The sequence below is a fragment of the Mobula birostris genome, chromosome 15 (genome assembly GCF_030028105.1).
Source record: "Mobula birostris isolate sMobBir1 chromosome 15, sMobBir1.hap1, whole genome shotgun sequence".
Taxonomy (NCBI): domain Eukaryota; kingdom Metazoa; phylum Chordata; class Chondrichthyes; order Myliobatiformes; family Myliobatidae; genus Mobula; species Mobula birostris.
Genome location: NC_092384.1, coordinates 35,842,551 through 35,986,729, shown reverse-complemented (window position 1 = coordinate 35,986,729; position 144,179 = coordinate 35,842,551).

Genomic DNA, 144,179 nt, shown 5'->3' with positions numbered 1-144,179 from the left:
CTGTAATTTGGTGACCAAAACTGAACACAATACTCCAGATTCGGCCTCACCAATGCCTTATACAACCTCATCATAACATTCCAGTTCTTATACTCAATACTTTGATAAAGGCCAATGTACCAAAAGCTCTCTTTACGACCCTATCTACCTGTGATGCCACTTTTAGGGAATTTTGTATCTGTATTCCCAGATCCCTCTGTTCCACTGCACTCCTCAGTGCCTTACCATTAACCCTGTATGTTCTACCTTGGTTTGTCCTTCCAACATGCAATACCTCACACTTCTCTGTATTAAACTCCATCTGCCATTTTTCAGCCCATTTTTCCAGCTGGTCCAAGTCCCTCTGCAGGCTCTGAAAACCTTTCTCGCTGCCTACTACACCTCCAATCTTTCTATCATCAGCAAATTTGTTGATCCAATTTACCACATTATCATCCAGATCATTGATATAGATGACAAATAACAATGGACCCAGCACTGACCCCTGTGGCACACCACAAGTCACAGGCCTCCACTCGGAGAAGCAATTCTCTACTACCACTCTTTGGCTTCTTCCATTGAGCCAATGTCTGATCCAATTTACCACCTCTCCATGTATACCAAGCGACTGAATTTTTCTAACTAACCTCCCATGCAGGACCTTGTCAAAGGCCTTACTGAAGTCCATGTAGACAATATCCGCTGCCTTCCCTTCATCCACTTTCCTGGTAACCTCCTCGAAAAACTCCAATAGATTGGTCAAACATGACCTGCCACGCACAAAGCCATGTTGACTCTCCCTAATAAGTCCCTGTCTATCCAAATGCTTGTAGGTTCTGTCTCTTAGTACTCCCTCCAATAACTTACCTACTACCGACGTTAAACTTACCGGCCTATAATTTCCTGGATTACTTTTCGATCCTTTTTTAAACGACGGAACAACATGAGCCACTCTCCAATCCTCCGGCACCTCACCTGTAGACAGCGACATTTTAAATATTTCTGCCAGGGCCCCTGCAATTTCAACACTAGTCTCCTTCAAGGTCCGAGGGAACACCCTGTCAGGTCCCGGGGATTTATCCACTTTAATTTTCCTCAAGACAGCAAGGACCTCCTCCTTTTCAATCTGTACAGTTTCCATGATCTCACTACTTGTTTCCCTTAATTCCATAGACTTCATGCCAGTTTCCTTAGTAAATACAGATGCAAAAAACCTATTTAAGATCTCCCCCATTTCCTTTGGTTCCACACATAGGCGACCACTCTGATCTTCAAGAGGACCAATTTTATCCCTTACAATCCTTTTGCTCTTAATATACCTGTAAAAGCTCTTTGGATTATCCTTCACTTTGACTGCCAATGCAACCTCATGTCTTCTTTTAGCACTCCTGCCTCTGGTGTGTCCAATCCCTTAATAATCTGATACGTTTTGATCAGATCCCCTCCTGATGAGAAAGTTAAATCTCTAGTGAGGTATGGATTTACAGGTTTAGAAGCATGGTGATTAACACTGAGGGGATGACAGGAGTGAACACTGAGCTGCAGTCGATGAACAGCTGACTGATGTATATTTTGTTGTTGTCTAGGTACCCCAAAGCAGAATGGAGAACCAATGAGATTGTGCCATTGCAGATCTATTATTATGGTGATAGGAAACTTTCAGTGGGTGCTGGTCCTTGCTCAGGGAGGTGTTAGTTCTAGCCATAAATATTTCTCAAAGCACTTCATTATGATCGATGTGTGTGCTACCAGTCAATGGTTGAGGCAGCTCACCTAGCTCTTCCTGGGGCACTGGTATGACCACTGCCCTTTTGAAGCAGGTAGGGACCTTTGATCGCAGCAGTGAGAGGTCAAAGATGTCATGGTGGCCCCAGCGAGGTGGTTGGCACAGATTTTCAATACACGTCTAAGTACATCAACGGGGCCTGATGCATTGTGAACATTTACTCTCCTGAAGGATATTCTGACATCAGACTTTGAGACAGAGATTACAGGCCCATTTGATACAATAGGAATTTCCACAGGTATAGTGTTATTCTTCCTTTTAAAACATGCATATAAGATGTTGAGCTCATCAGGGAGAGAACCATCACTGCGATTTATGCTCTTGTGTTCTCCGTATAAGGAGTAATGGCTTACAAACCCTGTCACAATTGGAGTGCATTTTTTTTGTCTCTAACTTCATACAATTTGCCTTTCGGCTCTCATGCGTATCTGGACTTCTTGTCTGGTTCTGGATCACCAGTCTTAAGCACCAATCAGCAGTCTGTGAATCTCCGAGTTCATCCTTGTCGAATGGTTTGGGAAAACTTGGTATGTTCTCTAAGGCACACACATATCCACTCAGATCTTTATGAAGTCAATGACAGCTGTAGCATATTCATTCAGCTCAGAAAATGCATCCATGAATGTGGTCCAGTCCAGTCCACTGATTCAGAGGAGCACATCTTTTTTTTTAATGAGTCACCTCTCTATCTTGCAAACTCTAAATAATAGGGGTCAAACCTGCTCAATCTCAGAGATGCCTGGAGAGAGGAGTTGGGCATTGAATTATCTGAAGCTGCCTGGGATAAGTGTTTGTCTATGATACAGGCTTGCTCTATTAACAACAGGCACCAACTGATCCAGTTTAAAGTTGTTCACCATCTCCATTACTCTAAACTTAGATTGCACAGGATTTACCCTTCTGTCTCGCCAATGTGTGATAGATGCCAAGGGATGGAAGCCACGTTGTCACACACCTTTTGGTTTTGCCCATCACTGACTGGATTTTGGTCCAAAATTTTCGACTGGTACTCAAATGCCTATAATGATCCTTCCCCTTGGAAGCTGGTCTCGCTATATTTGGCTGCTCGCAATCTACTATTTGTCTCCCTGCAGCCATACAACAGTCTCTGATGCTGGGGATGATTGTTGTCAAAAGACTTATCTTGAGGGAATGGAAATCACCTTCTCCCCCTTCCTTTTGGAGATGGATGGTTGATATGATCTCAGTCATACAGATGGAGAAACTTAGGTTCTTGAGAACCAATTCAATTAAAATATTTTCGGCTATCTGGGATCCATTTCTTGCCTACTTGGATGAGTCCGGGGGCGGATGAACAATTTCCCCCCAGCTGATTTCTCATGGCCCTCATTTGAGATTTAATATTTAGTATTTTTGAGCACTTTGTACAATAGGCATCCCTCCAATGTTATGTCTTTTTTGCTTACTTCTTTTTTATACATGTCTGAGCTGGTATGTTTTTGTTGATTTCATTGTTTTTTTTTGAAAATTTTGGAAATAAAAGACCTGTTCAATCTCTCCTCACTGGCAATCTTTTTGAGACAACTAGACCCGCCTTAAGAAAGAAAGCTAACACTGACAACAATATGTTGCCCATGATATCATCAATGCTGTATGTATACTCTCAGCCCTCCAATATCCATGAAGAATAGGAGTAATATTGTTGGGAGTGTGGTGGAGGAATGGATACCAGTTGCTTTGAAATTGTTAAAAAAAATTACTCTCCATCACACACTAGCATTCTGTGCAAATCAATTGCTGAACAAGTTGTCATCTCCTTACCCTTTTAAATAACAATGCTGTACATTGCTCCTCTATTCTAGGCATCTGTTAGTCTCATGAGACGTGGATTTGCACCTTGGAAGGCTTCCAGGGCGCAAGCCTGGGCAAGGTTGTATGGAAGACAGGCAGTTGCCCATGCAGCAAGTCTCCCCTCTCCACGCCACCGATGTTGTCCAAGGGAAGGGCACTAGGGCTGATATAGCTTGGCACTGGTGTCGTCGCAGAGCAGTGTGTGGTTAAGTGCCTTGCTCAAGGACACAAAACGCTGCCTCAGCTGAGGGTCAAGATAGCGACCTTCAGATCACTAGACTGAAGCCTTAACCACTTGGCCACGCACCAACAATATTGCTCCTCCATATTCTAGGGCTAAATGATATTAATGTAAAGTACAGCTAGAATACGTCAATATGAAGGACTGTACTCACCATCACACGAAGTGCCAAATCTTCAAGACAGCTACAACTGCTCTGCCCTTATACACAAGCAAAAAGTACGACCATCTTTTCATACTGATTTTGCAAGAATTTTTTGCCAGATGCATGAATGCCAGATAAACAAAAAAATTACTGTAATTTGACATTTTTACTGTTTCTTGAAGAAAACATTTATAAGAAAGACCTCTTTATACTGTCCTTATGAAGATCACCAGAATCTGGAGGAACAGTAACTCATCTTTTGATTATGCCTTTTACTGCCTTTCAAGTCAAAACAGAGCTCTGGGTGGATTTCATTATCAATGTCTCCACTTTATTCTCAGCAGCTGTTCTGATGTATACCAACTCTAACCCCATTCTTTCTATTACTCATCCCATTACTATTGTCTTTTGCCCTGAATCATCATTCCTTTTGTCATTTAATTACTCTTGTCATCTGTCGTAAAACTGACTTTCCTAAGTCAATCCTCTTCCATTTTCTTGTCTCTACCTATTTAAGATATCCAAGTTTTTTTCCGCATATGTTGAAAATATGTTAAGTAACTCGCTTTCTTCACAAATGAGAGAAAATCAGATGCTGGAAATGCAAACAACACACACAAAATGCTGGAGGAACTCAACAGGCCAGGCAGCATCTATGGAAAAGAGTAAACAGTTGATGTTTTGGGCTGGGACCCTTCATCGGGACTGGAAAAAAAGATGAGAAGTCCTAGTAAGAAGGTGGGGGGAGGGGAGGAAGAAGTATAAGGTGATAGGTGAAACCAGGAGAGGGGGAGGGGTGAAGTAAAGAGCTGGGAAGTTGATAGGTGAAAGGGCTGGGGAGGGGGGAATCTGATAGGAGAAGGTAGAAGACTATGGATGAAAGGAAAGGGGGAGGAGCACCAGAGGGAGGTGATGGGCAAGTAAGGCGATAAGGTGAGAGAGGGAAATGGGAATGGGGAATGTTGAAGGGCAGGGGCAATTTTCTTTCTTTGCAGATGCTGTCTGACAATGGAAACTTCATGTGTTTCTTGGTTTTATTGTAGATTTATCACCTGCTTAAGCAGAACATAAAAATTGTGGTAGTCTGCACAACCTTTGGGATCCTTTAGAGAGAATGAAACTAACAATTTTTGTGTGACTTATGAATAATAACAATTACAAAATTACACTCATGAGAGAGGTGCTTATATTTAGTTTGTGATTCTAGGCGATATGTTCAATACTATTTCCTTCACAGGTTCTCTTTAGCCAACCATTTAAAAATCACTATGTAATTAATATGATTTCATAAATAGCTTTCTGCATCAATGAAATGGCTAAATGATCATGTTCTATGTTAGCAACGTCAGTTATCCATTCTTTAATTCACTTAACATACCCATTTCAGCTAATAGGTCTTGCACCAGATAAACAGAGAACCATTTACACAACTTTAACATCCCATTGTTCTTTTATCACCTTGGATATTAATAAGGTTATTTCCCAGTGGGATTGTGTGTTTCTGAGATGTGGGTAAAACACATCAAAGGCTACAACATTAATTGTGTTTACAGAGAGCTCTTTCATTTTGATTCATATCATTTACTGTGACTTTGCTTAATCGTCTAAGTCTCAGTTAATCACGGGAACTCAGACTTGCAGCAGCAGCATTCAAATATACAATGCAGAGGAATTCATTCTCATTGTGTGCAATGTGACTTCATGCTGTTTTCAAATATTTCTTAATTTCTTTAAATTGACTCTTCAATCCAAGCACAGTTTATGTTGCAGCACTTGCACTTAATTTGCATCAGAGGCTTGCTGGTAACCAAAACTCACTAATGCCAACAGCCATCTCCCCAGTAACAATGTTCACCATTACGTTTTGTGATCTTGAAACCTTTCTCCAGTGGCATACTGTTCCCAGTAGCAACTAATACATAAGAAAGACAGACAAAATGCAGGAGGAACTCAGCAAGTCAGGCAGGTTTCGATGGCGGGTCTCAGCCTGAAATTTTGACAGTTTATTTCCCTCCATAGATGCTGCCTGACTTGCTGAGCTCCTCCAGCATTTTATGTGCGTGTAGTTTAAGATTCCCATCATCTGCAGGATCTCTTGTGTCTCTGAGTTTTAGAACTTGTTTTCATATTGGAAAGTGTGGTTTTGCTTACTCTGAGGTAAGGTTGGAGGTTTCCTCTGCCTTACCCCATGGCTGAGATTTTCGGTGTCCAGTACACTGACTATGCATGTCAATCAGAGAACAGGCAGGTTTTCCTGTTATTTAACTTCATCATCATAACTATCAGCCCAACATCATTTTACCATTTTGTCATTAATAAGCAAAAGAGTTAATGAGAAAATAACAGACATTTCACGAGTTTTCTTCCCGCTTGTTTGCAGCATTTAAGGATCTTTAATGCTGGTAGTCTACAAATCCATTCTGGTACACTGCTGCTGCTAAGTCAAGTGCAGTCATACAACATTGACATCCTTAACAATGTGGAATTTACCAACTTCTGGGAAAATTTAAATGCCAGCAAAACATGTCACTCTGCTGTGACTATGATATTGCGTAAACAAACTAGATCATATCTTCCCTACTCTGAAGTTACTGGCAAGATTTCCTTCTGAGGTAGTATTTCACCACTAAAAATATCTGGAGCTAAAATTGTCTTGCCGATTGTTGTCCAGGGAAAACAAGCAACAATCCACCAATTTGCAATCTGAGACAATTCAGGAGTCTGCAGAGGTTCACAACATGATCGAATACCTGGGCAAACTTCTATAGATGTGTGGTGGAAAGTGTGCTGACTGGTTGCATTGCAGCTTGGTATGGTAACACCAATGCCTTTAAGCGGACAATCCTACAAAAGGTGTTGGATTCGGTCCAGTACATCACAAGAAAACCCTCCCTACCATTGACCACAGCTACATGAAATGTTGCCATAGAAAAACAGCATCCATCATCAAAGATCCTCACCACCTAGGCCATGCTCTTTTCTTACTGCAAACATCAGGTAGAAGGTACAGGAGCCTCAGGACTCACACCACCAGGCTCAAGAACAGTTATTATCCCTCAACCATCAGGCTCTTGAACAAAAAGGGATAGCTACACTTATCTTCTATATTGTTATTTCATGCTTGTTGTTTATTGCTAGTTATTTATGTCTGTATTTGCACAGTTAGTTTACAGTTCCTGATGTTTACAGTTTACAATTACTGTTCTATAGATTCACTAAATATGCCCGCAGAAAAAGAATCTCAGGGCTGTATGTAATGATATGTATGTACTTTGATAATAAATTTTACTTTGCACTTTCAACTTTTCATTTTAAACAGCTGGTTGTGGCAATTCCACTTTGAAGTGTACGTGTCAGTTAGTGTATTCTGGTCTGCCATAGCACACGGCAGAACTATGCTTATTGAGTACCCTTCCAACAAAGCTTGTGCAGATAGAAACCAGTAAAAGGTGATTCTACTGAGCATCACAATGAATAGAGTTTCTTGTACTGTATCTATCACTCACAGGTAGTTGCAGTTGCGTATAACATCAATAGATTTAGAGGAGAACTGGATAAGCTCACAAAGGAACTAGAGTAGAAGGAATAAAAACAGAAAGCACTGGAAAATCAGCAGCTCAGGACAGAGAAGCAGATCAAAGACCACTCAACAGAGTGTTACAAGATTTTTCTGTTTTTATTTCAGATTTCCAGTATGTGATCTTTCTAAGTTTCTAAGATGGGAAGGATATGCTAATTGGTGCAGATAAAGAGGGGGAGGGAGAAAAGGCATTTTGATCAAACTTGAGTTGAAGGTAGTCCATCAAAGCTTAGAAGCATACAGGAGAGCACAGACCACTGTTGCTTGGTGGACCATGACTTGTTTTTTTGCGAAGTCTGAGGTCTTGATTTCCACATATCCTTCTCCTTATATAACCAGAGGTCATGCTGGCATCTTGAAGGTGGTGCTGAACTTCATCATGTGGATATCTACCTTTGCTGAGAACTGGATCCTGAATTATGGGAAGTTTTCTATGTTTTCCAGGGTCTCGCTGTGAACTCGGCTGCTGCCTCTGCTGCTGCTGTCATTGGTGTTGCTTGTGTTGTCCTGCTGAACATCGTGGGCACGCTACGTTGGTGCTGGAATGTGCGGTAACACTTGCGGGCTGCCCCCAGCACGTTACTCCGGTCATATTGGTTGTTAATGCAAATGATGCATTTCCCTATATGTTTTGATGTATGTGTAATAAATAAGTTAATCTGAAAATGTTTTGTTTGATGCTTTCTCTTGCTTACATTGTGACCATTTTCTCGTGGACATACAGCACAAGGCTTATCGCTCATATGTGTTAATGAAAGTGTCGGTGATGACAGAGCTCACTCTCCCACTGTGTGCAAATGCTGGTTGGTGAAGTCTACACACTGCTGTCCTGCTGTTGGACTTGGGTAACCTTGGTGCAGTTGTGATATTGTGATATGCTGAATAGCTTTCCATAGTTCGAGATGAGATAGGATAATACCTCAACAAATAAAAATATTGGGGCAAGGACACAGATTTGTTTGACATGCATCTTCACTGGTTACGGTTCAGTCAATTGGTTAGTACCGCGGCTTACATGACATCTTACAGAAAACGTGGGATGGAGACAACATTTTTGTGAGCAGCCACATTTGAGGAGGGTTTTCCACCATCACGACTGATTGATGACTCAAGGATTAAATGAAACTGTATCTTACTTGAGGAAACATTATGGACCCATTGATTTCTGGATACCTTTTTTTTATGGCCCCCACAAAATGCAGAAGGCATGCAGGATGTTTGGGAGTATCTGAAGGCCATAAATATTATACTCATTTTCCTACAATATTGAAGCAAACCTTTGAATTCAGGTCTCAGAGCCATACTAAGGATCCCATTCTCCAACCAATTTCTCTGTAGCTAACTCTCTCAACTTGTACATTGTCATATCTTCGATTTTCCCACCACAACCTACAATAGTATAAAAGAAATAATTTGCAGTATGAATTAACCTAAAAACAAGCACATCTTTGGAATTTGGAAGAAAGTTGAGGCATTCAAGAGAAAAACCCGGCAGGAGGAGAAGATGGCGGCGCGACGCAGCGCGCACTGCTCTCCAGTGAAATGATATTGTATTTGTTAAATAGGGTACTGTGCACAATTCTGATTTGATGGAGACAGCCGTGAGAAGCACGGAGGAACATTTGGAGAAACTTCTGAAATGCCCGGTTTGCTGCCACTGCTACTGTGCGATGGAGAATCTCCGGAGGGAAGGCCCCAAAATCCTTGGCTTTACCTGCTGCTGGCGGCTGAGGCTGGGGTCGAAGCGCTCGGCAGAGATGGTGCTCGGTGCTCAGTGTCAGAGGCTCGAAGGTTTCGGATGACTCAGAGTCGGACTGTGGTCGGGCATGGCAGGAAGAGATTTCTTCTTTCTCCCGTCTGCGTGAGATGTGGGACTTTCGAGAGGCTTTGAACTTTTTTTTACCATGCCCATGGCCTGTTCTTCATCAAGTTATGGTGTTGCTTGCATTGCTGTAACTATACGTTATAATTATGTGGTTTTTGTTAGCTTTTCAGTCTTGGTCTGTCCTGTGTTTCTGTGATATCACACCGGAGGAATATTGTATCATTTCTTAATGCATGCATTACTAAATGACAATAAAAGAGGACTGCGTGTCCTCATAATCTAATCTAATCTAAACCCCTCAGTCACAGGGAGAACATGCAGACTTCATAGAGACTGCACCTGAGGTCAGAATTTGGCCCAGATCACTGGAGGACTACCTCAAGCACCACTCTGCTGCTCTTCATTAGGAGCGCACAAATGCCTCACATTAATTGCAGTAGGAGCATACCACCTCAGAAACGACCCAACCACATGCCCCATCTGTAGATGAATCTAGTGACTGCACATTGGGCTCATTAACCACCTCAGAACCCATGGAACTGGAGTGGACAGGAGTCAATCTCAAGTCCTGTGGGACTGTCTAAAAAGAATAGTATGCTACTCACAGTCACTGTGAAGGAACTGAGGGATGGAGGTGATTTATGTCCTTGACAGAACAAATTATCAATCTCAGTTGGTATCACTTTTGAAATCTGTGTTGCATTCCATGTGATGACCTGCAGGGAGCCTTCTCTCTAATTTTCTTCAGGAAGTGACATCATTCAAACTCCAAGACAAGAAGATGTATTGTGTCAAAAGATTGACATTTTTTAATCTTTCAAATGCATTTTATGTTGATCAATAATACAACATTGCAATATTTAGCAAGGTAATTGAAGTCCTTTTGCTGTCAATTTGTGATCAATATGGAAATGGGAAAAATGTGGAACTGTTTATACAATATGATGCCTGGAAGAGAAAGCCTCCACTGCTTTATCACAATATTGTTTTGGGTTTTTAGGCTAGGAAATGCATATAGATTTGGTCTCTTGCCCATTTTCTACTATGAAGAATTGGCATATGTGTTACACAGGTCATTTGATAACTCTTATTTCACTGACAACCCAGTGATGCCTCAACCATAAACTCTGGTTTGGCATTTTTAGGTTGGGTCAAACTGATGCAAATTGTTTGCAATTTTTATAGAGTTGTAAAAGCATAAAAAAGATTAAATTTGTATGCCTCCATCAGGCACTTCATTACTATAAGTACAGATTAGTACTGTACATATATAGAAAAAAGAAACTGGAAAAAGCCAATAATATCATGAAGGATCCCACCCACCCTGCTCATGGACTGTATGACCAGCTCCCATCAGGACAGAGGATACACAGCATCCACACCAAGACCAGTAGACTCAAAAACAGTAACTTTCCCCAAACCGTCAGGCTGATCAAAATCGCCACCCATTAACCCACCCCACTACGACTACTTTATTATTTTCTGTCAGTCATCTTATGTGCTCCTGGACCTAGCATCACTTTATGTATATGCAATCTGTCTGTATATCTTATGTATTTATATATATTGTATTTTATTGTGTTTTTAAGCTTATTGTGTTTTCTTGTGCTGCATCGCATCTAGAATACCAATTACTTTGTTTTCCTCTACACTTGTACACTGACAAATGCCAATGATAATAAATAATCCTGAATATTGAATTGTGAATGAAATACCACAAAACTATGACTTTCAACAACACCTTCTGATTGACGCTGACATGAACATATTTCCAAAGAAGGGCATTAGAGAAAAAGGTAGGTAAGAGGGCCAGGAAAATATATTAGGCGGGGCAGAGCTTCTTTGAGCTTGTTCGAAGATGTAGGAGAGAAATTGAAAGAGGGAAGTGGAAATGTAACATGGTTAAGGAATAATTTCAGAACCAAGAGTCCTGAGTATATAATTCAATGATAGAGCAAAAGGGAAGGAAATACCTAAACGAAAGACTGTTCTGCAGGAAGTTAGCTAGATAGATTGCTTGTTGCTACTAGATTGGAGATGTTAGGCTATTACATAAGTACGTAGTCAAAAGGGGCAAGACTAGTAGGTGAATAGGGTTCTCAGTAATAGAGGAAGGATGCAGAGGCTTCAGTGAAGAAGTTCAGAAGAGGTTCATCAAGATGCTGCCTGATTTAGAGAGTATTAGCTGAAAGGAAAGGTTGGGCAAACTTGGTTAGTTTTCTCTGGAGTAGATGGGAGACCAGACAGAGATTGAAAAAAAATTAAGAGAGGCAAGGATGAGGTAGATAGTCAGAATCCAATTCACAAGACTACGACCTCAATTACTTGAGGTCATAGCTTTAAGGTGACGTGGGGGGTGGGGGAAGTTGAAATGAGATGTCTTGGGCAATTTTTTTACTATTGAGAATGCTGGGTGCCTGAACCATGCTGACAGGGATAGAGGTGGAAGCAGACATGATTGTGGTATTTAGTAGAATTGAGACAGGCACATCAACAAGCAGGAGATGGAGGGATAGGGATCGTGTGCAGCCAGATTAGTTTAGTTTAATATGGCACCATGGTCGGTACAGAAGGTGAGGCTCTAAGGGCCTGTTCCTGCTGTTCCTGTGTTGTACTGTTCTGTGTTCGAATACAGGCAGTGGGATTTTGGTTAATACAACATTTCAGGGGGGTAGTGGATGCGAGGACGGACAGGAACAGTTGAATTTGGAGGTGAGAAGGATAGATGTGAAGGTTTCAGCAGCAGCACAAATGAGACAGAAGGGTGAACAATGTCATGTATGGCACAAGGCAAGGCTATAAACTTGTGATACGGAATCAGTTATAATATTTTTGGAGATCACAGTGTTGAACTAGGGCACATGGTGGTAAGTGGTTAAATCTAAATCCAGACCATCAATCTGGAGATGTGAATTCAAATTGTACCATAGCTGCTGTAGAATTTAAAGCTACAATACCTAGAATTATATAAAAGAAATAGTCGATAGTAGTAGTTGTTGATTGTTGTGCAAAAACCCACCCGATTCACTAATGCCCTTTAGGAGTAAAACACCCCATTTGCGTAACTACAGACCTATGCTAATGTGATTGACTTTGAAATGGCCTAGTAACCCAAGGGCAATTAGGGATAGGCAACCAATGCTGTTCTTGGCAATTCAAGTTTTTTTATTCTGTCATTGTTCACCAATAACATTTGATTCATAACCCTAACCCTAACTCTAATCCATTACACTTTATAAATGCCTTAAACAATTAATCAGAATAAAAAATTATTCAGGAATAAATTACTGCTTTGCAATTTTTCTGGTTTAATTAATGATATAAAGTAGAATGACTTAACATTGTTTGTCTCTCATTTTTATCCTCCTGAGTTGTGCATATTGAAACAATGGTGCAAAATCAACAAATTAGTAATGAATTCCACTTAGTGCCATGGCGACCTTCATGGTATATGGCCATTCTGCGCAGCAGAAAAGAAACCAGTGCTTTAAATTCTATTTACTTAAGTTTAATCTCACATTTAGTAAAGTAAGAGGTCAAGCTGACAGTTGTGTCATACTCCAGTAAGTTCTTCAAAACTTTAATGCTTTTATATTGTGCTAGGAAATATAAACAGATTTAGAGGGTGGTGTTGTTTTTAGGAATTCTCACACTTAGAACGTCTGCTCTGAAAACACAATTTGCGTTATCTGCTGGCTACAAGCCTATGTTTTGCTAAAGAATTTTTTGCTTTGCTTTGATTCAAAAGTTTTAAAAGTACATAGTGGCTATGTGATCAGTGGAGCTTCATTACTTCATCATCTAATCCTCTGTTTACAAGCCTAATAAAAAATATTTTATCAGCAGCCAATGCTTTTATAAAGTGAAAAAATATGCTCCCTCCCCCAGAGTGATCTGAAGCAGTTTGTAAATTGAATGCAGTTTTTTCAAAAGCAAATAGGCTGCCAAGACCTAACATTAACTGACTTGAATGCGCAGGGCACTAAAAGAAGGTTTACATCAGTATTTTTACAAATACGACATCTGAATTGTAATGGTGTGCCTGGTTTACCTGTATAGGGTCGTGACTTTGCAAAGGTAACTTACTTTAATGCTTGTTATCACAGAAAAACTTAACTGTAATTGTTGTAGCATGGATGAAATCACTGGAGAGACAGAGTCACTGGTAGATACATAGTAGCTTCTTTATTCGACGCAAGAAGGTACAGCAGGCATCATACGGATGGAGACGCTTTCCGTAGAAAGGTCTGCTAGCTCAATGTGGGCTCTATATTTATATGCTAAACACAAAGGCAATCGCTACTTTAAAAGTTACAGACAATGCATAGACAATGCTTCCTATTGAAGCTACATACAAAATATCACACCATCCTTTCCTTCCGACGCCAACATGTCTGGGTTGGTCTCCACACCTTTAGGAATTACTTGGCATTTTACGTGCTGACATAGAAGACAATTAATATTTATAATGTATAGATAATACTGTCTTCGAAGCTACATCATCAGGTCAAACTACAGCACCAGAAGCATCTGGTATTCACACCTTTTTAGGAAGTGCATTGTTGTGGACTCAATCCATAGTACTTTGTCAAATAGAAGTATGGTGGCCAAAGTCATTTAAGTGTAAACAAATCATCTACCCAAAAAATTCTCTCTTATAGTAATAATTGTTAATCTTCCATAAAACGTTTAAAAAATTAGCTTTTTTGACACATGTACATTGAATTGCATAGTTTGCATCAACAATCAACACAGACTATGGATATGCTGGAGGCAGCCCATAAGTGTCACCATGCTTCTGGCGCTGATTTAGCATGCCCGCACTTACAAATCCTAAACTGTGCATGTTGGAATGTGGGAGGAAACCAGAGCAGCCAGAGAAAATCCACATGGTCACAGGAGAATGTACAAACTTCTTACAGACACCGCCGGGTATTGAACTTCAGTTGCAGGTCACTGACACTTGCTAATTTACTGTGCTGTCCCAAAAAAGTTAGATATAAAATTGCTCTGGAATGAAACTGCAAGAATAGTGAAGAACAGTAGTTCAATGTTCAAAGTAAATTTATTATCAAAGTACTATACATATATGTCACTATTTACAACCCTGGGATTCATTTTCTTGTGGGCATACTCCATACATCCAATAACCATAAGAGAATCAATGAAAAACTGCAATAAAATGGTGGACAACCAGTGTGCAAAATACAGCAAATTGCGCAAATACAAAAAGAAAGAAAAAAAAGAAATAATAGTAATGGTAATGTAGGTGGTTAACACAAAATGTTATCAAAATACATAATAAAAGACCAACAAATTCAAGACAATAAATACAGAAAATTCAAGAGAAACCAGAAACAATTCGACACATTATAGGATCCTGCTGCAGTTTAACTCAATATGATAAAAACAGACACAATCAAGTGACGAACATCATTCACCAAAATCTTGCTTTAAAACCTCCAGAAAGCCTCAATACTAAAGAGCACTAGAATAGTCCAGAAGTTCCTACCAATTGAGGAACAAGTGTGCTTGGCTTTGGCTGTACTTCAGATTTTAAGATTAGATTAGATTAGATTATGAGAACACTCAGTCCTCTTTTATTGTCATTTAGAAATGCATACCTGCATTAAGAAATGATACAATGTTTCTCCAGAATGATATCACAGAAAACAGGACAAACTAAAGACTAACACTGACAGAACCACATAATTATAACATATAGTTACAGCAGTGCAAAGCAATACCATAATTTGATGAAGAGCAAACCATGGGCACGGTAAAAAAAAGTCTCAAAGTCCCCGAGTCCCCAATAGCAGCGGCAAAAGGGAGAAACTCCCTGCCATAAACTTCCAGGCACTGGCAACTTGCCGATGCCTTGGAAGCAGCCGACCACAGCCGACACCGAGTCCGTCCGTCCAAAAACTTCTAGCCTCCGACCAGTCCCTCTGATACAGCCTCCCGAGTGCCATCCTCTGCCAAGCGCCTTTGACCTCGCCCCGGCCACTGAAGCAAGCAAAGCCGAGGATTCGGGGCCTTCTGCTAAGATAAGAAAAAATTAACATATTATAATAATAATAATAATGTTTCAGCACTCCACATGAGCATATGCAATTCTGGTAAGAAGTACACACCATTAAACTTAAATGAAAGCACAATTCAGAAAAATGAAGAAATTATCACTATAGAAGAATAAGTTAATCAGCAGAAGAGCATGACCTTCGATCATGGAAGACATCTCCACCGTCTGAGGAGACAAGATGTCAACAAGGAAGAATCGAACGCCTGCCTTAAAGTTGGAGACCTCTTCCCAGAAACAGAGGGGTTCCTTGTGGCAGTGCAGGACCAGGTGGTTAACACAATAAAGTATCACAAGTACATAATAAAAGACCAACAAATTCAAGATGATAAAAGCAGAAAATGTCAAGGAAAACCAAAAACAATCCAACACATCACAGGATCCTGCAGAAGTTTAACATAATCTTATTACTTACACAGGCACAATCAAGTAGCAAACATCATTTACCAAAATCTTGCTTTGAAATACAAATTCATAAAAAACACCATACCTTACTATAAATACAAGGCTGAACAAGTTTTAGATACAGAGGCCTCAAATTATATCATGACTGATCTATTATTACAGATTGCATAATCCATAATAACCATCTGGATATAATATTACATGATAAACAAGCAAAAACAACTTACTTAATAATTTTTTTATATAGGCATACGTTAGTCTCATGAGACCATGGATTTGCGCCTTGGAAGGTTTCCAGGGCGCAGGCCAGGGCAAGGTTGTATGGAAGACCAGCAGTTGCTCATGCTGCAAGTCTTCCCTCTCCACGCCACCGATGTTGTCCAAGGGAAGGGCACTAGGGCTGATACAGCTTGGCACTGGTGCTGTCTCAGAGCAATGTGTGGTTAAGTGTCTTGCTCAAGGGCACAATACGCTGCCTCAGCTGAGGCTCCAACTAGCGACCTTCAGATCACTAGACTGACGCCTTAACCACTTGGCCATGCGCCAACACAGTAAATACTTAATAAATATTGCCATTCCAAACATAACATAACATATAGAAATCAATAAGTGAAAAACACCAGAAATATGTTGAATTAAAAGAGGAAACTGAAAGACTATGGAACATGAACAGGGTATACATTGTCCTAATAGTAAAATCTACAACTGGTATCGTCCCAAAGTCACTACACAATAGCATTAACCAATTAGGCCTACACAAGAATATTTATGTAAATCTCCAGAAAGCCACAATAATAAACACCTCTAGAATAGCCCGAAAGTTCCTTGAAATTAAGAAATGAGTGTGCTTGGCTGTGCCTGTACCTCAGGTTTTACCAGTCCCAAATGTGAAAAAAATAAAAATAGTACAATAATAATAATAAATTAGCAATAAATATTGACAACATGAGATGAAGACTCCTTGAAAGTGAGTCCATAGGTTGTGGAACAATTCAGCGATGGAGCAAGTGAAGGTGAGTGAAGTTATCCCCTCTGGTTGATGGTTAAGAGTAATAACTGTTTTTGACCTGGTGGGGTGAGTCCTAAGGCTCCTGTACTGTCTTCCTGATGGCAGCTGCGAGAAGAGAGTATGAACTGGGTGGTGGGAGTCCTGACAGTGGGATTGTGCATTAGTTAAACTTAAGCAAGTTAGTATGTTAATCCCGTTTCAATTATAAAATTTGTTGCTGAAGTTCAGCATCTTCTGAAGCACTGGAGGATATATTTGACTCTAGGCATTGGGTCCGTGTCTTTGCATTTTGTTGCTTGACATTCACATTTGAGTGTACACAGAAGTGGGCAAATCCGGCCAAGAAGATCTACTTGCAAAGGAAAAACATTTTGGTTTTGTCTGAGGAATATCCCTCATGACGATTTCATTCCATTCACTTATACGTAGATTCAACATGATTTGGCACATGTTAAGAAAATCTGAAATCTATCTCAGATCGAGTTAGTACTGTCATGGTCCGGATCGGGTTCCCTTTAAATTTACCTTGTTTATGTTACGATGCGGATCGTTGATTCCCTGTTTTCCCATGTCTCTCGACTTTGGTGATGAGGCAATTAACGCTCGACTGAACCGGTAGATTATAGTCTCCGGCTTTCAGCTGTTCAGCGCAGGAGCATCTGCAAAGTCATCCAAGGTACGGTGTGCCGATGTCATCTGGCCGGAGCAAGCCTAGTCCCTGCCGAAGTGAGTGCCGGTAATTCGCCTCTCCTCACCAGAGCAACCCTGTCCAGTTACCTCGCCAAAGTGAGCCTGCAATGTTTCCTCACCGAGGTGGGTCCGTCAGTTAACCCGCCGGAGGGAATCAAGAACCGCTGTCTACTGTTCCCGGGCCGAGTCGAGAGCTCGCCACTACCCGGAGGCTCCAAGTCAAGTCCTGGCTCCGGGGGCATTCAAGTACCAAGTCAAGCCCTGGCCCTGGCGGCATTCTAGCACCAAGTCAAGCCCTGGCCCTGGCGGCATTCAAGCACCAAGTCGAGTCCTGGTCCTGGCGGCTTCCCAGTTCTGAGTCAAGTCCTGGTCCTGGCGGCTTCCCAGTTCTGAGTCAAGTCCTGGCCCTGGTGGTCTGTGATTCCTGTCTTACCCCCTTCTCTGAATCCCTTCTCTGCCCCTCTCGTCTCTAGCCTGCATCTGCAGCCCCCACCTGCACTTCAGTCTAGTTCCATCGCCGGAGCTAGATAGGTACTGTCTGGTGTTCATTCGTGTTGGCCTTGTCTTGTCTTGTCCTTGCCTCCGTGGGGTAAGTCAGGCCGTCTTGCCGTTGCCGCGCGGAGGGCCATGAGTCCCGGCCCTATGTCCTGTACCCAAGGAGGGGTCCCAGCTCTCTGTTCTATGTGTGAGTCCCGGCCCTATGTCCTGTTTCCAAGGAGGGGTCCCGACTCTGTGTTCTGTGTATGTGTCCATGGTTCCATGTACCTGCTCTACTGAGACCGAGGCTCTGTTTTCCATGTTCCTCCTCTCCCTAGCCCATGTCATGTCCTTGCCTGGTTCTGGGGTCTGAGCCCGAGGCAAGACCCAGGTACTGGGTCCTTGCCCAGTCTCTGGCTCGGAGTCCATGCCCTAGCCTCTTCATGTCTCCTCCAGTTCTGGGAGCCGATTCTGAGTCCTAGCCCAGACCCTTGGTCCCAGCCTAGTCGTGGTCCTCAGTCCTTGTCCAGTTCACTATTCCTACTCCTGCCTTGCTCTCCTGGTTTCAAACAATAAACTAAATTTAAGTAACCTCACAAGATGTGTCTTGCATTTGGGTCCACCCTTGCTCCCAATGCCCCCGCCAGTGTGACAAGTACTAAAAGTCATGGTGCAATGATCTACCCTTCCTGAGTCCCAAAAGAATCATAATGTATTGCACAGGCTGTGATGCCTTTGATGTTACTCAGATGAGAATGATTCACCTACTTTCTGAAAATCCCTGAAAAACAGCTAACACTGTCTTTGGGTAGCTTTCTAAGAGTGGTGGAACTGGTGGATCAACATGTGCTAAGACTTCACCATTTACTTACTCTCCCAATGAGACAGCAAGTTCGATGATTCTCAGAACAAACTGACAAATAATTTTTGACTTTCAATTCTCAGTCTATGTTGACTTGAATTTATCTCGACTAGGATGGCAATTAAAGCATTAAAATAGCTTCAGTTTACCTTAGTTGGAAAGTGGAAAATATTTCATTATAAACTTGGCATAAGTTAGTGTGGGTGTGTAATAAGGCAGCGAACCAGTCAGTTGTTATTACTAAGTGACCCAAACCTCCAGGGAATGTATTCTGGGAATATTGTGTTGCATCCCGGACTGATAATGGAAACACCAATGCACTTGGGCAGAAAAGCCTACAAAAAGTAATGGATACAGCCCAATCCATCAGGAGTAAAGCCCTCCTCACCATTGAGCATATCCACAAGTAGCACTGTCGCAGGAAAGCAGCATCCATCATTAAGGACCCCTTCTATCCAGGCCATGCTCTCTTCATGCTGCTGGCATCAGCAATGAAGTTCAGGAACCTCAAGTCCCACACCGCCAGGTTCAGGAACAGTTGTTACTCAGCCACTCAGGCTCTTGAACCAGAGGGGATAATTTCACTCACCCTAACACTGAACTGTTTCCATAACCTCTGCGCTCACTTTTAAGGACTTTACAACTCATATTCTCGGTATCTAAAGCTTATTCATTTATTATTATTATTATTATTATTTTTTCTGTATTTGCAGTTTGTTGTCTTGTGCACATTGATTGTTTTCCATCTTTGTCGTGTGTGATTTACCATTGATTCTATTGTGCTTTGTAATTACAGTGAATGCCCATTTCATCTTGGGCCCCCAGATAAACTGAAGGACATCCTGTGTGATTACTGCGGCAGGCGAGTGGGCTATGGGATACAGCTGTGCCAAGTACAGCAGCCATGAGAGCACATGGCACCTGATAGTCAAGTACTTCCCAGTTATTGACAGAGAACACCATCCCACAGACCTAGTTTTTCTTTTAACATCTCAATCCACTTCAGCCAATTTTTGGTACATACTTCAGCCTCTTCAAACTAGATTATCAGCAGGTTCAGGAAGACAGACCTGATGATTGGATCATTTGGCCAAGTTACTGAAAAGCCTGGAATTCATTCTTCCTCCTGTAACTCTGGTTCTTGATGAAAATTTATACTGGTGCCAGATTCTGATCAATCTGTGAACTGACCATGAGCAGAAGACGGTGACATTGCCCATGTGCAGGGAGGTTTTGATTCATATGCCTCCAATGCCTGGCAATATCACCTCTCTTATTTTCTTGGCCTTCCTAATGGATTCAGCAAAGTGTTCTATACAGCACTCAACCAAGAGAGGGGACAATGGACAAGCCTGGCCAACTCCAGACAATGGGAAGCCTCCTATTTCTCACTCTCTGTACTGCTCATAGATGATGGCATCCCTGAGATGTGCAAGGCCACCAGAGATTTTGAACTTCTGGACTTTTAAACTTTAAAATAGCCTGAAAATCAGAATTGGGTTTGTGATGTGTAGTTAACTTTCACCCCTCCAATTTGATATATGAGATGTGTCAAGTTTGTATCATGATATCTGCAAAGAGTAACTATTTGCTGACTTGGTGGGCAACATTGCTGCAATACTTAAGGGAAGCTGCATGGAATGAAGTTAGTAAGTCTCTTTTATTTCTGTCTATGACACTTGCAAGTTATTAACAAGATTTATATTTCATGATGTACTGTAGTTCTATTTGTAGTTGGTGGCCAAATGCGAATTGAGAGACCATTTTATGGAAAACCTTCACCTGATCACAAGTGTGACTTATGGTCATTAATAACATCAATTCCCCCTCCTGCACATACAGACTCTACTATCCTTGGACTCTGATCAATGTGAGCTCATGAAACACATTTTAATGTCTGTGTGGGGTTCTTATTTTAAACGTATGTAGTGCCAAGAATATAATGAACCACTAAGAGATATGGAGATCTGCTAAAAAACAGTTGCATTTTGCTTATTCCAGTCTCTCCTATTACACTGCACATTTGTCATACAAATATATGCCATATATTTACATAACTTTGCTCCTTTCCCCTTTTTGAACTTAAAGTGTGATTTGCATATTTACAGATTTAAACTCACTGCATGTTTTTTGAGTTTTTTTTTAATATTCCCAAAAGGAACTTATGATTTGATTTGAGGAATTAGTCACCTCTTAACTCAATTTAGTAGAATCTGGCATTTTTTCTTTCAAAGTATCCACTAGATAAACTTCTGAAATCCACTCATGATTATAACTCTTTGATGGTCTCTTCTACATTTCCTACAGGATTTAGTGATTTAGTTGTGCACATTGAATTATGCTTGCTCTTTATGCAAGATATCTTTTTGTACTGAATATTTCAACTACCTAAAATATGTTTCTGGTATCAAATTTGTTAGGGGTTAATACAATTTCATAACTTGTTTTGAGACTCAACTATGGTTTTTCAATATCCTTCAAGAATCGGCTGATCTAGTTTGATCTTTTTTCCTTTGTGTTTTCTGCACATAAGCAATTCAGCATAGTGATATTGTTTTCTAGCTGTGCAAATAGTTAGTGAATCAACATATACTTGTAAAACTAAATTCCAGAGTAAATCTGCTTCCTTAGAATCGGAATCAGGTTTAATAACACTAGCATATATCATGAATGTTGTTAACTTTGTGGCAGCAGTAAATTGCAATACATGATAATATAGAAAAGAACTGAATTACTGTAAGAGGATATATTAAATAGTTACATTAACTAAGTAGTGCAAAAGCAGAATGGCAGAGGGGAAGAAGCTGTTCCTGAATTGCTGAGTGTGTGCCTTCAGGCTTCTGTACCTCTGTCTTGTTAGTAACATTGAAAAGAGGGCATGTCCTAGGTGATGGGGATCCTTAATGAGGGACACTGCCTTATTGAGGTAATTCTCCTTGAAGATGACTTGGATACTACGGAGGCTGATGCCCATGATGGAGTTGACTAATTTTACAACTCTCTGCAGCTTACTTCGATCATGTGCAGTAGCCCCCAATCCCTCCCCCACCCCACCAGACGGTGATGCAGCCAATTAGATTGCTCTCCATAGTACACCCCCGAAATTTATGAGTGTTTTAGGTGACATGCCAAATCTCCTCAGACTCCTGATAGCTGCTGCCTTGCCTTCTTTATAGCTGCATAGTTATGTAAGGTCCAGGTTAGGTCCTCAGAGATATTAACACTCAGGAACTTGAAAATGCTCATTCTCCCCACTTCTGATTTCTGTTTGAAGACTGGTGTGTATTCACCTGTATTACCCTTTCTGAAGTCCCAATCAGCTCTTTGGTCTTACTGGTATACCGCGCTCTTGTATGCCTTCTCATCACCATCTGAGATTCTGCTACAATGGTTTTATCATCAGCAAAGTTACAGACTGCACTTGAGCTGTGCCTAGCCACACAGTCATGGATGTAAAGAGAGCAGGGCAGTGGGCTAAGCACACACCCTTGAGGTGTGCCACTGTTGACTGTCGACAAGATGGAGGTGTTATTTCCAATCCACACAGTTTGTGCTCTTCTGGTTAGGAAGTTGAGGATCCATTTGCAGAAGGAGGTACAGAGGCCAAGATTCCATGGATTTGCAATCAGGACTGCAGGAATGATGGTGGTGACTGCTGAGCTGTAGTTAAGACATTGGTATTTGTATTGTCCAGGTGAGCCAAGGCTGTATGGAGAGCTAATGAGTGCTTCCCTGATCTCTGTGCTACATCACATGATACTGGCTATGTGGTGAAAGAAGTGTGCACTTAGTATCATTTTGTTTCATAAAGCACTTCAATAGAAATTAAATAAACTGGAGGATTATTATTCAAGACTAACTTTTCTTGTAAACTCTTTCGTGAGAAAATAGACCACATCTCTTCAATAGAATGTAGAATAGGATCCAAAATATCTTACTTCAATTTATTTTAAGTTCAGAAGCCTCAGGACTCACACCACCAGGTTCAGGAACAGTTATTACCCCTTCACCATAAAGCTCTAGAACCTTTAGTTTCACTTGTCCCATCACTGAACTCTTCCAACAACTTACGGACTTACTTTCAAGGATGCTTCATCTCATGTTCTTGATATTTATTTAGTGAGTATTCTTTATACTTTATTATCGCCAAACAATTGATACTAGAGGGTACAATCATCACAGCGATATTTGATTCTGCTCTTCGTGCTCCCTGGAGTACAAATCGATAGTAAATATTAAAAATTTAAATTATAAATCATAAATAGAAAATAGAAAAGGGAAAGTAAGGTAGTGCAAAAAAACAGAGAGGCTGGTCCGGATATTTGCAGGGTACGGCCCAGATCCGGGTCGGGATCTGTTCAGCAGTCTTATCACAGTTGGAAAGAAGCTGTTCCAAAATCTGGCTGTACGAGTCTTCAAGCTCCTGAGCGTTCTCCCAGAGGGAAGGGGGATGAAAGGTGTGTTGGCTGGGTGGGTCGTGTCCTTGATTATCCTGGCAGCACTGCTCCGACAGCATGCGGTGGAGTATGCTCGCAAGAAAACAAATTTCAGGGTTACATATGATGACATATACTGTACATAATTTGGTAATAAATTTACTTTGTGCTTTGATTACCTACAAGATCTAAGGGACAGATTATTTTGTCGAATCAGTGATGACTGGATTAAGAAGCCATTGTTCTCAGGGTGATTTTGTCTTTAGAAGACTTACTGAGAATTGTCCAAACAGTGGAACTGGCAGGTAAAATTATGTAGGACTTGCAAGTGAAACCATTCAATACTGCATGGGGAACAAGTGGCAAAATGTACTCATAAAGAAATATGAATATTATTTTAAGAAAGGTAAAGAAAGTTTATGGAGTTGCTGTGGAGTAAGAGGTATTCACATCAGAATGCTGGCTCAGTTCAGAAAAGAATCACAACTATACTTTTAACAAAATCATTTGTTGGAATCAGCATCAAGTTCAACAAGCATAATGAAAGTAAGAAATTAAAGGAAGGTTCTGATTTTTTTTTCTTTTTCCATTTTTCTCAATGTGCAAAGGGAGGAAGTTGAGGCTATTAAACCGAGGATGTGTTCACAAAATTCATTGAAAAGGGGAATGGCGCAACACAAGTAGAGCCTCTGGCAGGTGCCATGAAAATGAATGGCAGAGACATGACGTTTGAGCTTGACACAGGGTGCAGCGTAACACTGATGGACCAGACTGAGTATGAGGCCAGTTGGTAAGTAAACACTGTACTTACAAAAAGCAGAGTTAAGTCCTAAAACTGACACAGGTGAAAGCACTGCAGTTACAGTAGTGAAATGCCAAAGACAAATTAAAACCTTGCCATTTGTAGTTGCAAACTCCAGACCAAATCTATTGGGAAGAAGCTTACTAAAATAGAATTGCCTAGATTGGAGAAATATTAAGATACATGATGCCTGGAACATTTTAGGAGGTACTAAAGTGATATGAAGAGGTTTTCAAAGATGACTGGGCACTTAAGCCAAAATTTATGATCCTTGACAGGGCATATTCTGGACAGGGTGTATAGCAGAGTATTAACTTCAGCAACCAATCTTTATACCTGGATGTGGACTGTAGATTAAATTTCAAATGCAGTTCTGGACAATAGGTCCTAGAGCTGTGAACTACAGTTAATTGAAAAATCAAACAATGCTGATTTAACATTCATTATGGGTGTCTGGAGTGTGGGTGCAAAGGAGGAGATGTGAAAGTTATATGTAATTCAAAGAAAGCATTTTAAATACATTGTAATATTTCTATATTTCTATATTTACAATGTATCTAAAATGCTTTCTTTGAATTACATATAATTTTCACATCTCCTCCTTCGTACATTGTAAATATAGAATCTCCTACGAAATCCTACTTTGGCACCTCACCGTGGTGTAGGAGAACATCAGCAAAGTACGGCGGAGATTCGTTCTCTGGTAGGTCTAACTTAACCATGAAGGTGATGTTCCATCTGTATACTACTAGACTAGATCTAGTAGTAGGATTGTGGCTAGCTAAGTCAAGGAGGTAAGCATATCTTTGCTATTTTGTAGGTTATGCCTCTTCAGGCGAAGGCTGCACCCAACAAGGACACTGGCAGCAGGGCATCTGATGGTGCCTGTGGCAGATGAATCCAAAAGGGTCAATGGTACCTTGGTGGCATGCGGAGGAACCAGAGTGCTGGTCAACAGACGACATCACTAGACTAGTTAGTTGTCACTGCTGGGCAGCTTCCTTATCCGCTAAGTCTGTTACACTCCTGTGTACCACTTAGCATCAGATTTGGAAGCCCAGAGAGATTGTATGGTGGGGGCACGACACCGTCTGTCTTATTACTGTGCAAGGCGTGAAACAGTCAACATCGAAATCGATGGACAGCCGGAGAAGAAGAAATATAGAATAGTCCTTTGATCTTTAGCATATAAAATGTTATCTAATATTGGGTTGAACAGGCCTCTTTCTTCAGGGAGTGTCTCATTTTTGTTGAATAAATGACTACTGCATATCAATCAGCTGTATTTCTCCGGTGACTTTATTCACAATGCAGCATTAGGGGCTTTGTCCAGGGAATGTTTGTAACCCATTGTATGGCCAGTGATCTCAGCACTCGAAGTGGGTGAGTATTTTCAAAATTAGCACTCACACTTGGACCTGTTTGGGTTAGTGGTGATGGGATTGTGAGGTACCACAAACATGGTGGAGAGCTGAACTGGTAGACATAAGAGTAGTGTGTGTGCATGAGTGTTTATGTAAGAGACTAAACATTTGTGTGTTAATTTAGTGAGGCAGGGCCACCAGTTGTGAAGGGAGGTTACCAACGGTTCGAGACATCAGAGTGGGGGCGTGCATACTCATTCTGGGAACTGTAATTTGGCAGACGCGTTTGCGAGTGTGGGTGTATTTTAACAATATGTCTGTATCCTTAGTGTAACAGTTTTAAATGCAAAGGAATACAACAGGCATTATGAGTTCAGATGCACATAAGTGGCAGACTGCAGAGTATATACTGTGGTGTCATGTGTGTACTGTTTATTTTTTACCATCGTTTATATTTTGCATAGAATGGGAATTAGTGTGGAAATATTTGAGGGAGAGGTTATCCCCAGATATATCTGTCAGGTCAAGCAATGTCAGGTCAAGCAACATCAGGTCGAGAACCCTGGTGACCCGAGCCAGCCTTTGACTTTGATTATGACCATCCGTAAATTTGGGAATAACGGTGGGATTGACCTAATCATGAAAATGTCATGGGCCAGTGAGATAGACCAGAGGGGGAAGTGAAACCATAAAGTGGTTGCAGTGAATGTAGCTGCTGTGACATCAGAGAACTTACTTTGTGTACCAGAAGCTGGGGCACTGGCAAGGAACTGCTGGAATAGACACGAGAGGGTAAAAGGAATGATTTGTTACAGCTGTGGCTTCTCGAGCCATGGTTGGAGGCAGTGTCCTGAAAAGAAGGGGAAGTGTGAACGTCGCTCACCAAAACAGGATGAATCCACAGCAGTGCCACTATTCCAGTTTGGCTGCTGACCAGATTATAGAGCTGGTGAGATCAGATAAACAGCTGGCAGCCTCTATTGCTAGTGGTGGCCATTCATGGATATACACAAGAGATTTATTAGGGGACCAGCAATGTGAAATGTTTGTGGACACAGGGTCATCACTATCAATAACTGATCTACCATTGCCCATGCCTGGAGAGCTGACTTACAAACATATGTACATTACCAGTGCAGGAGGTGAAACAATAAGGATGGAGAGAAGTCAGCCCCAGGCACTTGAGACTGAGGGAGCACAGCTTCCTGTAGATTTTTGGGTGTGCCCAGACAATGAAGGTACTATCCTGGAGAGAGACACACTGAGTAAGGCAGGTGCTATCATAGACTCAGTAAAAGGAGAACTAACATGGACAAGACAGGGACAGTGAACATGTGTGACCCACGCAGCAGCTAACATGGCCCACTGAAAGACAGCCCCAAGCAGGGAGGAGAGACAGGGCGATGCATTGAATCGTGTCAAGGGGAGGGGTCGACACAGTCAGGAGCTGTTAAAGGTAATACAGCTCCCTGAGGAGGTAGCAGTGATTAACGGCTCACCAAAAAGTGGATAATAAGGTGTAGAAAGGGAACAAGGGGGCAGGCATCAGTGTGAGGAGGCCAGCGGAAGGACAAGAATAAACTACAACTGCCCATTTAGTAAGATTACATGGAGAAGTGAAGGACCTTTGTAACTGACTTGGAAAGTGTTGAAGGATGAGCAAATCAGCAGCAGCTCATTGCTGATCAGAGTGAACTGTAGGGAAAGGGAGGTAGTCCTCCCAAGTCATGGTGAGGGTGCAGCCTGAAAAGGCAGAGTTAGCTCCCAGATGGGTATGACAACAGATGGTACTTCTGACAAATGGCACTTGTTTCTGTGTGCAGTCTCAGCAAGGTAGCCAGTGGAAACATTGGACTCAGGTTAAAGGATACAACTCACCCCCTCGTTGCTCAATAACAGTTGTCATTGCAGGACGCCCAAGTGATGAACACCAGCCAGCTACATCAGATCTGACCTCACCCTGAGGGAAGCAGACCCACCGCAAACATGAAGGCGGAGGACACTGAGAGAGCACGACAGCGAGCCGTGAGTAGCATGTTAAAGCATTACAGTAGTGGTACGTCGTAGTGAAGGCTGGTTGTTGAAGGCGGATGATTAGTTTTACAGCGTAGAATAGATGGAAGGGATCCGAGTTACAGCAGAGACATCAGGTTCCACAACTTCAGTGGCGTGGCAAACTGAGAAAGAGAAACTGCACGCTGCATCTGAAGGCAGTCAGCTCAGCCTGACTGGGGAGGGAATACAAATGAGCTGGGCCCTTTCTGTGATTGGGCCAGTGATCGACTGGACAGTCCGAAAGGGGGTGCCTCTGGGGTGAGGTACTTGCAGTCATTGAAATAGAGCCCACCCCAACCCTGCCTGTGAGCCTGAAGCAATTACCTTCCTAGTGCCCCTGGAGAGAGAGTAACCATTGGCAGCCACAGCAGAATTTTAGCTATCAGAGACTGAAAGGGTGAAGATAAAGAATGTGATTAAACTGCAATCGGTCAGCAGGGAAGGGATTAACACCATATGAATGACAAAGCTGCATTTTACAGACTGTTGGTCAAATTTCTGGAACAATCTCGCTGCTTAGTGTCTTGCAGATAGCCATTTGGGATTATAGTGTAGATGGAGATGCCCACCGACGCAGACTGGGAGACCGTTTTGCTGAACACCTACGCTCTGTCCGCCAGAGAAAGCAGGATCTCCCAGTGGCCACACATTTTATGAGACCCAACGCAGACTGGGAGACTGCTTTGCTGAACACCTACGCTCTGTCTGTCAGAGAAAGCAGGATCTCCCAGTGGCCACACATTTTAATTCCACATCCCATTCCCATTCTGACATGTCTATCCACGGCCTCCTCCACTGTAAAGATGAAGCCACACTCAGGTTGGAGGAACACCTTATATTCCGTCTGGGTAGCCTCCAACCTGATGGCATGAACATTGACTTCTCTAACTTCCGCTAATGCCCCACCTCCCCCCCGTACCCCATCCGTTATTTATTTTTATACACACATTCTTTCTCTTACTCTCCTTTTTCTCCCTCTGTCCCCCTGACTATACCCCTTGCCCATCCTCTGGGTTCCCCCTCCCCCTTGTCTTTCTCCCCAGGCCTCCTGTCCCATGATCCTCTCATGTCCCCTTTGCCAATCACCTGTCCAACTCTTGGCTCCATCCCTCCCCCTCCTGTCTTCTCCTATCATTTTGGATCTCCCCCTCCCCCTCCCGCTTTCAAATCTCTTACTAACTCTTCCTTCAGTTAGTCCTGACGAAGGGTCTCGGCCTGAAACGTCGACTGTACCTCTTCCTAGAGATGCTGCCTGGCCTGCTGCGTTCACCAGCAAATTTGATGTGTGTTCATCGAAAATTGGGAGAGGTTCCCATAGCAGGGCATTTCTGATGCCCTATTTGAGTAGGTCCTCCTTAAGGTTGGTCTTTCCTGGTACAAATTTATTTTTGTTCAGGAGAGCCAAGAGCAGGGACTGTTGGGCATATTATGGACACAAGGCGTATAGCAAAATATTAACTTCAATAACCAGTCTTTCGTCCTGAATGTGGACTGTAGATTACGTTTAAAATGCAGCTCTGGACAATCAGTTCCTAGAGCTATAAACAGCAGTTAATTGAAAAAACCAGACAATATCGATTTAAAACAAGAGAAAATCTACAGATGCTAGAAATCCGAGCAACAGACACAAATGCTCTAGGAACTCAGCAGGCTAGGCAGCATCTATGGAAAAGAGTATAGTCGACAATTTGGGCAGAGAGACTTTATCAGGACTGCATTTTAGGTGTCTGGAGTGTGGGTGCGAAGGAGGTGTGAAAGTTACATGTAATTCAAAGGATGCATTGTAGACACACTGTAAATATAGAATTGCCCTTTGATCTTTACCATATAAAATGTCATATAATATTGGGTCAAACAGGCATCTTCCTTCAAAGTATCTCATTTTTGTCAAATAAAAGATTACCATATATATCAGAAACATCTCTCTGGTGACTCTTCACACTACAACAATCCTGACGTGTCATCTTAGTCCTTCAAAGCCAAGCTTAGTGCCTTATGCAATGAACCAAAATCGGAGAAAAAGTGACAGGCTTCTGAAGAAAATATTGAACTCAGTAAAATCTCTGAGTGGGCAGTACTCATTGACTGAGCATCAAGGCATGGTGGATCCATCATGATTTGTGGAGATTACAAACTGATTGTTAATCCAAGTTCAACCCTGGAACAGTATCCCATTCCTGGAACAGAATGCAGATTTACTGCTTTGTCTGGAGGGCAAGCAGTTCACTAAGTTGGATACAACTCATGGTTATCAATAGGTTGTGTGGGAGGATCTGTCGAAGGAGTGTTTGACTGTCACAGAAGGACTGTTTCGCTTATAATTATCTGTCAGAACTTGACTGCACCTGCTTACAGTCAGAGAACCAGAGAGGTTGCTGCAGAGCACTCCCTGGTCTCTGTGTACTTGGACGATATTCTGATTGTGGAATCCTTGAGAGAGGAACACCTGCAGAATCTGGAAGAGGCAGAAAATGTAGCTTACATTGAAAAAGTTGTGAGTGCACTTTCTTGGCAAGTGAAATACAGCACTGGCACACCAAGTGAATGTGAAGTGGAGGTGGACAGAAATTCACGAGAAGCCTTTTCTACTTTCCAAAGAGTTGCTGCAGCAGTCTAATGTACTGGTCCACTACTCACAGGCAGAATTAATCTTTTTTTTGTGTGAAAGCCCCATTTCTAGCTGTATAATTCCATAACTCTAAACTCAGCCTCCACCTTATTTGTACATTAACATATTATAGTAGACTGGACCTTCAAGAGAAAATTGTACTCAAATCTTTCACTTGAATTCTGATCCCTAATTCCAGATTTTTAGTTCTACACAGTTTATGATTGTTTAAGATTGAAATAATCAGTTAACTTTTACAGCGCTTCACTAAAATAAATACCTTTGCCTTTTAATTTCATTAGAAAATTTGTGAATTACTGTATGCTTCTGTGCACATTGCGCAGAATTAAATAACCTTTCATATGATACTACCTTTTGAAATGCATCACAAGTAATCAGCACCATTAATTTCCATGATCTAATTTTCCTATGAAATATTTCTAGATATTCTACGTGAAACACTCTGGTTTCCTCAGCTGCATAAGTCTAGGGGACACAATCTCTGGCCCCGCCAAACGTGTGAAATTGAGGCACGAGCCCACCCCAAACCCCGTTTGTGTGGATGCTGAGTAACAGGGTAACGAATTACAAATGATTGCCAGAAATAAGAGACAGTACACAGCATTCAATTAAAAGATTTACCTTTATAGTTCTTAATTTGACTAAAGGGCTTGTAAAGAAAAGAACGAAACAAAAAGGGGCCCAGTTTAATGGAACAGTCTAATGTGGACAAGTTGGAGCTCACAGTTTCCCCAAGTCACCGATCCTCAATAGAGTTCACCCCAGGCTTTGTTGAACCACGGTCCCGCTCCAGGTCGGATTCTACAACCTCTTCGCTCTTCATCTCCCTCGAACCACACAAAAAAAACCCAAGCCCAACCTTAGTGTCCCTCACCAGAGAAACCTCCCCTTCAATTCAACCATCTTAATTTGATAGCAGACATGTCTCCTCATCTCTTATTTCCATAAGCTGAAAACAAGCAGCTCACACAGAACAGCACAAATTGGAACACATACAGACTAACAGTAAAATAATATGAACCAGGGCATTAGATGTGCATGAACTGAAAGCCTCGGATGGGAAATCCTATCTCTTTTGGCTGTCAAGGTAATCAGCCTGAGTCTGAGTAACTATTTTAGGCTTTTCTTCTTCTGATGGTCTACCTGCAAAAAATTGATGATGTCATTCAAGAACACATAATACTTCCTACCATTTCAGTGGTTATTTGAATTAACAGGACATCAGACCCAATGGTCAGACTGTGTCTCTGCAGATCTTACACGTCTCTAAAAGAACAGTGTCAGTCGTTTTCCAAAGTACTCATTCAGGAGCCACTCAGCCTCCTGCTCCTCCTTCCCATACAGTAATTGACCGGTGCACTCTCTCCTGCTCACCCTCATTCAGGGTTAGTCATTACTGTGTTGAGCAATGGCATTCATGCCTCAGATTGTGGTGGACACCAATCCTGCAAATCTCCACTTTGACACAAAGTTTGTTTTCTTCACTTGACATCTGTTGCCAGCTTGTCACTTGTATAGTTTCTCCTTCTAACTACATGCAATACCAGGAATATAATGAATCACTATGTAATTGCTAGAACAGATGTATTTTGCTTATTCAATGCCTTCCACCTTCACTAGCCATTTGCACATACAACATATATGTCACATGTTTACTTTTGCTGCAATTCCTTCCTCTTTTAATTAGACACAATATTCCATACTGTCTTGAGTTCAGTTTCGGATAATAGCTATTTCAATTTAGGTCAGTGGACTGACATTTTCCTTGTCCATTCCCACACCATCATTCCTGTGGTTCTTTAATCTCTCCTCTGTCCCAACCTATCACCAATCTTCTTCTTTGATCTCCTTTTTCTCCTCCACTTTCTCTACACCTCCGAACATTATACATCTCCCTTTTATCATTTTTGATGAAACATTGACATCAACGTTATTCCTCTCCCCACAGATGCAGCTGGACTTCCCAACTATTTCTAGAAAGTTCTGTTCTTATTTCGCATTTCCTACATGATCAATATTTGCTGTATAATTTTGGGCATCTATTTAAGGGAAATGCCAAGACAAGGAGGAAAGGAGAAAGCTTAACTGAAATAATACTATTGATAGAGGCTTGAAACATGAAGAAAATCTGCTCTTTTTTTTTTGTTTGAATGCTACATATTCAAGAAAAGTTTTGCAGAGGGATTCGTTTTTATGCAGTGTTTGCAGAAGAATGCTAGGATCAATTACATTGTGGTTTTAGGGTCAATGGCTTAACACAATTTATTGCTGAAGTCAAAAAGAGTACAGAAATGTTAGCAGACTGTTTCTGCAGAGCAATAAAAGAGCATGAAAATACTTACTAGCAATAGGAATGGAGGCAGAATCCATAGGAGTACTTAAAAGTGGAAGTAATTAATTATTTGCAAAATCTGTTTTTGAAGGTTTTTAGCAAAAGTCAGGATGAAGGAAGGTGGTTAGCTTTTCTGAGAACATTTTGCATGATGAGCCCAATACTCCTCTGCTGAGATCTCAAAAATGTTTTACTTCTGAATGTTGAGTATAATGTTAACTGCTATAATGTTAACCAGATTAAATTGTTTATTACTTTAAGTGACGCTTGCTAGAAACACCAGTTCTTCCAGGGATTCCACCAAGAAGAATATCAACTTCTATTTGTATAGCACCTTTAATGGAGACAAACGTTATGAAGTGCTTTGCAGGCATTTTATCAAACCAGGTTTGACACCAGCCCACACAAGACCTGGCACAGAACTTGTGAATCCCACTGATCCAAATTGCACCTTTCACCAGCGGTCTGGAAGAGAACTGCTGCTCAAGTGCTCTATACACATTGATACAATTATAACATACGACTTGTATTATTTAGTTATTTATTGAATTGCATTGTGGAATAGGCACCTCCAGCCCTTCAAGCCACACTGAGCATCTCCTGGTTTAACCCTAACCAAATCGCGGGACAATATTGGATGAACAATTAGCCTACTAACCAGTACATCTTTGGACTGTGGGAGGATATCAGAGAAAATGCTTGCATGGACTCTTGCTGTGTCACTGGACTCAGCACCATACATAGGGTCTGAGCAGAAATAACCTAAATCGAGATACAAGGTTCACTTCACATCTGACTCCTCAGCCACATCTTAGTCAGGGCTCGCTCATGTAACATGTCATAACTTATTTAAATGGGGTCATTGCTCTGGATGGAAAAGGTAGTGAAGGCAAGTGATTTTTAATTTTACTTAGCATTCATGTTTTAAATTAATATAAACCAGTCAAGTAAATTTTATATTTTTAAAATTATTTATTTAAGTCTTCCTAAGTTGCCCTAGTCTCTGATGAAAAAGGCTATTGTCAGCACAACAGATCACCAGTACAATGTGGGGACAGAACCTGGGGTCTGTTGGCAACTTTTCGACTGCTCTGCTTCACAGGAAGGCTGCAGCAGCATAGCCTTGAACTTGATTAGGCAGGTTTGAAGAAGAGGTGGACAGCACTAGAAGAGAGGGAACTCTAATAAGAACAGGTATACAGCAAGATCATGTTCATAGCAAGCGGTTGGGTAAAAGGAAATTGGTCATATGGACCAGAAGATACTAGACAACAATGCAGGTTTGGAGACAAATATGGGGCTATTTTGTTGTCAAAGGTGTCTAGTAGCAGGGGCAGTAGGTGACAGTCTCATTCTTAGGAACAAAGGGGTGAAACCTCCATGCAAGTTGTTGAAAGAGGAAGGGTTGAGGCACTTGAGGAGATTTTATGTTGAGGAAAATAGACTGCAGACCATCTTTTCTTTATCCATATTTGTAAAGTCAGCAGAAAGACATAAGTGTAACTTGGATTTCTCCTAGGACAGATGTTCCTTCCCCAATAGATAAGATAATCCATTTAAGGTTTGTTCTCTTATTTTGCAAATTAATTTCCTGGAGAAAATTGGAAGTTAAATCAGGAAAGTGTGAAACACTGGGCTGAGGTGTTCCCATTAATTTCTTTGTAATGAGGGTGGGTTATTTATGTCCCCACTCTTTCTGGTATCTTTTTCCAAACTGACATATTCAAATGACCCTCATTGATCAGAGTTGAATGGGCTGGTCGGCTAGTGCTCATAGACTGACTGAGTTCAGGTGGTATCACTAGTCTTCACTCCTTATCTGCCCACATGTATGCATGTATACATTAGAGTCAATAGGGAACAGAGTCTGAGTGAAGATGAACTTTAACAGCCATGTGACAATCTGCTGTGAGACTATACATTTATCAGGAGTTCAGGATCACTGTTGATGTTACTGTTGTGAAACTAACAGAGTATAATGTAAAGGAAGCACCCCGACCTTTGTAATAAACATGCCACAGAGGAACTTCAAAAGTGTAATGTTTTTTTTAAACATAGACTTTACTTTGGGAAGTCTCCAAAGAATCTTTGTAATGCTTTCTGCAGAGTCACATTGCCACAGCAACCACTGTTATCCAGTCAGCCGTTGGTTCTGTTGTACCAAATATAATTCTGCGCAACGGTTGTGAAAACATGTCGATACTGGAAAAAAAGATGTAATCCTATATCTGATCACCCCACCCTGCTTAGAGATAATTTTATTCACTCTTCCCACACAAAACAGGGATTCAGTGGGAGTAAACCAACATTGATTTTATGTTGAGAAAAATAGACTGCAGACTATCTTTGTTCTCCATGATCGTAAAGTCAGCATAAAGACGCAAGTGCAACTAGGAATTCTCCTAGGACAGATGTTCCTTCCCCAGTAGATACAAGAATACATTTTTAAGATTTTTTTAAACGATGCCTAGCCACTATAACACGTGGAAGACACATTGACTCCCTATGATTTCTCTCCATCTTGCTTCTGTTTACAATTCTTGCGGGCCAAAATCAATAATTTAAAATAATTACTAGGTTTAGCTGACCCAGACTTTCCAGTTGCTGGAATTAATAGAATTTGCATGTTTAAATGGCAGCAGGTGCACTTGCTTGCTCAAATGTGAAAGTCCTGAACTTACAAATTATAAATGGGAATAGTTCATACTTACAGTAAGTGCTCTACCATTGGACCACTGTGGAGTTCAGGTTTGCTGAGGTTCCACAATGCTTTCTGTGAAACTTTCTCTTGGATCCTGCACCCAGATCAGACACAGGATTTACAACTCCAGTGGGGTTTGTGGAAAAGAAAGGAACTTCCTTTTGCCTCAGTTTGTGGTGTGTTGATTATTTATTTATTAAAATTTTTCAATGTTTAGCTGATTTTAGTTTAAATATTTTTAATAATATTGATTTCCTTAGGTTAAGTCTTAAGAATTTTATAAAATGCTTCTGCATTCAGACGTGTCTGAAATTATTTCAGGGTCCTCATAGTTCAGTCAGGCAGCAAAGCTTTGGGCTGTTCTTCACTGGCATGAAAGCTTTCAGGTGACACTTAAGGGAGATAAACATCTTCAATATGCTGTTGGCTGCCTGTCACTCTTCCACTGGTTTGACACTTTCTTGCTTATTCACGGGCCAACAAGGTACCCCTTCCACTCCAGAACAGTATACTTGGGCTTGGATTGACTGTAGGCTATATTTTTGGGTAGTGGACCTTACCAAATAATTCTGTATTGTAGAGATATGATTACAATACAAGAATGAAAATCTTCTCCTTTTTATTCTGGCTCTGCTAACCATTTAGTGATGCATCCTTACATTTCATTGCTGAGCGTCACTGGGCTTGATGGCTGAAGGTATTTTTCTCAGCAAAGTCACAATTTTAAAAACTCTTCTTCTTTAAAAAGGAAACTGGTCATGTGAAAAATGCAAATATCTGTCATAATGGAGCTACAGTAACACTTTTAAAGAAACTAGTAAGCCATCGACACAATGTAAACATCAAAAAACATTTTCATAGTGTAAAGTACACCTGCATAAATGGAAATAAAGCAGAAAAGTAAAACTCAAAATTAAAAGTCAAATTGTAGAAAAAAAATTAAGGTGAAGAAACACTTGGCAAATATGCAAATGTGAAATTGATATGGAAATATGGGACAGAGGGATTGAATTCTGCTTCAGCCAATCAGAAGAGCTGCTGGTTGACAGAAAAGTAAGTAGAATGCGAAGTTCGTTTGTTGATGTTACTGTAAACCTGAGCTGATAGACACAGAAGAAAGCAGTATTAAAGATTTACACAAAAATCATTCTACTGTCAGAAATAAGGCATGGGAACACCACCATCTTATTACATGATGTCTTGACTTTGCAATATAGTGTCACTGGATCCCTTCTGAACAGTTCTGGGAGCTCCTTCACACAGCCTCGAGTGGCACACTGGTGCAGCTTATAGAGCTGCTGACTCAGTCTCAGAGACCTGGCTTTAATCCTGAATTTAGCTACTGCCTGTGTAGAGTCTGCACATCTCCCCATGACGCAGTGGGCTTCCCCTGGATCCTCTGGTTTCCTCCAGTGACATGTAGATTTGTAGGCCGAAAGGGCACACTGTAAATTTTCCCCGGTGGGATCCGACAGAAATGTAGGAAGGATGGAAATAAGATGAGTGTAGGTGGGTACTTAATGGTTGGACTGCACATAATGGGCCGAAATTCCCATTTCTGTGCTGTATCTGTATGACTCTTTCAACTTGTTGAGAACCCTGAGTTATCCAAAATATCTTTTGTGATAATTCCTACAAAAGTGATACCTTTCATAGCAAGAACATCAGTTTAGCTTCAAATTCATATATTAGATTAGATTAGATTATGAGGACACGCAGTCCGCGTTTATTGTCATTTAGTCATGCATGCATTAAGAAATGATACAATGTTCCTCCAGTATGATATCACAGAAACACAAGACAGACCAAGACTAAAAAACTGACAAAAACCACATGTTTATAACATATGGTTACAACAGTGCAAAACAATACCGTAATTTGATAAAGAACAGACCATGGGCACGGTTAAAAAAAAGTCTCAAAGTCTCTCGAAAGTCCCATCATCTCATGCAGACGGTAGAAGGAAGAAAACTCTCCCTGCCATGAACCTCCAGCGCTGCAAACTTGCCGATGCAGCACCCTGGAAGCACCCGACCACAGCCGATTCTTGAGTCCGTCTGAAAACTTAGAGCCTCCAACCAGCCCTCCGACACCAAGCACCGAGCACCATCTCTGCCGAGTGCTTTGACCCTGGCCCTGGCTGCCAAGCAACAGGCAAAGCCAAGGATTCGGGGCCTTCCCCTCCGGAGATTCTCGATCGCACAGTAGCAGCGGCAGCGAAGCAGGCATTTCAGAAGTTTCTCCAGATGTTCCTCCATGCCTCTCACATCTGTCTCCATCAAATCAGGATTGTGCACGGCATCCTACTTAACAAATACAGATATCATTTACCGGAGAGGCTGCGCACCTCTACAAAAGAATAAATGTCTCTCAACTTCAAAAGTTTACAATTCACACATTTACATGTTGGGCTTTTGTACTTATGCACAAGTATGAAGAAAATATTTTCTTACTGATAAAACATGGCTAAATTGCAAAATCAAAATTTACAACAGTCCTTTCATTTCCTTTCTTCCTCATGAATTTATCGTGTGTTCCCTATAAGTACACCTTAACCACTGTGCACGAGTTTTTTTAATATTAATTACTAACATAATAGAGATCTCAAAGATTATGAGAGAGAAGATATATTCTCCTGAGGGAAAAATGAGAACCAGGATCATATATAATGGGCTTGCATTGAAAAATTTAACAGGGAATTCTGGGGAAACTCCTTTTTCCAGATAACGAGAATGCTAAATTCTTTACCATGAAGAGTAGTTGAGGTGGATAGCAAGGCAATATTTCAAAGCAACTTGGATGTACTAGAGAGATAGAAATTGGAGGGAAAGATGATGGAGGCTAGAAAAGCTAAGAAAGCTCATGAAGGGCAGAAATATTAGGTAGCCTATAGGGTGGGCATGTTAGCCTAAACATCTTGATTCTTCTCTGTAAGTACCCGGTAATTACAATATTTTGTAATTGCAATGCAATCCTGGTAAAATCATTTTGAAGGTTGAACTGCCTAGGGGATTTTTTTTTACATTTGGTATCTTAGAGCCTCAAAATAAAGGCTTCTATGGCTTGAATGTCAAGGCTGATTGCCAAAATTGTTTCTCTAAAGGCAGCTTCAGTGAATTTTTTCCTTGACGTATAGTTGACATATTTACTTTAGTAAAGTATTCGACAAGGTCCCTCATAGTAGCCTGACCTAGAAAATTAAGGCACGGGGAATTCATAGAAGCTTGGTAGATTTGACTGAAAATCGGCATGGCCAGAGAGGACAGAATGGAGTGCTATTATTCTGACTGGGAGTCAGTGGGCTGTCATACTTAGAGTCATAGAACATTACAGCACTGGAAAAGGCCCTTCAGACTATCCAAACTGTTACACTGCTAGTTCTATTGACCCTCACCTGGACCACAACCCTCCACATTCCTCCCATCCATGTACTTACACAAACTTCTCTTAGAAGTTGCAATCAAAAAATTGCACCTACCACTTCCACTGGCAGCTTGTTCTATACTTGCACCACCCTCTGAATAAAGACATTTCCCTCTCAGGTGACGCCGAAATACTTCACCTTTCACCCTTAACCTATGATTTCCAGTTCTAGTCTCACTTGTCCTCAGTGAAAAAAAAGCCTGTTTGCAATAAATCTATCTATACCCCTCATAATTTTTCATACTTCTATCAAATTTCCTTTCCTTCTCCTATGTTGCAGGAAATAAAGTTCTAACCTATTCAACCTTTCCTGTAACTCAGGTCCTCAAATCCCAGCAACATCTTTGTAAATTTTTTCTGGGCTGTTTTAATCTTATCCCTTAAAGAGCTCTTAAAGATAGCGGAATCAAAGGTTATGGGGATAAGGCAGGAACTGGATACTGATCACAGTGAATGGCGGTGCTGGCTCGAAGGGCCGAATGGCCTAATCCTGCACCTATTGTCTATTGTCTTATTGTTATCTTTTATTGTAGGTAGGTGACCAAAAGTGCACACAATCTTCCAAATTTGGCCTCACCAACATCTTGTGCAACTTCAACAAAACATCCCAATTCCTGTAAATAGTCTGATTTATGAAGGCTAATTTGCCAAAAGCTCTCTTTATGATCGTATCTATCTGTGACATCTCTTTCAAAGAATTATGGATCTGTGTTCCCAGATCCATTTGTTCCACCATATTCCTCAGTGCCCGATCATTCACTGTACAAGTCCTACCCTGGTTTGTCCTCCCAAAGTGCAAAACATCATATTTGCCTGCATTAAATTCCATCCTCGACTTTTCAGCCCATTTTTACAGCGGGCCCAAATCCCGCTGCAAGCTTTGATTCTTTGCCTTTCACTATGTTTCCAATCTTAGAGTCATCTAGAATTTGCTAAATCAGTTTGACACATTATCATAAAAATAATTTATGTAGATGACGCATAAAAACAGACCCAGCACCGATCCCTGGCACACCACTAGTCACAGAACTCCAGTCAGAGAGACAACCATCCTCTACCACTCTCTGGCTTCTTCCGCTAAACTAATGTTGAATCCAATTCATTACTTCATCCTGAGTGCCAAGTCACTGAACCTTATGGATCAGTCTTCCATGTGGAACTTTGTCAAATGACTTGTTAATGTCCATGTATACAATGCCTACTACTTTTCCTTCATTAAAGTTCCTGATAACCTCCTCGAAAAACTCAAGCAGATTGGTTAGATATGACCTACCATGTACTAAGCCGTGTTGACTTTCCTGATCAGTTCCTATCAATCCAAACACTTATATTTCCTGTCTCTTGGAATACCTCTAATAATTTACTCACTGGCCTATAATTTCCCATCTTATTTCTTGACCAACATTAGCCATCCTCTAATCCTCTGGTACCTCAGCTGCACCTAAGGATTTTTTTAATACCTTGGCCAGGGCCCCTACAATTTCTACAATAGCTTCCACAAGGTCTTAAGGTACGTTTTGTCAAGCTCTGGAGACGTATCTGCCCTAATTTTCTCAAGAGAGCAAGCATGTCCTCTTCTGTAATGCATATATGGCCCATGACCCCACACCTCTTTTGCTTTACTTCTCTGGATTCATGTCCACTCCCAAGTACATGCAGATGCAAAAAAAAAAAATCATTTCCCCCATCTCTTTTGGCTCCATGCATAAATGATCAATCTAATCTTCAAGAGGACCAATTTTATCCCTCGCTATCCTTTTGTTCTTAATATACCTGTAGGAGCCTTTGGGTTTACCCTTCTCCTCATCTGCTCAAGCAATCTTGTACTTTCTTTTAGCCCTCCTGATTTCCTTCTTCAAAGTAAATTTATTATCAAAGTAGATATACGTCATCATATACAACCTGAGATTTATTTCCTTGTGGGTGTTCACAATAAAGCCAAGAAACACAATAGAATCAATGAAAGACCACACCCAACAGGGCGGACAAATAATCAGTGTACAAATGACAACAAACTGTGCAAATACAAAAAGAAAATAATAATAAATCAATAAACAGGCCTTAAATACTGAGATCATGAGATGAAGAGCCTTTGAAAGTGCGTCCAATAGTTTTGGGAACAGTTCAGTAATTGTCAAGTGAAGTTATCACCTCTGGTTTAAGAGGCTGATGGCTAAGGGGTAATAACTATTTACCCTTACTATCCCTTAGCCTTAACAGTCACATACTTACAGAGACAAATCCAACCAGTTTCCTCAGGCACAAGTTATTCTAATGACAAGTCCCCCTAGAGACACTTTCATATATACCCACTCAAGTGAGTAGGGAATGGGCAGGGCTTAATGTTCAATCCTGATTGGCTGGATCTGAATTGCCTATTTCTGGTTAACTCGAATTGGCTTTGTTCTGATTAGTCGAGTTTTTAGTCTAAACCCTCTTCAGGAATGAGTGGTCTCAGACTGAAGCTATCTCTACAGTCTTAGAACCAACATTTATGTCGCCCACATACTCCATCTCTAGTGATTCTCTAATCTTTCTCTTGTAGGGATTCTCTTCCTTGCCAAGGATGTTGGTCTCATCAAATCTTGGTCTATATGAGCATGATAGACAGATTTCAGTGACCCCACTTCGTTCTGTTCTCAGGTCTTTTGAGACATAGTAATGTTCTGCTATCCTGAACTTCAATGTCCTTCCAGTCTCACCAACATATGCTTTTTGGCAATGTGATAGAGATATGGAGTATGCAACTCCCTGACACAGTTCTTTAGGTCTTCTAGGTGGCATGTTGCTTAGCCTTTTTCTAATTGTGTCCTCACTTTTCGCTATTAACTAGATGCCATATTTTTAGCAAATTCATCTTAGCTTTTCAGTTAAGCTGCCATAATAACTATTCTATCTGGAACTTGCTTTTGTTTTTGGTGTTTTGTTGCACTCCATTCCTTTCTCGATTATGTGCAGAAGGTAGTCATTTTTCTTGAATGCTTCTCTGATCTTCTTGCACTCTTCCTCCTTTGCAGCTCCAGTTGTGCGCAAGGTATTTGTTCTTAGTGCCAGGCCTTGAACAATGCCAAGCATTGTCTTCTTTGGATGATTTGACTGGAAATTCAGGCGCTGGTCTGTGTGAGTCTTTTTCCTGTAAACACTCAGCTCCAGCTTGCCTACCATCCGTTTTACCTGGTAATGTGGGTTCTGAGGCTCCTGTACCTTCTTCCTGATGGTAGCAGTGAGAAGAGAGCATGGCCTGGATGCTAGGGGTCCTTGATGATGGATGCTGTTTACCTGTGACAGTGCTACGTGTAGATGTGCTCAATAATGGGAAGGGCTGTATCCAATGCTTTTTGTAGGCTTTTCTGTTCAAGAGCACTGGTGTTTCTATACCAGGTCATGACACAACCAGTCAATATACTCTCCACCACACATCTATAGAAGTTTGCTAAAGTTGTAGATGATGTGCTGAATCTTTGCGAACTTCTAAGAAAGTAGAGGCGATGCTGTGCTTTCCTTGTAATGGCATTTGTGTGGTAGACCCCGGACAGAACCTCTGCAATGAAAACATTGAGGAATTTATGAGGACTGGCTCACAGACCTCCAGTTTCCTCCTCCTGAAGTCAATAATCAGTTGGTTGGTCTTGCTGACATTGAGAGGTTGTCATGGCACCACTCAGCCAAATTTTCAGTCTCCCTCCTATATGCTGATCCATCACCGTATTGAATTGAACACTTAGTAATAAGTATTCTCAAGTGTTCTCTTGCAATTCTTACACTCCTTAAGTGGCTCATTGTTCCTTGCTCTCTATACCTGCTATACAGATTCTTCTTCTTCTTAACTAGGGCCTCAATATCTCTCGAGAACAAAGATTTCCTAAACCTGTTCATCTTGCCATTTATTCTGTCAGGAACATAGAATGGCTGTGCTCTCAAAATTACACTTCAGAAGGCCTTCCGTTTACCAAGCATTCCTTGGCCACTGAACAACCTATCCGAATCCATATTTGCCGGATGCTTTCTGGTGTTATCAAAATTGGCACTTGAAAATGTCACATACTAGAAGGCATAGATTTAAGGTGAGAGAGGAACAATGTTACAGGAAACTTGTGAGGTAAGCTTTTTATACAATGAGTGGAATATGCTTGAATTGTACTTTCAAGGGAGGTGGTAGAAGCAGATATGATAACAATATTTATAGGAATTTAAATAGACGAATGAACAGGCAGGCAATAAAGAGATGTAGATAACAAGCAGATGGGAATAATTTAATTTGGTATCAGAGATTGAAGAGTTTGTTCTTCTGCTGTATTGTTCTATGATCTATGATATACTGATGGATATTTAGCAGCTTTGTGTTGTGCTATTACAGCTTACTGCTGCTCCAGACTACATTTGACAGACAGACAAACAGACATACTTTATTAAACCCGAGGGAAATTGACTTTCATTACTGTTGCACCAACCAAGAATAGAGTATAAATATAACAAAATAAAACCATAAATAATTAAATAATAATATGTAAATTATGCCAGATGGAAATAAGTCCAGGACCAGCCTATTGGCTCAGGGTGTCTGACCCTCCAAGGGAGGAGTTGTAAAGTTTGATGGCCACAGGCAGGAATGACTTCCTATGACGCTCAGTGTTGCATCTCGGTGGAATGAGTCTCTGGCTGAATGTACTCCTATGCCCAACCAGTCCATTATGTAGTGGATGGGAGACATTGTCCAAGATGGCATGCAACTTGGACAGCATCTTCTTTTCAGACACCACCATCAGAGAGTCTAGCACAATACAATAATATGGCACTCTTTGTGCTTGTAAAGTCGTACCTTCCTGATCAGAAAGAGTATTTGAATATCAAGATTTGAAACCAACATTCATGGTCAATTAGAGAGTAGAGATCTCTCCCTTCCTAAATGCTTGTGAGCCACATACTCCTGAACAGTAAGCATTTGAAAACATTTGAGAGATGTCTAATGCTTTTTATGCAAAATCCTCTAAATCCATTTTCAGGCTAAGAATGTTATCTCATTCTCCACAGCCATCATGCTTAGAATTGTGAGCCCAATTACACTCCATCAGTTCCATTTGGCAGGCCATGCCTGATGCATGCTGACACCAGACACTTTACATCAAGCTCTATTATTGCAAGAGATTACCAGGCAGGTAAAGGAAACAGTTCAAGGTCAGTTTCAATCTTTTTGGAAAAATGTAACATTCCCACCAGTGAGGGAATCCTTGGAGCTTTGGCTGCTCAAAATGGAGAAAGAACATTTGGGATGGCATTGAGTTCATTCATCAGAAGCACGCATGTCAATGGCAGCAGTGCATCATCTCCCAAACTGCCACAATTGTATGTCCCATCAGGCACATTTTAGCCTATTTGTGCAGACTTTTTTGATCTGGAGTAGAAGTCATTCATCCACGAATCTGAAGAGTTGTATCACAGATTCCTTGTTTTATTTTTCAGTCTGATATTATAGTGAAAGAATGTTACATTGCCTTTTGAAAGATCCAACAAACAGATTATTCATCAACCCTTACTGGTGGAACATTTCAGAAGAGAGTAGAAGAGTTCTCCAAAGTAACCTGTCCAATATCCATCACTCTACTAACTTATCAAAGTGTATTTGACGTTATCAGGTTGTGATGTGCAAATTAGCTATAGTATAATAATGACCCCACTTAAAATTGTGTTATCAATTGTAAAAATTAACATAAGACATTAATGAAGAACATAGTGTATTGGATCATTTCCTCAAGAACTTCCTCCTCCAGTCTATAACCCAGCTGAGAATAACACCAACAATATTCTAATTGGCAAATGTCTATAATTAGTGGTAGCTTCAGATTCCCAAGTCACCAGTAAGTTCCACGAATACATTAATAAAGGGACAACTTTGAACTATGGTGGTACAACTTTGAAGTCACTGGGGAATTTAAAATTCTGGCAGCTTAATCTTTAATGTGTAATTTAGTTTAATGAGGTTGAATCAAACTTGCATTTATGCCAGAAGTGTTTGTGAAATATCACAATATAATTTAAATTAACATTCGACATGGACAAGAGTTCACATTTAACCTTATAGAACTACTTTCCATTTCAACATGCAGTGTTCATCGTGAAAGTTCATAGTCTGTGCCCTGGACAGCATCAGATTAAGTTACAAAACAAATTAACATTCAGTGCAGACTTCACTTGAAGCAATGTGATGCTAAAATTCTATCAAAAAGCTGCAACTTGAAGGAAGAAAATCCAGGTACTACAGAAACCTTGAGGATAAACTGTTAAAGTCACCCAGAGTACATTCCTATGGAAATTTGCTAACTTGTGCTGCCCAAATACATTCTCCAGAGCTTGAGACAACTCCATCCCAAAGCAGCAGGGAGTTTACTGATGTATGCTGATGCCACTGTGGCTGCAGTGCGACAACGGTATCATCATGCTCCATCGCACATCACCATCCCACTCTTCGGCTTTTGTGCTATTTATTGTAACTTATTATAACACATTTACGTCTTGCACTGTACCAATGCCACAAAACAAGTTTCATGACATATGTCAGAGAAAATAAACCTGATTGTAAACTCTGATCTGAGTGATCCACCTTCACTTTTTGTCAAACTGTAAACCAGTTACATACAACATTTTGAGAAAATTTGTTCCTTTACCCCCTCAAAGGGAAGTAAGCACATGGGAAGCAGGAACAAGATTGTTTTAGAGGACAGCTAGAGGTTAAGCTCATTGGTGAAGATGGACCCACCTGCAGGCCAGATTACGTAAAAATGGCAGATTGCCCTTTCTGAAAGATGTGAGTGGAGTTTATTTCTCTCCTCAAATGTTGCTTCTTTTGTTCAATTGAATCAATGAAATAAGTGCAGCTTAGATACACTTTGTGCCAACCTATCAATGAAATCTCAGTACAATGGTTTGTCAGATTTTGTTGTTTTTCCTAATGAAACTAATCTGAATTACCTTGGAAACAAGAGGAAATCTGCAGATTCTGGAAATCCAAGCAACACACACAAAATGCGGGAGGAACTCAGCAGGCCAGGCAGCTTCTATGGAAAAGAGTACAGTTGACGTTTCGGGCCAAAACCTTTTGGCAGGACTGGAGAAAAAATGCTGAGGAGTAGATTTAAAAGGTGAGGGGAGGGGAGAGAGAAACACAAGGTGATAGGTGAAAACTGAAAGGAAAGGGATGAAGCAAAGAGCTAAGAAGTTGATTGGTGAGAGAGACAGAAGGCCATGGAAGAAAGAAAAGGGAGGGAGGAACACCAGAGGGAGGCTATGGGCAGGTAAGGAGATAAGGTGAGAAAGGGAAAAGAGGATGGGAAATGGTGAAGGAGGGGGCATTGCCAGAAGTTTGAGAAATCGATGTTCATGCCATCAAGTTGGAAGCTACCCAGACGGAATATAAGGTGTAGTTCCTCCAACCTAAGTGTGGCCTCATCCATGGGCACTCACATGGGTCCCTATCTGTTTGTTGGCTATGTACAACAGTCTATGTTCAAAGCCAACACTGGTGACCAACTGACCATCCCGCACTTTTCCTACGCTACATCAACGATTGCATTGGTGCTACTTCCTGCACCCATGCTGAACGCATCAACTTCATCCACTTTGCTTCCAACTTACACCCTGCCCTCAAATTTACCTGGTCCATGTCCAACATCTTCCTCCCTTTTCTTGATCTCACTGTCTCTGTCTCTGGAGACAACTTAGCCACTGATGCCTATTATAAACCCACAGACTCTCACAGCTACTTGGACTATACCTCTTCCCACTAGGTTACATCCCCTGCTCTCAGTTCCTCCGACTCTGCCGCATCTGCTCTCAGGATGAGGCTTTTCATTCTAAAACAAAGTAGATATCATCCTTTTTCAAAGAAAGGAGCTTCCCTTCTTCCACCATCAACATCGCCCTCAACTGCACCTCTTTCATTTCACATACGTCTGCTCTTACCCCATCCTCCTGCCACCCTATCAGGGATTGGGTTCCTCTTGTCCTCACCTATCACCCCACCAGTCTTCGCGTCCAGCACATAATTCTCCGAATCTTCCGCCATCTCCAATGGGATCCCACCATCAAGCTCATTTCCCCCCCCCCACTTTCTGCTTTCCACAGGGATCACTCTCTACTTGACTCCCTCATCCATTCATCCCTCCCTACTGATCTCACTCCTGGCACTTGTCCTTGCAAGTGGAACAAGTGCCACACCTGCCCCTACACCTCCTCCCTCACTACCATTCAGGGCCCTAAACAGTCCTTCCAGGTGAGGCGACCTTCACCTGTGAGTTTGTTGGGGTCATATACTGTGTCCGGTGCTCCTGGTGTGGTCTCCTGTACATTGGTGAGAAACGACCCAGATTGGAGACCGCTTTGCGTAGCACCTACATTCCATCTGCCAGAAAAAGTGGGATCTTCCAGTTGTCACCCAATTTAATTTCACTTCCCATTCCCATTCCGATATGTCTATCCATGGCCTCCTCCACTGTCATGATGAGGACACATTTAGGTTGGAGGAACAAAACCTTATAGTCTGGGTAGCCTTCAACCTGATGGCATGAACATCGATTTCTCAAACTTCTGGAAATACCCTCTCCTTCACCATTTCCCATCCCCTTTTCCCTCTCTCACCTTATCACTTTGCCTGCCCATCACCTCCCTCTGGTGCTCCTGCCCCCTTTTCTTTCTTCCATGGCCTTCTGTCTCTCTCACCAAGCAACTTCCCAGCTGTTTATTTCATCCCCCCGTTTCAGATTTCACCTATACCCTTGTGTTTCTCCCTCCCCTCCCCCCACCTTTTAAATCTACTCCTCAGCTTTTTTTCTCCTAACCTGCAGAAGGGTCTCGGCCTGAAACGTCGACTGTACTCTTTTCAATAGATGCTGCCTGGTCTGCTGAGTTCCTCCAGCATTTTGCATGTGTTGCTTTAATTACCTTGATTAGTTTCACTCTGCTAAAGATGTTATGGAATTGCAATGTTTTGTTTGCTTTTGTTGTTGTTAACTAGCCACTCCTGTCAAACATCATATTCTATTGGAAAAGTATTGGTCTACCATAGAAAGCACTCAATAATTTTGTGTATGTTATAAAGAACCATCTATTCAGGGCCATGTTCTCAGGGGGAATAGAACTCAGAATCTGAATCAGGTATACACTCACCAGCGTACAGTATGTTGTGAAATTTGTTGTTTGTGGTAGCAGTACATTGTAATACATAATAATAAAAACTATAAATTACAATAAAATGCATGTATAAAAATAAATTAAGTATTGCAACGAGAGGGAAAAAGTTTCTGAGGAAGTGTTCATGGGTTCATTGTCTATTCATAAATCTGATGGCAGAAGGGAAGAGGCTGTCCTGAAATGTTGAGTGTGTGTCAACATTAGGGTACCTCCTCCTCGATGCTAGCAGTGAGAAGGGGGCATGTCCTGGGTGATGAGGATCCTTAATGATGATTCAACCTTTTCCAGGCATCACTCTTCGAAGATGTCCTCGATGCTGGGGAATCTAGTGTCCATGATGGATCTGGCTGAGTTTACAGCTTTCGGCAGCTTTTTCCGATCTTGTGCAGTGACCCCACTGTACCAGGTGGTGATGCAACCAGTCTGAAAGCTCTCCACAGTACATCCGTAGAAATTTGCGAGTGTCTTTGGTGACATACAAAATCTCCTCAAACTCTTAATAAAATATAGCTACTGTCGTGCCATCTCTGTAATTGCAACAATATGTTGGGCCCAGAATAGATTTTAAGGTAGAGATGACATTGATAAACCTTTCAAACTTCCCTCTTGCAGTTTATGATTTAACTCAAGGCATTACATTGCAGGCTGCTAATGTAATACAGACCATATATTACATGCATTGAATCAGTACATGCAAAGTTACTTGCTCAGCCCTTCAGTTATGGTGGTTATTTGACATACTTCCTTACTAATGTTAAAGTTGCATTACTACAAAAGGTGAGTGCAGAGAACTCACAAAAATTAAACATTATTATGCCCAGTTTCTGAATCCTATTCAATCGGGGAGTTTCATTGAGTAGAAAACAGATTTTTTGGGTAATAATATACTCAGCTGTACAAATATTATCATCAACATGGAAATTACACATATACCTCTGCACTGAGTTTAGCTCCGTGCTGCAACACTTCTTTTCATATTGATGCATACAACATCTGTAAAGGGCTTTTTTTTTAAAACCACAATTCTGTTCCTTGAAATTCATTCATCCGAATAACATGGAGCCACTAAATGGACAGTTGCTTATGGCCTGTATGAACATGCAGCCTGTGTACTCTCAGATGCTGCTTATTATTCTTCATGGTGATATCTATAATTTATGAGCAAACTGTTTTGTAAGCATTCCATAAAGGTTGAGTAAAGTATTCCGTTGTTAACACTTACATTGTCATGCTCTGAATCGAAATGTGCCCACTTATATTCTATTCATCAAAGCACAAAGACATCAAGGCAAAGATATTATCCAAATATTATTAAAACTTTGAACTTTGTCCCCATAAATTATGGCAAAATGGCTTCTGAGCTATTAGCGAGGAAAATGTATGGGCTTCAGTTGCTTTGGAGTAATTATGTGCTTAAAAGGAAGCGTGGCTAAGCATTCTCCCAGTAAAACAAGAAGAGTCATGATCATTTGTTACTTCCTTAGCACTGCTCAGTATTTTCTACACAGGTCAAACCAACTTTACAGCACCACCATTATCTTTGTAGAGAGACCAAACATCTGTTACTAAGGACATATAGACACTGGTGCAACACAGTAAAAATCTTGTCTCATTCATCTCTTTTGCTCACAGTACTGCACTCTAAAACACTTGGCCAAGTTTGCAAAGCAACCCTCATATCTCATTAATGCATCAACAATGAAATATGCAGCACTTCTACTCCCCCATTATGTCTTTAAATAAATGCACAGGGTAAGATACCAGCATTGGGTCTGCCTGCTGCCTCATAACTCCAAGTCCCTTACTAGAACTCACTGTGTCTACACAAATTGTTATATGCAGAGAACTTTTGTGCTGATGCCTCCTTTAACCCAACCAAAGTTTATATTTCAATTTTCAAAGTTCAAAGCAAATTTATCATCAAGGTACATATATGACACCATACGCAACCCTCAGATGCATTTTTTTGCGGGTATACACAATAAATGCAATAACCATAATAGAATCAATTAAGGACCACACCAACTTGGTGGAAAACTAGCGCACAAAAGACAATAAACTACGCAAACCCAAGAAGAACATAATAATAATAATAATAATAATAAGTAAACAAGCAAACAATAAATATCAAGTTCATGAGGTGAATAGTCCTTGAACGTGCATCTATAAGTTGTGGGAACAGTTCAGTGATTGGGCAAGTGAAGTTAACCCCTCTGGTTCAGGAGCCTGATGGTTCAGGGGTAATAACTGTTCCTGAACCAGATGGGAAGTCCAATGGCTGTTGGGAAGGGGCTGGACGAATCCATTACTTTTTGTAGGATTTTCCATTGAAGGTGTTTCTATATCAGTCTGTGATGCAGCCAGTGAGTATGCTTTCCACTACACATTCATAGAAGTTTGTCGAAGTTTTAGATGACATGCCAAATCTTTGCAAATTCTTGAAGAAGTGGAGGGGATGCTATGCTTTCTTTGTAATTGCATTTACAAAGAAAGCACAGCCCAGGACAGGTCCTCTGAAATAAAACACGAAGGAATTTAAAGTTGCTGATCCTCTCTACCTCTGACCCCGCCTGACTGGCTCATGGACTCTGGTTTCCACCTCATGAAGTCAATAATCAGCTCCTTGGTCTTGGTAAACAGTGAGTAAAAGGTTATTGTTGTGGCAACACTCAGCCAGATTTTCAGTCTTTCCCCATGTATATGCTGATTCGTCACCATCTTTGATTTGGCCTAGGACATGAGTGTCGTCAGCAAACTTGAATTACGGCATGGGGGCAGTCAGTTATAAGTGTAAAGTGAGTAGAACAGGAGGCTAAGCATACAGTCTTGTGGTGCATCTGTGCTGATGGAGATTGTGGAGGAGATGTTGCTGCGAATCTGAACTGATTGGGGTCTGTAAGTGAGGAAATTGTGTGTCCAGTTGCACCAAGAAGTACTGAGGTCAAGGTCTTGAAACTTATGGATTAGTTTTTAGAGGATCATTGTATTGAATGCCAAACTGTAGTTGATAAAAGAGCATTCTGATGTATGCACCTTTGCTGTCCAGGTGTTCCAGGGTAATAGATAAGGAAAGATTACAAGAAAAATATACTTAGTTTGCCACAAAAAGAAATTATTATTTTACTGCTAATGAACATAAACTGATCTGCAGCAGATAAAATTGCATATAACCTCACAGCAAATAATGGGTCTGTTTCTGTTATGGGAATTTGACTGTTTTAAAAATGTATGTTTCTTACATTTGAGACAATGAACTGCAAAATAGCACTTGTTACTACCTTTCTCACATCATGTTTCCACCACCCCCCCATCCCTTTCGAGATATAGCCAGTGTTGCAGGGATTGAGGAGGACGTTTCATAAGAGCTGCAGTAATTGATTAAACATCTGTTAAACTGCAGGTGGTTTCTCTTGTTTTCATGGGGTGTTTGATAATGGATGATCTAATCTGTGTTCCTACATTGTTTACTTCATTACACAGGTGACAGAGATGAAGTGATAGTATCTGCCAACTTTTTTAAAAAATGGCTTGGCTGCAAGAAATGATTGTGCTAATTTCCAGTGGGAAGAGCTGCAACATGTGCAACAAGCTCAGTTTACATGAACCCTTTATTTTTTGTGTCCTCTCTAGACCCTTTTACTTGTTGAGCTTGAAATTCCACTTTGAAATCCTTTGGTTTCTTGCCCAGGGCTGTACAAAGTAAATTACCACAGCAGTGGCAGGAAAGAAACAGATCATTATGAGGACAAGAGCTTTGTATTGGGAAACAATGGCTATCAACATGGCTTCTTCACTTAAAATGCTGGTTATTGGCCTAAGCTTTATCAATAGTAATGGAAACTGTCCACTTTTCCTGCAGAAACAGTATTTTTGACAGCCACAAGAGAACATGAACAAGGTGAATTATTGGATCTTGATCCATTTCAGAACTTAGAAACATAAATATTGAGGTATGTTTCATCATTAGCGATTATCCTTAGCCCAGTCTCTGTGACTGACGTCCTGGTCCAATCATCCTTCCCATCCACTCCTACCCATCCCCTGGCACTTTCCCATGCAACCATATGAGTTGTAAGACATATCACTATACCTCCTCCCTTACCACTATCCAAGGACCTAAGCAGCCCTTCCAGGTGAGGCAGAGATTCCTGTGCACCTTCTCCAGCCTGTCTATTGCATTCAGTGCACGTGGCTTCCTTTCCATCAATGACTCAAGTGTAGACTAGGCCAGTGGTCTCCAACCTCCGGGCCGCAGACCGATACATTGCTGTGAAGAATGCAGCGGTGCAGCAGTAGTCAGAACGCACCCAGCACATCTTTAAGAAAAAAGCTGAAATAAACAAGCTATTTAATTAGGTGCCGCCCGGCACGTAAATATCGGCCCGATTGCCGATTGCATGGCCTCTGATCTGGGCCGACATTTACTTGCTGGGCGGCACCTAATTAATTAGCTTGTTTATTTTGGCTTTTTTTCTTAAAGATGTGCTGGGTGCATTCCAACTATCGCTACACCGCTGCATTCTTCACGGCAATGTATCGGTCTGCGGCCCGGAGGCTGGGGACCACTGGACCAGGCATCTCTTTTGCTGAGCGCCTGGGCTTAATTTTTAGTAGCTATCTTGAACTGCTGGGTGTAAGCCATTTCATCTGCCTTTCTTGTTGCTGCACTAATCTGTCTGACCTCAGCTTTCTCCATCCCCAGGCTAAAGCCCAACACAAACTAGAAGAACAGTGTTTTGTATTCCACCTGGGTAGTCTACAACCCATTGAGTTTTTCATTTTCATGCAACCTGTAACCTTGTATTCCTTTTACTCTCCATCTAATCCATCCAGAATTTCACCCTCCACTCCCCCACCCTGCCACATTTATTTCCAATTCCGCAATTCCGTGTCTGTTTCTCCACCCCCATCTGATCCCATCTGCCGATTGCCCACATACTATCCACTGGGCCTTTTATCCCCTCGCCCATTGGTTCGAACTGTCCATCACCCTTCTTTTAGCTGCTCCCTCCTAACACCTTCCATACTTACCATATTCGAGAATCTGCAGCCCACTCATCCTCCAATTACACCCTCTACCGTCACCCTTCCCACCCCTACCTGGTTCAATCAGTTCATCACCATCTCCCCCCACCACCATTTTCATCTCGATACACCGATTCCCTGTCAACTCCGGCGTCAGCCCTCCTACTCACCTCAATATTGGCTGTCTCTCCATTGCACTCTCAGTCCTGATCCAGTGACTTAACCTGAAATGCCAATTATCACTCTGCCTCCACAGATGCTCACCTACTAAACTCCTCCAGCTGTTTGTTGTCTCACTCCAGATTCCATCATCTGCAGTCGCTTGTGTCTCTGTCTTCGTTAGGCTAGATAGTTGGCAATGAGAGCTGTTACCTGATCTTGAGATCTTACCAGAGCTGCTGGCTCCAGCTTGCCACAAGTGGTTTCAAGGGAGCGTGCTGAGGCTGGTGGGCAGTGTGGCAGTGGATAAAGGTGATATATAGATGGACATGAGGTCTTCCAGTCTGCAGGGCAAGAGCAAGACCCAAAATGTTAGTATTGAAGACCACTGAGTTCGGGTAAATTTTATAACATACAAGAGACTCCTGTTCAAATTCAGGGAATTCCCAGGCATGCCTCCATGTCTTTAAAAGAGATAGACACAAGATACTGCAGATGCTGAAATTTGGAGCAACTCTTAACGTTCTGGAAGAACTCAGTGATTAGGTAGTATCTATGGAAGGAAATCTACAATCCCATTTTGGTTAAAATCCTTCATATGCCCAGGTGAAGGGTCTTAAGTTCAAGTTCAAGGTTATTGTCATTCAACTGTACATAAACCACATTACTCTGGACCAAACTGCACAAAACATTACATATAACTCACACACATAACATAAAAGTACAATTACCACTAGTAAATTAACAAATAAATTTTGACACATGTTGAAAAGTAAAAAGTTTAACTATTCCACTACCCATAAAAAAAAATCTGCGGTGCTGGAAATCCAAGCAAGACACACAGAATGCTGGAATAACTCAGCAGGCGAGGCAACCTCTATGGAAAAGGGTATAGTCAACATTTTGGGCTGAGACCCTTCAGCAGGACTGGAATAAAAGATGAGGAGTCACAGTAAGAAAGTGGGGGAGGGGAGGAAGAACAGCAAGATGATGGGTTAAACTGGGGGCAGTTGGGGGGGGAGGGAGAAGTAAATAGCTGGGAAGTTGATTGGTGAAAGAGATACAGGGCTGGATAAGGGGGAATCTGATAGGAGAAGGCAGAAGGCCATGGAAGAGGGAAGTGGGGGAGGAGCACCAGATGGATCTGATAGGCAGATAAGGAGATAAGATGAGAGAGAGAAATGGGAATGGGGAATGGTGAAGAAGGGGAGGGAGAATTACTGGAAGTTTGAGAAATCGATGTTCATGCCATCAGGTTGGAGACTACCCAAATGGTGTTGTTCCTCCAACCTGAGTATGGCCTCATCGTGACAGTAGAGGAGGTCATGGACTGCCATGTCAGAATGGGAATGGGAAGTGGAAATAAAATGGGTGTCCACTGGGACATCCAGCTTTTCCTGGCGGACAAAGCGGTGCTCAGAGAAGCTGTCTCCCATTCTGCGCCAGTTCTCACCATTATACAGGAGGCCATACCAGGAGCACCAGATATAGTAAATGACCCCAACAGACTCACAAGTGAAGTATTGCCTCACCTGGAAGGACAGTTTGGGGTCCTACATGATAGTGAGGGTGGAGGTGTAGGGCAGGTGTAGCACTTGTTCCGCTTGCAAGGATGTGCCAGGATGGAGATCAGTGGGGAGGGACAAATGGACAAGGGAGCCATATAGGGAGTGATCCCTGTGGAAAGCAGAAAGTGGTGGTGGTGGGGGGGAGGTAAAGATGTGCTTGGTGGTGGGATCTGGCTGGAGATGGCAGACTTGCAAGGATAAGTGCCAGGAGGGAGATCAGCGGGGAGGAATGAATGGACAATCTGTGGAATTTGTTACCACGAGCGGCTGTGGGTGTATTTAAGGTAGAGATGGATAGGTTCTTGATTAGCCAGGACATCAAAGGGTACGGGGAGAAGGCAGGGGAGTGGGGTTGACTGGAAGAATTCGATCAGCCCATGATTGAATGGTGGAGCAGACTCAATGGGCCGAATGGCCTCCTTCTGCTCCTATATTTTATGGTCTCATGGTCTTTTGGACAGGGGTGTTGCATAAGGAGTGATCCCTGTGGAAAGCAGAAAGTGAGTACAGGCAAAGATGTGCTTGTTGATGGGACCCAATCTCCCAACATCCTTGCAAGAAGAACAAGTGCCATACCTGCCCCTACACTTCCTCCCTCACTGCCTTCCAGGGCCCCAAACCGTCCTTCCAGGTGAGGTGACACTTCATCTGTGAGTCTGTTGGGGGGTCATCTATTGCATCCCGTGCTCCTGGTGTGGCCTCCTGTACATCAGTGAGACCTGAAGCATTTTGGGAGACTGCTTTGCCAAGCACCTATGTGTTGTCCACCGGAAAAACCAGGATCTCCCAGTTGCCATCCATTTTAATTCCACTTCCCATTCCTATTCCGATATGTCAGTCAATGGCCTCTTCTACTGTCACAATGAGACCACACTCAGGCTGGAGGAGCAACACCTTATATTCCATCTGTGTGGTCTCCAACCTGGTAGCATGAACATTGATTTCTCGAACTTCCGGTAATGCCCTCCACCTTCACCATTCCCCAATCCCATTTCCCTCTCTCACCTTATCTCCTTATCTGCCTATCACCCCCCTCTGGTGCTTCTCCCCTATTTCTTTCTTCCATGGACTTCTCAAACACTCACAACACGCTGGAGAACTCAGCAGGTCGGGCAGCATCCGTGGAAAAGATTGGTCGACGTTTCGGGTCGGAACCCTTCGTCAGGACTGTAGGGGGAAGGGGCAGAGGCCCTGTAAAGAAGGTAGGGGGAGGGTGGCCTCTGCCCCTTCCCCCTACAGTCCTGATGAAGGGTTCTGGCCTGAAACGTCGACCGATCTTTTCCACGGATGCTGCCCGACATGCTGAGTTCCTCCAGCGTGTTGTGAGTGTTTGCTTTGACCCCAGCATCTGCAGATTATTTTGTGTTTTCCATGGACTTTTGTCCTGTCCTATCAGATCCTCCCTTCTCCAGCCCTGTGTCTCTTCCCATCTCCTTCCAGTTTCACCTATCACCTTGCGATCCTTCCTCCCCTCCCCTTACTGTCTAACTCTGACTCTTCATCTTTTCTTTCCAGTCCCAATGAAGAGTCTTGACCCAAAACATGGACTGTACTCTTTTCCATGGATGCTGCTTGGCCTGATGTGTATACTACTGGTGTTTTATGCATGATGAAACCTGGGTGGTGGCAGTGTGTTCAGTAGTCTTATGGTCTGGGGGAAGAAGCTGTTTCCCATCCTAACAGTTCTTGCCCTAATGCTACAGTACCTCCTGCCTGATGGTAGAAGATATCGTAGCAGTAGGACAAGAACTTAACCCAAAAGTTTGACTGTCCATTTCCCTCCATAGATGCTGCCTAAACTTGTTGAGTTCTTCCCGTATTTTCTATGTTTCTCCAAAAGATATGCCTTTCTGGTGTATTTTGATGTGTATTATTCATGTTTGGTCTTACACATTGAGGTCGGAGGGTCATAGGATTGCGAAGACCGTAAACAATTATCTCTACACCAAAGATGCTTTGGAGATGTATAAGGAAAATAGACACCATGGTTCTCAAAGGATTAAAAGAGACTGAAGAAATAAAAAAGATTTGGCAAAGGGATTTTGGATTACAGATTAGCGGGGTTAAAATGGGTGAGGTAGGGTAAGGCAGTAGGGTGATAGTGAGCAGATCGAACAAAGAGGAAATGCACAAGAAAAACTCAAAGGTACAAGAAAATTTTAAATTTCAGAAATTAATCAGGAACTCCATGTACATGAGAGTGGAATCTGGTATGAGATATGACATGGGAGATAGGATTTTGCATGAATTGAAGAATTGTAATTGTAGAGGCTGGACACAAGATCATTTGGAATTAGCAGGGTTAATGTTTCAGGTCATGACCCTTCATTATTACAATTTTTATTTCAGATTTCAAATATCTTAAAGAATTTTTTGTTTTTCATTGGGGCTGAAGAGGATGACAACATTACAAACGGTTTTATTCGTAGCTTAGGTTTACAGTTGTTCCTCAGTTTAAGAGATTTTGGTAGAGGTGTCCCCCGCTTTTCAAACGTTTGCTTTACGAAACCTCACTGTTACGAAGGACCTACATTAGTTACCTGTTTTCGCTAAAAGAAGGTGTTTTCACTGCTACGAAAAAAGGCAGCACGCGAAAAAAATCAGCGCGCGCTCCAAGCAGCCGCTCTCCCCTGGATTTGGAACTGCACCCTAGCCAGCATTGCTTCAACACGTGCCTGTGAGCAGCTGTTTGCAAGATGGGTTCTAAGGTATCGGAAAAGCTTGAAAGAACCCTAAAGGGTGTTGCACTTAACGTAAAACTAGGCATAATTAAGCATTTCGATCGTGGTGAATGAGGTAAGGACAAAGTGAAGCAACACACATCAAAGTTGCTGGTGAACGCAGCAGGCCAGGCAGCATCTCTAGGAAGAGGCGCAGTCGACGTTTGAGGCCGAGACCCTTGGTCAGGAATTCCTTGTGTTTGCGTAAGGACAAAGTGAGTTTGGCTTGTGGAAGCTGACGAAGATGATGTTGAAGAGGTTTTGGCACCCCATGACCAAGAACTGATAGATGAAGAGCTGATGCAATTGGAAGAGGAAAGGATAACAATTGAAACCGAATACAGTAGCGAAAGTGAAGTCGTCCAGGAACTGAACGTGAAGCAACTGCGTGAGATTTTCGCTGCAATGATAAAGTACGACTTTAATTTTGAAGGGGTACGTCGGTTTAGTGCATATTTGCAGGATGGTTTCAGTGCTTACAAAGAACTGTATGATCTAAAAATGCACGAGGCCAAGCAGTTAAGCAAGCCTTCCACATCAGCCACAGCAGATGACGAACCTCGACCTTCGACATCGAGGTAGGCAGACATAGAAGAAGATGACCTGCCTGCCCTGATCGACGATGAGATGACACCTCAGTGTCCCACCACACCAACCCCTGGGCCACGGACAGATACCGATTCACAGAGAATGCAGCGGGACGCACACAGCACATCTTTAAGAAAAAAAGCCGAAATAAACAAGCTAATTAATTAGGTGCCCCCCCCGCACGTAAATGTCGGCCCAGATCAGAGGTGATTGCCGATTGCATCGCCTCTGATCTGGGCCGACAATTACGTGCCAGGTGGCACCTAATTAATTAGCCTGTTTATTTTGGCCTTTTTCTTAAAGATGTGTTGTGTGCCTCCAGGCTACCGCTGTACCCCTGCATGCTTCCTGGATCAGTATCAGTTTGCTGCCTGGAGAGTGGGGGCCACTGCAGCCTAACACACCATCATCAGTGTGCTCTGCGCTGTCTTCCCGATTCCGGTAAGTGATACTACACTGTAATACATTATTTCTACTTTATATCGGCTCTGTATTTTTACGTGTTATTTGGTATGATTTGGCAGCTTCATAGCTTAAAGGTTACTGGAGAGCGCTTGCGCCGAGTTTTTGCCGACGGCGCTTGCGTGAGATTTTCGCTACGGAGAACAGTGCAGACAATAATTGTAGAGAAGCATTTCTATTTTATATAGGCTGTGTATTTATCATATCACTCCTGCTTTTACTATGTGTTACTGTAATTTTAGGTTTTATGTGTTATTTGGCATGATTTGGTAGGTTATTTTTGGGTCTGTGAACGTTCACAAATTTTTCCCATATAAATACAGTAACTGGTAATTGCTTCTTCACTTTACGACCTTCCAGCTTACGAACCATTTCATAGGAACGCTCTACCTTCAGATGGCGGGGGAAACCTGTATATGAATTTTCTCATCCACATTACTGATTGTTTCAGGAACATGTTCTTGATATATTTGCGATAATGAAAATTGTGTGATCTTCCATGCATAGGAATACATTGTACCAAAATCTCCAATCGTTTTGATTTATGAAACTTCACGTAACAGAATGTTTTCCTGGAATGGATTCCTTTTGTTTTGCAGGGCATGGCTGAATTCCTTGTAAATGTGGAGCCTGTACCTGAACATTAGCTTCCTTCACTGACGTGTATTACCTCTACCCAGCTGACATCAAATAACTTGGCACAGGACAGCAATTATGGTCAGGAGCATCTTGTTTACTAAACTTATCCTGGGTTAGGAAGTTTTTCTGTGGTGGAACATGAAATGTGGTATTTGATAGGCGATCTCTTCAGTGGCTACTTTATTAGGTTCTTCCAGTATCTGAAAAAAATGGCCACTGAGTGTACGTTTGTGGTCTTCTGCAGTTGTAGCCCATCCACTTCCAGGTTCAATGAGTGGTGCATTCAGAGATGATTTTCTGCACACCACTGTTGTAATGCATGGTTATTTGTGTTACTGTCACTTTCCTGTCAGCTTGAACCAGTCTGGACATCTTCCTCTGACATTTCTCCTTAACAAGGGATTTTCACCCACAGACCTGCTGCTCACTGGATATTCTTTTTGTTGTTTTTCATACCATTCTCTGTAAACTCAAGGTACTACTATGCATGAAAATCAGCAGTTTCTGAGATTCTGAAACCACCCTGTCTGGCACCAACAATCATTGCACGGTCAAAGTCACTCAGATCACATTTCTTCCACATTCTGATGTTTGGTCTGAACAGTAACTGAACCCCTTGGCTGTGTCTGCATGCTTTTATTCATTGGGTTTCTGCCACATGATTGCATGATTAGATATTTGCATTAAGAAGCAGGTGTACATGTGTACTTAATAAAGTGGCTACTGAGTATAGTGCTAACTTTTAAATGCTAGTTGAATGCATCAGAATGAAATATCAAGACGGGGTGTGCTAATGGCTCAAGTATAGAGGGAGAGATACTGAAGCGGATTGAAAAGTTTACTGAATTTTAATAAGAACTGTGTGGAATAAAAGGGAATTAATAAGCAGCAGGCCAAAGGCCATTAACTGAAACTCTCAAATTAAAGGCGAATTCTGACACTGTGGCTTGGAAGCAGTATCTTCAGACTAAAGTAATTCTGCTCCTTTTCAGTGTCAATCTAAACTGTAGTCTTCTTTCCCAGAATGAGAGCTAAGGTAAGCAGAAAGCATTACCATTGTGCTTTGGTCAAAACTTGACAAGACTGAAATGAAAGGAAGGGAGTCAAATACAAAGTTGAAAGTTGAAAGTAAATTTATCATCGAAGTGCATATATGTCACCATATAGAATCCTGAAATTCATTATCTTGCAGGCATACTCAATAAATCCATTAACCATAATAGAATCAATGAATGACAACATCAATAGGGCACACTATCAGTGTGAAAAAGATAAACTGTGCAAATATGAAAATAAAAAATAAGAAATAATAATAATATCACAACCACAAAAAAACCCTGATATCTGTTATCTGTCAAGTAGGGTGCCGTGCATAATCCTGATTTGACATGAGAGCACGGAGGAACATCTGTGAAACTTCTGAAATGCCTGCTTCGCTGCTGCTGCTACTGTGTAATCCAGAATCTCCGGAGGGGAAGGCGCCGAATCTTCAGCTTTGCTTGTTGCTTGGCGGCCGGGGCGGGGTCAAAACGCTTGGCAGAGATGGTGCTTGGTGCTCAGCGTCGGAGGGCTGGTCAGAGGCTCAAAGTTTTCGGACGGACTCAGAGTCGGCTGCAGTTGGGTGCTTCCAATGGTGCTGCATCGGCAAGTTTGCGGTGCTTGGAGTTCATGGCCGGGAGACTTTCTCCCTTCTACCGTCTGCATGAGATGATGGGGCTATCGGGACTTGAGACTTTTTTTTTACCGTGCCCATGGTCTGCTCTTTATCAAATTACGGTATTGCTTTGCACTGTTGTAACTATATGTTACAATTATGTGGTTTTGTCAGTTTTTAGTCTTAGTTTGTCCTGTGTTTCTGTGATATCTTTCTGGAGGAACATTGTATCATTTTTTAATGCATGCATTTCTAAATGACAATAAACGAGGACTGAGTGTCCTCATAATCTAATCTAATCTAATGAGCGTGAATGTCAAACCCTTTAAACTGCCCGCCTCCATGGCAGAGTCTGTGGTTGTGACAGGGGCCCACCTCACTAGGTGCATCTCCTGAGGTGCCAAAGACCTGGGCCCGCTGGAAGTCATAGATGAAAGATTTATCCAGGATGTCATGAATTGTAACACAAGAACTGGGCCATACCCCTCCCAATCCATGAGGTACTGGACCCTGCCCTACGCCCGGCGTGATGCACAGAATAGAACAGGACCCATCCACCAAGTGAGGAGGAAGAAGAGAGTGGGTGACTGCAGCTAGAGGGGTGGGGAACTGAGCTGGGAAATAAGGAACTTTGGGTGAATTTTCATCAATGATGGTGGGCACAGTCTATAGGAGGCTCTGTTGAGAGCCTTCTGCACCACAAATGGTCCTACATAGTGTGGGGCCAACCTATGGCTCTCAACTTCCAAAAGAAGTTCTGTTGATGCTCACCAGACTTCCTCCCCTGGCTTGAAAGGCCTCATCTCTCAGCGGAGCTGATCTGCATATTAGTCCTGAGTGCCCTGGCCCATCTTCATGTGTGCTTGTAGCATTGGACCAACTGTTCAGCAGCAGGACCTCCCACGTCAGTCTCTTGGTCAGGGAAGAATGGTGACTGGAATCCTTTTAATCATTCAAAATGGGACATGCCAGTGGAAGATGACTGGAAGTTACTTTGGGCAATCTCTGCCCAAACCATTTGGGAGTTCCAGGTCATGGGTTTGGAAGAGACAAGGCCATATAGGAATATCTCCAGCTCCTGATTCACTCTCTCAGTCTGGCTGTTAAATTGGGGTGGAAACCTGATGAGAGGCTGGCAGTGGCTCACAAAGGAGAACAGAAAACTTTCCAAAAACAGAATGTGAACTGTGGTCCTCAATCAGACATTATGTCCTGAGGGAAGCCACTCAGCCTGAAAATGTGCTGAACCATGATGGTGACAGTTTTACAAGCTGATGGGAGCTTGGGGAGCGCAATAAAGTGAGCAGCTTTGGAGAGCTGGTCTACAACTACCAGAATGGTAGTGTTTCCATCTGACAGAGGCAGACTAGTGTTGATCTGATGAGGTGGGACCAGGGATGATGAGGCACAGGCTGCAGGAAGAGCAGACCATCAGGGCAATGATGTGATGTCTTGTTCTGGGCACAAGCAGGACAGGCAGAGAAGAATTTATGGACATCCTGGGACGTAGACAGCCACCAAAATCATCTCTTTATAAATTGCAGGATCGGTTGAATCACTGGATGACCATCCAGATGGGAAGAGTGACACCACTCCGCCACTCTGGGGCACACAATGGCAGGGGCAATAATAAATAAGAATGTTGTCCAACTACACAAAAGCAAACTGATTCAACACGTGTCCCAGAACATATTGTTGTCCAGGACCTGAAAATAGGCAGGGATGTTGGCCAGACCAAAAGGCATCACAAGGTACTCATAGTGACCAGTGGAGTAGTTGAATGCTGTTTTCTACTCATCCCCTTCTTAGATGTCAACCAGGTTGTAAGCATTATGCAGACCTATCTTAGAGAATATGGCTGCTTCCCAGAGATGCTCAAATGCAGAGGCAAGTGGGGAAGATGCTTTTTCGCCATGATGTTGTTAAGGGTCCAATAATCAATGCAGGGATGGAGCTTGCTATCTTTGCTCATAGAGAAAAAGACCGCTCCTGCTGGTGAGGTTGATGGATTCTTTGATATATTCTTCTACGGCTGCTGTTTTAGGGTGAGAGAGGGAAACGAGCCAGTCCTGGGTAGGACAAGAATCAGGTAAGAGGTTAATGGCACAGTCGTATAGCCGGTGTGGAAGCAGGGAGGTGGCTTTCTTTTTACTGAAGGTCAGAAAATTCAGCTGGAACATCAGGCAGTTCCACCCTAGCAGCTGGCACAAAAGGGGACACTCTGACAGAAGTTTGAGCTGAACTCAGACAGATAAATAGGCATGCCCAGTTCCCACTCGTTAGGGACCAATTGATCTGTAAGTTGTGATTTGATAGCCAGGGAAGGCCAAGTACCAGTAGCAGTTCAGGTGAATCCACAAGATAGGAAAGCTGTTCCCTATGGTTGACATCTAGCACAAGTTGGAGGGGTACTGTAGAAAGGTGGATCCAGCTGGTACCCAAAGTCCAACCATCTAGAGCTTTGACATCAATATTTTCTCTTAATCATTGAATGGTAACTCCCCATCTTTGAGACAGATAGTTATCCATGAGGTTCCCATCTGCCCCTGAGTTAATAAATGCTTGAAGGCCATGGATCAGTGACCTCCATGTCAGGGAAGCTGGGAGCTGTCGTGACCGTGCATGAAGTTCCCAGAGAGACACAGCTGGTAGATATAAAAGACTTCAGTCGGTCCACATGAGCTGACAGCCGTTGGAGTTACTCAGGAAGTCTAACATTACAGCACATTTTTATACGCTAAAGAACAATGGTAAGGGGAAATTTTCTATAATTACAATGCCCTCATAATGCTTCTTTTGAGTTGCATGTAATTTTCCAGATTCCTGGGTCTTCTCACCAATGCACCCAAAATGAGTGTTAATTACTATTGTCTCTGAGTTGTATTCTTGCATATGCAGATATATATCAGTCAATTGTGTGCTTCCTGGTCTGCAATTTACTCCAAAGTGCAGCTTCAGGAAGACCATTGTTCTGAGCTATGTTTTAAATTCCATCTACATTCCAATTCAGATGTAAAAGTTGGTTGCTGTTAAAATTAACATTTGCTATATGCCCTAACTCCAGAATATGCCCTGCCAGTCCCTTCTTTAGCCCTTCTGGATAAAAATAAATTTTTAGAGGCTGTAATCAAAAAGAGCAGCAAAAAATGCCCTGTACTTCAGACCCCCTTCCCTAATTACCTATCATATCCCTATGTGCGTCTATATTAATGCTATTATCACTAACGACTACCTAGAAGACTCTAAGCAGAGATTGTTCCAGAAATTTGACCAGCAGTCATTAAAATGTAGCTTTGTTATTTGTATGCCTGCTGCCTCCTTCCCAGCTGGCCGATTTCAGTTAATCACACTCTTTATCTTCATCCCTTCTTTCTCTTTCTCCTCTACATCCACCTTTTCATATAATTTTACTATGCTGGTTTCAGTAGTTTCTTCCTGCACACTTGCAAAATCATCTGCTTCTTGTTCATCTGCTGCCCTCCTAGCACTAATGTCTGCCCAAACACGAGGAAATCTGCAGATGCTGGAATTTCAAGCAACACACATAAAAATTGTCAGTGAACGCAGCAGGCCAGGCAGCATCTCTAGGAAGAGGTACAGTCGACGTTTTGGGTGAAGGGTCTCGGCCCGAAACGTCGACTGTACCTCTTCCTATAGATGCTGCATGGCCTGCTGCGTTCACCAGCAATTTTTATATGTGTTGACTGATGTCTGCCCACTCACTCCCTTTCTGTTCCTTACTTTCCCCTTTCTGGTGAGCCTTTACTTTAATCATTGAAACCTCTGTTGGTAGCCTCATGGCTTCCAGTAGTTCTCGTATTAGGTGCCCGTGCTGAGTACCTGTTCCTGCTGAGGTTACAAATCCTTGCTTCTGATGTTAGTCACTGCTCTTAGCCTCCCTGTGTCAGGAGCTCTATGATGGTACGGCGAGTGTGCCATATGAGTTGTGCCACCATCGCAACAGGTTCGTTTACTCGCACTGCCCTCTCTGTGCAGTCTAAAGCTGCTGTGCGGTGGGAGGTCCTGCTACAGACGGTGTCTGTGTCATTGCCATCGACTTTCTTGTGTCCCCATGATCCTGCACCAGCACTGTGTTGTAATACCCTCCCTCATCGCTGCAGTATGAAAGGGGGAAGCCGCATCTGATAACCCTAGTGCAGGTGCACAGACCAGGGCTTTCTTGTTATCTGTAAAAGCCTTTTCCTCATCTGGCCCCCATCTTACTTCCTCTAGAGGGGGCTTCCCTCCTTTAATTAAGACCTGTATCAGATCCACTAGTGCTGAGAACCCTGCTATGAAATGATGGCAGTAAATGAATAGACCCACTGCCCTCCTTACTCCCCTTACCTTTACTGGACGGGGCATGGAGCTGATTGCAGGACAGCTGACATCTGACATGTCCTTCCATCCCTGGGTACTGTAGCCTAAGGACTGCAGGGTTTGCTTTCCTATCTGAGCACGTGTGGACTGATTTAAAACCCATCATCTCACAGTATCTCTAAAACACTGGCTATCACCCCGAAGTGACCTGCTTCATCACCCAAAGTGATTAGTAGTTCATCTACATATCTTAAGTTGGTCGACCAGTAGGTGTTAGATTGAGCTTTTCCAAAGTGTGCACCATGGCCTTACGCAAAATGGCTGGGCTATTGTGGAAATCCTAGAGGAGTCTAGTCCACATATACTCTTGGCAGTGTGGAGCGTCAGAGGGATCTTGGGGTCCAAGTCCATAGGACACACAAAGCTGCTGTGCAGGTTGACTCTGTGGTTAAGAAGGTATACAGTGTATTGGCCTTCATCAACTGTGGGATTGAGTTTAAGAGCCGAGAGGTAATGTTACAGGTATATAGGACCCTGGTCAGACCCCACTTGGAGCACTATGCTCAGTTCTGGTCACTTCACTACAGGGAGGATGTGGAAACCATAGAAAAGGTGCAGAGGAGATTTACAAGGATGTTGCCTGGATTGGGAATAGGTTGAGTGAACTTGGCCTTTTCTCCTTGGAGTGACAGAGGATGACAAGTGACCTGATAGGGGTGTATAAGATGATTAGAGGAATTGATCGTGTGGATAGGTACACGGAGCTTAGTAAAATAGAGGGCTATGGGTAACCTAAGGTAATTGCTAAAGTAAGTACCTGTTCAACTCAGCATTGTGGAAGGGCCTGTATTATGCTGTAGATTTTCTATGTTTTCTATACGGCTGTCCACCCAGGATGAGGGCAAATCAACCTCAGGACTCAACTGCTAAAGGGAGCCCCAAACTTCATCAGCGATATCCAAGATGGACAAAAATTTATGTTCTGGAGACAGGCCTCAAAATGACGCCTGCTGCATCTTGTTTTGTCGAATAAAGATGCTGCTTCATATCTACCAGTACTTTTGTTCAGTGACTTCATTCATGTACTGTTTAATTTTTATCTGTCATTTATAGTTTGTGTAGTGTGGGAATTAGTGTGGAGAGTTTTGAGGGAGAGGTTTTAAACCTGGTATATCTGTCAGAGTGGCACCTATTGAGGTCAGGCGACGTCTGGTTGAGAATCCTGAAGTCCTGAGCCAGCCGTTGACCTTATGGCCATCTGTAAGCCCTTCACCCCGGCAAGAAGCAGAGCATTATGTCAGAGCTGCCCTCATTTAAAGTCACTGGTGCGAATTCAGAATTCTGGTGCAAGCTCAAGGAAATGAATGAAATTCACGAGATGCACCCCAAAGATATACATGTGTTGGTATAAGTGAAATGCCGAAGAATATGTGCGATAGTATGGCCCAAGTAGCACAGGATGGTATGTGGGCAACTACAGGGAATGCCAGCTTCCTTAAAGGGGAAGTGAGGCAGCGAGTGGGGGGGGGGGAGTAGGTGAGAGTAACTGGGAATGATAATTTCAGTGGTTCAGAGAGCTGATGACCTAGTCACTCATTATGCAGAATGTATGAGGAGTGCTCAGGGTTGGATAATCCAGGGAGAGATGACCCAGTCTTCTTGAAAATGCTGAAGGAAGGCCTGACCTCAGCCCACCAGGAGGTTTTAGATTTGGGGATAGCAATGGGATCGATCTACCCACTGATAGTACCATGGGCCAGTGAGATAGACCAGAGGAAGGGAAAGAGAAGTTGTAAGGTAGCTGCAGTGATGTCATAGAGGACTTGCTTTGGGTGCCAGCAAGCAGGGCACTTAGTAAGGAACTGCTGAAATAGACAAGTGAGGGCAAAGGAGATGATTTGCTACAGCTGTGGCCTCTCAGGCCATTGTTGGAGGCAGTGTCTTGAAAAGAGAGGGAAGACTGGGAATCAGGCAGAATCCAGAACAGCACGCTTTCTTTCTGATTTCACTGCTGACCAGATTATAGAGCTGGTGAGGTCAGACAAACGGCTCACAGCAGCCTTCATTGTCAGCTCTGGTGACACACGGATGTGCACAACAGCATTGTTAGGGGGCTGGAAATGCAATATGTTAGTGGACACAGGAGCACTGGTATCGATAACTGACCTACCCTTGCCAACAACCGGACAGGCTATTTATATTACAGGTGTAGGAGGGAAAGAAGTGATTCACAGATACTCAAAATCGGCAGAGTGCAGCTTCCAGTGTATTTCTGGGTCTGTCCAAATAATGAGGATACTGTCCTTGGAATAGACATCCTAAGGGAGGCAGAGACCATTATAGAATCCATAAAGGGAGAAATAATATGGACAAGTCAAAGGCAGTGAACACACATACAACCAATAGAGTACACAACCTAGCCAGCATAGCTGCAGCCGCTCTGGTCATCCAGGACTGGAGCCAGGATGGTGTCTATGGGTTACTTTGTCAGCAGTTTCCAGTGGTGTGGGCTTGACACAAGCAAGATTGTGGGTGAGTGAAAATAAACCCAATTAAAATAGAGGGGGAGCTACATAAACCCAATAAACAGTATCCTATAAAAGCTGATGCACTGACAGCTGTTCAGAATATTGTGAAGGAACTAAAACAGTAGGGGATACTAAGAGAGACTGCATCAACCACAAACACACTTATATGGCCAGTAGAAAATCCATATCAGTTAACAATAGACCATACCACCCTTAATAAGACCACACTGAGATTGCATCCCAGACGAGCCCCCAAATGTCATGACTGTGAACAAAGTCACCAGAGCGATGCAGCTGGTAGATGTAAATGTCTTTATTTGAGACACAGACAACATGACTACCATTGGAGTCACTTGAAAAAAAGGCTCCCTGACCCAGCATTACCGCACATTTTTAGACGTTAAAGAACAAAGATAATAGGACAATTTCTGTAGTTGAAATGCCCTCATAATGCTTTTTATGAGTTACATGTAATTTTCCAAATTCCTGGGTCTTCTCACCAATGCACCCAAAGTGAATGTTAACTACTGTGGTCTCTGACTTGTATTCATGCAGTAGGATGCTGATTGCATTCATGCATATGAAGACATATATCAGTCAATTGGGAGCTTACTGGACTGCAATTTACTCTAAAATGCAGTTTCAGGAAGATCATTGTTCCAAACTGCATTTTAAATTTATTCTACATTCCATATTCAGATCTAAATGTTGGTTGCTGTTGAAATTAATGTTTGCCATCTCCTCGGACTCCAGAATACATCCTAACAGGAGCATTACTCATTTAGGGGAAGACGTTTGCAGAAAGAATTGACCCATCATAATTTCCCTTCTTGTTGATGGGTATCATCTTTTACTGAGCATTTGGGACATAATGCCTGGAAGTGTCCTGGAGCACTAAAGTAGAAGCAGCAACCTGTTCTCCTGCACTGATCTCATTCCTCCTGAGGCTCCTACCTGCATGGTCTCCTCCACGGACTACCTACAGGGTGATGAGAGAGAGAGTGAAGGCAAATGGTGATCTAAAGAGTAGGAGGCTCCGTATATTCTTTGCTGCACTATTCAGTAGAGCAGTTGTCTATTGAAATGGCCAGATTGATAGATCATCCAGGCTGACCTGAATGATCCCGCATGCTGGTCTTATGCCAGAACCCTGCTCTCAGCCTATGCCGGAAAGCAATGATGAGGGATTTCTCATTCCACCCCACCTCAACTGCGAGAGTTTGAAACTTAACTGCATAGTCCCTCACTGTTCCTTTCGCTTTGCTCAGGTCCAGGAGTTGGTGGGCAGCTTCCTGACCCTGTACTGGAAGATCAAACGCTCTCTTGAACTCACTTATGAATTGCTGGAAAGATATGGCTACAGGGGAACCTTATTCTCATAGAGCATTGAACAGGCTATTGGAACCTGTCTAAAAGATTCATCATGTTGGCCAGCTTATGTGCATCATCATTGAACTGACCTGTCTGGGCTTGTCGTCCTGTGAGTAGCTGTTATACTGCATGAGCCACTTCTCCCAACCCATCCTCCGCTGACTTTAACTTGTCTCCTTCCTGGCTAACAAATTTGAGGACCATGTTCAGCTGTTCACCCTCCGCTGGTTCCACCTTGGTGCTTGAGTCTTGCTGACAGGATGTGCCATGATGGTCCTAGTGTAGATGGAGAGACACTGGAGCAGGTTGAAGAGTTCACTGTATTTTTATAAGAACTCCCACAGAACAAAAGGAAAATAATAAATTCTAGGCCAACAGGGCCATTAACTAAAACTCTCAAATGAAAAGCTAATGCAGACACTGCAGTAACTTAATACTAAACTAAATCCTTAGGCCATAAGAAAATAAGACATAGGAGCGGAATTAGACCATTCGGACCATCACGTCTACCCTGCCATTTCATCGTGGCTGATCCATTTCCCTCTTAACTACATTCTTCTTGCCTTCTCTCTGTAACCTTTCAAGCCTTGACCAATCAAGAATCTATCAATTTCTGCCTTAAATACACCCAATGATCTGACCTCCACAGCCACCTGTGGCAACAAATTCAACAGATTCACCACCCTCTGGCTGAAGAATTAGCTCATTATCGCTGTCCTGAATAGATATCTCTCTATTCTGAGGCTGTGGTCCTATATTCCTCCACCATTGCAAACATTTTCTCCACATCCTCTTGGAGAAAATGCCTTTCAATATTCAATAGGTTTCAGTGAGATCCCCACCCTCATTCTTCTAAACTCTAGTGGCCCAGAGTCATGGAAAACTCCTCATATGATAAGCCTTTCATTCCCAAAATCATTCTTGTGAACACTCTCCAATGTTAGCACATCCTTTCTTAAATAAGGGATTCAAAACTGCTCACAATACTCCAACTGAGGCCTCACCAGTGCCTTATAAAGCGTCAGCATTACACCCTTGCTTTTATATCCTAATACCCTCAAAATGAATGTTAACATCGCATTTGTCTTCCTCACTACAGACTCAACCTGCAAGTTATCCTTTAGGGAATTCTGCAAGAGGAGTCCTGTGCCCCTTTGCACCTCGCATTTTTGGAATTTCCCCAGTTTAGAAAATAATCTCTGCTTTTCTTCTTTCTACCACCAACGCTGTATTTCATCTGCTACTTCTTTGCCTATTCTCCTAATCTGTCTTTCCGCAGCCTCACTGCTTCCTCAACACTACTTGGTCCTCCACCTATCTTTGTATCATCCACAAACTTGGCCACAAAGCCATCAATTCTGCCATCCAAATCATTGACATACAATGTAAAATGAAATGATCCCAACATTGACTCCGGCAGAACACCACATGTCACTGGCAGCCGATCAGAAAAAAGCTCCCTTTATTCCCATTTTTTTGCCTTCTGCCAATCAGCCAATTCTCTGTCCATTCTAGTACATTTCCTGCAATACCATGGGCTCTTAGTTTGTTAAGCTGCCTCATGTGTGGCATCTGATCAAAGGTCTTCTGAAAATCCAAGTGCACAGCATCCACCGATTCTCCTTTGTCTACTTCTTGCTATTTCTTCAAGGAACTCCAAAGAATTCTACTCCTTCACAGTGTCAATCTAGGCTGTGATCTTCTTTCCTGGAACGAGGACTATGTCTATGTAGAGCGTTGCTGTCACTGTACATTGGTCAAGACTTTACAAGGCAGAAACAGAAGGAACCACAAAGAAACCCTTACTGACTGGAACATGCAAACTTGCGAGCATGATTGCTGACCCCTTTCAGTTGCCTACCTGTGAGGGCACCCAGACTCCGCGGCAGTCTGTGGTTGTGACATTGCACGTAACTAATTCAACATCACATACTTAATGCACTCCACTCGAAGATGCAAATGAATTCCTACCTGTATATTCACTGGATGAGGTCACTGTGCTATTGAGTTAGATGAGGTATATTCTTAAATTCAGCCAATGTATTGAGAATATTGAGAATACACTGACATTTCTTTGTAGTTTCAGTTTTCTATTATGTCTTTACCCGATATAAACCACATTTTATTACACGCTCCTGACTACATTCCGTTTGCTTTTTCTCGTTAAGCCTTTGTGTTGTGTACAAATACTGCATCACATTCATACACATGGATTATCAGCTAATTGCATCAAAACTCTTGGAAGTGCTGTGAAAAATTGCAGAAGGTATTTCTGTTCTGTTTCTTAAATATGTCTCTGTCGTTGGTGTTTTAAATTCAGACATTGAAGCAATTTATTTCTTGTTTGTTGAAAGCTTTAAGCTGCTCTTGGTTTGTCTGCACAATCTTTGCAGTCCTTTCTGACAGTAAACTGCATGTAATGGAATGATTAATTCTAAGCGTCTAATTCTGACAAGCTCAGTAAGTGGTGTGGCATTTTCTCGCTACCTTGGAGGTATTTTTTATTCAAAAATGGTAATAGAGATTTTTTGATGTCTGGAATAAAATAAGAAGAAAATCTGAAATCTGTTCTTACTTAATATATTTCTTGAACTCATTTCACCAAGCTCCCTGCTGGTGTAGAATTAATTTACAGGACGAGCAGGAAACTGCTCAACCTTAGTCAGTTCCTCTTCAGAGCCAACATCACGCAATATCACTGACTGCTTTACACTCTGCTGTCTCTGTGCACACTTGGAGGCCTTGTTCCAAACCATTGTCATTTCCTTCACTGAAATGTCTAAGAGGGTAGGTCTTACATTCGATATGTGGAAGACAAATATTCAATTCCTGAATCATCAGCACTACCATAATCGCTACTCAATATAACTGCACAATGAACACTTCGATCACCTTGCACTATATCGGATTTGTTTTTGTTCTTCTTGTGATAATTCTTGTATGATTTTGTATGTTTAGTTTATGTTTTTATTGTACATGTGGCATTTAATTTTTTTTAAATTTAGAGGTACAGCGTCAAACAGACCCTTTTGGCCCTTCGAGCTGCTCCGCCCAGCAATCCACCAATTTAACTCCAGCTTAATCATGGGACAATTTAGAATGACCAATTAACCTACTAATCGGTACATCTTTGGACTGTGGGAGGAAACTGGAGCATCTGGAGGGAACACACACACACACACACGGGAAGGAGCGTACAAACTTGCTTACGGGGGACACTGGAATTGAACTCCAAACTCAGAAGCCCCAAGCTGTAGTAACGGCATGCTAACTGCTAATGCTATGTGCCTGTGATGCTGCTGCAAGTAAGGTTTTCATTCCACCTGTGCGTACATGTAGCTGTATGTACAACAATAGACTCAAGCTTAACTCTGACTTTGCAAGCACTTCCTGACCTACAACACCACCTTCCGTCAAAGGGGAACTTGATCGTTGTGGATTATTTCCCAGGCCTCTGGATCCATCCCACACTGAGGCAAATATAAATAATTAAATTCACGATAATCTCCAATGCAACAACTTAGTCGTTTGTCAGGCCTGCACAGGCAGGCGCCCCATCCCCACCAAGTCTTCACTCAGCTAATAGGAGTCACCTGCTACTCATTTCCAACTCAGCACCTACAGTCTTTTTAAAACCAGCTCTTATCATAATCCTTGTTCACTCATCAAGCCAGCCAGCCTCAACCAGTTGCTTATAGCCTTCAGTTTCCTTGTTGCCTTGTTGTGTTAAGTATCCATTCTCTCTTGTTTTGTGGTGTTTTGTGACTTGTTATGTTGCAGTTTATTAGTAAAGTGATCACTCTCCGCTAAATCATCTCTGCTGCTCTGTGTTTGGGCCAAGCCTCCTCTACCTTTCCTGACAGCATTAGTTACCTACGGGGAAAAGAGTTTGAGGATTGGACGCACTATCAGGTTCAGACTCTATAGAACAGCATTATTCCTATCCTCCGATAAGAATCTGAGATGGACGGCTTACGGTGAGCACCTCAAAGCATGGAGCAGTTTATCAATGCTGTGTCAGCTAAGGAAGGGTCCATGGCTAGTATCCTTTTCTGAACAATAATCAACAGCTCTGATCAGGTTCATCCAGCCTGTAGATGGGCCACTTTGACCTATGCATAAGAGCATAATCCTGAAGCAAGAACTCTCTTTTGAGTTCCATCATGGCAACAGACTCAAGAGGGCAAAGTAAGTGCTTTAACAACATCCTCCACACCTCCTTGAAAAGAACATTCTCAACGGCTTCTAGGAAACTCTGGCCAAAGATTGTTAAAACTGCAGAAGCTTTCCTGAAAGTTTTGAGTAGTTAAAATGGGAAGAAGAATATTTTTAAAAACCGGAAATTTTATACAGTTGCTCTTCTTTACTTTTCTGATGTCTTTGTAACTGAGGTGCACAATAGGAGGTCCCTGGGCTTTTCTAGTCCTCTGTTATACTAGATCTCAGATGCTTGATTCAAATTTACGTCATAGGTTGCAACCCCCTCACATATGACCACCCACCCCACCTGTGTTTCTTTTTATCACAAATATCCTAGCACCGTGTGATTACCTGTATTCTGTTCTATACAAATTCACACTTATTTTTAATCCATCCTCACTAAATTATGTTGGCTCCGTATTCCTGAATGGCTTAAATGTGAAATTCACATTTTTAAATTTAAGTCATTTACTTCCTAATCATTTAACCTCCTTTAGCTTTTTCTATCATCCGCCCTCCTCCTCTTACTCTGGCGTTTTTCCCATGTCAAATCTAATTTGTTTGCTTTGGCAATTTAGCTCTATGTTCCAGAATTCCAAATACACTTTAAATCTTACAACATACAAGAAATGCTTGAGGAACTTCAGCAGGTGAGGCAGTATCTATAAGGGAAATTAATTTCCCTGCTCATTTCCCTCCATAGATACTGCCTGAACTGCTGAGTTCCATCAGCAGTTTTTGTGTATTGCCCCATTTCAGCTTTCTCGTGTCACCCTTTAGTTCTTCACTTCCCTCTTTTGGATTGACTCCTCCTGGAAGTTTCCATTTTATTTCTTCTGTATCTCATTGGCAAGGGATAAGCTGTTGAAAAACTTTTCATTCTTACCGATGTAACAACAGCAAAATTAGCATCTACATAAGTGATGTATATGATACAGAAAAAAAAGATTGAAGAATCTCAGGAGAAAACTCCTGGCAATAGAAACATAATTTATTCTTCATACCTTCTGCCACATTCAAATGATTCCACCTTCAGCTGTATCTCCCCTTCTCTCTCCTTCCAGCTTTCTGAAGAGAATATCCCCTCTGCAGCTCCATGAGTCAATCTTCCACTGTCACCTCCCACTCCACTTCTCAGGGCACTTCCCTATGCAACTGCAAGAGATGCAGTGCTTGTTCTTTTACCTCCTACCTTACCACCATCCAGACAGCCATCAGGAAAAGCAGCAATTCACTTGTACTTCTAGTTTAGTCACTGCATACCCTTTTCACAATATGGTATTCTATGTGTAACAGAAACCAAAGGCAGATTCAGTAACTGTTTTACAAAAGAGTCCAAAAGGATGAGCATGATTTTCCAATGGTAAGTTGGTTATTTCTCTGTCCTACATCCACTTTGATCTCTATGGCTTCTTACATTACACTAGCAATAGCTTGAGAGAGTACCACTTTTTCTGTCTGGGCCCTTTCCAGCATTTGGGATTCAAAGTAGAATTTAATAAATTTTAGGTAATTATTCTTTTTTTCCCTCTCTCTCCACATATATAGCCATACGTTCCTGGTTCAATTTATTTCCTTTTTGTATCTGTATCTATTGATTTTTAAAGTAATTGTTACTTTGACAACTTTGATCTACACCCATTGCATAAATTCCTTTTGTTTCTCTTCTAATCTCCCTCTGCAAATTAAAACACCCTCGCTTTTTCACACTTTTGGTTCAGATGAGAGGTTCTTGATCTTAAACACGGAATCCGTTTCTCTTCCCACTTATGCTGCTGACCAGTTAAGTGCTTCCAGCATTTTCTATTTTTGTTTCAGGTTCCAGCATTTGCAGTGTTTCGCTCCAAGGAACATATTGGGTCTGATTATTATCCTCTAACACGCTAAGGCAAACACTGCTTCTGGAGATGATTGGAAAAGCTAGTGGGAGAGTAGGAACTGCTGTCATTTGCCCAATTTCCAAACTTCCAATGCCAACCTTCCTTTCGCACAGTCTTTGAGAGGACACAGCTCATTGTGGTGCTTTCTTAATAAAATGAAGTTGCACAGTATATGATTATATTGCATAGATAAATTGACTATAAACCTGTATAAAGATTTACCTGCATTGGTATTAATTGTGAAAGTACATATTTTTATGAAAACACAAGAGCATAGATACTGGAAAGCTGAAGCAAATATATTGTATGAAAATATCTCATATGAAAATATTTGCTATGAAATTAAGCATTTTGTAAACATAACCGTTATTTTAGCACAAATACCAATGTCTATCCACTGGTGGTATTCTGTTTGGTTCATATGTTGTTATTGAGTAATTAGAAACTAAAGTTAATTTTTTTAATAGCATGCAAGAGAAATATTCTTTAATGTTAAACAGGCATTGAAATCCTTCAGATCCCACATATGCAGATTGCACTCACATTTGTTAGCAAAGGATTTAAAAGCAAAGTATACATTTATTTATTTTAGAGATTTATTTTGCATCAGTTGTAAGAGAGTGGATAATGAAACACAGAGAGACAAATTAATAATGAGGCTGCAAGCTGATGAAAACGAAGGGAAATGTTGAGCATCCTTAATTTCATTTTAACTGCACAATTGGACTCAGTAAAGAAGGGCTGCGCCCCTAGTTCACACATAAGGGCTGCTCCTCTAGTTCACACATATGGTGCCATTGAGCTGGCTGACAGGAAGTGCATGAGAACAGCTCAGGGTGATTTGCAGACTAATTTTATTCTCTGTGCTGTCCATGTTGACAATTACCTGGATCGTGACAAATTAAAGTATGTTAGGAATTATCGGAATAAGAAGAAGGCCAATGGGCGATTCAAATTTTTACCTCCCTTGTCTCAGTGTATTAGGCTCCACTGGATTGTGCCAGCAGTCGTATTTTATGTTGGCCATGGGAGAGTTACCTGCACTGCCCTCTCGGTGATGATGTGAGGGACATTACTGCCCCATTGACTGAGTCACGAGTGAGGCATCCAGCCAATTCAATGTTTCCACATGGTGTCTTTAGTAGGTGACAGAAGCCCATGAAAAATGGGCTACTTCATATTTATTCAGTGATACAATATTATACTGAGCAGCACAAAACTAAATGGAGTGAAACAGTGCCTCAAGGTACAATGACTTGGCAACAGAAACATGAGCACCGATGACAACTAAAATTCATTTCTCTATAATGCATATTACATGCTGCCAGTTTTAAGACGGCAGCAGCCAATGGAAGTATTTGAATCAGCTTCACGATTTGAAGTTTTCCTGGTTTTGTGCCTCCCCCACCCCCACCCAGCTCCGCGGCACACAAGATAGCGGATGTGTGAAGCAGTAATTAGATCTCACCATCTGATCCACGAGCTGCTTCAAGAAGGTGCTGTGCAACTGTGGCGGGAATGCTTCATTGGATGCAAAGTGAAATTGATCTGCTGTGCAAACAGGAGATCTGTGCAAGACATTTATGACAGTCATTAAACCTTATTCTTCCTCTGTGCTGAAAGAAGTGAAACTGGCTTCCTGTCCAAATCAGACTCCATCAAGCATTTTTTCCACATCTTCTTCCTTTCTACCTTCAGTCATGAAAATAGATCAATCATGAACATGGATGTAATTATTATTGCAGGTTGAGCTGTTGGCATGCTCTACAATGATAATTAGTCTAGAGACTGCAATCTATAAATATTGTGCAGTAAGATGATCCTCTGTCCTCACACCAGTTTATATAATAAGGAAAAATAATACTCCATTTAGAGTCAACATTATTTAAGCACAATAATATCATCTGGAAGTCATTTGTATGTCCTGGTGATCCATCACAAGCGTCTGTTAAAAATACGCACCCTGCATTTATGAGATTTCCAAAATGATGGTCAACATCTGTGCAAACCCACAAACTCACAGAGCATCTCCCTGGTAAATGGCTGCAAGCCTTTCAGGCCCAGGGAAAACACTGTTGGAATGCAGAGCTGTTTATTGTTTATAAAAATAAACCATCTGGATAAAGGCATACAGAGAAATCATATCGAACAGCTGAGAAAGCAAGCCTCCGAAGTTATCATTGTCCATCTATGATGCAATCAGACCACACTGACAGAGCAAACCTGAAGTTTGTTTCCACTTTATTGCCCTGTTGCTGAATATATATCCTTGTAAATAAGTGATAGGCACTGTGGGTGGCTCACTATCAAAGGCTGGAAAAGTCAATTTGTCAAGTAATTGTAAATGGTAAAATAGTTAAAAATAATCTCTAATTCTCATATGACCATATTCCATCATCTGTTTATTTTGCCTGCTTGCTATCACTAAGGATTGTTATATAACAACATATCATACTTGTAAAAATTTCCCTTCATTTTTCCTAAAGGAAATCCTACAAAAGATAGAGATCAAGTATTTCATAATGATATCTTCCTAATTCCCCGTCTCTTTACTTCCACGTGAGTAAATGAATTTGGAAGCTCAAATGAACTTGGTCACTCAGCCCAAAAGAGCCTGTGGCCTCTTGTCTGCGAGTAACCGGGAGTGATTTTCTGAAGGGGCCTGACTACATACGTACATTTTTTCAGTTGAAGTTCATGGCTTCTTCCATATGGAAAGGCAAGGATAACAGTAAATTCGAAAGTCACACATCTTTCAGATTTGGGAGATGTCATTATTGTTAGGCCTAAACCCAGCACCTCTTACCCAACAGCACATTAGGTACACTTTTCCCATCTAGATTTCAGAGGTTCACCATCATTCTCGAGAGAAACTTTGGACAAAATATTCATTCTGGTTCAGCCAATGATGCCACATCCTGCAAGTGAAAAAAAATGCCAGCCCTTTCTGTGTTTACTGCAGCTGGGTTGATATAACTGAATGGTTTGCCATGTCATTTAGGAGTTAGGCACATTAGTGTGGGCTTGGCATCACACATGAACCTCCTTCCCTGTAAGATATGAGAGAAACAGACATGTTTACACCAATCTAAAAGTTTTATGGCAGTAATACTGTGATTGGCTACTTTTTAAACTACAGATTACTTGATAACATGAACTTAAATTGTAGCACATTGCCACTTTTCTGGAGATCCTATTTAAAAGACGTGCATGGAGTGGGGAGAAACTAACGCCGCTGGAATCCTGCTCCTGACAAAATTCTTGCAAACAGGAAGGGTTGGAAATCTGAAATTGTGAAGATCACTATTGGCTTCCATCAGTTGTAACATAACACCTTTGTAGAATATCTCCATTATAGTCCACTTGGCTAATGCTGTGCTTTCATATTGAAGCAGCCAAGGCACATATTTAGAAGGCTGATGTTTCACTCAGTGACACATCTCACCATCATATGACTTTCGCTGTTCTGATCATCCAATGTTTGGGTTCCTCATGGACATTACTGCACTTAAAGAGCATTCCTCGCCTCCAGGTAACTAGCCGGCAAGCATTTCTGGAGTGACAGAAGGATCAGTGATGGTGGGCTGCTCTTTCAATGAAGCAGATGAAACTTAAAACCCCTGTTAATGTTCTGTTAAGTGAATGAATATTATACTGAAATTAACAAGCTGCCTCTTCAGAGGAGTTGGGTCACACTTGACTTAACACACAGGAGTGCAATGCAGAAATCATTGAGTTGGAGCTGGCTGTCAGGTTCTGCCCACTTAACCCTACCACCCATCCACTTCCAAATATACAAAATAGCACAGCATTTAAAATCCAGTCTAAATCTGTGTGCTTCTGAAGCAGGAAGTTGTTTTGCCTGAGGCATCATCAACTTCCCATGCTTAATGATGTTAGGGGGGGCAGCAGGCGCAGTGGGTTATGGTGAGCAGAATTGGAAACAACACAGACTTGGATGGAGAAAGTCAGAAGTACATATTTACATTAGATTAGATTAGATTCAATTTATTGTCATTGTGCCGAGTACAGATACAAAGCCAATGAAATGCGTTTAGCATCTGACCAGAAATGCAAAGAATAGTGTTATTTACAAAATAACTGCGAATAAAAAAAGTGCTACAGCATGAAGCTGTACGTGAAGCCCTTCAAATGTCAGGGGTTCTATCTCTTCACCCATCCTCAGTTGCCAAACTCAAATTAACCTCGATCAAATGCTCTTTCACTGCCAGAGGGACAGAGGAAACAATTTAGACATGTTCTCAAAATCTCTTTGAAAAAAAAATGCAAAATCTGTATCAATTCCTAGAAATCCCTGGCCCATGGTGATTGAGAATGGAGTAAAATTATTTTGGGTGGCAAAGAGAAACTCAAGTCCATATGTTGGGACCACATAGACATTGGATGTGAATGGCTATGATTCACCTCCTTCTAGTCCAGATAGATGCCTTAGTCAAAATGGACAAGTTGAGTCAAAGGGCCTGTTTCCATTCTGTATAACTCTAAACTACTTAGCTGCTCACCACCCCCTCACTTCTGAATATGTCCTGTCCCAGATGTTCCCAATATCTGCTGGTCTCACATAGGCCTTATCAGCCACCTCAGACCTCAGAATACAAAGTTCAGATTTCAAAGTACATATATGTCACCATATACTAGCCGGAGATTAATTTTCATTTTCTTGCAGGTATTCACAGTAAACACAAAGAAACACAATGGTATCAGTGAAATCCACACACAACAAAGACAGGCAAATAAAGGAGTGGAAAGTAAGCCAAATCAATCTCAAGAAATTGAGGGTATAGAGAGAGAGAGAGAGAGAATCACCTCCTTTGCTGGCAGTAGTTAACTGATTGTCTACTACTATTACTTCTTAGACCTTAAATCTAAGACTCTGTTACCTGAATTTTCTATGTAATAGCAGAAAACTTTATTGAATGACATCCCAATGTACTCAAGGGAAACGTGTATTCATTTCTATCTAACTAAAACTGGGGATATTGAATTGAAGCATCCATGAACTGAGTATGTCCAATGCTTTGTAACAAGCAGTCAGATACAAATGAACATTAAGCAACACACACCAAATGCTGGAGGAACTCAGCAGGCCAGACAGCAGCTATGGAAAAAAAGTACAGTACATAGATGCTGCATGGCCTTTTCAGTTCCTCCAGCATTTTGTGTGTGTTTCTTGGATTTCCAGCATCTGCAGATTTTCTTCTGTTTGTGACAGGGGAATGTTATTTCATTTTCCTGATAGCTAAGCAGTATGAATTCAGAATACATGTATGATGTATAAATGATCCTTGGGCACCCGTCAGTAAGTTCTAATATACTGCACTGATGAAAAAGTGTAAGATGCTTTCATGAAATATGTATATCTTCAAAGGAAAATTAAAATTTCCAACTTCTTTGATAATATTCTTTGTTAATTCATTCCTTTGAACTCTGGTGCATAAATTAAGAGGCCAGTGTATTGGAGGAGGTGTGTTAGTATGGACTGAAAACCATCTATCACATGGGAAACAAAGAAATAGAATAAATAAATCTTTTTTTGGTTGGAAGGATATAACTAGCGGACCACTTCAGGTATTAGTTTTTGGCCCTCAGTTCTTTACTATTTGCACAAATGACCTAGAGACCTAGTGAAGAGAATGAAATGTGAGGATTCTGAGAAACTTGTCAATGAAGTGTCAGTGGATGGAAGGACATGTGGTGATGAGGACATTGTGATTCTGCCATAGAGTACTGATAGACTGAATGACTGGCTAAAACCTGGCAAGTGGAGTTTAACATGGTGAGGCCTGAGGTCGCGGACTGGAGTCAGAGAGGTAACATAGCATATCATCATCTAAAGATTGAGCAAAGACTGTGAATGAATGAAGTCCAGAAGGGTCTAGGTGTTCCAGTGCAGGGAAAAGTTAACAGGCTGGTTCAACAAACAATATAGAAGGCAAACGGCATTTATAGCAACACACATAAAATCCTGGAGGAACTCAGCAGGTCAGGCAGCATCTGTGGAAATGAATATATAGTTGATGATTCGGGCCAAGTCCCTTCTTCAGGAGCACCCTAGGTATTTAATCCTATGACAAATAACCTAAACATGAAAATTGAAAATCCACCATCTCCAACAAATACCCAAACCTTGCACTGTAGTCTAACATTAACACAATCTCAGAATCCGTTTTGTTATCACTGACATTTGTTTTTTTTCAGAAGCAGAATCTTCCAGCAAAGGAGAACCTTGATATTTAATGTCTGGAAAGAGCAGATTAGCTTCACTCCGGGTACATTTGGCTGAATCAAGACGCACTCTAACTCACACAATATTCTGGTTGGAAAGGGTACTCCCTTTGCTTGCACGTTTGCGCCTTCAGCATATTATAGTTGTGCCCTTAATAGCTATGTCAAGCTTCCTCCCCTCAGGCTGTGCAATGGATCAGGAAGGTATCTCCTCATCACCTTCATCAGTGAGCAACTGGTGCTGAACTGCCAGCAAAACTCAGCACCCACATGTACTGTATATCAAATAAAGTGAAGCCAAATCTTCCGAGTGACATTTCCTTTGCTGTTATCTATCTATTGCTAAGTTGGCCAATATTTACTTGTATTCCCTTCTGCACAAATTATGAAATCCAGAGCCAAATAATCCAATATGTCAAAAACATCTTTGCATTTCTAATCAAGAAAAATAACATACAAGCACTGACTAATCATTTTTACGTGCATTCCCTCAATGCCTTTGCCTGACCTACATTGACACAGCCGTCGCTCCACGGATACAGCCAGGTTGCTGGTTTCTTGGAGAGAAGAATTTGTGCTGGCTCCAAGTGGTATCCAGCGACTGCTCTGGGTCCATAAGTCCTGGCTTCAGGCTACATCAGCCTTGCATGAATAGCAGCGATCTGGGTTAGCTGAAGGGCGATACAGTTTGATTTGTCACCAATGACTCCAACAGAGTTCTGTAGATGACTCCCTTGAGAGCACCCTGACTGGCTGTATCACCTTCTGGTATGGAGAGGCCACCACGCGGAATTGGAAAGAGTTGCTGACTCCATCATGGGCACGAGCATTAAGGATATCTTCAAAAGGCGATGCCTCAAAAAAGGTGGACCCCCCCATCCCCACTTATTATGAACTTTAGGGAGGTGGTACAGGTTCCATTCAACATTTGGGAGCAGCTCTTACCCCTCTACCATCAGAGCTCTGAACGGTCCATGAACCCACAAACACAATATTTTTGCTCTACACACACACATATATAATTTCTTATTGTAATTTATAGTATATTTTATGTATTGCACTGTACTGCTGCCACAAAACAACAAATTTCATGATGTATGTTATTGGTGATAAACCTGATTCTGATCCTGAGTTAAAGTGGCCGTGACTGGAGCATGCACGCTACCATCAAGGGAAAGACAATAGATTTACACTCACTGAAATCCCATCTGGCCAAGCAGTTTGCTGGAAGACATCACGGGAGTACTGTTGCAGCCTTAAAGCCTCTAACAACAGTGGGATTAAGATTCACAATTGTGGCAGACTGTTTGCATTGGCACCACCATGAATTAACTAGCAGAAGTCAGAGCTACTGCTGCTAACTTGGGTTCGTGCTGTGACAGTGCTGTGGTCTCCGTCATCAGATGTTTGCCACAGTTAAGTCGGAGAAAATGGATGTGACCATCATTTATACGTTGGAAAGGATGGACTCCAGCTCTGGGCAAATTAGGCTGCTCTGGTGACAGCTGGGGTCCTGCCTGGTGCTGGCCCTCACTCATGCTATCAGGCAAACTGATCAATGTTCCAGCTGCTTTCAGACGCCTATGCAGCCTAGTTCTCACCTAAGTCCTCCAGATCTGGTAAAGAACCCTTTCCCTTTGAGGCTGGCACATCCTTTCCCTCGCTGCAGTCCTTCCAACTGGGGGGTGTTCTCTGGCTGGCAAAGTGCCAGGACCCCAGCTGGCAGAAGGGTGTGACAGATGTCATAGTGCAGTGCCTTCCTCTTCCCTCTCTGATGGCTGGTACTTTTCGAGTGTCAGAAATCAGGAAGGCAGCAGAGTCTGATCAAGGTCAGGAGGGAGCAGGTAAGTGGACACATTTAAACCACCAAATTGCAATTAGGCAGAAGGGATTATAGGATGAAGAATAGATAGAATATGAGTGGAATAATTACTTAGATACATTCCTGCGACCTCGATGATTCTATGGAGGCCACAGGCTTTGTTTTAATCAGGATTTCTCCCAAATGCCTGAGTGAGTGGAAGCAATCAGAACCCATCCAGTCTGTGGTTGCAGCTGGCATTGTGAACTAGCTTCTCCTGCAAGAAGATTTAAAGGCATTAGCAAGTGCTTTGCAAAGTGTCTGAGTGATGTATCAGGCATGACTGATAGCTGTAGGAAATGTGTTAGATGAAAGACGTGTGAGAGTTGGAGGAGAGGTTATGCATCTGTGCAATAGTTAGTACATGTGTTGGCCAATGGGCACTTCTCTTTTATTAGTGACCTTGACCACACATCTTTGGCGGTTCACTTCTTTCACTAATGTCTTAAACTCTGTATCTTTTAAATAGCGAACTCCACTACCGTGTTTCTTGAACTGCATGATGATGAATGGTCATTACTGGACTTGGAGAATGTTGCCCCTTCAACAATTGAACAGAAATTGATCAAGGTTTATTCTGGTAAAGATGGTGCCTGTGGTTAAATGCTCCTTCGGTTGGTATCTTCTGGATAGATCATGAAACCATATATTTAGATTAGATTAGATTATGAGGACACACAGTCCTATTTTATTGTCATTTAGTAATGCATGCATTAAGAAATGATACAATATCCCTCTGGTGTGATATCACAGAAACACAGGACAGACCAAGACTGAAAAACTAACAAAAACCACATAATTATAACAAATAGTTACAACAGTGCAACAATACCATAACTTGATGAAGCACAGTAAAAAAATTCAAAGTCTCTCGAAAGTCCCACATCTCACACAGATGGGAGAAGGAAGAAAACTCTCCCTGCCATGCCTGACCACAGTCCGACTCTGAGTCGCCCAAAAACTTCGAGCTCCGATCAGCCCTCCGACACCGAGTAGCGAGCACCATCTCTGCTGAATGCTTCGACCCCAGCCTAGGTCACCAGCAGCAGGCAAAGCTGGGGATTTTGGAGCCTTCCCTCTGGAGATTCTCGATCGCACAGTAGCAGCGGCAGCGAACCGGGCATTTCAGAAATTTCTCCAGATGTTCCTCTGTGCTTCTCACATCTGTCTCCTTCAAATCAGAATTGTGCACGGCATCCTACTAATACGACATCATTTCACCGGAGAGCTGTGCGTGCTGCGTCGCACCGCCATCTTCTCCTCCTGCCTATTTCACTTCTTTTATGTCTTTTACATTTGTTTTTCATCTTGTATGTGACTCTGGAGCTGCTGGAGCGTGTGATTTGCAATTTGGAGATTGTTTGGGTGCTTCAGCCCTCTGTAGTCTCTGAGAGGATTCTAGGAGGCTGAGGCAGCGTGAGCGAACCTCATGGCAGGCAGGCTGCAGGACAGCACATGAGCTGATGTTCGACTCCATTTTGCCGACTAAAGCTTCCATTGTTCACCAAGTAAAGTGCCGAGGGCGCTTGAGACATCGAGGCAAATGCGGAAGTTTGGAGATCGTTCAGGTGTTCCAGTGCTCTGCCATCTCTGAGAGAATTCTGGGAGACAGCGGCAACGTGTGTGAACCTAGTAATGGGCAGGCTGCAGGATGGGACACAAGCTGATGTTCGACTCCATTTTGCCGATTAAAGCTTCCATTGTCTGCCGATTAAAGCGATGAAAGAGACTGAAACATCGAGATCAATGCGGAGAATGAAGGCTGACTGCTTGTCTTTTCATCACTCTGTACTAGAGAGGGGAGACCCTGCCACTCTGCCCGGAGAGTGTTGCCCAGGTTTTCTGCGTTTTGGATGTGGACTTGGACTACAGACTTTTTCCAGTCTTATAGTTTTTTGTATTTTTGTGTTGTGTTTTTCACCCAATTTTTCTCATTTTTTTGTGTGGGAAGGGGATTTGTGGGGTCAATGTGCCAGTTACGTCTTTATTCTTATTTTTGTGTGGGGACGTGGAATTTAGGGGTGGATAATCATGCTGCCTTTCTTTTCTTTCTTGGCTTCAAGAAGAATTTCAGAGTATACTTTGATAATAAATGAACCTTTGAAATTTTGAAACTATTTAGACTTAATATGGGCCAAAGGGAAATGCATCATAACTGACACATCTAAAATGCACCTGCTTGGGCAAGGAGCACGTATAAAAATCACTCAGCAGTCATACTGAAGGGAGCTGATGCTGTGATTATTTCTGCCTGAGTGTAAAAGATGAGACAACATTTAGACAAGGTTTTAAAATTTTGAATAACTTTAACAATGTGATTAAGGGAAGGCTATTTCTTTGGTTGGAAACTGATGATAAAAATTAATCACTAGTAAGGAGAGAAGGATAGGAAATGTTTGCAAAACTTGTTTTACTTTGGGAATAATTAAGACAATAGCTATCACAATTTTCAAATGGGAAGTAGATAAATGCTCGAAGCTGATGAAGATAAAGGCTATGGGAAAGAGCACACTGAGAGATTAGCTCAGGATCACCACAGCAAACAGCTGACACTGACAGGCTGGACTGAGTCTCTCTCAAATTGTAAATTTCTGATGTTCTATTAGGTCTGCTACACTTTGAGCTAACCAAGCAGTTGAATCACAGCAAATCCAGACAAAGCTCTCAGTAACCCACTTCTCCAATTCCTTCCAACAGTGAATTGCTAGCAGACTGATCTTTCCACATCTCTTATTCATTAAAGAGACTGTGAGTGTTTTTCTAATAGTTACAATCATCATCAATGCACTATTAACACTTGTAATGGCAGAGTCTCCCTGTTATTTTCATCTTTAAGCATAAACTCCTCAAAATTTGCTGCAGGTGAGGGTTACACAGGTGTGAAACAGCAAATCCTGTTTGGTCACAAACAAGTGGAAATCTGCAGATGCTGGAAATCCGAGCAGCACACACAAAATGCTGGAGGAACTCAGCAGGCTAAGCAGCATCTATAGAAAAGAGTACTGTCGATGTTTTGGGCCAGGACCCTTCAGCAGCACTGGAGAGAAAAAGGTGCAGAGTTCTGGGTGGACGGCCTTTGATCTGGAAGCATTCTCCCAGTGATGCCTAACCTACTAAATGATTCCAGTGCTTTATCTTTTTTGTAACATGCGGGTAATGTGAGGTGGAGAAATATTTATCTGAAATAAAATCGCACTTGGTTAACTTTCTCTCTTCATTATGAATTTCTAGACCTGAAGTGTGAGGACTCTTGTTAACAGCCCCAACAGCAACAGACCTAAACATTGACTTGCTATCATAGGCCAGGAACTCAGATGTTTTGATGTTGACCTCACCACCTTGACTGAGAAACAATGGGCAGGAAGGAACCAGCTCAAAGAAGAAGGTGGTAGGTATGACAAACTGGAAAAGCAATGGCAACTTCCTGGGGTGAGTTTTGTCAAGAATGAGTTGGTATCATGTCTCAGTAACTCTCACTGTGTGATAATTGAATATTCCATGACACTACAGCCCACTCTGATGCAGAACCTTTATGCTGTGAACAACAGCTCAGAATCCCCAACCCTGTAGGCTTCATATGGTGCCAAACAGTTCATTTATTCTGACCTTTAAAAATCTTGTCCTGTAGCCCAGAGGGAGACAAACTGTTCCTTCTTGTCACCATCAATGCAAAAAGGCTCCACCATAGCATAATGGTTAGCACGACATGATTATCCCTTGGGGCATTGGAGTTCAAAGTTCAATTCTGGTGCTCTCTGTAGGGAGTTTGTATGTCTTCTCTGTGACCACGTGGCTTTCCTCTGGGTGCTCCAGTTTCTTCTTATAGTTGAAAGATGTAGCCGTTAGTAGGTTAATTGGTCATTGTAAATTGTACTGTGATTAAGCTAGGGTTAATTAAATGGGCGACACGGCTTGTTGCGCCAGAAGGACCCGTTCCACACGTATCTTTAGATAAAAGATTATATAGCAAGCCAGGATGGAGCAAGGAAATCTAACTCCAAAGGATTTCTCCTAACAAAATGCTTGAATCATTTCTGACCGAAGAGATGATCACAAGACTTCATGTTAACACTTCCAGTTTGAGAAATGACATCGATGTCCAAGTGAAAAATTGCAAGTTTTCAGCATTGCCCATGTCATAACAAGCCAGAGGATATTGTTGGACTGAGCACAGATCAATTCATTTTAGTTATCTTGGTTAGCCTGTCCCCATGTAATACAGTCAACAGAAACATTGCAACAAGAAAATCAATGCTGAGGATCTCAAGGATTCCACTAAGAAAACTTTCAAAGTGCTTATGAATCAGTATACAGGCGGGAGATTGAAAATATCAACGAAGGCTGCCACAACAACAACCTCTCACTCAACGTCAGGAAGACCAAGGAGCTGATTATTGACTGCAGGAGGAGGAAACCAGAGGCCATGAACCAGCTCGCATGAGGAGATTGACGGTGGAGGGGGTCAGAAACTTTACATTTCTTGGTGTTATCACTTCAGAGGATCTGCCCTGGGATGGGACCAACAAGTAAATATTACAAAGAGGGCACTCTACTTTCTTAGACACTTGTGCATAATCGGCATGTCATCCAAAACATTGAGAAACATCTGTAGGTGCATAGTGGAGAGTATCCTGACTGGCTATATCAGGGAAATAGCCATTGGTATGGAAACACCAATGCCCTTGAACAGAAAAGTCAACAAAAAGTCGTGAATATAACCCAGTTCATCACAGGAATAATACTACAGCCCATGATCTCTTCACACTGCTGTTGTTGGGAAGGAGGTATAAGACCATAAGGTCACGCATCATCAGGTTCAAAATTCAAAATTCAAAGTAAATTTATTATCAAAGTAATGTACATATGTGTCACCATACACAGCCAATGTGCAAAAGAGAACAAACTGTGCAAATACAATAAAAAACATAATAATGAATAAGTCAGCAATAAATATCGAGAATATGAGATGAAGAGTCCTTGAGAGTGAGTCCATAGGTTGTGGGTACAGTTCAGTGATGGGGTAAGTGATGTTATCCTCACTGGTTCAAGAGACTGATACTTATGGTTAATAAGATATGCGTCAGCAGTGGGCTGAGCTCACAGCCTTGGGAAGTACCAGTGCTCAGAGTAATGGGACGAGAGATGTTGCTGCCCATAAGGACTGATTGTGGCCTTACTGCTAAGAAGTCAAGTATCCAATTGCAGAGGGAGGTGTTGAGACCCAGCGAGGACGGTTTCCCCACCAGTTTCTGGGGTACGATGGTTCCAAACGCTGAACTGAAGTCTATAAACACCAGTCTGCCATATGAGAGCAACACACCTCAAAATTGCTGGTGAACGCAGCAGGCCAGGCAGCATCTCTAGGAAGAGGTACAGTCGACGTTTCGGGCTGAGACCCTTCGGGCCTGCTGCGTTCACCGGCAACTTTGAGGTATGTTGCTTGAATTTCCAGCATCTGCAGAATTCCTCGTGTTTACTGCCATATGAGACCCTGTTTTCCAGGTGACTTCCAGCCATAACACTCTATTGTGTTTTGAACACCTTGATGAGTGTAGAGTCCACCAAATCAGCACCTGGGAGGAAAATCTTGGCTTCTCCAGAAAACAGTAGAAATGGTTTGATGAGAATGTACCAAATGCCAGCATCACACAAGTCAGCTTTCATTAATTTGCAATAATTTCTGCCTGTGATATTTCTAATTTTCTAAAAGTTTAATAGTAAAATATATGGCTTTCAAAACAGTATAGTTGTTACCATGCTGAATACAATAATGTTTTTCTGAAACACACTCATGCAGAATACACCATTTTGTATCAGTAAACGTGCCACTAAAGGGGTGTGTAAGTAGCTCAATTGATACTTTAAAGCACATATTAGTTTCCCAATGGATGACTAGTCTCAGGGTCATTAACATAACTAAAGGAAAATACAAGCCCTAATTCTTTTTTCCTGTGCTAATCATCTGAAGCCCATTATGTATCCTGCAATTTTACAGTGTCTGCTGACACATACCCTTGGGCAAAGAAACATAATTTCACAAATCTGCAGCATTTAAAGGAAGCATGAAAAGAAACCTAATTTCACCGCATTTGGTCCGCAAAGCATCATGTTACAAAATTTCTTTTTCTTTTGGAGAAGTAGTGTTTCTGTATAACTTGTTTTGCTGAGCATTAAACCTCAGGTTTGTACTGAGACTCAGTGTATAGATATTATCAGGAAATTACAACAATAAAAAGACCAAGTAGCTACTTTTGAAGGTCATGCACCTAGACTTGACAACCTTGTGCCAATCTGAGCTTCAGTGCTGGATTGGCATGGCCGTATTTTTTGTGAATAGTTTTGTGCTTTTTCACCGTAACCAGCAGCTTCCAGGGTTCTCGTCATTTCCTATAATTAAATTCTTTGAGTGGTGTGACAATATTCCATTAATAATTACAATTACAACAAAGTATTTTAATAGCGCAATTAAAAAAAAATCCTAGTGATTTAATCACAAGAGATGTCATTACTTAGATAAAGCAGTTTAATGTTTCACAGCACTCATATATGTTTGGTAAGGAGAACATGAGGGAAAAATCAAGATTTCATCAAGCAGACAGGGCAGACTCTAAAATAATCATTAATAGGGAGAAATAATAAAGAACTACCACACCCTGGTTATAGTAAACAGATAATGTAAAATGACAGCTTGCAATTGTTTTTAGTTTCTAATTGAACCTGATTCTATGACAGTGTTCAAAGAAAGCAGACATGTATTTTGCATTCTGCTGATTTTGGTCAGGTACTGAGGCATGAAAATGATGCAGCAATGATGTACTGATGTCACTTAACCCATTTACATTGCATTTACACCGAGTCTTAATCACTCTGATATGAAACAAGCTTTATGCTCTGCCAGTTGTTCTCAGAATAGACTTCAAGCATCCAGTCATTCTGGCTTGTGACTTTGATGCAGCTGGACAACCCGGTAGTGCCGAATGGAGACTGGCCAGCAGCTCTGGACTTCAGGGAAGATGCCAGCACACTTGGTCGCAGCGGGATCTCTGGGTCCAACAAGTGGTGCGAATTTGTGTCTTAAATGTTTTTCTTGTCATCACAAGCCCTGTTTGACAGTGGTAATGCAACATATTGCAAATGTGGCTCATTGGTTCATTGGCGAGATGGATGGCGGGGGAGCTGCATGGCCTTGGAAGTTGCGTGGACCAGCCTGTCATGTCGCGCCGTAGCCTGTTACAGCCATCCAGGGGAGGAGGTGCTGGAGATGGTGTAGGGGAGAACAGACGTGTGGTGGGCATGTTGGGGTTAGAGGCTGCCCCTTGCAGGCTGGCTCCACCATCAGAAACGACTCTCCAGTTTTCGTTTCCTGGAAGCCTTCATCTGCAGCTGACCCAGTGTGAGTTGAGGAACTGCTGTGTACTTGTTCTTGCTAAAACACGGCTCCAGGACAACATCCCAAGCACATCAATCTTCGAGCCATGCCACTCAGGGATGGTGGTAATATTAATTTTTGCCACTGTGTGTATTATCATGCCTATTGTAGGTTTTTGCAAATAAAATGATGTGAGGCATTTTAAGTTTAAAAAAGCCATAGCAATTCATTTACTGAAATCCAAAAAACTGAACACAAAGCGTGGTAAAAGTACTTAATGTAATTACGTAATCATGTCAGACCCACCTCCCAGCTCAATGTTAGTGGTTGTGAATTCTGTACGTTTCCACCAATTACATTACCCTACACAGAATTAGCTAAAGCCAGCACTGTGAACCTATCTGAGTTTGGACAGTCTATCCGGCTCGGGTCCCACGTTCCATGGGTGGAGGAACAGCTAGTGCCTCTGGCTTGCCCAGAGGTGTGTTAACATGCTCATGGTCATGTTGTGACGGCAGGGACAGGGAAGGGGAATCCTCCAAAACTGGGTGGGCTGGTTCAAGGCGACCAACTGAAACACAGGTTTACTCCTCTTCTCTATGATAAACGTCTTTCCCCTCCGTTCCAAAATGCGGAACAGGCCATCGTAAGGGGGCCTAGGGGATGTTGGTGTGCATCATGAAGGACTAAAACAAAAAAGACGGAATGTTAGTCAACAGGATCCCAAGAGTGCCATAGGTCATGATGGGAAGTAGGAATAGGTGCAAAGGAATTACATTTATCCCTTCAGTAAATTCAGGGAGGAACACTGCTGACAAGCTGAGCAGGCAGTCATCAGGAAAAAAATCATCTGGCACTCGTAACATCTGTCTGTAGACCAACTCAGCCATGGATGACTGGAGATCCTCTTTTGGAGCTGTTCTGAGCCCCAGCACAACCCACGGGAGATGATCATGCCAACACTCATCAGTCAGGGAAGCCCTCAGAACAGCTTTTAAGAAACAGTGAAACCGCTCGCATAGGCCATTGGACAGTGGGTGATACACTATGGTGTGAGGTAGCCTAATGCCAAAGTTCTGGGCCATTGCAGCCCAGAGGTCTGATATGAACTGGGGACAGCGGTCAGAGGAAATATTGGATAGGATGCCAAACAGAGCAACTCAGGTGCTGATGAATGCCCAAGCCATTCTGCGACCGTAGTCGGTGCTAGAGGGATGACCTCTGACCACCTGGTGGTATGGTCCACCACGGTAAGGAGGTGCGTGAAGTGCAGGAAGAGGGAAGAGGGCCAACAAGGTCCTCCTTGACATGGTCAACCATTGCTCAGGGACCTTAAAAATTGCCAATGGTGTCTGGATATGACAGTTAATTTTTGTCCTCTGCCACTTCACACAGGCTGCACTCCAATCATGTACATCCTTTCTAAGGCCATGCCACACAAACTTTAATGCAACCAATTTCTGTGAGGCCTTCTGGCCCAGATGAGAAAGGCCACGGATAGAGTTTAAAACAGTTCACCTCTAATTTACGAGCACTGTGGGGTGAGGGCAACCGGTTGGAAAAACCCCAGCTTCCCTGAACTTAATGTCAGCCAACCACAGGCCCTTGACTGCTGTTCAGTAAGCTTGGACCTCCTGGTCAGTAGCTTGGTCGGCTGTCATGCTGGCATAGTCAACCCATATGCGTCCGGTGCTCCCGATGTGGCCTTCTATATATTGGCGAGACCCGATGCGGACTGGGAGATCATTTTGCTGAACACCTACGCTCTGTCCGCCAGAGAAAGCAGGATCTCCCAGTTGCCGCACATCTTAATTCTACATCCCATTCCCATTCTGATATGTCTATCCATGGCCTCCTCTACTGTAAAGATGAAGCCACACTCAGGTTGGAGGAACAACACCTTATATTCTGTCTGGGTAGCCTCCAACCTGATGGCATGAACATCGACTTCTCTAACTTCCGCTAATGTCCCACCTCCCCCTCGTACCCCATCTGTTATTTATTTATATACACACATTCTTTCTCTCTCTCTCCTTTTTCTCCCTCTGTCCCTCTGACTATACCCCTTGCCCATCCTCTGGGTTTTTCCCACCCTCCCCCTTTTCCTTCTCCCTGGGCCTCCTCTCCCATGATCCTCTCATATCCCTTTTGCCAATCACCTGTCCAGCTCTTGGCTCCATCCATCCCCCTCCTGTCTTCTCCTATCATTTTGGATCTCCCCCTCCCCCTCCCCCTCCCACTTTCAAATCTCTTACCAGCTCTTCCTTCAGTTAGTCCTGACGAAGGGCCTCGGCCCGAAACGTCGACTGTACCTCTTCCTAGAGATGCTGCCTGGCCTGCTGTGTTCACCAGCAACTTTGATGTGTGTTGCTCAACCCATATGTATGACCTCAGAGGCTGGCCATAAGAGGTATGTATGCAGCCATGGCATTATTTTTCTCATTGATATGTTGTATATCAGTTTTGAACACTACTATGTAGGTCAGGTGGTGTTGCTGCCGTGCAACACCACCTGACCTACATATTTTGGCCACTGCATGCTCTAGGGGTTTGTGGTCAACGAATGCTGTGAAATGGTGACCCCCTAGAAGGAAATGAAAATGGCAGACAGCCAGATAGAAACAGAGGAGCTCATGGTCAAATGCGATGTACAGAGGAGCTCACGGTCAAGCACAATGTACTTCCTTTCAGGTGGACGGTGGTGTCGGCTGAAGATGGCAAGTGGCTGCCACGTGCCTTTGACCAACTGTTGGTGCAGAGCACCCACAGCAGAGTCTGAAGTATCAGTAGTAACAGCTGTAGGTGCATTGGGAAACAGATATACCAGTAAGGTTGTGTTGGAAAGGACTCAGTTGGTATCATCAAATGGTCTAGTCACCATGACATAGAAATTCACCATACCTCAAAACTCCTGTAGTTTTTTTTTTATCCATAATAGTGGCTACTTTTGATGGGAGAGGTTTTGCACCTTCTGCGGAGATGCAATGGCTGAGAAAGTCAATGGTTGACAACTCAAAGTGGTATTTAGCAGGGTTAATAATCAATGTTTGTTGGCTTAAGCACTTGAAAAATGTGTAGAGATGAGATACGTGTTTGGATTTAGATGCACTGGCGACAAGTATGTCATCCAGGTAAATGAAAAGAAAATCGAAGTCTCTTAATTCAGAGTCATCAGCCATTGGAAAGTCTATAGTTGTGCATGCACTCGACAGAGTTGCTGTGGGGAACTTACTGGAAGAGCAAAAGCCAGCAATTTTTAAGATTGACTATCAGTTCCTGGGTGCACAGGAAACCTCCACAGAGCAGAGGTCCAGCCACTTTATCCAGGACAAATTTCCACGTGTAACATTGACCCCTGAAGCAGAGCATCACCCATCATGTCCCGTATGTCTGGATCCTGCTGCTATTGGCGGCCTCCAGCAAGGATTTGTCTCTCTTTGTCTTCTCATCAATAAGCGATGCTGACAGCACACTCACTTGAGCACCCATGTCACACAGGAAGTGTGTCCGTAATGGACAGTAGATGACCCTGGCAGCTGGAACCCAGAGTGATCACAGGTCTCTGATGTCCTCACAGTGAACACAGACCTCTGATGTCCTGATATGCTGGCACTGTTGAATGTGCAAGGCGGTCAGAACTTCTCAGCATTCGTACCAAAGCAAGCGTGGCAAAAACACAGACCTGGCGTTGTCTGTTTCACAGCATTAGTTAGTAGTCTGTTTTGTGTGCATATGTTAGAGGCCTCACTGACTGGGCTTACTGAGGCAAGGAAACGAGGAGGAATTATGTACTCCTGCCTGACTGAGTGTGGACTATCAGCGATTTTAGCAAGCTCCCTGTGGTCCTTCACAGGTGTATTAGTGAGGGCTATGTGAACTTGATCAGGCATTTGCTGCATGAAGAGTTCTTTAAAAATAAAACAAGTTTGGTGATTTCCCAGGAGAGATAGCATGTGGGATCATTAGCTCTGAAGGCTGGGCAAGGTGAGCAACTGTTTGGAGTGCTCAGACATTGATAGCCCAAAAGTCTGTAAAAGGTGAATTTTCAGTGATCAGTATTTATCATGTTCAGGTGGGTGGTCTATTAGACTCAACACTTTCACGGCCGTGGAGTTTTTGAGTGACGCTACCACATAGTAGAATTTGCTGTTGCTGACGGAGATTTCTTGCAGTGCAAACAGGGCTTCGACTTGTACAAAGAACTTCCTGGAGGTGTTCGATGCTAGTGCGTAGGAGAGTCTGGATCGGCCAATGACTCTGGAGGAGGTGACTGGTTCTATTCATTCCTGTGGCATGAATAAACCTCTTGGAAGTGATGGCTTACTGGCAGATCTGTACTTGGCTCTGTGGGACTGGATGGGTCCAGACCTACTGGAGGGGTAATATACAATGGTTCTGGTGGGTAGCATGTCAGTCTCTATGAGGAAGGATATTTTTACCGTCTTTAACAAGCAGAAGGGGAAGACAGAGGATATCAGGAATTTGAGACCTATTTCACTGTTGTTTGTGCACTGTAAAATCCTGTCTAAGGCCATTTCCAGCCAAATCAAATCTGCTCTGAGACAGAAGATCCATCCAAATCAAACCTGTGCTGTTTCTGGCAAGGAAATATCTGGTAGCTTCATGCTGCTCGGGATACCATCACCTGTGTGAAGTACAGAGGGGTGGATAACTGCCCTTGGTGAACTTGGACCGGAGAAAGGCCCTTGACAGGATATCACACATATACATGATGGTTGTGCTCTCCCAAATGAGTTTGGGAAGGAAATCAGAAATTGGATTCATTGTGTAGTCCAAAGCAATGGGTGAGAGATCAGTAGCCTCCCCATTAGGTCTGAAATTGGACAGGGTTGCACATTCTCCCCTGAAATGTTTCTGTGCTGTATAGAACCCTTTGTTGAATCCATCAGGAAGGCCGAGAACATAAGAGGGTGATATTGTCAGGCAGTGGAGGCACACGAAACAAAAGGTCCTTGTACATAGATAATGTCACCGTCTTCTGCTCGATTCCATGGTCAGTTCACAGATTGATCAGAATATGGCACCAGTTTAAATTTCCATCAGGGACCGGAGTCACAGCAGGAAGAACGATACCAGGCTTTCCAGTAACCTGCCCGACTGATCCAACCATCGGTTCTGTCTACCCGAAGCTGCCGTTGATCTGGTTTGAAGAGGCTGAGGTGCGTAACAAGAATTGTCTGAAGTGGATTGAGATGTTAAAATAGAAACTAGGTCTGTGGGACGGTGTTCTCTGTCAATAACTGGGAAGTACTTGACTATCAGGTGCTGGCACCTGTAACCCTAGCAGCTGTGTATCAGAGGGCTCTCTGATCTATGGGCTGCTTTCAGGGACACACATCAAGTGCTTCTGGAAGGTCATCATCATCATGAAAGATGTCCTTTGGTCTGCTCAAAACTTGTTGGTCTTCCAGCACTGTGTGATGTCTGTAAGGGAATACTGCAGTCTGGTGCAGTCCCGGCTACAGGAGTACGTGCCGAGGGATTCACTGAAACTCAGTGTAGCCAATGCAATGGTTCTGTGGGGAAGGAATACAGTCTTGGCTCCTTCTGCTGCAACATTTGGTGGGGTTATGTTGAGTGGAGAAACCCATCGAAGAATGAAAGGGAGCTACATGAGTGGCAATGGTGCTCTGTTTGTTTGTGTGTTTTCTTTTCCCTTCATAATTTTATACTATTGAATGCAAATACTACTGATGACAAAACATTACTGATCTCCTTCAAAAATTCAATTGTTCCAACAGTTACTGACATTTGGAGAACAACTGCCAGGCTTCCGATAATTTCTTCATGGAAAAAAATATTCCTGGTTTCAGTCCAAAATATCACAGTTCTAAATTAAAGATTATAGTTCTTTATTCTAGATTGATTCACTAAAGGAAATCCTTTATGTCATCCTTAGTCCTTGGTTAAGTCACATCTCAACTGTTTAAACTCAAGGAAATACAAATTAAGCGTAAATAATATTTAACCCCCCACCCCATGTCAGTATAATCGTGGGGGGGGGGGTTGTTTCTTGAGTTAGATAGTGCACTGTATGAGAAGGATTTGGATGTCCTGGTAGACCCTTCACTATGGACATCTAGACAATGCACAGAAGTGATCAGGAAGGCTAATAGAGTGTTGGGCTATGTAATGCAGTCAGTGGATTTCAAGTCTAGAGACATTCTCCTTGTGCTGCATAATGTACTTGTGAGGCCACACCTTAAATACTGTATGCAATTTTGGTCTCCATATTTTGTGAGGGATGTGACAGCACTGGAGAGAGTTCAGAGAAGGGCGCCTAGACTCATTCCAGGTCTTCAGGGTATTAGCTATGAAGAAAGATTGAAATAATTAAATCTTTTTAACCTAAGTAGATGTAGAATGAGAGGAGACATGATAGAAGTGTTTAAAATCATTAAGGGTATAAGTAAGGTGGATGCCAGCTGCTACTTCAAAATTAATCCACCGACAAGGACGCGGGGCCATGGATTGAGACTGGTTAAAGGGAGATTTCAGACCAACAACAGGAAGCATTTCTTTACACAGTAAGTTGTGGACACGTGGAACAAACTTCCTAGCTGTGTAGTTGAGAGTAGTACCTCAGAGACTTTCAAATCTAAACTCGATAGCTATTTCAACATATTATGTGAATAGGAATTTGGCAAGCTTTGTTAGGCCGAATGGCCTGCTCTTGTCAAAGACTTTCTAATATTCTAAAGTTCAAATTATTATAAATCAGTGGTTCACACTTTTCCAAAGGCAGTAAGGGAAATTTGTCTGGCCATGATGTATGGTGTAAGTGAAAATAGGAGCTATTATGGGTATGGATTTGCAATAAACATGTTTCCATCGTAGAATTGGGTTACAGCATGATTGTTGGATTAGGGAGCACAGCTGCATTGGTTATAAAATTCAAAGTTCAAGTTCAATGTAAATTTATTATCAGATTACATATATGCCACCATATACTACCCTAAGATTAATTTTCTTGCAGGTCATTTGCAGTAGATGCGAAGAAACACAATAGAGTCAGCGAAAAACTACACAAAAGGACAGACAAACAAACAATGTGCTAAAGAAGAGAAACTCTGCAAATACAATAAACAAATATATAAACAATAAAGAAAGAAAAAAAGAAATAGACACAGAAATGAACAAATGAGCAAACAAACAAGTAAATAAGTAATATTGTGAGTACCCTTCAAAAGGATGAACACATATAGAACGTCTGACCCAGACAAGGTACCTGGCTGATTATTGGAGACCTATGCTGATCAACCAGCTGGAATGTTCGTTGACATCCTTAATCTCTTACTTCGGCAGCCTGAGCTACCCACCTGCTTCAAGCAGGCTTCAATTACACTGGTGCTGAAGAAGAACGTGATGACTATTGTCCGGTGATGAAGCTCTTTGAGAAGTTGGTGATGAAACATCTCAACTCCTGCCTGAGGAGCAACTTGGATCCACTCCAAATTGCCTAGCTGCGCAGCAGGGCAACAGCGGATTCCATTTCATTGGCTCATCATTCAACCCTGCAACATCTGCACAGTGAAGGTGTGTACATCAGGATGGTCTTCATTGACAACAGCTCACCATTCAGTAATTTCATCCCCTCAAAACTAACCAATAAGGTCCTCAATAGCACCTTGTGCAACTGGATCCTTGATTTCCTCACTTGCAAACCTCAGTCAGGTCAGATTGGCAATGACATCTCCTCCACATTCACCACCAGAACAGGTGCATCACATGGCTGTGTGCTTAGCCCCCTGCTCTACATCCACTATACTTATGAGTGTGAGGTTAATCACAGCTCTGATGACATATTTAAGTTTGCTGAAGCAACCGCTGTTATTAGCTGAATTAAAAATGGTGACAAATCAGCATATAGGAGGGAGATAGAAAATCTGGAAGAGTGGTGCCACAACTTAATTTCAGCAATATCAAGGAGCTGATTATTGGCTACAGGAGGAAGAAACCAGAGGTCCATGATCAGAGGTGAAGAGAGTCAACAACTTTGAATTCCTCGGTTTTGTCATTTCGGAGGATTTATCCTGGGTCCAGCATATAAGTGCCATTACAAAGAAATCGTGACAGCACCTCTATTTTCTTAGAAGTTTGTGAAGATTTGGCACGTCAACTAAAACTTTGACAAACATCTACGGATGTGTGCTGGAGAATATAATGAATGGTTGCATCATGACTTGTTGTGGAAACACTAATGCCCTTGAACGGAAAAACCTACAAAAGGTAATGGATAAAGCCCAGTCCATCACAGGTAAAGGCTTCCACACCATTGAGTACATCGACAAGGAGTGCTGTCACAGGAAAGTAGCATCCATCATCAAGGGCGGCCACGATCCCAGTCATGATCTCTTCTTACTGCTGCCATCAGCAAAGAGGTGCTTGAGCCTTAGGACCCCGCCACCCCACCAGATTCAGGAACAGTGATTACTCCTGTTCCATCAGGCTCTTGAACCAGAAGGGATAACTTCACTCAACTTAACTCATCCCAACGATGAACTGTTCCCACAACCTGTGGTCTCACTTCCAAGGACTCTTCATCTCATGTCCTCAATATTTATTGCTTATTTATTTATAATTATTATTTTGTTCCTTTTTTCTTTTTGTATTTGCAGATGTTGCTGTCTTTTGTATATAAGTTGCTTGTCCATTTTGTATGCAGTTTTTCATTGATTCTACTGCGTTTCTTTGTATTTACTGTGAATGCCTCGAAGAAAATGAATCTCAGTGTTGTATATGGAGACATATATGTACTTTGATAATAAATTTTCTTTGAACTTTGAATTTTGAAACTGATGGTGTGGGTCCTGTACCTCTATCCCAACAACAGCAGCAAGAAGAGATCATGGCCTGTAATACTTTTCATGTGTTGGACTGGGCTATATTCACTACTTTTTGTAGGCTTTTCTGTTCAAGGGTATTGGTTTTTCCATGCCAAACCATGAAGCAACCAGTCAGAATACTCTCTACTGTGCATCTATAGAACTTTATCAAAGTTTTAGATGACATGACAAATCTAAAAGGTTCAAAGGTTCATTTTATTATCCAGATATATAACTCTGAAACTCTACTTCTCCAGATAGCCACAAACCCCAAATCCCTCCACTCCGCACAAAAACTTAACAGAAAGTCCCCTCAAATCCCCTTCCCCTGTACTCAAAAATATGAGAAAAATTGGGTGAAAAGCATAGAACATAGAATATAAAAAGTCCTATAGGACTGAAAAAAAAGTCTATAATCCAAGTCTATATTCATATCTGTACCTAAAATGTTGAAAACCTGGATAACATTTTCCAGAAATTTGCATGTGTCTAAGAAAGTAGTGTGATTTATTTGTAATATTCATGTGCTGGTCCCAGGACAGATCCACTGAAATGATAACATCAAGGAATTTAAAGTTTCTGACCCACTCCACCTCCAATCCTCTGGTTTCCACCTCCTGTAGTCAATAGTCAGCTCTGGTTTTTCTGACATTGAGTGAGAGGTTGTTGTTGTGGTACCCTTCATCCAGATTTTCAATCTACCTCCTGTATACCAATTCATGGCCACTTTTGATTCAGCCAACAACAGTGGTGTCATCAGCAACTTCAAATATGGCTTTGCAGCTTTTTGGGCATTCGTTACAGCGCGCTTGTGAAAACCAGTCAGAAAACCTTTTTAACTCTGTGCTTTGAAAGGTAACTACAGCATGTACTGCTATAACACAAATTTCTGTTTTACAGGTTTCCTTAGAAATGCAATAATCACATTATCGCCAAGCTACCTATACTCGTGTTATGTTATGTTGAACCTTCCGGAATTGAGAACTGGAAGCTGATGCTATCACAACAATTTAGTGCTCAAAGATAAATTTCTCTCCCAGTTCCTGTGATTCAAGAGAACTCTCACTACTCACACCCCTCTCTACATCGGCGGCATAGCAGCGGAAACTGTGAACAGTTTCGTATTCCTGAGAGTACACATCACACACATACTCTCATGGTCCCAGTACACATCCTACACAGTGAAAAAAGCTCACCAATGCCTCTACTTTCTGAGGAAGCTGAGGAGAGCTGGATTTTGCATGTCCATATGCACAGTAGAAAGCATCCTGACAAGTTGTATAACTACTTGGAACAGAAACTGCACTGCGGCAGACAGGTCAGATCTACAACGGGTAGTCAAAACTGCCCAGTGCATCACTAGCACCAGCCTACCACCATCTTGGGCATAATTAAAGGAAGGTGCCAGAAAAGGGCCAGTAACATCATGAAGGACCACACACACACACACACACACACACACACACACACACACACACACACACACACACACACAAATAAAGCTCATGTACTGTTTATCCCACTCCTATGAGGAAAGAGGCTAATAGCATCCACATCAGGACCATAATACTTAATGAGTTACTTTACCCAATTAGTAAAGCTGATCAACACTTCCACCCACTAACTCCACGACTACTTTGTTACTGATTGTCAGTCACCTTATGTACAGCCTAATAATGTATGTCTTTATGGACTTACAACCAATCTATGTACATAAGCTATCTTATGCATTTATTTTTATTGTGTTTTTATTATTATTATAATGTTCTTTATCTTTTGTGATTTTTTTTGTGCTGCATTGGATTTGGAGTAACAATTAATTTGTTCTTCTTTACACTTGTGCAAAGGAAATGATGTAAATCATCTTGAATCTTGAATCTTCAGTGACTAATGCAAAACATTGTTCTCTAGCTGTGGTCTGCCTGGGCTCACAACAACTAAAGCATTACTCACTCACTTCTGAATTCCCACTCCTTGAGATAAGGGCAATATCCAATCAGAATTTCAATCAATTTTGCAGCTATGGATTTCCGGTAAATTGTTGGATGGTTATGCAAATTTCCTTGCTTCTCCATAATTCCTCATTTTGGGATTCAAGTGCAGGACATTGCATCTCCCCACAATGAACTTTTCTCTCATAATGGTGCTCAACTAACCAGTCTTTACTCCCTTGCATATGATTTATTGTTGCTCCTCAGTCTGTCTCAAATATACACTTGGATATATGACTTTCTGTCACTTTACCAAAGTCTTCAATAGATATAGTTCAAGTCAGGGTACCTCATAGCTAATAGCTAATTAGGAAACTTATCTCATATCAGCAAGTAATATGATATTCAACTTTTTCCCTTTTTCCCTTTTTTCCCTTCTCTTGTGCAGAACCATTTGAAATGCCTTCTTGAATCCAACTTTTTATAACATTACCAAAATGTTCTGGAAATAAATTAGTCAGATATGATTTTGACAAGAAAATACTTGCTAACTCCCTTTGCTCAACTGGTATTGTTCAAGCTCCCTTTGCTCTGGGAAAAAATTCTTCAATTAGTCAATACCTCCTCAATGTGTGCCAGACACGCCTTGATACAATTTAAGGTGGTTCGCAGGGCTCATACGTCCAAGGATAAGTTAGCTCGTTTTTATTGCCATATAAATCCTGCTTCTGATAGATGTAATTCTGAGGTAGCTTCCCTGGCACATGTGTTCTGGTCTTGTCCTCTTCTAGAAAAATACTGGAAAGATATTTTTGATATTATTTTAGTAGTTCTGCGTATTGATTTACAGCCTCATCCTATTATTGCAACTTTTGGACTACCAGTGATAGACTGTAGTTGTTTATCCTCGTCAGCTTGTTGTCTAATTGCATTTGTTACATTAATAGCCGGAAGATCCATTTTATTTCAATGGAAAGATTCTAATCCCCCCAGTACATTTCAATGGTATTCCCAAATGATAGTATGACTAAACTTGGAAAAAATTAGGAGTGGTACTTTGGATCCTTCAGTTAAATTTGAAGAAACTTGGAGGCTATTTATTCAATATTTTCATATGATGTAAGTTGACCCTTTCTGAATCCATTGTAGTAATTTTTCTGTTCATGTATAGAGGAGCTAGTTAAAGACAAATAATAATTTTAGCCCATGTAATGTGACAGCCCAAGCTTTGTTTTTTTTTAAGTTTAGTTTTTTTTAGCTTAGGGGGTTTTCTTTTTCTCTCTTTGTAAAATATCTTTTTCATGGTCAGTTACTATGAGATTGGGAGGCTAAATTATATTTGTTACTTGGAATCTGTGCTTGTACATGTTAACTACATTGTAATCCCGATCTCTATGTATCATCACTGTTATTGTTATGTTTAATTTTGAAACTTAATAAAAAGATCGAAAAAGAAAGAAACTCCCTTTGCTCAACAGATCTGGTCAGACTCCACTTGGAGTACTGTGCTCAGTTCTGGTCACCTCACTAAAGGAAGGATCTAGAAACTATAGAAAGGGTGCAGAGGAGATTTACAAGGATGTTGTCTGGATTGGGGAACATGTCTTATGAGAATAGGTTGAGTGAACTCGGCCTTTTCTCCTTGGAGTAGCAGAGGATGAGAGGTGACCTGATAGAGGTGTGTAAGATGATGAGAGGCATTGATCGTGTGGATAGTCGGAGGCTTTTTCCCAGGGCTGAAATGGCTGACACGAGAGGGCACAGGTTTAAGGTGCTTGGAAGTAGGTACAGAGGAGTTGTCAGGGGTATGTTTTTTATGCAGGAGAGTGGTGAGTGTGTGGAATGGGCTGCTGGTGACAGTGGTGGAGGCGGATTTGATAGGGTCTTTTAAGATAGGTACATGGAGCTTAGAAAAAATAGAGGACTATGGGTAACCCAAGGTAATTTCTAAAGTAAGTACATGTTCGGCACAGCATTGTAGGCCGAAGGGCTTGTATTGTGCTGTAGGTTTTCTATGTTTCTATATTGGTCTAGTTATAGTCATAGTCAAAGTCATACTTTATTGATCCTGGGGGAAATTGGTTTTTGTTACAGTTGTACCATAAATAATTTAATATAATAAAACCATAAATAATTAAATAGTAATATGTAAATTATGCCAGGAAATAAGTCCAGGACCAGCCTATTGGTTCAGGGTGTCTGACCCTCCAAGGGAGGAGTTGTAACGTTTGATGGCCACAGGCAGGAATGACTTCCTATGACGCTCTGTGTTGCATCTCAGTGGAATGAGTCTCTGGCTGAATGTACTCCTGTGCCCAACCAGTCCATCATGTAGTGGATGGGAGACATTGACCAAGATGGCATGCAACTTGGACAGCATCCTCTTTTCAGACACCACCGTCAGAGAGTCCAGTTCCATCCCCACAACATCACTGGCCTCACGAATGAGTTTGTTGATTCTGTTGGTGTCTGCTACCCTCAGCCTGCTGCCCCAGCACACGACAGCAAACATGATCGCACTGGCCACCACAGACTCGTAGAACATCCTCAGCATCATCTGGCAGATGTTAAAGAACCTCAGTCTCCTCAGGAAATAGAGACGGCTCTGACCCTTCTTGTAGACAGCCTCAGTGTTCTTTGACCAGTCCAGTTTATTGTCAATTCGTATCCCCAGGTATTTTTAATCCTCCACCATGTCCACACTGACCCCCTGGATGGAAACAGAGGTCGCCGGTACAGAGGGAGTGCCCGAAACAGGCACTCCCTCTGTACTGGTGGATTCCAGTCATTTTCCTAACACTGATGAAAACTGATGTTTAGGCTACCTTGTTTCTAACTCTTTTAAGCAATAGAGTGAGGTTTGGAATTTGTCCATTTAAAAAAAACAACTTTTGAATTTGCAGAGATATGACAAATTCTAACAAATGCTACTGCAGTATCTTATCCATTTCTTTTAGTAGAGACCATCAACGCTGTATATTTGTCAAGTCCATCATTTGCTCCATAACCATGTTACCATAGATCCTCTGGGCTTTTGGCCTGGCTTTACTACTGGGATCTTTCCCTGTGCCTCCACTGAAACAGCCAATACAATGGCACTCACACATAAGATTGACATTTTCATATTCAACATTACAGTTTTGCCACGTTCATTTTCTTAAAATACTTACTGTATATAAATACTCTGCTATTGGCTTGAGTATATGTTCCACATTTGTTTTTACTGTTTTTGGCTTCTTGCAGTTTTCCTTATATATTGGATTTTCACTTTTCCTTGCATTTAGAATGTTTTCGTTTTAGCTTGTTCTCTCATCTTAAATTTAACACTTTATTTTATTGCTTTCTGTTCTCTTCCTTAAAATTAATATCATTATAGTTAATTATTCACACCTCAAGAGTCCAGTCTTGTTTGGACATAAATGCCAGTTTCACCTGTCACTTGCCAGCTTGTACTCTTTCCTCTCTCCCCACTTCTTACTCTGGCTTCTTTCTCCTTCCTTTCCAGCAAGTGCTTTGGCTGAAATGTTTACTGTTTATTCCCCTCCATAAATGCTACCTAACCTGCTGAGTTCCTCCAGCATTTTGTATGTGTTGTTCCGGATTTCCAACATCAGCACAATCTCTTGTATTATGGTGTATAATGTTCAAATATTAATTTGTAAAATGTCCAGAGACTCAATGAGTCAGAAGACAACCTATAATTTCCAAATCTGTGGATTTTCTTCACTGGTCTTGTGAAAATCGATAGAATACTTTGCTTGTGCTTAATGGTAATAACAAAACTTTTGGACTTAGGATTTCTAGATGAAACAGTCTTGTTTTAACATGAAAGTCAAACTGAGGCCCAGAAGGACCTGAGACAGTAGTGGAGTCACAGTCCAGCAAGTAGATACTTGTTCCAAAATACTTAGTCATCCTTTTTTATCTTCAGCAGCAGACTTTTGTCCCAATAATGCAATTCACCTGCCTGTTATTGTATGATGACAATTATTTTTCAGTTGCTTTAATTCTGGTGAAAATTATTTCAGGTACTAAGAACTTTGACTCCAATGTATCATCTATTTGAGAACTGATGTGGCAAGAGAGATGTACTATTCAATAAGCTTCAAGACCTTGGCTACAATACCTCCTTGTGCAATTGGATGCTTGATTTCCTTACTTGCGGACCCCAATCAGTTCAGAACGGCAAGAAGATCACATCCACGATCTCCATCAGCACAGGTGCACCACAAGACTGTGTGCTTAGTGCCGTTCCCTACTCGCTTTATATTTATGACTTCATGGCTAAGCACAGATCTAATGCCATCTTAAAGTTTGCCGATGACATCACTGTCATAGGCTGAATCAAACATGGTGACGAGTCAGCATATAGGAGGGAGATTGTATATCTAGCTGAGAGGTGCCATAACAACATTCTCTTACCCAATGTCAGTAAGAGCAAGGAGCTGATTATTGACTTCAGGAGAAAGAAACCTGATGTCCATGAGCCAGTCCTCATCAAAGGATCATAGGTCAAGAGAAACACAGAAACATAGAAACATAGAAAACCTACAGCACAATACAGGCCCTTCAGCCCACAATGCTGTGCTGAACATGCACTTATTTTAGAAATTACCTAGGGTTACCCATAGCCCTCTATTTTTCTAAGCTCCATGTATCTATCCAGGAGTCTCTTAAAAGACCCTATCGTATCTGCCTCCACCACCATCGCTGGCAGCCCATTCCACACACTCACCACTCTCTGCATAAAAAACTTGCCCCTGGCATCTCCTCCATACCTACTTCCAAGCACCTTAAAACTGAGCCTTCTTGTGTCGGCCATTTCAGCCCTGGGAAAAAGCCTCTGACTATCCATGTGATAAATGCCTCTCATCATCTTATACACCTCTATCAGGTCACCTCTCATCCTACATTGCTCCAAAGGGAAAAGGCCAAAGTTCACTCAACCTATTCTCATAAGGCATGCTCCCCAATCCAGGCAACATCCCTGTAAATCTCCTCTGTACCCTTTCTATAGTTTCCACATCCTTCCTGCAGTGAGGTGACCAGAACTGAGCACAGTACTCCAAGTGGGGTCTGTCCAGGGTCGTATAAAGCTGTAACATTACTGCTCGACACTTAAACTCAATCCCAAAATTGATGAAGGCCAATACACCATATGCCTTTTTAACCACACAGTCAACGTATGCAGCAGCTTTGAGTGCCCTACGGACTCGGACCCCACGATCCCTCTGCTTCGCCACACTGCCAAGAGTCTTACAATTAATACTATATTCTGCCATCATATTGGACCTACCAAAATGAACCACCTCACACATACCTGGGTTGAACTCCATCTGCCATTCTCAGCCCAGTTTTGCATCCTATCAATGTCCCGCTGCAACCTCTGACAGCCCTCCACACTATCCACAACACCCCCAATCTTTGTGTCATCTGCAAGTTTACTAACCCATCCCTCCACTTCCTCATCCAGGTCATTTATAAAAATCACAAAGAGTAAGGGTCCTAGAACAGATCCCTGAGGCACACCACTAGTCACTGACCTTCATGCAGTATATAACCCCTCTACAACCACTCTTTGCCTTCTGTGGGCATGCCAGTTTTGGATCCACAAAGCAATGTCCCCTTGGATCCCATGCCTCCTTACTTTCTCAATAAGCCTTGCATGGGGTACCTTATTAAATGCCTTGCTGAAATCCATATACATTGCATCTACTGCTCTACCTTCATCAATGTGTTTAGTCACATCCTCAAAAAATTCCATCAGGCTCATAAGGCATGACCTACCTTTGACAAAGCCATGCTGACTATTCCTAATCATATTATGCCTCTCCAAATGTTCATAAATCCTGCCTCTCAGGATCTCCTCTATCAACTTACCAACCGCTGAAGTAAGACTCATTGGTCTATAATTTCCTGGGCTACCTTTACTCCCTTTCTTGAATGAGGGAACAACATCTGCAACTCTCCAATCCTCTATAACCTCCCTGTGTCAATATATCTCATCTGGTCCCGATGACTTATCCAACTTGATGCTTTCATATGTCTATATGCTCAAGCTTTTCAGTCCGCTGTAAGTCATCCCTACAATCGCCAAGGGCTTTTTCCATAGTGAATACTGAAGCAAAGTATTCATAAAGTACCTCTGCTATCTCCTCCGGTTCCATACATACTTTTCCACTGTCACACCTGATTGGTCCTGTTCTCTCACATCTTATCTTCTTTCTCTTCACATACTTGCAGAATGCCATGGGATTTTCCTTAATCCTCCTTGCCAAGGCCTTTTCATGGCCCCTTCTGGCTCTCCTAATTTCATTCTTAAGCCCCTTCCTGCTAGCCTTATAATTTTCTAGATCTCTATCATTGCCTAGTTTTTTGAACCTTTCATAAGCTTTTCTTTTCTGCTCGACTAGATTTTCAACAGCCTTTGTACACCATAGTTCCTGTAACCTACCATCCTTTCCCTGTTTCATTGTAACGTACCTTTGCAGAACGTCACGCAAATATCCCCTGAAAATTTGCCACATTTCTGCCATGTGTTTCTGTTAGGGTGAATTTTTTGGGTAGATGATTTGTTTACACTTAAATGACTTTGGCCACCAGACTTCTATTTGACAAAGTACTGTGGATTGAGTCCACAACAATGTGCTTCCTGAAAAGGTGTGAATACCAGATGCTTCTGGCGTCATAATTTGACCTGAGGCTGTAGTTTCGAAGACAGTATTATCTGTACATTATAAATATTAATTGTCTTCTATGTTAGTACATAAAATGCCAAGTAAATCCTAAAGGCTGTGGATACCAAACGAGACATGTTGGCGTCGGAAGGAAAGGAAGGTGTGATGTTTATATGTAGCTTCAATAGGAGGCATTGTCCATGCATTGTCTATAACATTTTAAGTAGTGATTGCCTTTGTGTTTAGCATATAAATATCAAGCCCACATTGAGCTAGGAGACCTTTCTACGGAAAGCGTCTCCGTCCATATGATGCCTGCTTTTTGTGTCGAATAAAGAAGCTGATTTGTATCTACCAGTGGCTCTGTCTCTCCGGTGATTTCATCCACGCTACAACAGTTTCCCTGAGAACACCTGTTCCCATTTATGCCTGATAGCTTCATATTTCCCCTTACTCCAATTAAACACTTTCCTAACTTGTCTATTCCTATCCCTATCTCTAAAATGCTCTCCCACTGAGAGACCTGACACCTGACCAGGCTCATTTCCCAATACCAGATGAAGTACAGCCTCTCCTCTTGTAGGCTTATGTACATATTGTGTCAGGAAACCTTCCTGAACACACCTTAACAAACTCCACCCCATCTAAACCCCTTGCTCCAGAAGGTTCCAAACGATATTTGAGAAATTAAAATCTCCCACCACAATGTCCCTGTTATTTTTACACCTTTCCAGAATCTGTCTCCCTATCTGCTCTTGATGAAAGTGTTACTATTGGGAGGTCTATAAAAAACACCCAGTAGAGTCATTGACCCCTTCCTGTTCCTAACTTCCACCCACAGAGGCTCAGCAGACAATCCCTCCATGACTTCCTCCTTTTCTGCAGCCATGATACTATCTCTGATAAACAATGTCTTGCCCCCACCTTTTTTGCCTCCCTCCCTGTTCTTTCTGAAACATCTAAAGCCTGGCACTCTGAGTAACTATTCCTGCCCTTCAGCCATCCAAATTTCTGTAATTGCCACAACAATATAGCTCCAAGTACTGATCCGCGCTCTGAGCTCATCTGCTGAGAGGATCCACAATTTTAAACTTCTTGGTGTTATAATTGCGAAGGACCTATCCTGCGCCCAGCATGTAAGTGCCATTATGAAGTAAACACGGCAGTGCTTCTACTTATAAGCGTTTGTGAAGATTTGGCACCACATGTAAAACTTTGGCAAACATCTATAGACGTGTGGTGGAGAGTATATATGACTGGCTGCATCACAGCCTGGTATGGAAACACCAATGCCCTTGAACAGAAAATCCTACAAAAAGAAGTTGGTATAGCCCGATCCATCATGGGTAAACCCTTCCCCACCACTGTGGACATCTACATGAAATGTTGTTGCAGGAAAGCAGCATCTATCATCAGAGACCCCCACAACGCAGGAACTATTCTCTTCTTGCTGTTGCCATTAGAAAGCAGATACACAAGCCCAAAAACTCACACCACCATGTTCAGGAACAGTCTTTATACCTCAGCCTCCAGGCTCTTGAACCGAAGGAGATAGCTTCACTCAACTTCACTTGTCCCATCATTGAACTGTTCCCAGAATCTGTGGACTCACTTTTAAGGTCACTTCATGTTATGTTCTCACTATTTATTGCTTATTTATTCATTATTATTATTTCTTTATTTTTGTATTGGCACAGATTGTTGTCTCCTGCACACTGTTTGAATGATCAAGTTAGTGCGGTCTTTCATTGATTCTATTATGGATTCATTAAGTATGTCTGCAAGGAAATTAATCTCAGAGTTGTATATAGTGACATATATGCACTTTGATAACAAATTTACTTTGAACTTTGAACTTCGCTTGTATGGTTTTGGATCCACTGCCTTGTCTGCTGATGGAGAATAATGAGATGCAGTTTACATTTACAAGGTGGTCCTCAAAAAGACATCCAATATACAAGATATTTTGCACAGATAAATTGATAAGCCTCATCTCTATCTCAACAGCATTCATTCCAAATTTTCACCACATCCTGTCTTTGAAGATTCAATAATTCAATATTTCAGTTAGGTATTAGAAAATCTAATTTCTAATATTTAACTCTCTGCAATTTCTCTTCCATTTGTCTTGTCCAAAGGTTCAAAGGTTCATTTTATTATCAAAGTATACAACTCTGAGATTTATCTTCTCCAGATAGCCATAAAACATCAAAAACCAGAGTAGTTAAAAGAAAGACATTCATATCACCCCTGTATGAAAAGAAAAAGAAACAAAAACTTGCAAACACTAAATGCCTCCAACCCCCTCACTCACAAAAACTAACAGATCACCCACATGGAAAAGCAACACCACGAACATCAAAACCCAAACCCCAACTCTGCCAATCGGCAACAAGAAAGAATGGGCGGGAACACAAAAAAGAAAATGAATAAACTCTTCTCGGGCTTTCAGCAGGTACAGGTGTCGAGTTTAACCAACGCTTCAATAGCAGACTCTACCATCCTCATCAGGGATGATGCCTAGGAATGTTTAATCTGGTGGCATTTATAGCCCCGGCATCCATCTCTCCTGATTGGTTAGTCCTCATCTAATCAGGTTTCCACTGTTCCACCTTGTTTACAGTCGAATTCTAGCTCTTACTTAGAGTGAGACCTTTGTTTTTGTTGACATTTTTTTTCTCTAGTTTTACTTCAATGGCTTCCCAGGCAGTCCCAATGCCTAGTGGCGCAGCATGGTATATCAGAATCTCAGAATTTTGACGGCACAAAACTATTTTGCTTCTCTATTGACATCTAAGTAATTTTTAAGTCTCCTACCCTCTCATCCAGATTCACATATCACCTGCCAGCTTGTGCTCCTCCCTCTACCTCTTTACTTCTGGTTTCTGCCATTTTCCTTCCCTGATGAAGGGTCTTGACTTGAAATGTCGACTGTTCATTTCCCTCCATAAATGTTACCTGACCTGCTGAGTCTTTCCAGCAGTTTGTATGTGTTACCTGAGACATTAATGCTGTTCTGGTGATGCATATAGTTGTTGTTTCAAAAAGCTAAATGTATATAAATCTAGCAGCTCTAAGTGCACTAAGCAAAGTATGTTTTTTTTTCAGACAGTGTGAGGCTATTACTAGTTTTCTTGATTCATTTGAACACATCTATTTCTACAAATAGCCATTCCTGCTGGGATCAGAGTTTAAGTGGGGCAGCACTGATGAGACTTGAACTAGTTATTTGTAAGTTAAAAATTGTTAAGAGTTGAGGGGATGACAAATTAATTATTCAACTTGACATTAATCTGTACTTAAAATTATACAACAAATACCATGAGTGTAAGATATAGTACCAAATCCATATGCATTGAAAGAAAATAAGTTTGATGCCAAAGACCGCAACGTTGGTATAAATAATATTGTCCTTTTCATTCTCTGTGTCACGGTCCTGATCGGTTAATCCCTGGGTCCCTTTAAATTTACTTTGTGTCATGATCAGGACCGTTGACTCCTTGTTTTCCCTAATTCATTGTTTCCCCATGTTTCTTGGGCTCTGTAACTAAAGGTACTTGAGTCTCAGCTGAACGAGCAGTACTTAGTGTCGGGCTTACAGCTACTTGGCGCTAGATCATCATCGGACGTCGCCGAAGCAAGTGCGAGCAAGTCACCCTACTGGAATGAGCCAAGTTGCATCCCTGGGGCTACTCTAGCCTTCTTCCCGAAGCGAGTGCCAGTAAGTCACCTCTCCTCACTGGAGCCACCCTGTTAAGTTACCGCACCTGATCGAGCCGCTAAGCTACCTCACTGGAGCGGGTCTGTTAGGTTAACCCGCTGGAGTGAGACTAGAGCAATTGTCTGTAGTTCCTGGGATGCGTCAAGGGCTTGTCACTACTTGGAGCCATTTCGTGTCAAGGTATGAACTGTCTATCGTTGTGTGGTACCGTCTTTTCATGCTCTTGTCTCCGCTGAGTAGGTCCGGCTGTTTGCCGCTACCCTGAGTGTGGAATCCTGTCTCTCAGTGTTCAGCATAGAACCATAGAAACCATAGAAACTACAGCACAGAAACAGGCCCTTTGGCCCTTCTTGGCTGTGCCGAACCATTTTCTGCCTAGTCCCACTGACCTGCACACGGACCATATCCCTCCATACACCTCCCATCCATGTATCTGTCCAATTTATTCTTAAATGTTAAAAAAGAACCCGCATTTACCACCTCGTCTGGCAGCTCATTCCATACTCCCACCACTCTCTGTGTGAAGAAGCCCCCCCTAATGTTCCCTTTAAACATTTTCCCCCCTCACCCTTAACCCATGTCCTCTGGTTTTTTTCTGCCCTTGCCTCAGTGGAAAAAGCCTGCTTGCATTCACTCTATCTATACCCATCATAATTTTATATACCTCTATCTAATCTCCCCTCATTCTTCTGTGTCTAAGCAACCTGTGTCAAAAAGAATAGTCCAGCCTCTATGTCCTGTGTCCAAGCAGGAGTCCTGGCTCAGTGTTCCGTGTCCTGTGTCTAAGAAAGGTCCAGGCTCTGATGTTCCGAGTTCCATGTTCCAAGTCCAAGTCCAAATCCGAGTCTAGCCATGCTTATTCCCACTTCTGCTTTGCTTTGCTCACACCTTGATCTCTCTCTGAACAATCCTTGCTTCCCTGCTTTCCTAGTGACGATTAATAAACTCTATTTTTGTTAACGCTACAAAACGTGTTTGTGTCCTGCTTTTGGGTCCACCCGTGCTCTGCACTTGTGACACTCTGAGTTGATTCAATAAAAAAATCAGGATTAATCCATCTTGAATTGAATCCCAAATTAAGAGAAAACAGATGTTCATTCTCATAATATAGTTGATGGTTTGTACCAATTCAGTTTGTATGTTCATCATCATATGACGCTCTAACTAATGTAAAATTACACACATATTAAGGAAGTTGTTTTGCCGGACTAAAAGTTTTATTGTCTAATTGGTGCTCAGCAGAAGAGTGAAGGAACAATCCACAGTATCAATACCATCCTGCATATTCATTTCGGGCATTAAATGATTTAAGAACAGAGTAATTTCTGAACTTTTGAAAAATGTATGAAACTGTGTGCATTTCTTGGGATTAGATTTGAAAGACTTAAATAAATTATCCCATTAAATCAGTGGAGCAATGAAGTTGGTTGCTTTATTCAACATAGATATTATACACTAACCAGAATTTGAGTGTAAAGGATAATGCATTGTATATTTCACAACTAATGTATTTAGCACCTTTTTAAGTTTTCTTGGTTAATTTTCTCCCTTGGGACTTCATGCTTTTGACTCCTTCATCTGTTAAAAATGCATTAAGTAAAGAAGTCCTGCAAAATAGTTAACTTGCAGCCTAGAAATCAAAGTTGTGATCTGTCTGTGAGTTAGCTCTTGCAAGGTAAATCCAATACCATCCAATGACCGCAATGCCAAACCGATTTTACAACCTACAAACTCACCTCCAAGGACTCTTTTACCACTTATGTTCTGAGTGCTGTATATTGAATTGACTTTATTACTTACATCTTTCGTATACACGAGGAGTAAAAACCTTTACGATACATCTCCGTTCAAATGTGCAGTGTGCAATTATAGTAATTTATAATAAATATAATGTACAACAGGATAGTCAATATAACATAGAAATACAGTTGTGTCAGCATGAATTAAGCAGTCTGATGGCCTGGTGGAAGAAGCTGTCCCGGAGCCTGTTGGTCCTGGCTTTTATGCTGCTGTACCGTTCCCGGATGGAAGCAGCTGGAACAGTTTGTGGTTGGGGTGACTCGGGTCCCCAATGGTCCTTTTGGCCCTTTTTACATAACTGTCTTTGTAAACGTCCTGAATAGTGGAAAGTTCACATCTACGGATCTGCTGGGCTGTCCGCACCACTCTCTGCAGAGTCCTGCAATTGAGGGAAGTACAGTTCCATACCAGGCAGTGATGCAGCCAGTCAGGTGCTCTCAACTGTGCCCCTGTAGTAAGTTATTAGAATTTGAGGGGCCATACCAAACTTTGTATATTTTTTATTTGCATAGCTTATCTTTATTTTGCAAATTGGTTGGGTGATAGTCTTTGATTATACATAGTTTTTAATAAAATATGTTGTATTGTTTTATTTTTCCTGTAAGTATCTGCAAGAAAATTAATCTCAATTAGTATATAGTTACATATATGTACTTTGACAATAAATTTACTTTGAACTTTGAACCCTGAGTAATGAGAGAAGCCTTAAATAATTGTGGGTGTGTAGGACAGATTGTCTTAACTTGCCAGCAGTGTTGAATGGTTGAACAAATCTGAGCATTCATCTTGTCAATAGATAGCGATTCTTGCATTAAAATATGGTTCAAAGAATTGTGATTAGTCATAGATGTGCTTCAATGTACGATATAAACAAAAATAGGAAAAAGTGAAGCAGCTTTCTTCAAATTAAACTGCCAGTAAAAGGGCAGAGTAAACCTTCCTCTTCCAGAGGGTGTCCCTTATCTGCGGGTGTCCTTTCTCAGTTACAATATAACACGTTCATTTGTTGTTACCCATTGAGGGATCTCTCTCAGCACAAAATAGATCCTGTAATTGTACAGATCATAATAGTCATTGCATTTGAAAGTATTTCCCTGCATCTGTGACAATTTATCTGAGTGCTGATTTAAATCATTATAGTGTAAATATGCTGCGGGAGCCCGAGTCTGTCATTGCAGCAAAGATTCATCTGCATTTACATCCAAATGTTACCCTCTCATCTTTACTGTTCACTCAAACAGTATTTTGCAGCATATTTTGACTGTAATTTACTGGACTGTAACTTATGTTCGATTTTATTTGAAAAGCTTTCCTTTGACCTATAAAGGTAGATCTGCATCAGATCCTCAAGTTTGGGTTGAATGTTTTTGATGTAATTTTCCCTGCCTATGATATCTTATTCCTCATCCTCAAACAAATGTGAAGGAGGAAAACTGTGAGAAATTCCTTTGCTCAGTTTTTTTTTGCTGCTGGCATGAAATAAACAGTATGGCAGTGGTCAAGCTAGGAACAAGATAAGAGACCCTCCTGACGAAGGGTCTCGGCCCGAAACGTCGACTGTTCCTCTTCCTAGAGATGCTGCCTGGCCTGCTGTGTTCACCAGCAACTTTTATGTGTGTTGCTTGAATTTCCAGCCCCTGCAGAATTCCTTGTGTTTGCGAACCAAATAAGAGAAACAGCTCAAAAACAAATGAAAAGTAATAATAGTCTGGATTTTGCTTTATTAGCAAGAACGACCGTCCGCACACATTACAGCATTAAAATGAAGGAGACTTCAAGCACCCGCACATGTACAGTCAAGAGCAGAAAGCGATTCAGTGATATCTTGCTCCTCCATAGAGCTTGCTGTTAGAATCATTACTTATGGAATCTGACTGGACGCAGCCAAACACTCCTTAATTCTCAATGGAAAAACAAAACGTAGCATAGGCCCATAAAGTCCAGGGAGCTAAGATTTCAAGAGAGGAATAAATCAGAATTACAGCTAAGCAAACACTCTGACATTAAAACCTCTTAAGCATTTTTGGTATTGGTATTGGTTTATTATTTACAAGATACAGTGAAAAGCTTGTTTTCCATAACGTTCATGCAGATCAAATCATTATATAGTGCATTGAGATGGAACAAGGCAAAACAATAACAATGCAAATAAAATGTAAAGAACTAGAGAGAAAGTACAGTGCAGGTAAAGAAGAAAGTGCAAGATTACAATGAGGTAGATTGTAAGGTAGAGAGTTCATTTTATTGTGCAAGAGGTCTGTTTAAAAGTCTAATAATTACAGGTTAGAAGCTGTCATTAAGCCTGTTGGTATTTTTACCTCATTCCCACAGAAAACATTAATATTGCAGAACTTTTAAAACTACTTAAAATATATTCTATTTCCCTTTCATATCTCACATTTAAATCCATAAATATGTCTTAATCTGTTCCACCTGCACAATTAACAAAAGCTAACACCGGACAGCAAATTTTTTCAAAAGTGTTGCTTCCTTAGAATTTTTTTTATGATAGACTGCTTGAAACTGAACACAAATATAAATTCAGTCTACTTGTATCACATAGGAATTTGGAGAAACAACAAATTAACTTTTATTGAATATCATGTGTTTAATTACATAACGGTGCCGACGCTGTACAATAGTTCTACTGAACTAAAAATGTTTGTTGATGATTTTCATTTGTACTCAGTGTCTGAGGCTTCTCGCTAAGTGTCCAACAATAATCAGCCAGCACTGATGGATTCCAGTAATGATGATACTGCTTCTCTATGACCACAATGCCCTGGTGAAACCTTACCCCAGGTCACTGACAGCACCAAGATTTGCAGGGAAGAAGTCAAAATGGGAATACAGAAAATTATTCTCTAGTGATACGTTGCACTTTATGGTTTTGTATGCATGAAGCATGTTGTCAACCAGCTACACATAGTCTGGTGCTCGGTCGTTGCCAAGAAAATTTGCAACAACATCCTTGAATGCCCTCCATGCGATTTTCTCCAGTCCCACTAAATGTTTTTCGAGTTCTCTGTCATTGATTTGTAGACCAACAAAAATGCCTTCCTTAATCTTGGCATCAGTTACTCTGATTTGAATTATGAATTGAAATAACAAATACAAACATTTTTTTAAATGGAGCATGATAGGGAAATTTTATGGTGATTTTCAAGATCAGCAGTCCCAAATCCTTAAGATACACCCAAAAATATTCAGGAAGCAAAATTTTTGTTGCCCAATGTTATTTATATTTGCTTGTTTCGCTGAAAATCGTGAGTGTGAGAGAAAGAGAGAGAGAGAGAGAGAGAGTGGGGTAGAGGGAGAGGGAGAGGGAGAGTGAGAGAGAGTGTGTGAGAGTGTGTGTGAGAGAGAGAGTAAGAGTGAAAGAGTGTGTGTATGTGAGAGAGAGACAATCAGACAGACAGACAGAGGCAGACACAGACACAGAATTAGGGAGAGGCAGAATGACAGATCAGCATAGAGAGACAGAGAGAGAGAGAGAGAGGGAATGAACAATACCTAGGAGATGTTTTCTCCCTCTGTCCCTCTCACTATATGCCTTGCCCATCCTCTGGGTTTCCCCCCCCCTCCCCCTTTTCCTTCTCCCTGGGCCTCCTGTCTCATGATCCTGTCATATCCCTTTTGCCAATCACCTGTCCAGCTCCTGGCTCCATCCCTCCCCCTCCTGTCTTCTCCTATCATTTTGGATCTCCCCCTCCCCCTCCCACCATCAAATCTTTTACTAACTCTTCCTTCAGTTAGTCCTGACGAAGGGTCTCGGCCCGAAACGTTGACTGTACCTCTTCCTAGAGCTGCTGCCTGGCCTGCTGCGTTCACCAGCAACTTTGATGTGTGTTCCTAGGAGATGAAGCCAGTTAGAGAGAGAGAGAGAGAATGTAAAAGGATATGCCCAACCAATCAGGCTATACTATGGAGAGAGATAAACTGAACCAAAATTGCAGATGGATGATATACATCAGGCATAGACTATTCTCATACAAACTGTTGCCTGAAGTAATAAGAATTTGCTATTGAGACTGGAAGGCTGCAATGTTCTTAGATGGAAATTGATGTACTCCTTACACATGAAGAATGTCTTTAAAAAGGCAAAGTGATTTTTTCCTATTAGTAGGAAGCATTGAGGTTGAGGAAAACCGCATAAAGGGAAGCATGAGCTGGTGGGAACAGTCATTTTAAGAAGTAATGTTTTGGGGTTGATATTCTGAACTTGAGGCTTTGATAAGAGAGGCTTTAGCAAGGAGGCTGAGGTCTTTCTCCTGTTTCTTTTAAGCCACTACTAATTTGAGTGGTAATACTGGCAGTCAGTAGAGTGGTATGTTCCTCCCATAAAATGTAGAAGTTCACGGAGAGGTTAAGTGTCCTTGACAGCCACATTTGCATGAAGTGTGCTTAGCTATAGCTCCATGCATACAACATGGATTGGTTGAACTCACTGAGGAGCCTGCAGGAGGCTCAAGGTGTCATAGATCAGAGTTTTTGGGAGATGGTCACAATGCAAGTTCAGCCAGATAAATGCGTGTCTGCCCAGATGGGCAAGCAGGTCATAGGGTGGCCTCAGGGATGGGGGTGGGGTGGGTGGGGGGGAAGCACCACCAGCAACAGCCAGATCAACAGCACCATGACTGGCTCTGTTGTGCAGCAAGAAAGGATAAGGTCTAGCTAGTGATAGGGGACTCAAAGGTTAGAAGCATAGGTTTGTGTTTCTGTGGCAGTATCATGTGTTGTCTTCTTGGTGCCAGAATCAAGGATGCCTCTGAATGGGCACAGGACATTCTGACAGAGAAGGCTTAGCTGGGAGAGACTATGTCCCAAGGACGGTAAACAAGTAGGATGGGTTGCACATAAACTGTAAGGAGATTAATATCCTTGTGGAGAAGTTTGAATGTGCTACTTGGAACGGTTTAAACTAGTGTGGCCCTTTAATTTCATGGTCCTCCATTTAACTAACCAGACTTTCAATGTGGACTTCTATCAAAGGCTTTCTGAAAATATATGTAGACCCCATCTACTGCAATCTGGTTCATAAACCTTCTTCGTCACAACATCAAAATATTCAGTCGGTTTATTCAAACACATTTTGCCATTAGCAAAATAGTCTTGGCTCTCCTTGATTTTCTCAAACTCTTCTCTCATTAGGGCATTTAAAAGCTTTCCACAGCTATGGTTAAAATGAGTGACCTGTGGTATCTTGGCAGGTTCTTCTTGTATCCTGTGAATAAGGTTTGTCATTTTTCAGTCTTCTGGCCTCTCCTGTGTTTCAAGCTTGGATTGAAATAGTACAGGATCACTGTTCAGGGTCAGAATCTACAGAAGAGTTTTGGATTCTCTTTCATATTAATTTCTATTTTCTTCATGTTCTTTCTCTTTCTATTAAGAGAATGCTTAAAAAAACTAGTGAAAGTTGTTATTTGATGAAACAGATTTAGATTCATTGGGATATTGAATGCCCTCAGTAAATATTGCACTAAGGGTGAGAATGACGGAGGGAATGATTCCTGGACCAAAGCATGATCCAATTCCCCACCTGCACTTAAGATAGCTTCACTTGGACTGAGAAAGTGAGAAATGCATCAATTGGTCACTCACATGTTGCTGGGTTGCATGGAGTTGAGAAGCTGAGGGTGTTCAAGCATCTCGGAGCAGACAGCAGAGAACCTGCCTGCGCCTCGCTGCTGCAGAAACTGGATCTTATGTTTACAATGAAGGTCATCTTGGAGTGTGACGGAACCACTTCAGGGTAGTCCATAGATGCGAGACATCCATTTTGTCATTTATTAGCCATCAATTCAGAACCGCATTCCTTGAATGGAGGCACTAAATTCTGGAAAACAAAGGCATCAGAGCAATTTGACACTTGACACTTTGGATCATAAATAGTCTGCATTTCAACCAACGATATTTATTTATATTAACTAGTATATAAGGGTTGACCTAAAGAGAATGCAATGTCTATCGATGACCCTGACTGCTTGGGGAACCCAACTGCAGACTGAACTGCACAGATGAAATTGAAACTTTCTATAGACACAGGCTCTGTCACCAAGCACAATGAGTACACCAAGTCTTTTAAAGTGTGTCAATACCTGAGCAAAGTTTGCTCAGAAAGAATCACAGACAATGCTGGGGGAGGAAATGAACCATTGTCATAAAAATTGAGTGGGGTTCAGAGGCACAGGCAGAGTTCTCTAGGAAGACAATTGTAGATCAGTGCATAATAGCTGACCCATCTCCCCAACAGGCTTTTTGAAGAAAGCTTCTCAGTGAAATCCTCAGAAGATTTCCTCAACCAGTATGTCACTTGAAGGAAGTTAAACTTTACACCTGCTTAAAACCTCCTCATTACCACATGCTGGAAATTTTCAAATGCAGTGTCATCTGTGACTCAGCTGGTAGTATACATGTCTTTGCATCAGAAGGTTATGTGTTCAAATAGCTTGAGCGCTAAATCTAAGCCTCCTGTGAATTGCAACATTTTTGGCGATGCTGGTTGAGATATTAATCTGAGTCCCGATCTCTCTATAGGTGGATGGGAACTATTCCTATTTTGAAAACAAACAGGAGTATTTTGGCAAATATTATCCTTGACTCACCTAAAAGGAAATGATGTTATCATTATTTCATTATCTCATTGGACCTCAGTCTGTGTAAATCGGCAGTTAAATCTCTCATGTTACTCCTATAATAAGGATTTTCATGGGCTTGAAGCACTTCGGACAATCTTAAGTCATGAAAGGTGCTATTAAAATTGTATTTTTATTGTCTTTTAAAATGAACGTAGTTCTGATTTTTACGTTTTTTTTATTTGTAAGAATACAAGGATTTTACGCAACGCCCCCATGACATAAACTGTTCTGAAATCTTCTAAAGATTTTACCAACTCTGTAATTTAGTATTCCTTTAAACCCACACTCATCCCACACCTATATTTCATACAGCACATATTTATATAAATTGCAGGTCCTGTTCAAGATGACGACTACTCCAGACTCACAGCTGAAAACTCCTAGAACAAAAATACTTCCCAGTCAACTACAATAGTTGAATAAGTGGTTTACTAATTGTAAGTCGTTCCATACAAATTGCAACAACAGTCCTGAAAAATATCTTCATTTTCTCAGTATTTGGCATATTGCATGTTTCATAGAGTACAACTCTATTTGACTCAGTTTTCTATCATTTTGTTACCTTACTTAGATAATATGTTACCTCTTTGATGTACTAGGAAGTTTCTAATCGTCAGAACAACTATGCCATCACATAAAGACTTGTTTTGTTATTTTGCAGTTCTGTTTAACACACACAAAATGCTGGAGGAGCTCAGCGGGTCAGTCAGTGTCGCTGGAGGGGAATAAACAGTCAACGTTTCATCAGGACTTATAAATGCTGCCTGAACATATTGACTTTCTCCAGAATTTTGTGTGTGCTACTCTTAAGGTCAAGTCAAGTCAAGTTCAAGTTTATTGTCATTCAACTGTATACTTATATACCGGCAAATGAAACAATATCCCCCAAATCATGGTGCACAGCACAGTACAAATAACTCACGCACAGTACATAAGATAATATTATCGCCAACAGGTTAACAAATATTAAAATGTGTTTACGACACAAGTCAAAAAGTAAGCAGGATATAACACTACTGTTGCTTCATTTGTGATGAGATCTAGGTTGTGGCAGGGTGTTCAGTGCTCTCTTGTCTGGGTGGAGGTAGCTAATTCCCATCCTAACACTCCTTGCCTAATACTATTGTATCTCCCAGTGGTCACACATTTTAATTCCACATCCCATTCCCATTCTGACACGTTCCCATTCTGACATGTCTATCCACGGCCTCCTCTACTGTAAAGATGAAGCCACACTCAGGTTGGAGGAACAACACCTTATATTCCGTCTGGGTAGTCTCCAACCTGATGGCATGAACATCGACTTCTCTAACTACCGCTAATGCCCCACCTCTCCCTCGTACCCCATCTGTTACTTATTTTTATACACACATTCTTTCTCTCACTCTCCTTTTTCTCCCTCTGTCCCTCTGACTATACCCCTTGCCCATCCTCTGTTCCCCCCCCCCTTGTCTTTCTCCCCGGACCTCCTGTCCCATGATCCTCTCATATCCCCTTTGCCAATCACCTGTCCAGCTCTTGGCTCCATCCCTCCCCCTCCTGTCTTCTCCTATCATTTTGGATCGCCCCCCCCCCCCACTTTTAAATCTCTTACTAACTCTCCCTTCAGTTAGTCCTGACGAAGGGTCTCGGCCTGAAACGTCGACTGTACCTCTTCCTAGAGATGCTGCCTGGCCTGCTGCGTTCACCAGCAACTTTGATGTGTGTTGCTTGAATTTCCAGCATCTGCAGAATTCCTGTTGTTTGCTATTGTACCTCCTGCCTGATGGTAGGGTGTCAAAGAGATTGTTGGGCAGATGGGAGGGATCATTGACAATGCTAAAGAGCCTGTGTACACAACGCTCCTGATAATTATCTCTGATGGGTGGAAGAGAGACCCCTATGATCCCCTCAGCAGTCCTTGTAATCCTCTGTAAGGTCCTACCGTCAGAAGCCTTGCAATTCCTGTACCAGAGAGTGATACAGCTGTTAAGGACACTCACAACGATTCTCTTGTAAAAATTGGTTAGAATTGGGTGGGGACAGGTGACCTCATTCACCTCAATCTCCTCAACAAGTGAAGATACTACTGTGCTTTCATGGCTAAAGAGGTGGTGCTGAGCAACTGGGTGAGATCATCAGTTATGTGTACTCAGAAACTTGGGGCACTTAACTCCCTTCACAGAGGATTTGTTTATATGCAGTGAGGAGTAGTCAGCCTGTACCTTCCTAAAGTCCACAATCATCTCTTTCGTCTTGTCCACAGCGAGACTCAAGTTGTTGTGCTCGCATCAATCTACCAGTTGCTCTGCCTCCTTTCTGTATACTTTCTCATCATCATTGTTGATGAGGTCAGCCACTGTTGTGTCATCAGCAAACTTGATCTAGCAGTATAGTCATGCGTCAGAAGCGGAGTGAGCCTGCAGCCCTGGGGGGCACAGGTGCTCAGCGTGATGGAGCCGGAGATATTGCTGCCAACATGGACTGACTGTGATTTTCTGTCAAGAAGTCTAAGGTCCAACTACAGAAGGAAGTTTTATGGCTCAATGAGGACAGTTTACCCATCAGCTTCTTACATGGGGGTATGAGTCAGGAAGAATGACTTCAACAAAGTGCCAGTAGTAATTTCCTACTTTCTGAGTTGGGGTGCTATAGTGCCCAGTTTCTTAGTCATGCTGAGGTAATTGAAATCTGCACTTAATTACCACAATTAAAGTTAATTCTCTTTTAATGTCCGTGGGCTACATGCAGATTACAATGTAGATTAGACTATTTTCTGTTTCTGTTTTCTCTACATTCAGGACAATTAATAGGTGCAATAGTTTGAATATCTGATTCAGATCACATCATTTTTTTATGGATGAGATTGGACCTTTCAGTCTCTTTTATATCAATGTACATCATTGTTGTTTTAGACCTCTGTGTTATTACCTGCTCTGATCTATATCCCTCAATAAATTAACAAAGATAAGAGTATCCCAGTCTTGATGTTTCAATTGACGAAGCATCTACTGTCTGTTATCATACTTCCACTAATCTTTCTGTGGAAAGATGCTTCAATTCCACTGTTGAATGATGCAGTGTAGGATTTACCTAATTGTCCACAATCAATTACTAGAAGAATAAATAATGGTCATCTCCATTATCAAATGCTACTGCTACATAGGAGATGTTAATGAGATCACATTCCATCCTTCTGAACCAATGAAAAAATATATCGATTACTTAATCTGTCCTCATGGTTTAATGTTTTAAACTCTGAAATCTTTTAAATTAATCTGCATTATTCTTCTTCCAAGGCCAATTCTGAACACAGAGCCCCAGATGGGGATCAAGTAAAAGTCTTCATAATGCTCTTGCTCTATAATCCAGTCTCCATGAGAGAAAAAAAAGATTCATTAAGATTTTTAATTACTTTTTGTATCAGGGTACTAGCTTTTCTGTACATGGAAAAACAAAGTCTTGCATCAACGGAATCCATCATTTTTGTCAGATGCCCAAACGTGGTCAGTTTATTTCCCTTCATTGCATTTGCCTGACCTTCTGAGTTCCTCCAGAATTTTGTATGTTGTACTGGATTTCCAGCATCTAGAGAATCTCTTGTGTCCATATTTAGCTCCACCCGTCCTACATTGCCATGTAGTTGATGTCTATTTTATCCCTTGGCAAATAAAGTAAGAGGGTGTGTCAGTAGTCGCGTGCCTTTGCTAGCTATTTCGCTTGGAAGTGGAATCATCACATTTCTAAGGGAGCCTTTTAAGAGCAACACGATGGGCTGATACTTTTTATCTGCCCAAAATATAACAGTCTATTTCGTTGTAAATACATTGGGAAAAACAAAAGTTCCTTATCTAAGAAAAGGTTTTTCTTTAATGGCTCATTAACAGGTTGCAGTGCTTTCAAAAACTGGGACATTATAGGGCGTACAATACAAAAAACACAGAATCCATAAGGATGTAACCAGCAATCACCAAACTAGCAATTTTCAATCCATGGGGCCCATTGTGGAACTGGCATATGTGGGTTAATGAAGTACACAGTCTGGGTTCAATTGTGGCACTTCCATACTATTTAGCAAACATCATAACAATATCATTGTTTCGATACTTTTCTCTGGCGTGCTTGTAATTTTGGTGATAAATAGAAAAATAGATCAAAACTACTAAGGAAATACAGGAAAACTAAATGTTGTTTTGACAAATCTCAGTAGTTTTGGAAAAACAAGATATTTAAGTGTTTAAACATTTTCCCAGTGAAGTACCTGGGTGTGAGCATGAGCTACGGTCACGGTCTTTCTCACTTGGCAAAGCATTTGAGCACCTGAACTTGACCCCTGGCATCTCAGCTTGAGATTACCGCTAGATTTTTTAGCATTTGATTTTCCAGGTATTAGTGGTAATTCCAGATAAAATTCCTTCCCTTTGCCTCTGAGACTGTACGTATAAATAAAGTGCTCCCTCCCACTAAGTGCAGTGAATCTCTTTCTGTAATATATTAAAAGCTCATTCATCATCTTTGTTCTTTGATCCTGGAGCTGTGCTGCCAGCCTGGGCCTCGTTACACCAAGGCACTGCTGGGGTCTCTCTTCCACCTTGTTGCTGACACTTGGACAGCTTGGCTGGTTCGCACGCAGTGGAGAGGATGTCGCATTCAATTTCTAGAGCAAAAATTTGAACAGTGCAGGTAAAATTTCATGAACCTCTCAGTGAGATATAAAAGATGATTTGGAATGCATCTTTGATGACGTGTGCAGAGTATTTTGCATTCTTCTGAACTTGTCTCAGGGAGCTGAGTGTCACTCATTCACTCATTTAGACATGGAGCATCAAGTAAACACAACCTTTATTGGTGCCAGTCAGTGTTGAACGGAACTGCAAGCGTGGTGCAAACAATGTTACAAAAAAATAACCATGTGACACACTTTCGTAAAGTAGCAACTTCATCCCGAGGCTGGCAAAAGAGTACAAACGAGCACAGGTTACTGGCAGGTTGCTCTCTGCACTGAGAGTCTGGCACATCATGCTGAAAGAGGTGTAGACAAGGAGGTGTGCCATCTTTAGCAGTGAGCAGCATCTTGTTCAACAAAATATAGTGATGTTTGTACAGAAAAAGGTGGAGGAACAGGCAAATGATACACGTATCATGGCTTTCTCTGCAACGAGAGGGCTCCTATGAGGAAGAGAGACCCTCATGAAACATGGAAGATAATTTGAGTCCTCTCATTTTTCCTTTTGTGTTTAATTGCAATACTATGACAGTGTCAACAGCAGTAAATTAATTACATATTAAACAAAAGAACTTTATTTTCTTCTGGTTCTGCTCAATGCCAAAATATTAAAGCCTTCTTCACTGTCCTTTTCATATGCAGGCTCCCCTTTGTACTATCACCAGGGAAGAATAATGCCCAGTTGGCCAAATCAGACAGGTTGAGAATCAATTGTTCATCACTGGTTTCTGCTAGCAGTGCGAAGTGTTGCAGAGCAGGAAAAGGAACATGTCAAATGCATGCTTACCACAACTGTTCATTGCTATGTGCTGATGGACAAATATAGAGCTGATGCCCTTGGAAATACAGGTTGGCTTGTCATTGCCAGCACATGGTTTAGTTCATTGGCAGCCAACTTTAATGTCAAATTTGACTACAGGAAACAGCTGGGAAGCAGAAGGTGGATCACACTGCTTGAAAAGCTTACTATGCTGGCAATGCTGTTAGTGTGGTTCCTTTTGTAGCCTGCAGTTCAGCGGAGATGGCTGAAGGATCATGCATCTCAGTATGTGGCCGGTGGGTTCTGGGTCTCACTGACTGAAATGTAGTGGAGATGGAAATCCTCAGGATACGTATAAGGCTTCTGGATGGGCATTTGAAATCTGGTACCAAAGCCTGAAGTTCCACATCACCAGGTTAAAAATAGCTACTTCTCTTCTATCACGAGGATGGTTTAGACCCAAATGCTAGAGTATCTGAAGAACGGATCAAAACACAGTATCAAACTGGATCGAGAACTGAGCACAAAACAAATGCTAGATAATGTGACCAGTAGGGCTTATGATTGAGCACCGAACCTTAGTTCAGGTGCTCTTTAAGTACTCAATTCTTGGCACCCAAACCTGATTGCCACTTAGCAGGATCTTCCTGAACCCTTAAAGGTATCCACACTGTAGAGAGCTGGAGTGCCTAAATCCCGGAATCTGGTGTGGTTATAACAGGACCCCCTCCCTCATGACTGACTCCTGACGGTCCTGGTCTGTGGTGGTAGTCATGGACTAGAGCCTGATCCAAGATGTCTCTTTCAGGCCCCAGCACCTCTCCTCAGCGTCCAGTTTGACTCCTACAACAGAATCAGCTGTTCCAATCTGTTTATTGAGACTGTTGGCATCACCCGTGTTGATGCCATTGCCCCAGCACACAACCGCATAGAAGATTGTACTGGCAACAACAAACGGGTAGAAAATGTGAAGAGTGAAGGAGAGGCCTGTATACTCTAAAGGACCTCAGTTCCCTCAGGAAGTAGAGGTGACTCTCGGTCTTCTTGTACACAACCTCTGCGTTGGTGCTCCACTTAGGTCTGTCATCCAGGTGCACCCTCCAGGTACTTGTAGGTCCAATGCTGCAAGGTGTTGTGGGCGACCTCTACCCACCTCAAATGGTCACACCACTCATCAGGTCTTCCTGAGGACAGGCATCTAAGGGTAAATCTTAGTCAGTCAGCCCCATATGATCATTGGACTGTGGGTGAAACACAGAGGAAGATTGCTATTGCCCCTATCAGCTTACAGATCACCCTTCAGAAATGTGATGCGAACTGTGGGTCACAATCTGGGACAATGACCACTGAGAATCCGCGGATCCTGAAGACATGGTCCAGGACAAGTTCAGCCATCTCCGTCAAAGATGGTAGCTTCCCCAAGGCTTTTGAAAACTGATGGATAATTACAATGATGATGGTCTTCCCCTTGGATGGCAGGAGACCCATGAGAAAATCCATAGAGATGTGTGCCTATGGTCTTTCCCTTGAGGCTGGGTACGGGACTCTTTGTTCTGGGCACGAACCTTGCAAGTCTATGCGTACTACTGAAGCTCTTTTGTCATTCTGTGTCATCAATACCTCCCCATGATAAACTCGAGTGTCCTGGCAATCTCTGGGTGAGCAGTCGTTCTCAACGGATGTCCCCACTGGAGTACCTGGTACTGGATAGATCTCAGGATGAACAGCTGAACCAAAGGACTGTTCTTCGGAATCTCCCTTTGCACTTGGGCCTTGTGAACAAGAGCATCGATTCCCTAGTGAATCAGCGCTATGACCGTGGCTTGGGCAAAATGGTAGTCGGCTACTCCTCTCATTGGTGGACAAGTATCAGGCATCTGGTTCTTTGACCTCAGTCGACAGGTCAGCTTTACTGTCTGAAGGTGGTCGTTGGGACAAGAAGGCACCTATTCCAATATCTGAGGTGTCCACCTCCATGATGAAGGGAAGGTTTGGGTTAGGAGAAACCAAGATGAGAGCTAATGTGAACCCTCATTTAAGCTCTGCAAAATCAGTCTTTGCTTCAGTAGATGAGACAAAAGGTTCTGTGGATTTCTTAGTTAACACCATCAGTGGAGCTACCACTGAGCTAAAGTTCCTGATGAACTTCCAGAAGAGGTTTGCAAACCCCAGGAATCGTTGGTCTTGTTTGACACTGAATGGTGGTGGCCAGTTTCTGACTGCTTGGGTCTTGGTAGTGTTCATCTTAAGATTGCCATTGGAAATGATGAAACCCAAAAAATGAAACAGTCGTCACATGGAATTCGGACTTTACCAACTTGACATAAAGTCCATGGTCTAGAAACCTCTTTAAAATGTCCCTGATATGAGCGACGTGCGCCTCCATGGACTTTGAGAAGATAAGGATATTATCCAAGTAGACAAGGGCATACATATGGAGAGTATCCTGGAGCATGTCATTTTGAAAGGTCTGAAAAACTGAACGTTTGCAAGGCCAAAGGACCTAACCAGGTGCTCGTAGTGTTCCGTCGTTGTATTGACTGCAGCCTTCCAGTCATCGCCTTCTCTTATATTGACCAGATTGTATGTACTTCATAGGTCTAGCTTTGTGAATATTCTCGCTCCTTGGAGCATCTCGTAGACAGTGTCGAATATTGAAAGGGGGTAACGATTCTTGGCTATTATGTGGTTTAATTACCTTATACAAAGAAAAAGCCTGCACTGGCTGATGAGGTGGAGGGCAAGAGACTCCCTTATATTCTCTTCCATTGTGTTTCTCTCTGGGCCTGAGAGACAAGTAATGGGCAGTAGGTCCATAGCACAGTCATAGGGTTCGTACGGTGGAAGAGTCGAAGCCTTTCCCTTGTTAAAGACCTCCTCCAAGTCTTTGTAGATGGAAGGGATTTCGACCAGTTTGGGTATTGCAGTCTCCTCTGGACCTTCCTTCGAGGACGACTCCTGAGGCTTCTTAGGTGGCGGGGTGATTTGACAGATCTCAGAGCCCACCCCACCACCCCCAAAGATTTACAAAGCTCATTCGTAGAAACAGTGGCCAAACTAGAGTCCAAATCCCCGTTTGTATTTTCAAGCGATGGCAGCAAGGCATTACAGATTGTCCCCCCCCCCCAGGAGTAAGCTTCAGGGATCGGTGTAAAGGAGTCTTTCCTTTCCTCAAGACCCAGCATCTGGATTCCTTAGGCTTAGCTGCAAGTGTTCCAGACTGCTCGGGCATCTCCTTGGTCCTCTCCTGAACTAGAGATTCCCTCTCTCTAGTTCCCAGGCATACGTGACAAGACAGTGGCAGTCCCATTGGTTGGAACCGGCTTGGCCATCCTTGAGGACAGGACTGTATCTCCAGAAGGTCTCAGGTTACCACGACTTGAAGGCTGCCCCCTGTTGGTTATTGGTCTCGGGAGAGTCTGGGTGTCGAAACACCATGCTGCAAGATAAAACCCTTTTACAATGGATCAAGCAATGATTCTCCCCTTCCTCCAGTCCAGTTTGAACCAGGTTTCCTCATGATCCCCTATCCTTATCTGCCAACTCCACAGTCTTTTGCTGGATCTGCCTGGAGCCCAGTGAGCAGCTGTCCAAAACAGTTGCAGTTCTGGACTGGCTCAACTCCTAGAGCAGTACGTCGAGTCGATGGGCGGTTCCTAAATCCACTCCCTGGTAGTCCACGATATCCTTCACCTGCCTCAAGTTCTCACCCCAGGTGAACTCCACCTTCAGCATGAAACCAGAATCAGTGGGATTGGGAGTAATGGCTGCTGCCATCACAGTTCTCCCAGCCCTTGACAGTCTGAGCATTCTCCCAACAGTTGCAGCCCGGGACATTCGGTCTGCAGGTGACCTGCTTCCCTGCTGTTAAAGCAGCAACCGTGACCCCAACGCTGGGACCTCTCACCGGGGGAGAGTCTAGTGCAGCTGACTAGATCTTGAACAGGTGACAGGCTGGTCATGGTCAGAGGTTGGGGAGTAGAGCTGCAATGCATAGGGACTGAGTTCTTCGACTTCCTGAAGTAGCCCCACTTTCACTCTGCCAGACCATTATTGAGGTGGATGGACTGCTCCATCAGAACATTTAAGTTCTGCGTTGGCTCTCCTAAGGCACGTGCATGCTTCAGTTCATCTTGGAGTCTGTGGCGGTATAGTGTGGCCAAGACTTCCCCGTTCCAACCACTCTCTTGGACCAAAGTCCAAAATTCGGTTGCATAGTCAGCCACTGACCTCCCAACCCCCACCACCCCCGCCCCGCCATCAAATCTTCATCAAGCGGTACAAGGCTCGGCTGGCTCCAGCGGGGTGATGAAAATCCTTCCTCATGGCAGCCATTAATTCTCCTGAATCCGAGCAGATCACTGACCTGTCTTCCCAATACGTGGTGGCCCAGGCCTGGGCTCTTCCAGTCAGAAGAGAGATAATGAAGGCCACTCTTCCACGCTCTGGAGGGAACAGGGGTGGCTGGAGTTAAAACGCCAATGAGTATTGCGTGAGGAAGCTGTGGCAAGAACCTGGGTCACCATCAAATCTCACTAAGATTGGAAGATGTGCTGGCTCCACAGAATGACGATTGACTCTCCTGAGCAACTTTGGTTTCCTCCTTGTGAAAGCTGATGAAAGGCTATCTGGATGTCGTGAATCTCCAGGCCTTGTCTGGAAATCCTCTCACTGTGGCTGACCACAGTAGATGAAAAATTCTGATATCCCGCTAGGTTCATGTTGGCTCAATCATACTGTGTCGAGAGTACTTGGCGAAGATGGTTTGGACACAGATACTGGAGTAGCTAAAGCAAGGATTGAGACACGGCATCCAGCAGGATCGAGAACTGAGCCCAAAACAAATGGTGGAAGATATCACTAGTAGGGCTTATGATTGAGCATCGATTCACAGTTCAGGTGCTTTTAAACATTCAGATTGTGGTGCCCAAAACCTGATTGCCAATTAGTGGGACTGTACTGAATCCTTAAAGGGGCTGGGCCAGCTATCCATCTTCCGGAGCGTTAGAGCATCTAAATCGTGGAAGCTGGCGTGGTTGGGAGTGTCTCGTAACACCTTCACCCATTCAATTCTTGATCCAGCTGGCAAAATTCTAATCAGTACAATTTAGCAACGCTGTGACCACTTTGATCACTTTACAAACTAATTGACTATAAACAAACTAATTGACTATAAATATGAGTTAGTCCTGACGAAGGGTCTCGGCCTGCGTTCACCAGCAACTTTTATGTGTGTTGCTTGAATTTCCAGCATCTGCAGAATTCCTGTTGTTTGACTATAAATTGTTCTACCTTTGTTTTTCTTGTAAGAAATGTGCTGTATATTTTATATTTAAAGTATGTTTTCCTTATGAATGTTGTTTATATGATGCCATGTGCCTGTGATGTTGCTGCAAGTAAGTTTTTCATTGCACCTGTGTATGAATGTACTTGTGCTCATGGCAATAAACTGGACTTGACCTGATCCGACTTGCGTTGACATGGATTGAGAACTGAAAACTGGCAATAGCTACAGTAACACCTTCTTTATGGTCGGTATGAAACAATAACATTCTTCTGTTCTTTAAATCTCCATGAAGAACCCTAAATGCAGGAAACCTAGTTCAAACTGAACTGGATTTTGGTTTTATGTAGCTCAGTTTCCCACGTCAGGCCATATATTTACTCATCAATGCCCTCTACTGCTGTCTGTACATTTGAAACTCATCCTCCATTTAAGGAGCATCTGTTGGAACTAAAAAAATCCTCGGAGTTTAATTCACATGGCAGATGATTTGAGGTCTTCCAATGTCTACAGCCTGGTTTCTCCTTTGCCAACCATTTTACTCCCCTAACTTAAAACAAAGGCAGAAGATCCTCGCAGATAAAACAATGTGGTTAAAATAGCAACAAGAAAAGCTACAGCAGTACTCGAACAAGCATGCATGCAAAAGCCCTAACAAAGGCTACACACATCAAAGTTGCTGGTGAACGCAGCAGGCCAGGCAGCATCTCTAGGAAGAGGTACAGTCGACGTTTCGGGCCAAGACCCTTCGTCAGGACTAACTGAAAGAAGAGCTAGTAAGAGATTTGAGAGGGGGAGGGGGAGATCCAAAATGATAGGAGAAGACAGGAGGGGGAGGGATGGAGCCAAAGGCTCAAAGGTTCATTTATTATCAAAGTATACAGCTCTGAAATTCTTCTCCAGATAGCACAAAACCAAGAAAGAAAAGAACAGCAGCATGATCACCAACCCCCAAATCCCTCCTCGCTGCACAAAAAAAAACAAACAAAAATGGAACAGGAACATCGACCCCCCAAACTCCCCCCCACACACAAACAAATGAGAAAGATTGGGCGAAAATCACAGAATATAAAAACTATAAGGCTGATAAAAAGTCTATAGTCCAAGTCCATATCCAAAACGCAGAAAACCTGGGTAACATTCTCTGGGCACAGCAGCAGCCTCTCCTCTCTTTGGTAGCAGAGGGATCTCCCGATGATCAAAAGGCAGTCTCCCCTCACTGCCAGCAGAGCAATCTCCCCAGCAACCAAAAGGCAGGCAGCCAGCGCTCACCTTCCACATTCGCATCGATGTTTCAATCCGTCTCGTCACTTTAATTGACGAACAATGGAAGCTTTAATCAGCAAAATGGCATCGAATATTGGCCCGCAGCCGTACTGCAGGCTGTTCACCATGAGGTTCCCGCAAACTGCCTCTGCCTCCTGGAATCCTCTTGGAGACTACAGAGCGCTGGAATACCCCAACGATCTCCAAACTACAAATAACAGGCTCCAACAGTTCCGGAATCACATTCAAAATGAAAAACAAAAAGTAAGAGACAAAGAAGTAGTAAAATATATGCTTTCATGATCTATCCAGAAGATGTCAACCAAAGGAGCGTTGTAAGCAAGTGCCATCTTGACCGGAAGGTCAATTGATTGTACATGTAAAGTAATGGTATGTTGACTGTAATGTACCGGTCCTGGAACCCTGTTGTCATTGGTTCCATGGTCATGATAGAGCTTTTGATTTCATTCTTCCCTACTGAAAGCTGGCATATGCAAATGTTCCACCTGCTTCATACTCTAAAATTCCTCCTCCCCACCTCCATTGTCTTACACACACATCGCTGCAAATGATTTCTCTGGAGGTACACTTTTCAGATCTGCAGTTGAGTCAGCTTCTGGGCAGTTTACCTGCTTCCATGAGGCAATACATTCAGTTGCCACTTCATATGGTACATCTGTACACCTGCTCATTAACGCAAATATTTAATCAGCCAATTACTCAATCCCTAAGATCATGCAGGCATGTTCAGCAGGTTCGGTTGTTGTTCAAACATCTTAATGGGGAAGAAATATGAACTAAGTGACTTTGACTGTGGAATGTTCATGTGTGCCAGACTGAATGGTTTGAGTAGCTCAGAAACTGCTGATCTCCTGGGTGTGAAAAATGAAAAAAAACATCCATTGAGCAGCAGTTTTGTTGGCGAAAATACCTTGTTAAAGAGAGAGGTCAGAGGAGTATGGCCAGATTGGTTCAAGCTGATAGGAAAGCACAGTAACTCAAATAACCTCACATTTCAACAGTAGTGCGCAGAAGAGCATCTCTGAATGCACAACGTGTCAAATTTTGAAGTGGGTGGGCTACAACAGCAGATGGCTACTGAGTGTACTTTCACTAAGGGAATACTGGACATGTCTAGCATGTGGAATTCCATACTTCCGTCTGCTTCCATCTCTGAATGTACCTTTCTGTGCAGATTTGGTCATTCCTGAACGTCCCTGTCCAAACGCTCTTCTTCCTCCCTATCTTTGTTGATATTGTTTACCTCATCACCCCTAGCCTTATTGAACTGGCTCCTAAATAATCAACTCTGATTTTAAAATTCTCATCCTTGTTTCTATCGATCCTTAGCAAATGCTCATTGGTAATTATTAGCATTTTTCTAAAATTTAGCAATGGTCTGATCTGCTTTTGTTTTACCTTGTTCAAGTGTTACAGAAATCAAATACAAGAAATAAAGTTACAGGAAAGTATCAAGGTGTTTTAAATAAGTTATACTTCCAGAAGTGCACACTATAACCAGATCTCTGCAGTATTTTAGATCCTATCCTATCAATATTGATTGTGTAAAACAACGAGCCATGAAGAAAGTACAATATATTTGAAAATTATGCAATAGCCTGGTTCATTGCACTCGAGATTTGATTCTGAATTTTTGCTTATTAAGTATGTCTGAAATTGGAAAAGCTTGTGTTACTAATGGTAATTATGAAATTAAAAAGCTGTCATTAAAAAAAAATCTGTTTCAGCTTCATCCTATCCGGTCCTCGCATGACTCCAGACCAGCAACGAGGCTAGGTCGTAAGTATCACATCGTCTCATGTGCATCAAGGGAGGTACAATAAGAGCAACAATACAACTGAACCACATCCCATGAACACCTCAAAATACAGAAGGAGAAACTATGGAAACAGTACTTGACTCTAACTAATTGACTTCACTCATGGAATTACTTATTAGAATCTAATGATTGCTTTTGAAAATACAGTTGAGATACAGAGCTTGGTGAATACACTTTCAATAGTAATATCAATATTAATTTTAATTGAATATTAATATTTAATCAATTATTATTGTCATCATTATATTGGCAAATGTGAAAAAGCAGAGAAGACTAAAGAAGCTATAGTATTTTTTCTTAATAGTTTCAACAAATCTTTATTGTTTAGCTGAACAGGCGAACTGAACAGTGGCATAAAGCTGTACCTGAAGCATAACATGAATGCCAACCATCTCAGTGATACACTGAAATTTTTAGCCTAACTCTTAGCATGAAATCCTGATGTGGTTGTTGGAACCCACTACTTCTGATGCATCAAGAGTGTTAGTAAATGAGGCAAAGAAACATTTCTTTTGAAAGTATGAATTATTCATGACCAATTGATCCGTGACTCTTGAGTGCACTGGATTCTGGTTGGCAGATCCTCCTGGCCTAATTTTATTTCATACAAGGCAAATGCTTCTATGCAAAGTTGTGTAACCATGCCTGCTGTTTCTATTTCTTTTGTAGCTGTGCCATTACTCAAGGCCTTGGGTTGCCAAACAATTTTGGATGGTGATTGCATTTGCTTGGCTGGTTGATTCTTAAGTATTTCAAAGCATGAAACAAGACTGACAATTTGTACTGAGAAATCATAATTCCATCATTGATATAATAACACATTGACGATTTGTAAATGTAATACCTTTATTTTTTTAGGAAACAGGTTCAAATTTCACCTAATGGGTGGAGATAGGAAACTGCTAATTAGTTTTTGTGATCTACTGTCGCCAAATGCCATAATAAATAAGCTCTCAGAGACTTACCAGAAGCCGTAATTTAAGTAGGTGTTTGTGTATTAGGTTGTGGGAAGAAAATCTGTTCACATAATTCTTATAACTAATACCTTTCTTTTTTCACACCTTTAGATGTTATGATGGATACAAATTGTCTGCATTGGACAAAAGCCACTTTAATAGAAAAAACAAAGTATAATGGGAAATATTTAGGATATGCATTTATATAGTGCGCTGTCATGTAGAGCTAGCTTTAACCCTTTCAAGGCAGCAAGTATCGCTGGAATGAGTTCAAATTAACATTTTAAATAAGCAATATTTTTTGGGAAGCTATTGGGTATTGACTAATGATCATTTCTGAATCCAGTTAAGAAACTATAAGACTGCAGTAGCCTTTTCTCTTGGATCTTTCTGAGCTTCTAAAAGTTACAGCAAAACTTTTGTTCTTCTCCCTCTGAAATGAAATGCCAGCAAACAGTGATTACGTACGTAACACCCCTTATACGTTGCATGTGAAGATTACAATGGAGTTAATGCAAACTATTATTATCATTATTAGTAAACCTTCTGATAATCTAATATAAAAAGTATTCTTGCTAGCGATCGTTATGTAACTGAGCACTTCTATTTGAGTGCTTGAATTATAATTTGGAAGGGATTTTGCTTCACAAATCAATTTTGCCATGTTCGCTGTAGTTCCCTGTCCTGGCAGGAGCCCTTCTAACCAGTTATTATTTAAAAACAAAAGCATGTTCTTGAATTTATAACAGAGCAAAACATCCTATGGAGATTCTGAGAAACGTTTTGACATGCAAGGAGGAACAGACTCATGGCTGTTAGCTTGGTCATAGAGGTAGGTTACAAGCACAGACTGAATTATAAGAAAAAGGTGGAAAAATAGTGCGATTTAGTAAGATTCTAGACCTTATGGCCCTGGCTACTGAGGGTGAAACTATTAGGTTTGTGTATGATTCAGATTGCAGAAATGGGAGAAGGAGTTATAGAGCTGTGGGAAGGATTATAGAAGAAATAAGGGGTAATGCTTTGAATGGTTTAAGAAAGAGGAACACATGAAAATGCAACGTATTGATGAACCAGGAGACAGTACAAATCACAAGAAGCATGGGGTGTAGTGAAACTTTGGCTAAGTATGAACAGATTTTTTGCATGACCATAGATTTATAGAAGGTAGAAGAAAAGAAGCCAGCTAGATATGCATTGGAGCGAACAAGTCCGATATCAAAGGAACTGAAGTGAATTTCATCAGCAAATGCACTGGGGTCAGGTTGGAGTCTGACAATCATGGAGAGGAAGAACCGGATGGCCTTAATGATGGCAAGGTTATGTGAGCTGAAGCGAATCTTGGGGTCAAGTTACCAAGGATGGATTTTTTGAAAAAAATCACAGTAATAGTGTAGATGCGGAGGAGAGGCATTTCCAGGTAATTTTCTGTCCATGAACGGGTAGATATAAAGGGAATCAGATGAGTACAAGCCCAGCCTGGTGTAAGCCTTTGTATCCACTAATGATGCTTTTTTTCCCCTGCTTCAGCCTATAACTCAAAATCCTATAGAGCTACAAACTAAACAAAATATCTCACAAAGCCACATAAGAGAAAAATTCCAAATGACCAAAATACTTTGCCAGAGAAGGAAATGTAAGGAACGTCTCAAAGGCAAAAGCATAACCCTAAACTATGATGTAGCTTTGTTGTGATGTTTCAGTGCAAAGGGCCTTGACTTTTGAAAGCACAGCCATCATTGAATATAAGATTTTAGGAAAGTCTATTATATATTGCCCGTCATAACTAGTAGTGATCAGTCACCTTCCAGAATCTCCACAATCTTCCTCATAAAAGTACTTTCACAAAGCTGATAGTCTGTGGATTTCCAAGGTTATGACCAGAATGAATGAAGTAAGGATGATAATATTTCAAAATCAGGATGGTGTGAACTGGAATATGAAAGAGAGGGTGTTCCCATGAGCTTGCTTCACTTGTCTTTCCTTATGGTAAAGACTATGGTCAGAGAAAGCACTATTTAAGCAGCCTTCTAGAGTTTCTGTTGTATATTTTGTAGTTAGTGGTTACTGCATCTATGGTATGCTAATGTATAGGTACAATAATTTAATGTAGATGTAAGGTAGCAAGCAATTCAGCTCCTTTCTCTTGGATGAAGTCAAGATTCCTGAATGTCCACATCACATTCCAGTCTTGTACATAGTGAAAAGGCTTTGGAGAGTCAGGATGTAATGCCATTGAGTGTTGCAGTATGTGGCCTAGCACTTGTTCCCGAGCATTCTTTTTCACTGATCTATCGCTACCTGAAGGTCGTATCAGCCTGGTTGTTTTCTCTGAGAGATTGTGAATAGAATGGAATGCTGTGTAACCATAAGTGAACATCCTCTTTCCTGACGTAACTATCGATTAAGAAGCTGAAGATAGGTGCAGTATCTTCCACGGGACTTTCATCAATGCCTTGGTTGCTGAGATGATTGGCTTCCAACCATACAAAAAATTCCGATTGTGTTGAATATGGCTCTAAACTAGTCAATGAACAAGAAGCCAGATTTGTAGAGCAGAAATGATATTCGGGGGTTAGAGGGCTGGAGAGGATTGCAAAGATAGTTTTTTTTCTAAATTATAAAATCATATGGCAGAGCAGGACAGCATTCTGCTTTTTGGCCATGTTTCTGTAAATTGTTTTTTGTTATCTCTTTTCCTTTTGAAAGCACAAATCCTGTACAGATAAGAGGAAGGATCTCTGTACAGTTCTTAACACGGGCATTTTTAAGGTGAGAGTCCAAATTAGCATGAACCAGATTCAAGCTGTTTCCTTTCCTTCCTTTGTGCATGTAAGTACACACACAGAGGCACAAGTATATGCTTATAAGTATACACATAATCACAATGCATAAATAAACACATTCATATATGTACATAGGTATAGACAGAGACAGACAGGCAAACTTACATACAAGCGTGCAGTCAAGTGCAGATGCAAAATTGTGCGAAGCATATGCAAATACACACTGTAATGTTTAGCCAAAATCATTGTGATCATGAGAGTATAATGGCATTAATAGCATTTTATTCACTGAAAATTAATTTATTGTTTCCTCCTTTTCCACATTTGGCAGGACACACTATTCCTGTATTTCCAGTAAAGAAAGAAGTTTTGCTGCTTGCTCTGAGACCCTCACAGTCTGCAGCGTTTGTTGCAGCTAATATTAGATAATATCCATGCCGATTAAATTTGCATTATCTCACTGAAGGAAACAGAACGGTTGATAGAAAGAATAATCTTAGCTTAGGATCTATAATTTTTGAGAGTGGTAGTGCCATGGATTCTGTAGAATTTGAAGTATCACTTCTGTTTGACTGCAGTAGCTGACACAGTTAATAAGAGTAATACAGGGTGTCAAGGGATTTTGATCTTATCATTGCTCTCTGTGGACTATAATCTGTGGACTATAATTTTTGCATATATATGATAGTTCCACGGAGCCAAAAATTCATATATTTGTTGCAGTGTTACTCTGTTATTATAACATAAGAGAAAATATGCTTTATGATTTTGCAGAGGAAATTGTTTTTAAATGTAAGTTTACCACAGTTTCATTACAGGTTTCCTTATTATCATCAGGCTGTTCTTGTAAATATCTGTCTGCCTGTAGCATTAGAACGAAAGCAGACAGGATGGAGCCCATCTGAAAAAAGCACATGATAATTAGAGGGAATGCTACAACTTCATTTCCGTAAAGAACCAGAAGACTCGGTGTTTAGACAGACCTATAAGTCCCCTTGTGACCTTACTCTGATATTTAACAAAACATTAATCTTCTTGCCACCAATTATAAAGAATACAGTGATGTAGCTCTTACTCAGCTAGTGAGTAATAGTAATTCCATTGTTCTCAGTTATTTATGCCCTGGCTGTGCCAGGCAGATGAGGTAAGTTGAGGCATATAAATGTTATTATTCAAAACTGGCAATACATAAAGGCTGATTACACAAGTGTCTGTCTGTTTTTTTAACTGCCGCAGTTCACTCCTCCACATAGTTCGATACTAGAGCATGTCAGCATTTCTTAGATATGAAATCATGATATTCTGCCACTGATGTTTAGCCACTGACAAAATACCTTACAGTCATAATTTTTTTGAGTTTTATTCCTTAGGATAAGACTTAGGAGTTCTGCTTTCTAAAGTAACTTTATCACAGGTTTAACACAGAGTGTCACATACAGTTTTGTGTCTGTGTGATGTGGACAATTTCTTACTGCTTAGCAGAGCTTCAATCAAATTATCAATCACTGTTATTAATAGAGGAAACCAAAGTTTCCATCAGATTGAAGGAAACGCTCCACAAAAAAGCTTGCATGCAGAATATTCATGAACATCTTAATGGATCCAGTTTGGTGCTGTAAATCATCTAGGGCACAAATAACTCCACAAAGCTAAAACATTATTTCAGAGGTCACTATAGTGACTGCTTTTATATGAGGGACACATTTATAGGGGACAATAAATGCTTCATTGTTCACTTTTTTAAACTAATAATGTTATGACCCCCGCTTGAACTGGGCATGCATGAGAAGTTACACACCTTGTCTTGGCAATTACTTACCCTAACTGTGCTCAAGTGAAAGTAAAGATGCCCCCACAAACTCTTTTCCTTAAGACCCAATAATAAGAAAGACAGAGAAGGTAGAATTCAGCAGTAGTGGGACCAAATGGCCTGTTTCTTTTTAAGATGTATTTTCTTGTATTAGAACATAGAACATTACGATGTGCTGACCTTTTAACCTACTCGAACATCAATCTAATCTTTCCTCCTACATAGCTGTCAATTTTTTTATCATCCATGTGCCTATTTAAGATTTTCTAAAATGCCTCTAATGTATCTGCCTCTACTACCACCCCCTAGAGGGTGTTCCATACACCCACCACTCTTATGTGTACTGCTGTAGGTAGATCAATTGCATTTTGGAACTCTATCCAAGTTCTTTCAGTGCTGAAACACTACTAACAGAAGAGGCTCATGGAAAAACTGGTACTGTTTAGATGTGGAAATTCTGCTTCTGATTTTGCCTCTCCATTTCCCCAACAGCTATTTGATTCGCTATTCCTGCTGGATTCATGGATATTGATACTTCTGCTTGCCACATAAAATGCTTGTTAATTGAGTGGCATTATCTTGATCAATACATTTTACACAAGCTCATAATGTGTGTTTTCCAGAATCCACCTATTGACGTGCAATAAGAAAAGGAGAAACGAATGGAGTGAAAGATGATTGCTGAGACAGAATGTGACCACAGAAATACATCTTGGTTGGTCTTGGTTTGATGTGTGATTAAATACGTTGCCTCAGTTCGGGCACATTATTATAGTTGTGAACCTTATTGTGGAAGTCAAAGATAAAACAGATTAGATATTGACTTTGATTGTGAAATGCAACAAAATATTTTGACATCAGAATTGGTTCAGCAAATCCTGTCACACATCTAATTGCGGTAATACCTGAACATCTTAGAATTCTTTCATGTTCTTTACTTAAGGGTAGGACCAAAGGTACTTCATGAATAAATCAATACTACTTCCCTTGCTAATAAGTTAAATTAATTAGAAATGTACTATTATCAGCAATTTCAAAAGAACTGTTCTTCTGACTTCAGCTTTTGAGAAAAAACTCAGTAAGAAAGAAACTTGAAAGTTGTTAGGGTATCTGTTTGCTTATGGTAACTGCATCAGGAAGAATCTCAGTCAGATTATTAATGTGTCAGAAGATTTTCATCACTCAGCCAAGCAATCTATTCAATGGCATTTAAACAGTAAGCTGTCAGGACTGGCTCATCCCTTTGAAGTAGCATTGGGCAAACAACTAACAGTGATTGGGTCCTGATCATTTTCACCAAGAATGACCTCCCTGGCCCCCAAAGATGAAAAGAAGTATCACTGCTGCTCTCCCTCTCCTTTTATAGTCATTCACAAAAAATCAACACTTTGATATGCTAATCGAGCCAACTTCATAAAATTTAGAGTGTTGGTTTGCAAAGAGTGGGCTATCTTTAGCAAACTCAATAAAAAAAAGCCAATTGACACTAGAATATTGTATGAGCACAAAGCATTGTGAACAAATCTATGCAACACCAATACTTAACCATTAGCATCATTATCTGTTGCGAATGCTAAAGGAGATTTTTTCAGATATGCAAGGCCATTGTCCCCTCCACGAATGGCAAGAATGGATTTTTCAGATTATCTTTTATACTAAGATCTGTCATTCATTAAGTACTTAGTAAATCTTTCTTTTAAATACTAGAGGTGTACCTACTGGGGCCACACTGGAACTAGGGAGATACAATAATAGCACTTTTGACCTCTTCGCATTTATTGAGCTTTCAGCTCCTGTCCCAATCTGCTACTTTATATCAGAAATCCATGCTATAAAGTGTAACTAGCATGTAGAACACACTGCTGTGGAGGTCTGGCAGTTGCATTCATGAAACCATTCCCTCTTCGCAGGCGTAATCAATCTCCTGTTGCTATCAGCAGGGGAGTGAATCTTCTTTGCTTTATTGCTTAAAAGTAGTTTTGAACAAATTCCATTTTAACAGCAGCACTCACACGATTAAAAGGGCAAGATGCAGAGCCAAGAACGATCTCATCTGAATATAGCCTGGAGTTTTTTGTTTATGTTTTCTCTACATCTTTAAAAAAGTTCATTTATATGTTAATATTTGCCAGCACCCCTCACTAACCAGCCATAATTGTTTCATGGGAAGCTGACAAATTTTGTCAGCTAGTCTATACTTCCACATTTCAATGCTGGCAATAATCTTGATTAGCAAAACAATGGGGGCCAAAGGGGTCCTGCTGTTCCTAAGACCCCGCTCTCAGGTTACAGTTTGCTAATGTGCTGGATCGTCAATGCTAAGGCTTGAAAAAATTCTCAAAAGAAGCAGAATTTAGGCAAATGAAGGAACCCATTTTTCACACACAAAGGGGTTAATTCAATTGAATATGTCTCCAATGACTTATAATAATCATTTACTTAACAAGCACATTGTGCACAATTCAATGGAAATTGGTGATTTCAAAACGTAAAGTTATAAAGGAATATCTGTTTATTCAAGCTGTGTGGGAAATATAGGCACAGCAGTAATTACAGAACGTAGTATCAATGCTTGTTTAGCAAACTACTGTGAACTTTTGCAAACATTTCAGAGAAATTGGCTGCAAATAAAATTCAAGGACTTTTTTCCTGCACGTTCGATATTTAATGTTATTATTGTATTCAGTCCTGCCCACTTCAATTTTACTATCTTCAAAAGAAATGGTTATATAAAATGGCAAACAAAGTAAAAAGTAAGCACTAAAATGACCATATCCTCAACATTTAAGATGAAAAGGCAATTAAAGATTGAAAGAGTATTTAAGAAGAGGCAAAAATAATATGGTTGGGAAGGGCGCTACTAATGAAGGAAAGAAATTGTGAAGTATCTGATGTTAAAGTATGTTTCAAAGGAATGAAAGAAAGAAAGATACGGTCACAACATAAATATAACCAGCAATCAAATACAAAGCACTCTGCCTTTAGTCTCACATGGGGTTCAAAATGAACCCAACCAGGCTCAAACTTCAGATAAATCAGGATTCAAAGATCCGAAAACCTAACAGGGCTGGGTTTGTTCCAATTTATTCTTTTTGTTTAACATTGTGAAGAATGTTTAGTTATGTATTAAAATCCAAGGTACAACTAGTCCTAAACAAATCCAACAAAAAATTCCATTACATTTCAAGAGAGCAAAGGGTCAAAGGTTTCCTGCTGTTGTTGTTGGTAAAGTCAGCAGTTTAATGTATTAATATAATAAGTTCAGCTAATTGTCGTCTGTCTGAGGATGAGGTATGAGCCTTCTGAGAAATGGCATTACGGCAAATATTCAGTAAGAAATGAGACTTCATTCAGCTACATTTTAGGAAAGGAATTGTCAAAGATGCTGTTCTTGTTAGTTAAAAAAAACTTGTTTAACTAAAATAACATGTAATGATACACAGGTTTCGTGGAATTCATGTCAATAAAACCTCGAGAGAGCCATGTCGTGTCAGTCTTTTTGCTATCACAACAGGCTGTTGGGAATATATTTAAATCCCTCCATAACAGGTTTGACCTTAAATATGTCACTCTATGCCAAAGCATTGTTAATTTTAACTATTGTCAGGAATTTCCACAATTGGTTCACATGTTACCTTATTAATACGCATTGTCTGAGGTGAGTCAGAGCCCAATCAATTGGAAATGAAAGGAAGAAAGATTAATTTAACACAAACATGTGCAGTGACATAATTATATGTGTTGTTTATGAACCTCTGGAGCCATGTCAAAAAACAACAACCCCCAACTGTGATATAAAGGCTTAATCCAATTCCACAGAAATTCCGTTCCAACTTTCAGTTAAACATGGAAGTTATCTCACTTTAGGGCAATATAAAAACTGTAAATACATAATGAGGTATGATATTATTACACAAACATTTATAGGGAGTAATTTATAAAGCAGAAGAAAAATACTTTTAAATTAGAACTTCTTAATATATCAGAAGACACATTGTTATTCTTTTCTGACAACTATGAGCTTTATATAGTTTTTCTCATTTTTAATTATCTTTTAGAATGAAATTGCTGCATGGTTAACTATTTTATCAAATTTGAGATGTGTGTAGTTTGCCTGCACCTCCAAGAATGGATGACTCCTGTAAATTGACTTAAACAATGGATCTGAGCTTGCATGTGCACTGCACAGTTAATTACATCCATCAGTGCTGGACAATTGTACATTTCTTGTCTGAAAACTACAATATTTATCATCAAATAAAACTTGACAGTATTGAAATATTTACTTGATTTTGCTTCTGCTATTCAGAAGTTTGACAGCATGCACAAATCTATTGTGGTTCTCTAGATTTCTGGATGGTTACTTTATAATGATTGGAAATTTATAAAACATTTTTACAACCATGACAAAAAAAAATGTGTGTTTAAAGAATGAGCTACAAAGGAACGATCAAGTGGTTATCTGAAAACCAACATAACAATGTGGTTTTAACAAGAACTCCTATATTTAATTCATTGTCGATCTCTTCCAGGAGCATGGTACAAATTAAATGCGACGAACCCATGGATTTTTGATAAAAACACACCCACCAGTATTTTAAAGACAATGACATTCTTTATAATTGAGATTTTCTAAATATTGCTTTGAAAAGACTTTTTTTTTATCTTGGGGCCAATTGCAGGTGCAGATTGAGCCTTCATATTTATAGAATATAGAAACCCATCATTAATCATTGTTCATTTGCATATTTGAA